The 112665-nt window shown below is 44.2% G+C and overlaps 5 protein-coding genes across 8 annotated transcripts; 2 read left to right on the top strand and 3 right to left on the bottom strand.

Moving 5' to 3' along the window:
• Window positions 1-17938: 17938 nt before the first annotated feature.
• On the bottom strand, window positions 17939-20335 carry LOC116354509 (transcription factor E2F3-like). The gene is made up of 3 exons (XM_031795044.1): window positions 20200-20335; window positions 19922-20093; window positions 17939-19474 (listed from the first exon to the last, which is right to left on the bottom strand). The coding sequence occupies exons 1-3, from the start codon at window positions 20314-20316 to the stop codon at window positions 19227-19229; spliced, it is 537 nt and encodes a 178-aa protein (XP_031650904.1). The 5' UTR covers window positions 20317-20335; the 3' UTR covers window positions 17939-19226.
• Window positions 20336-20379: 44 nt separating this feature from the next.
• On the bottom strand, window positions 20380-30056 carry LOC109881809 (transcription factor E2F3-like). Its single transcript, XM_031795043.1, has 4 exons — window positions 29535-30056; window positions 26886-26994; window positions 24156-24375; window positions 20380-20573 (listed from the first exon to the last, which is right to left on the bottom strand). The coding sequence occupies exons 1-4, from the start codon at window positions 29790-29792 to the stop codon at window positions 20408-20410; spliced, it is 753 nt and encodes a 250-aa protein (XP_031650903.1). The 5' UTR covers window positions 29793-30056; the 3' UTR covers window positions 20380-20407.
• Window positions 30057-36751: 6695 nt separating this feature from the next.
• On the bottom strand, window positions 36752-45416 carry srfbp1 (serum response factor binding protein 1). Of its 2 annotated transcripts, none has more exons than XM_031795040.1 (3): window positions 45315-45416; window positions 40960-41382; window positions 36752-38312 (listed from the first exon to the last, which is right to left on the bottom strand). In XM_031795040.1, the coding sequence occupies exons 2-3, from the start codon at window positions 41380-41382 to the stop codon at window positions 36852-36854; spliced, it is 1884 nt and encodes a 627-aa protein (XP_031650900.1). In that variant the 5' UTR covers window positions 45315-45416; the 3' UTR covers window positions 36752-36851. The 2 variants fall into 2 exon arrangements, with proteins under 2 accessions (XP_031650900.1, XP_020329505.2); XM_020473916.2 differs by lacking the exon at window positions 45315-45416 and adding an exon at window positions 45070-45193.
• Window positions 45183-62796, top strand: LOC109881810 (macoilin-1). Of its 2 annotated transcripts, none has more exons than XM_031795038.1 (11): window positions 45183-45430; window positions 46881-47022; window positions 47131-47257; window positions 47597-47720; window positions 50462-50640; window positions 50791-51364; window positions 51777-51935; window positions 52862-53035; window positions 55449-55569; window positions 56440-56614; window positions 59729-62796. In XM_031795038.1, the coding sequence occupies exons 1-11, from the start codon at window positions 45351-45353 to the stop codon at window positions 59929-59931; spliced, it is 2058 nt and encodes a 685-aa protein (XP_031650898.1). In that variant the 5' UTR covers window positions 45183-45350; the 3' UTR covers window positions 59932-62796. The 2 variants fall into 2 exon arrangements, with proteins under 2 accessions (XP_031650898.1, XP_031650899.1); XM_031795039.1 differs by lacking the exon at window positions 45183-45430 and adding an exon at window positions 45485-45998.
• Window positions 62797-63526: 730 nt separating this feature from the next.
• Window positions 63527-97778, top strand: ldlrap1a (low density lipoprotein receptor adaptor protein 1a). 2 transcript variants are annotated; one of them, XM_031795042.1, is made up of 10 exons: window positions 63527-63941; window positions 83270-83412; window positions 83862-83974; window positions 84982-85096; window positions 91842-91914; window positions 92038-92133; window positions 92602-92738; window positions 92881-92915; window positions 94084-94115; window positions 96105-97778. In XM_031795042.1, the coding sequence occupies exons 1-10, from the start codon at window positions 63857-63859 to the stop codon at window positions 96149-96151; spliced, it is 876 nt and encodes a 291-aa protein (XP_031650902.1). In that variant the 5' UTR covers window positions 63527-63856; the 3' UTR covers window positions 96152-97778. The 2 variants fall into 2 exon arrangements, with proteins under 2 accessions (XP_031650902.1, XP_031650901.1); XM_031795041.1 differs by lacking the exon at window positions 94084-94115.
• Window positions 97779-112665: the final 14887 nt, after the last annotated feature.

Below are 112665 nucleotides of genomic sequence, written 5' to 3'. Positions count from 1 at the left end.
AGAGAGAGAGAGAGAGAGAGAGAGAGGAGAGAGAGAGAGAGTGAGAGAGAGAGACGGAGAGGAGAGAGAGAGAGAGAGACGAGAGGGAGAGGAGAGAGAGAGAGAGAGAATCATAAGAAATGTGTTGAAACCTCTGGCTTTTTTTTCTTTTTTTGGGGCGGGGGCCACGAAACTACCGCCATAATTCCATTCATGTTTTTAAACCGGTCACCTTACAACGAGTCCTGTGACACAGTAGGGTCACATTAGTTTGTAGGCCAAACGTTTCAGACGCTACAAAACAGCCCAATTGTTGTGAGAAGACCGATATTCGGGATGTCTCATGGTCTCATAAACACTGCTCTGACACCTTCCACCATAGATGAGGAAGTGCGACTTAGGCAGATGTGGTGGATTGAGACACATCCAATGCAAAACCCCTCCCAGATTGAGACACATCCAATGCAAAACCCTCCAGATTGAGACACATCCCCCAGATACACACACAAACACATGCACACACATGCAAACACACACACATGCAAACACACACACACACATGCAAACACACACACACACACACATGCAAACACACACACACACACACACATGCAAACACACACACACACACACAAACACACACACACACACACACACACACACACAGACACACACACAAACACACACACACACACAAACACACACACACACACACAAACACACACACACATGCAAACACACACACACATGCAAACACACACACACACACACACACATGCAAACACACACACACACACACACATGCAAACACACACACACACACACATGCAAACACACACACACATGCAAACACACACAAACACAGACACACACATGCAAACACACACACACAAACACACACACACACACACAAACACACACACACACACAAACACACACACACACAGACACACAGACACACACAAACACACACAAACACACAGACACACACACAAAAGCATCTTGATTGAGAACAGCTTGCGTCACCCTTTTAATAATCCTGTCGGAGATCTCCCTCCTTAGCTAAACTGATGTTTCCTTAATGAAATTAACCTCTCACGCTATCTGCCTTCTCTGTGGCACAGTAAACCTGTTCGTAAGGGTCATTCGGCTAAGTATCCCTCGTTAAATCACTAATATGCAAATTAGATATGCAAAAAAATGGGTTAATTTGGCCTCTTGACATTCCAAAAAGGCACAGGGGACTTCATGCAAATTGTATGCAAATGAGCATGCCTGTCCTGTGTTTATTGGGTAAAGGGTTTAGGCTTATGGGTAGGACTGTGGCCTAGTTTTGACTTGGTAAATATTTGCTGTGCTGTTTCTAGGAGGAACAGAAAGTAATGGAACATGTGGTTTCAGGTGGGACAGAGTTCAGAGGCGGGCGCAGAGCTGTCAACACTGGAAACCAGACTGTTACATAAAGTGCGGTCAGTTTAAATAGGGGAAAAATAAGGAGTAAGAGGTGGAAATGAAACCCAAAAAATAGAGAGAGGAGGTGGATGAATAGATTGAGAGAGACAGAGCGAAAGTGCGAGAGAGAGAGACAGAGAGACTAGACAGAGAGAGAGAGAGAGAGAGAGAGACAGTGAGAGAGAGAGAGCGAGCGAGAGACAGAGACAAAAAGACAGCGAGAGAGACAGAGATAGCAAGCGAGAGAGACCTTGAGACAGCGAGATAGAGACAGAGAGACTAGACAGAGAGAGAGAGAGAGAGAGAGAGAGAGAGACAGAGAGAGACAGTGAGAGAGAGAGAGCGAGCGAGATCAGAGACAAAAAGACAGCGAGAGAGACAGAGACAGCAAGCGAGAGAGACCGTGAGACAGCGAGATAGAGACAGAGAGACTAGAGAGAGAGAGAGAGAGAGAGAGAGAGAGAGACAGAGAGAGAGATAGAGAGAGCACAGTGGTATGAGTGTGTCATGTCCGTCTAATACATAATGAGATGTTATGTGAGGTCACTGTTAGGCCGACAGGAAGAAGTCACTTCCCCTAATGCTTAGTCGGTACCTTCAGAAAGTATTCATACCCCTTGACTTATTGCACATTTTGCTGTGTTACAGCCTGAATTCAACATGGATTAAATCACTTATTTCTTGCCCATCGACACACAATACCCATAAAGATCAAATGAAAACCTGTTTTTAGAGATGTTTGCTAATTTATTGAACATAAAATACAGAAACGTAACGCAGCCACGACCTGTATGTAATGTATCACTCTGGTGCTGACCCAAACAGGACTGTTCTGACCTGTATGTAATGTATCACTCTGGTGCTGACCCAAATGGGACTGTTCTGACCTGTATGTAATGTATCACTCTGGTGCTGACCCAAACAGGACTGTTCTGACCTGTATGTAATGTATCACTCTGGTGCTGACCCAAATGGGACTGTTCTGACCTGTATGTAATGTATCACTCTGGTGCTGACCCAAATGGGACTGTTCTGACCTGTATGTAATGTATCACTCTGGTGCTGACCCAAATGGGACTGTTCTGACCTGTATGTAATGTATCACTCTGGTGCTGACCCAAACAGGACTGTTCTGACCTGTATGTAATGTATCACTCTGGTGCTGACCCAAATGGGACTGTTCTGACCTGTATGTAATGTATCACTCTGGTGCTGACCCAAATGGGACTGTTCTGACCTGTATGTAATGTATCACTCTGGTGCTGACCCAAATGGGACTGTTCTGACCTGTATGTAATGTAATCACTCTGGTGCTGACCCAAATGGGACTGTTCTGACCTGTATGTAATGTATCACTCTGGTGCTGACCCAAACAGGACTGTTCTGACCTGTATGTACCACTCTGGTGCTGACCCAAATGGGACTGTTCTGACCTGTATGTAATGTATCACTCTGGTGCTGACCCAAATGGGACTGTTCTGACCTGTATGTAATGTATCACTCTGGTGCTGACCCAAATGGGACTGTTCTGACCTGTATGTAATGTATCACTCTGGTGCTGACCCAAATGGGACTGTTCTGACCTGTATGTAATGTATCACTCTGGTGCTGACCCAAATGGGACTGTTCTGACCTGTATGTAATGTATCACTCTGGTGCTGACCCAAATGGGACTGTTCTGACCTGTATGTAATGTGTCACTCTGGTGCTGACCCAAATGGGACTGTTCTGACCTGTATGTAATCACTCTGGTGCTGACCCAAACAGGACTGTTCTGACCTGTATGTAATGTATCACTCTGGTGCTGACCCAAACAGGACTGTTCTGACCTGTATGTAATGTATCACTCTGGTGCTGACCCAAACAGGACTGTTCTGACCTGTATGTAATGTATCACTCTGGTGCTGACCCAAACAGGACTGTTCTGACCTGTATGTAATGTATCACTCTGGTGCTGACCCAAACAGGACTGTTCTGACCTGTATGTAATGTAATCACTCTGGTGCTGACCCAAACAGGACTGTTCTGACCTGTATGTAATGTAATCACTCTGGTGCTGACCCAAATGGGACTGTTCTGACCTGTATGTAATCACTCTGGTGCTGACCCAAATGGGACTGTTCTGACCTGTATGTAATGTATCACTCTGGTGCTGACCCAAATGGGACTGTTCTGACCTGTATGTAATGTAATCACTCTGGTGCTGACCCAAACAGGACTGTTCTGACCTGTATGTAATGTAATCACTCTGGTGCTGACCCAAATGGGACTGTTATGACCTGTATGTAATCACTCTGGTGCTGACCCAAATGGGACTGTTCTGACCTGTATGTAATCACTCTGGTGCTGACCCAAACAGGACTGTTATGACCTGTATGTAATCACTCTGGTGCTGACCCAAATGGGACTGTTCTGACCTGTATGTAATCACTCTGGTGCTGACCCAAACAGGACTGTTATGACCTGTATGTAATGTATCACTCTGGTGCTGACCCAAACAGGACTGTTCTGACCTGTATGTACCACTCTGGTGCTGACCCAAATGGGACTGTTCTGACCTGTATGTAATGTATCACTCTGGTGCTGACCCAAATGGGACTGTTCTGATCTGTATGTAATGTATCACTCTGGTGCTGACCCAAATGGGACTATTCTGACCTGTATGTAATGTATCACTCTGGTGCTGACCCAAACAGGACTGTTCTGACCTGTATGTATCACTCTGGTGCTGACCCAAATGGGACTGTTATGACCTGTATGTAATGTATCACTCTGGTGCTGACCCAAACAGGACTGTTCTGACCTGTATGTAATGTATCACTCTGGTGCTGACCCAAACAGGACTGTTCTGACCTGTATGTATCACTCTGGTGCTGACCCAAACAGGACTGTTCTGACCTGTATGTATCACTCTGGTGCTGACCCAAACAGGACTGTTCTGACCTGTATGTATCACTCTGGTGCTGACCCAAATGGGACTGTTCTGACCTGTATGTATCACTCTGGTGCTGACCCAAATGGGACTGTTCTGACCTGTATGTAATGTATCACTCTGGTGCTGACCCAAATGGGACTGTTCTGACCTGTATGTAATGTATCACTCTGGTGCTGACCCAAATGGGACTGTTCTGACCTGTATGTACCACTCTGGTGCTGACCCAAATGGGACTGTTCTGACCTGTATGTAATGTATCACTCTGGTGCTGACCCAAATGGGACTGTTCTGATCTGTATGTAATGTATCACTCTGGTGCTGACCCAAATGGGACTATTCTGACCTGTATGTAATGTATCACTCTGGTGCTGACCCAAACAGGACTGTTCTGACCTGTATGTATCACTCTGGTGCTGACCCAAATGGGACTGTTATGACCTGTATGTAATGTATCACTCTGGTGCTGACCCAAACAGGACTGTTCTGACCTGTATGTAATGTATCACTCTGGTGCTGACCCAAACAGGACTGTTCTGACCTGTATGTATCACTCTGGTGCTGACCCAAACAGGACTGTTCTGACCTGTATGTATCACTCTGGTGCTGACCCAAACAGGACTGTTCTGACCTGTATGTATCACTCTGGTGCTGACCCAAATGGGACTGTTCTGACCTGTATGTATCACTCTGGTGCTGACCCAAATGGGACTGTTCTGACCTGTATGTAATGTATCACTCTGGTGCTGACCCAAATGGGACTGTTCTGACCTGTATGTAATGTATCACTCTGGTGCTGACCCAAATGGGACTGTTCTGACCTGTATGTAATGTATCACTCTGGTGCTGACCCAAATGGGACTGTTCTGACCTGTATGTAATGTATCACTCTGGTGCTGACCCAAATGGGACTGTTCTGACCTGTATGTAATGTATCACTCTGGTGCTGACCCAAATGGGACTGTTCTGACCTGTATGTAATGTATCACTCTGGTGCTGACCCAAATGGGACTGTTCTGACCTGTATGTAATGTATCACTCTGGTGCTGACCCAAATGGGACTGTTCTGACCTGTATGTAATGTATCACTCTGGTGCTGACCCAAATGGGACTGTTCTGACCTGTATGTAATGTATCACTCTGGTGCTGACCCAAATGGGACTGTTCTGACCTGTATGTAATGTATCACTCTGGTGCTGACCCAAATGGGACTGTTCTGACCTGTATGTAATGTATCACTCTGGTGCTGACCCAAATGGGACTGTTCTGACCTGTATGTAATGTATCACTCTGGTGCTGACCCAAACAGGACTGTTATGACCTGTATGTATAACTCTGGTGCTGACCCAAACAGGACTGTTATGACCTGTATGTATCACTCTGGTGCTGACCCAAACAGGACTGTTACGACCTGTATGTATCACTCTGGTGCTGACCCAAATGGGACTGTTCTGACCTGTATGTATCACTCTGGTGCTGACCCAAACAGGACTGTTCTGACCTGTATGTAATGTATCACTCTGGTGCTGACCCAAACAGGACTGTTATGACCTGTATGTATCACTATGGTGCTGACCCAAACAGGACTGTTATGACCTGTATATATCACTCTGGTGCTGACCCAAACAGGACTGTTCTGACCTGTATGTATCACTCTGGTGCTGACCCAAATGGGACTGTTATGACCTGTATGTATCACTCTGGTGCTGACCCAAACAGGACTGTTCTGACCTGTATGTATCACTCTGGTGCTGACCCAAACAGGACTGTTCTGACCTGTATGTAATGTATCACTCTGGTGCTGACCCAAACAGGACTGTTCTGACCTGTATGTATCAGTGATGTGTTGTGTTGGATTTGTCCCAAACATAACACTTTGTATTCAGGACATAAAGTTAATTTCTTTGCCACATTTTTAACAGTTTTACTTTAAATCCTTATGTTTCTCCTGCTGCTGCTGTTGCCTGTTACCACGCCACTTGGTCCTGTTGTGGTGGGTGATTCTGTAACGGTTCTCTTGTGGTGAAGGAGAGTCGGACCAAAATGCGGCGTGTAGATTGCGATCCATGTTTAATAAACAAACGTAAAACACGAATCAATTATAAACACTACAAAACAAAGAACGTAACGAAAACCCGAAACAGTCCTGTCTGGTGCAAACACAGGAACAATCACCCACAATCACCCACAATCACCCACAAACACACAGTGAAACCCAGGCTACCTAAATATGGTTCCCAATCAGAGACAATGACTAACACCTGCCTCTGATTGAGAACCATATCAGGCCAGACATAGAAATAGACAAACTAGACATGAAACATAGAATGCCCACTCAGCTCACACCCTGACCAACCAAAACATAGAAATATACAAAGTAAACTATGGTCAGGGTGTGACAAGGACATAAAGTTCCTTTCTCTGCCACATTTTTAACAGTTTTACTTTAGTGCCTTGTTGCAAACAGGACGCATGTTTTGGAATATTGTTATTCTGTACAGGCGTCCTTCTTTTCACTCTGTCAGTTAGGTTAGTATTGTGGACTATCTACTATGTTGTTGATCCATCCTCAGTTTTCATCCTATCACAGCCATTTAAACTAACTGTTTTTAAATCACCACTGGCTTCATGGTGAAATCCCTTAGTGGTTTCCTTCCTCTCCGGCAACTGAGTTAGGAAGGACGCCTGTATCTTTGTAGTGACTGTGTGTATTGATACACCATCCAAAGTGTAATGAATAACTTTGTTATGCTCAAAGGGATATTCAATATCAGCTTTTTTTTATTGTTACCAACGTGCCTTGTCTTTGTGAAAACATCCTTGGTCTTTGTGTTTTAATCTGTGATCATTGTATGTGACTGAGGTACCTTATAGATAATTGTGTGTGTGGGGGTACAGAGATGTGGTAGTCATTGAAAAATCATGGTAAACACTATTATTTCACACAGAATGAGTCCACGCAACTTAACGTGACTTGTTGAGCACATTTTTACTCCTCAACTTATTTAGTCCTAACAAAAAGGAGTTGAATACTTATTGACTCATTTCATTTTCAGCTTTACATAAAAAAAAATTCCTTTGTAAAATTTTCTAAAAACACAATTCCACTTTGACATTATGAGTATTATTATGAGTGTAGGCCAGGACACAACATCTCAAATTAATCCAATTTGAAATTTGTTTACATACTCATCTCATATGTATATACTGTACTCGATACCATCTACTGTATCTTGCCTATGCCGTTCTGTACCATCACTCATTCATATATCCTTATGTACATATTCTTTATCCCCTTACACTTGTGTCTATAAGGTAGTAGTTTCGGAATTGTTAGCTAGATTACTTGTTGGTTATTACTGCATTGTCGGAACTAGAAGCACAAGCATTTCGCTACACTCGCATTAACATCTGCTAACCATGTTTATGTGACAAATAAAATTTGATTTGATAACACAACAAATCTATGTATTGCTCTACCTTCCTCTGGTTATTACAGATGTCAAGAGACATTGAGTAGAATGGATAGAAACATTGAAGAATAATGAATGAGTGGATGAGTAAATGAGTGAATGGATGCACGAGTGAATGTGTGAATGAATGATGGAGTCCTTGCCACTTTCTCCCCTTAAAAATACCCAAAAGTACCTGGTGCCCCAGAAATCTCTACACAATTCAGCTTGTTGTTCGCTGTAAACGGCACACTGTTTTACTACTGCAGTCAGAGAGAGAGACCGAGAGAGAGACAGCGAGAGACCGAGACAGAGCTAGTTCTCTCCTCCAATACTGTGGAAAGCACGGCCTCATGCAGCGTAGCTCCATCTCAGCCAATGACAATTCTCTTTCGTTTTTTTTGTGGGTTTTTTTTGTGAATGAAATAACGAACACAAACACACCCAGAAACACACAGAGCGAGACAGGAGGAGTGCGATCCATCAGACACTAGATATGCTGCATACAGTACATCCAACAAAAACACACCGCGGCTGAATAAAGAATCTGTTTGAGATTACGATTAGATCATATATCTTGGAAATTAAGAGCAGAAGATTAGATATTGATGGAGACCCTCCTGTGTAAAAAAAAAGACATTTTATTGATTAATTATACACATCCTGAGGTAAGAAGAGCCGCTGTTTTCAATATTTACTCATGTGTTTTTCATCGGCTTTTTTACATGTCTGCTTTGAAAAAAGGAAAAAACAACATGTAAATCAATAAACAACTAAATCAGTAACAAGTATATCAATAACATGTAAATCAATAACAACAAGTATATCAATAACATGTAAATCAATAACAACAAGTATATCAATAACATGTAAATCAATAACAACAAGTATATCAATAACATGTAAATCATTAACAACAAGTATATCAATAACATGTAAATCAATAACAAAATCAACATGTAAATCAATAACAAAATCAACATGTAAATCAATAACAAAATCAACATGTAAATCAATAACAAAATCAACATGTAAATCAATAACAACAAGTATATCAATAACAAGTAAATCAATAACAACAAGTATATCAATAACATGTAAATCAATAACAAAATCAACATGTAAGTCAATAACAACAAGTATATCAATAACATGTAAATCAATAACAAAATCAACATGTAAATCAGTAACAACATGTAAGTCAATAACAACATGGCTCCACTGATTTCCCATGAACTTAGCATTTGTCTGTGAGCCAGGAAAAATGGGGAACTGGGTTAGGGTTAGTCTGAAAGGGAATTAGAGGGACAACATCGCCATCTATGGCCACACGGAGGTACTGCAGTTTACACTTGCTGGATTACATCATCGATTTGGAGACTGCTGGATGCTTCAGGCAGCTATCACAGACAAAGAGAGCAGGAGGGTTCGGAGAGAGAGAGAAGGATGGAGAGTGAGAAGGATGGAGAGAGAGAGAGAGGATTGAGAGAGAGAGAGAGAAGGATGGAGAGAGAGAAGGATGGAGAGAGAGAGAGAAGGATGGAGAGAGAGAGAAGGATGGAGAGAGAGAGTAATAGGCACAAAGAGAGGTCAGGTGTTAATGCACAATTGGAGAGAGCTGGAGGGTCAGAAGGAGAGAGAGTGAGAGGGATTTTGAGAGAGCAAATGATTCATAAACGAATAAAAGATCCCTAGAAACATCCTGAATCCATTCATAGATGGTGAAAGTCTGTTTCAACCCATGGAATAGTTCTCTTAACTGAGTGTACAAAACATTAAGAACACCTTGCTAATATTGAGTTGCACCTCCTTTTGTCCTCAGAACAGTCTCAGTTCGTCGGGGGCATGTACTCGACAAGGTGTTGAAAGTGTTCCACAGGGATGATGGCCCATGTTGACTCCAATGCTTCCCACAGTTGTGTCAAGTTGGCTGGATGTCCTTTGGGTGTTGGACCATTCTTGATACACACACAAAAAAAAAACTGTTGTGTGAAAAACCCAGTAGCGTTGCAGTTCTTGACACAAACCGGTGCGCCTGGCACCTACTACCCCTTTCAAAGGAACATAAATATTTTGTCTTGCTCATTCGCCCTCTAAATGGCACACGTACACAATCCATGTCTCAATTGTCTCAAGGTTTAAAAATCCTTCTTCAACCTGTCTCCTCCCCTTCATCTACACTGAGGGGCGGCAGGTGGTTAGAGCGTGTGACTAGTAACTGGAAGGTTGAGAGTTCAAACCCCCGAGCTGACAAGGTACAAAAATAAAATAAAAAAAACTGGTTGAAGTAGATTTAATAAGTGACAATAATATGGGATCATAGATTTCAACTGGTCAGTCTATGTCATGGAAAAAGCAGGTGTTCCTAATGTTTTGTACCCTCAGTGTATAGTCACAATCTAGTGCTTATATACACACACATCATTGACATGAACCCAGACCTTTGTCTGATGGTCTCGAATGATTGAACAAAACCATGGAAAGGCCATAGTACTCCTGTAGCCCCACATGACATTGTTGCTGTATTGCATTGAACAGACTGTAAAACCATGACATCATCCAGCTCAGGTTGGCTGCCAAATCAAGTCAAGGGGGAAAAGGAGAGGGCACACTGTTGGTTGCTTAGGAATGGCTTCTGATGGGATTCTTCTTCTTCTCTCCACCACCTTCTGCGAGAGCGGGACTGCCCCCTAGTGTCTACATGTATATGACATCATAGGGTGTCTCGATCAGACTGTCTGTCTACTGGCATTATGAGTAGTAGGGCAAAGAGTTTAACCTGACCACCTGACCTGACCAAGAAACACTCTGGGCCCTTCCTGGACAGTGATAACTCTGGGACTGACAAAGTAGTGTAGTAGAATAAGTTCTTCTGCCCCTGAAAAAGGCAGTTAATCCACTGTTCCTAGGCCGTCATTGTAAAAAAAAAGAATTTGTTCTTAACTGACTTGCCTAGTTAAATAATACAAAAAAATACACCTCTCCATAACAACAGGGCCCAACCCTATGCTATAACACCTAACCTACTGGGGCGTAACAGTCCTCTCCTGTAAAGCAGTGTGGTCTTCTGACTGCATACTGTAGGAGTTTGACTGTATTCTCCAGTGGCAATCATTATGATCACTACCAGATGCCTTGACCAGAGCTGCACAAAGAGGGCCTTGTATCTCAACTGTGATTCCCCTCCTGCCCTAAACTCATTGTACCCCAACTGCCCTAAACTCATTGTCTCTCAACTGTGTTTCCCTGTCCTCCTCCTGCCCTAAACTCCACCCTTCTCATTCCTTTTCTGTCCTCCTAACCTAAACTCCACCCTTCGCATTCCTTTTCTGTCCTCCTCCTACCCTAAACTCCACCCTTCGCATTCCTTTTCTGTCCTCCTCCTACCCTAAACTCCACCCTTCTCATTCCTTTTCGCTGTATATACCACAGCCCTTCCATACACCCAGTTACAGCATGGGTGTGGCCTAATAATATTGTCTTTCTCCTGAAGTGCGCACTCGTTCACTACTTCCAACAAATTAAAAAAGCATTGGATGGGTGTAGGCACTGGATGGGTGTAGGCACTGGATGGGTGTAGGCACTGGATGGGTGTAGGCACTGGATGGGTGTAGGCACTGGATGGGTGTAGGCACTGGATGGGTGTAGGCACTGGATGGGTATAGGCACACTAGTGGGAGCATTGGATGGGTATAGGCACGCTCTAGTGGGAGCATTGGATGGGTGTAGGCACGCTCTAGTGGGAGCATTGGATGGGTGTAGGCACGCTCTAGTGGGAGCATTGGATGGGTGTAGGCATTGGATGGGTGTAGGCTCGCTCTAGTGGGAGCATTGGATGGGTGTAGGCATTGGATGGGTGTAGGCATTGGATGGGTGTAGGCTCGCTCTAGTGGGAGCATTGGGTGGGTGTAGGCATTGGATGGGTGTAGGCTCGCTCTAGTGGGAGCATTGGATGGGTGTAGGCATTGGATGGGTGTAGGCATTGGATGGGTGTAGGCATTGGATGGGTATAGGCACGCTCTAGTGGGAGCATTGGATGGGTGTAGGCATTGGATGGGTGTAGGCATTGGATGGGTGTAGGCATTGGATGGGTGTAGGCATTGGATGGGTGTAGGCATTGGATGGGTGTAGGCATTGGATGGGTGTAGGCATTGGATGGGTGTAGGCATTGGATGGGTGTAGGCATTGGATGGGTGTAGGCTCGCTCTAGTGGGAGCATTGGATGGGTGTAGGCATTGGATGGGTGTAGGCATTGGATGGGTGTAGGCTCGCTCTAGTGGGAGCATTGGGTGGGTGTAGGCATTGGATGGGTGTAGGCATTGGATGGGTGTAGGCTCGCTCTAGTGGGAGCATTGGGTGGGTGTAGGCATTGGATGGGTGTAGGCTCGCTCTAGTGGGAGCATTGGATGGGTGTAGGCATTGGATGGGTGTAGGCTCGCTCTAGTGGGAGCATTGGATGGGTGTAGGCATTGGATGGGTATAGGCATTGGATGGGTATAGGCACGCTCTAGTGGGAGCATTGGGTGGGTGTAGGTACGCTCTAGTGCGAGCATTGGATGGTATAGGCACGCTCTAGTGGGAGCATTGGATGGGTGTAGGCATTGGATGGGTGTAGGCACGCTCTAGTGGGAGCATTGGGTGGGTGTAGGTACGCTCTAGTGGGAGCATTGGGTGGGTGTAGGTACGCTCTAGTGGGAGCATTGGGTGGGTGTAGGTACGCTCTAGTGGGAGCATTGGGTGGGTGTAGGTACGCTCTAGTGGGAGCATTGGATGGGTGTAGGCATTGGATGGGTGTAGGCACGCTCTAGTGGGAGCATTGGATGGGTGTAGGCACGCTCTAGTGGGAGCATTGGATGGGTGTAGGCATTGGATGGGTATAGGCATTGGATGGGTATAGGCACGCTCTAGTGGGAGCATTGGATGGGTATAGGCACGCTCTAGTGGGAGCATTGGATGGGTGTAGGCATTAGATGGGTGTAGGCATTGGATGGGCAAAATGCTGCTTATGTCTTCGGGTCAGCCCTGTCAGTCATACTTTCCTTTAAAATCATTGCAGTGGAGTGAACAAGTGTACAGTTTGGGAGGAAGGAAAGAATTGGGACACACCCCATTTCCCCTATAGGTGAGTAAAGGCTATCCCCCACCACCCTAGTTAACCAAACACAGTGGACTCTGTAATTATTGAGACAGCGAAGAATTTGTTCTTTTGTCTCTACTCCAAAACCTTGGATTTGACAAACAACGACTATGAGGTTAAAGCGCATAATCACTTTTATTGTAAATAAGAATGTTTCTAAAACACTTCCACACTAAATGTGGATGCTACTATGAATAAATCGTGAATAATAATAAATGAGTGAGAAAGTTAAGAGACAAACATCATACCCCCAAGACATGCTAACTTTTCACCATTACAATAACAGGGGAGGCTAGCATTTTGTATCATACCACCAAGACATGCTAAGCTCTCACCATTACAATAACAGGGGAGGTTAGCATTTTATATCATACCCAACAAGACATGCTAACTTCTCACCATTACAATAACAGGGGAGGTTAGCATTTTGTATCATACCCCCAAGACATGCTAACTTTTCACCATTACAATAACAGGGGAGGTTAGCATTTTGTATCATACCCCCAAAGACATGCTAACTTCTCACCATTACAATAACAGGGGAGGTTAGCATTTTATATCATACCCAACAAGACATGCTAACTTCTCACCATCACAATAACAGGGGAGGTTAGCATTTTGTATCATACCCCCAAGACATGCTAACTTCTCACCATCACAATAACAGGGGAGGTTAGCATTTTATATCATACCCAACAAGACATGCTAACTTCTCACCATCACAATAACAGGGGAGGTTAGCAAGTATTGGGGGTATGACATTTGTGCATCTGTAACTTAGACAGTCATCACCATTGTAAAAAATAAAATAAAGTGGGGGTAGTATAAATGCCTTAAAACTAAAGTCTACAAAATACAGTATATAAACATTTTCTTAAAGTATAATACTAAATGTTACTTTCCCCACTACAACAACAAAAAATGTCATTTTGTCCTTGAAACATTGAATTGAAATACTGTAGAATTTCATTAATTCCTATGGAGGACTTCTTCTACTGGGGAGAGCCAATATGGCCGACCAGTGGCTTCAAAACCTCTCAATGGCCAACACATAGCATAAGCAATCTAGGGTTTATATACATTATTGGTAGAGACCAAGGGCCTCATTTATAACCGTTGCATGAATTTCACACTAAATATCTGCACGCGCCAGAAAATAATAAGATTTATAAACTTGGCACACGCCATAGACAGGTTAGCTGAGAATATCACGAAAGCGAGGCGCACGCTTCAAATGGGACAGAAGGTCGTGCATTGGTGGTGGTTCTGGATGGCCAGATAGCTAGCAACAATGACATGACACTGCCAAGTGGGGAATCTTGACTTGAGGTGTTTTGACTGAAGTCACAACTATGATAAAATGGCAACAAAAAAAATAAAAAAGAAAGAAAATCACAAGCTAGCTAACCGACAACTGTAACGGTATATTTGAGAGAAAGCAAGTGCTCATTGTGCAACTTTATTTACAGTTCCAGTCGAAAGACACCGACTCATTTAAGGGTTTTTCTTTATTTTTACTATTTTCTACATTGTAGAATAATAGTGAAGACATCAAAACTATGAAATAACACATATGGAATCATGTAGTAACCAAACAAAGTGTTAAACAAATCAAAATAAGTTTTAGCTTCTTCAACGTAGCCACCCTTTGCTGAAGAACGCTGTGGTAGTCATGCTGGTTAAGTGAATTGAATTCAAAATCAATCACAGACAGGGTCACCAGCAAAGCACCCCCACAGCATCACACCTCCTCCTCCATGCCTCACGGTGGGAACCACACGCGGAGATCATCCGTTCACCTACTCCCACAGCATCACACCTCCTCCTCCATGCCTCACGGTGGGAACCACATGCGGAGATCATCCGTTCATCTACTCTGCAGTTCAGACACGGCCGTTGGAACCAAAAAGCTCACATTTGGATTCATCACACCAAAATGACACATTTCCACCAGTCTCATGTCCATTGCTCTTGCTTCTCGATTCCAAGCAAGTCTCTTCTTATTGGTGTCCTTTAGTAGTGGTTTCTTTTCAGGAAATCAAAACATGAATCCCTGATTAAACAAAATATATTTTATATTTCAGATTCTTGAAAGTAGCCACCATTTTCCTTGACAGCTTTGCACACTCTTGGCATTCTCTCAACCAATTTTATGAAGTAGTCACCTGAAATACATTTCAATTAACAGGTGCGCCTTGTTAAAAGTTGATTTGTGGAAATTCTTTCTTTTTAATGCATTTGTGACAAAGTAGGAGTGTACAGAAGATGGTGTTTTACTAAATAGGGCTAAGTCAGAAGAACTGACAGTCCATTACTTTAAGACATGAAGGTCAGTCAATCCAGAAAATTTCAAGAACTTTGAAAGTTTCATCAAGAGCAGTTACAAAATCCATCAAGCGCGATAATGAATCTGGCTCTCATGAGGACCACCACAGGAAAGGAAGACCCAGAGTTACCTCTGCTGCAGAGGATAAGTTCATTAAGAGCTACCAGCCTTAATGACATATTTTGTTTAACACTCTTGGTTACTACATTATTCCTTATTCCTTGTTATTCATCGTTTTGATGTCTTCATCAATATTCTACAATGTAGAAAATAGTCAATTTAAAAGAAAAATCCTGGAAGGAGTAGGTGTCTAAGCTTTTGACTGGTACTAAAACACACAATCAAAAGTTTGTGGACACCTGCTTGTCAAACACTCCAAATCATGGGCATAAAAATGGAGTTGGTCCCCCCTTTGCTGCCATAACAGCCTCCAATACTCTGGGAGGGCTTTCCACTAGATGTTGGAACATTGCTGCTGGGACTTGCTTCCATTCAGCCGCAAGAGCATTAGTGAGGTCGGGCACTGATGTTGGGGCGATTAGGCCTGGCTTGCAGTCGGCCTTCCAATTCATCCCAAAAGTGTTCGATGGGGATGAGGTCAGGGCTCTGTGGAGGACAGTCAAGTTCTTCCATACCGACAAACCATTCCTGGATGGATTTCGCTTTGTGCATGGGGGTTCTGCTGAAACAGGAAAGGGCCTTCCCCAAACTGTTGCCACAAAGTTAGAAGTTACAATTTCCCTTCATTGGAACTAAGGGGGCTAGCCCGAACCACGAACAGACCCAGAGCATTATTCCTTCTCCACCAAACATTACAGCTGACACTATGCATCGGGGCAGGTAGCATTCTCCTGTCATCCGCCAAACCCAGATTAGTTTGTCGGACTGCCAGATGGTGAAGCGTGATTCATCACTCCAGAGAACGTGTTTCCACTTCTCCAGAGTCCAATGGCGGCGAGCTTTACACCACTCCAGCCATTGGTTGGCATTGCACATGGTGATCTTAGGCTTGTGTGCGGCTGCTCGGCCAAGGAAACACACTTCATGAAGCTCCTTACGAACAGTTATTGTGCTGATGTTGCTTCCAGAGGCAGTTTGGAACTCGGTTGTGAGTGTTACTAGTTCAAATCCCCGAGCTGACAAGGTACAAATCTGGCGTTCTGCCCCTGAACAGGCTGTTAACCCACTGTTCCTAGGCCGTCATTGAAAATAAGAATTTGTTCTTAACTGACTTGCCTAGTAAAATAAAAAAGGTAAAGAAATAAATAAGTAAAAATCTATTTGGTGAGCCCTGAGAAACAAACATGAAGCCATGAGTGTGTCTGTGTGCATGTGTGTGTGTGTGCATGGGGGTGTGTGTGTGTGCGCGCAAGGTGGTGTGTGTGTGTGTGCATGGGTGTGTGTGTGTGTGTGCATGGGTGTGTGTGTGTGTGTGTGTGTGTGCATGGGTGTGTGTGTGTGTGTGTGTGTGTGTGTGTGTGTGTGTGTGCATGGGTGTGTGCGTGTGCATGGGTGTGTGTGTGTGCATGGGTGTGTGCGTGTGCATGGGTGTGTGCATGGGTGTGTGCGTGTGCGTGTGTGTGCATGGGTGTGTGCATGGGTGTGTGTGCGCGCATGGGTGTGTGTGTGTGTGCGCGCATGGGTGTGGGTGTGTGTGTGTGCGCGTGGGTGTGTGGGTGTGTGTGTGCGCATGGGTGTGTGGGTGTGTGTGTGCGCATGGGTGTGTGTGTGCGCATGGGTGTGTGTGTGTGTGCATGGGTGTGTGTGTGTGTGTGCATGGGTGTGTGTGGTGTGTGTGTGTGTGTGTGTGTGCATGGGTGTGTGTGTGTGTGTGCATGGGTGTGTGCGTGTGTGTGCATGGGTGTGTGCGTGTGTGTGCATGGGTGTGTGCGTGTGCGTGTGTGTGCATGGGTGTGTGTGTGTGCGCGCATGGGTGTGTGTGTGTGTGTGCGCATGGGTGTGGGTGTGTGTGTGTGTGCGCGTGGGTGTGTGGGTGTGTGTGCGCATGGGTGTGTGTGTGTGCGCATGGGTGTGTGTGTGCGCATGGGTGTGTGTGTGTGCGCATGGGTGTGTGTGTGTGTGCATGGGTGTGTGTGTGTGTGTGCATGGGTGTGTGTGTGTGTGTGTGTGTGTGCATGGGTGTGTGTGTGTGTGTGTGCATGGGTGTGTGCATGGGTGTGTGTGTGTGTGTGTGTGCATGGGTGTGTGTGTGTGTGTGCATGGGTGTGTGTGTGTGTGTGTGTGCATGGGTGTGTGTGTGTGTGCATGGGTGTGTGTGTGTGTGCATGGGTGTGTGTGTGTGTGCATGGGTGTGTGTGTGTGTGTGTGCATGGGTGTGTGTGTGTGTGCGCGCATGGGTGTGTGTGTGTGTGTGCGCATGGGTGTGGGTGTGTGTGTGTGTGCGCGTGGGTGTGTGGGTGTGTGTGTGCGCATGGGTGTGTGTGTGTGCGCATGGGTGTGTGTGTGCGCATGGGTGTGTGTGTGTGCGCATGGGTGTGTGTGTGTGTGCATGGGTGTGTGTGTGTGTGTGCATGGGTGTGTGTGTGTGTGTGTGTGTGTGCATGGGTGTGTGTGTGTGTGTGTGTGCATGGGTGTGTGTGTGTGTGTGCATGGGTGTGTGTGTGTGTGTGTGTGCATGGGTGTGTGTGTGTGTGTGTATGGGTGTGTGTGTGTGTGTGTGTGCATGGGTGTGTGTGTGTGCATGGGTGTGTGTGTGTGTGTGTGCATGGGTGTGTGTGTGTGTGTGCGCATGGGTGTGTGTTACTGGTGGTAAGGAGGAACATTGCTTCAATATACAGGACTCAACAGAGGCTACGGGTGGCAGTAGGGAACAAGCAATATAACACTCTCCTAAAATAGATACAACTAAAGATACAGCAAGTGATTAGGAAAAGGATGATCCCAAAATGGCACCCCATTCCCTACATGCTCGACACCAAAATGGCACCCCATTCCCTACATGCTCGACACCAAAATGGCACCCCATTCCCTACATGCTCGACACCAAAATGGCACCCCATTACCTACATGCTCGACACCAAAATGTCACCCCATTCCCTACATGCGCGACACCAAAATGGCACCCCATTCCCTACATGCGCGACACCAAAGTGGCACCCCATTCCCTACATGCTCGACACCAAATGGCACCCCATTCCCTATATAGTGCACTACTTCTGAACAGAGCCCTGATAAAAAAGTAGTGCACTATATAGGGAATAGGGTGCCATTTGGGATGCAATCCCTAGGGCCATCTCTCACTACATACTTATTGTTATCCTAACAATCCCAGTGAGTCTCTTCCCCATATTGGGTCAGAAGGCTCCATGTGGAAGACCAAGGGACTCACGTACCATCGACGCCCAGGCAGACGTCAACAACCTGGGGCCTAGATATATGAGGTCTGCCCGCTTCTGGTGAACCAGGACCTAGTCAGGTAGGGTCCACTACATTACATTATTAAACACAGGTTGACTGATAACAGTCACACAGTGGAAGATATGGGAACAGTTCATCCAGAAGACATAACGGTCTGCTTTGGGGAGTGAGAGATTGTTTAGAGAATGTTGGTTTGCCTGTCAGTGCAGGTCTAACCAGAAAGACACTCTTTGAGAAGGGGTTTGTCTGTTCGTTCAGCCACAGAATTCTCCCCCTCTAGCCAGCTTGTGTTTGTGCTGGCCTGCCACATTTGTCCGGATGGCAACGTTGGCTTACTTCCTTCACATCTATACCAAGAACAGGTATTTTCACATTCAAGGTCAATTACACAGCAGGTCCTCTATGAGCGATCCAGTCCAGGAAGTCAAGAAAAAGCATTGCTCCAAAATGGAAACTGAAACCACTGGGCTATAGGATACATCAGTTCATTATACTGTAAATGACCACATTGGGGCCATACATCTGGGCCAATAACATGGCTCCAAAATGGCCGCTGAGTTTCCATTTCACTCAGTTACAGAGCAGGTCTTCCAGTGGAAGCTTGTCCAGGTCGTAGGAGAACAAGTTGTCTTCCCCCAGGCTGAGCATGTTGTCATCCTCCTCAAAGAGGAGGGAGGGAGAGAGGGAGACAAAGGGCTCCTGGTCGACATTCTGGAGGGGGAGGGAGACAGGGGTCACTGTCACTGCTGAGCATGCTGGGAGCCTGGACAGGGCGTTGGAGAAACTGATACTGGCGCTATCGGTGGAGTTATTACCCCCTGGTGAAATGGAGAGAAAGATTGAAGAGAGGTGCAGAAAGAAAGGGGCAGAGAGAGAGAGAGAAAGGGGCAGAGCGAGTGCTTTGAAGGAGTAGTTCACCCAACCAACCAACCACAGAGGACTCTAGTGCCCAAAAGCCGGTTTTAGCATGGGCAGCACCATTGAGGACCATTTTGAAGTAGTAAACTGGGCGGGACTTCCTATGGGTTAAGTGCCTTGCTCAAGGGCACAGAGATTTTTCCCCTAGCCGTCTCGGGGATTAGAACCAGCAACCTTTCGGTTACTGGCCCAACGCTCTTAACCGCTAGGCTACTAGGTCGCTCTAGTAGCAGAAACAAATGTACTACTTCAAAATGGAGATGGCCTCACTGGTGCTGCCCGTGCTCTCTCAGACGCCATAATGGGACAGATAGATAATGATGCGATGTCAAGGTGTATGGGCTCACCTTGTGACACCTTGAAGACGGACAAAGAGGAGTTTCCATTGACATACGATGAAGAGGGATGTCCTTTTCCATTCAGTGCCACGTTGTTCAGCGTGGAGGAGGTGGCGTGGTCATCAGAGCAAAGGAACACTTCTATTGGACCCTGGGTACTGCTCAGGTGGACCTGGAGACTCTGATTGGACAATCAACAAATCAATCATTTCAGTATTTCAGCAATTCAAAAGCCAACTGCAGGGAATAAAGAGAACATCAACCATGATCAGTGTGTGTGTGTGTACCTCTGCAGGGTCTTGCACCTCTAGTCTGGTTTCAGCAGGGGCTTTGACCACAATGACCGTCTGGTCCTTGAGACTAGGAATCCTCTTCACATCCTCATACGATATGTATGCAAACATACCCAGGGGTTAAGGAAAGAGTAGTCATTCACACACACAGACAACACACACACACACACACCTCAAACACAGCAGGCCTGTTAATGGAAGGCTATTTCCTTGTGGGTGTGTCTTCCGTTATCTGTTGGACGATGCGTGTAGAGATGTGTAGGAGTTCATCCAGTCTCTTCTCCTCCTGGGCCAACTCCAGTAGCTCTTCACCCACAGAGCCAGGGGTCTGGACCCTGGCCACTCCCTGTGGAGACAGGCTACAGCCCCTACACACACACGAGAACAGCACAAGTTAATACCATTGGTGGAAAAAGTACCCAATTGTCAAACTGTAGTAAAAGTAAAGATACCTTAATAGAAAATGACTCAAGTAAAAGTCACCCAGTAAAATAGTGTTGGAGTAAAAGTCACCCAGTAAAATAGTGTTGGAGTAAAAAAGTCTAATAGTATTTGGTTTTATAGTTACTTAAGTATCGAAAGTAAATGTAATTGCTAAAATGAACTTAATTAAGTATCAAAATATAAAAGTACAAATTGTTTAAAATTCCTTATAATATTTAACCCAGATGGTGCTATATTCTGGTTTTTCTTAAATTTACAGAAAGCCAGGGTCACACGCCAACATATAATTTACAAATGAAGGATGTGTGTTTGGTGAGTCTGTCAGATCAGAGGCAGTAGGGATGACCAGGGATTTCTCTCTTGATAAGTGTGTGAATTGGACCCTTTTCGTGTCATGCTAAACATTCAAAATGTAATGTGTACTTTTTGGGTTTCAGGGAAAATGTACAAGAGTAAAAAATTAATTATTTTCTTTAGGAATGGTAGTGAGGTAAAAGGAAAAGTTGAGAAAAATATATAGTGAAGTACAACTACAAGTACTTAAGTAGTACTTTAAAGTATTTTTTACTTAAGTACTTCACACCACTGGTTAATACACGCAGAGGAGAGAACACATTTAACACTCACAAATGCAGAAACAAAACAGTCAACACATTTCACACACTTGAGTTTCCCTGTGACATGTAAAAATACAAAATAAAAAACGTCGTTCAAAGAATTCGTATAAATCCAAATAACTTCACAGATCTTCATTGTAAAAGGGTTTAAACACTGTTTCCATTTTGAGGATAGATTGTTGCTTCCATCAATGTAATTGTCTGCATCATTTAAAATCCCCCATATTTTGTTTTGGTAAATATATATATATATATATATATATATATATATAAACTCAGCAAAAAAAGAAACGTCCCTTTTTCAGGACCCTGTCTATCTAAGATAATTTGCAAAAATCTGAATAACTTCACAGATGTTCATTGTAAAGGGTTTAAACACTGTTTCCCATACTGGTTCAATGACAAATAAACAATGAATGAACATGCACCTGCGGAACATTCGTTAATAAGACACTAACAGCTTACAGACGGTAGACAATTAAGGTCACAGTTAGGACACTAGAGGTCTTTCTACTGACTCTGAAAAACACAAAAGAAAGATCCAGGGTCCCTACTCATCTGCATGAACGTGCCTTAGGCATGTTGCAAGGAGGGCATGAGGACTGCAGATGTGGCCAGGGCAATAAATTGTGATGTCCGTACTGTGAGACGCCTTAGACATCGCTACAGGGAGACAGGACGGACAGCTGATCGTCCTCGCAGTGGCAGACCACGTGTAACAACACCTACACAGGATTGGTACGTCCGAACATAAAACCTGCAGGACAGGTACAGGATGGCAACAACAACTGCCCGATTTACACCAGGAACGCACAATCCCTCCATCAGTGCTCAGACTGTCTGCAATAGGCTGAGAGAGGCTGGACTGAGGGCTTGTAGGCCTGTTGTAAGGCAGGTCCTCATGAGACATCACCGGCAACAACGTCGCCTATGGGCACAAACCCACTGTCGCTGGACCAGACAGGACTAGCAAAAAGTGCTCTTCACTGACGAGTCGCGGTTTTGTCTCACCATAGGGTGATGGCCAGATTTGCGTTTATCGTCGAAGGAATGAGCGTGACACTGAGGCCTGTACTCTGGAGCGGAATCGATTTGGAGTTGGAGGGTCCGTCATGGTCTGGGGCGGTGTTTCACAGCATCATCGGACTGAGCTTGTCGTCATCTCAACAATGTGCATTACAGGGAATACGTCCTCCTCCCTCATGTGGTACCCTTCCTGCAGGCTCATCCTGACATGACCCTCCAGCATGACACCAGCCATACTGCTTGTTCTGTGCGTAATTTCCTGCAAGACAGGAATGTCAGTGTTCTGCCATGGCCTGCGGAGAGCCCGGATCTCAATCCCATTGAGCACGTCTGGGACCTGTTGGATCGGAGGGTGAGGGCAAGGGTCATTCCCCCCTGAAATGTCCAGGAACTTGCAGGTGCCTTGGTGGAAGACTGGGGTAACATCTCACAGCAAGAACTGTCAAATCTGGTGCAGTCCATGAGGAGATGCACTGCAGTACTTAACCTGTCTGACGCTAGCTTCCCACCTCGACAACAGCCAGTGAAATTGCAGGGCGCAAAATTCTAAACAGAAATCCCATAATTAAAATTCCTCAAGCATACAAGTATTATACACCATTGTAAAGATACACTTCTTGTTTATCCAGCCAGAGTGTGATTTCAAATAAGCTTTACGGCGAAAGCACACCATGCGATTATGTTAGGTCAGCACCTAGTCACAGAACACCATACAGCCATTTTCCAGCCAAGGAGAGGGCACACAAAAGTCAGAAATAGCGATTAAATTAGTCACTAACCTTTGATGATCTTCATCAGATGGCACTCCCAGGTCTCCATGTTAGGCAACAAATGTTTGTTTTGTTCGATAAAGTTCATCTTTATGTACAAATACCTCAAAAAAGGCGCAATGCGAGCTCTCAACACCAAGATGAAAAGTCAGAAAAGTACAATAAAATATTAGAAACATGTCAAACCATGTTTAAAATCAACCCTCAGGTTATTTTTGTCATAAATAACAATAATATTTCAACAGGACAAAAGCTTTGTCAATGGAAAAGGTAAACAAGAAATGCGCACTCCCGATCACGTGCTTGGTTCATGTGTGGAAATGTCCACTGTCCTCTCATTGAAAGTGGTGTATCTCCCTCACTTTTCAGAGTAAAAGCCTGAAACAATGCCTAAAGACTGGTCATATGTTGAGGAAGCCATAGAGATCGTGAACTGGGTCCTAAAGTCATTGTATGGTGGATAGGATTTCAATGGGGGAAAAAAGCCTTTCAATATAAAAAGTACTTCCTGGTTGGATTTTCCTCAGGTATTCACCTGCCATATCAGTTATGTTATACTCAGACATTATTTTAACAGTTCAACACACTTCAGAGTGTTTTCTATCCAAATCTACTAAAATGTATGCATATCCTAGCTTATGGGCCTGAGTAGCAGGCAGTTTAATTTGGGCACACTTTTCATCCAAAATTCCAAATGATGCCCCCTACCCTAGTGACGTTAATGCAGCTGGTGACCACAACAGATACTGACTGTTACTTTTGACCACCCCTTTGTTCAGGGACGCATTATTCCATTTCTGTTTAGTCACATGTCTGTGGAACTTGTTCAGTTTATGTCTCAGTTATTGAATCTTATGTTCATACAAATATTTACACATGTTCAGTTTGCTGAAAAAAAAAAGAAAAGTTGACAGTGAGGACGTTTCTTTTTTTTTTTGCTGAGTTTATATACACATTTGGCATCGTCATGCCTACCCCCATCTTAATGGCTGGGATATCTTGCGGCGTTAGGGCACCAACTATGTAGAATTTCTAACCAGGCAGCTGTGTATGAAGATCATAGACAGAGACAGACCCCCCCCCCCCCACTCACATCCATTGGATGTTGTTCTTAGACTTCTTCTTGATGAGATGCACCCCCTGCAGGACGTTGGTGATGTCATAGAGGCGTCTCTTCTTCACCTTGAGGGACTCCGCGGCCCCGTTGAGGTCCACTACCCCGTCACTGGACTGGGCCAGCAGCTGGACAAACTTCTGGGTCAGGAGGCCTAGAGATGTGTCATACCTGGTCTTCTCTAACGTGGAGGGGGGAGCTGGAGAGAGAGGAGATGGGTTAGTTAAAACCTCTCTGGGATATGTGGGACGGTAGCATCCCACGTCAACAACAGCCAGTGAAAGTGCAGGGCGCCAAATTCAAAACAGAAATCCCATAATTAAAATTCCTCAAACATATTATTTCACACCATTTTAAAGATAAACTTGTAAATCCAGCCAGTGTCCGATTTCAAAAAGGCTTTACGACTAAAGCACACCAAACGATTATGTTAGGTCAATACCTAGTCACAGAAAAACAGCCATTTTTCCAGCCAAAGAGGAGTCACAAAAAGCAGAAATAGAGATAAAATTAATCACTAACCTTTGATGATCTTCATCAGATGGCACTCATAGGACTTCATGTTACACAATACATGTATGTTTTGTTCAATAAAGTTCATATTTGTATCCAAATATCTTAGTTTACATTGGCGCGTTTTCAGTAGTTCCAAAACATCCGGTGATTTTGCAGAGAGCCACATCAATTTACAGAAATACTCATAATAAAAATTGATAAAAGATACAAGTGTTATGCATGGAATCTTAGATCCACTTCTCCTTAATGCAACCGCTGTGTCAGATTTCAAAAAGCTTTACCGAAAAAGCAAACCATGCAATAATCTGTGTACAGCGCTCAGACAACAAAACAAGCCATACAGATATCCGCCATGTTGTGGAGTCAACAGAAGTCAGAAATAGCATTATAAATATTCACTTACCTTTGATGATCTTCATCAGAATGCACTCCCAGGAATCCGAGTTCCACAATAAATGTTTGATTTGTTCGATAAAGCCCATCATTATGTCCAAATACCTCCTTTCTGTTTGCGCGTTTAGTACACAATCCTCATGATGCGCGGGCAAGTCCAGGTGAAGGTTCAGACAAAAAGTTTAGTACACAATCCTCATGATGCGCGGGCAAGTCCAGGTGAAGGTTCAGACAAAAAGTCATATTACAGTTCTTAGAAACATGTCAAAAGAAGTATAGAATCAATCTTTTATGATAAAAACATCCTAATCTTCAATAATGTTTCAACCGGAGGTTTCCTTTGTCTGTAGAAATGCGATGGAACAGCGCTAACTCACATGAGCACGCGTGATCAGCTCATGGCACTCTGCCAGACCCCTGACACATTCAGCTCCTATTCCCCCCTCCTTCACAGTAGAAGCATCAAACAAGGTTCTAAAGACTGTTGACATCTAGTGGAAGCCTTAGGAAGTGCAATGAGGAATTATAGGACTATTTCCCTCTATACCATTTGTATTTCATTAACCTTTAACTATTGGATGTTCTTATAGGCACTTTAGTATTGCCAGTGTAACAGTCCAGCTTCCGTCCCTCTCATCGCCGCTACCTGGGCTCGAACCAGGAACACATCGACAACAGCCACCCTCGAAGCAGCGTTACCCATGCAGAGCAAGGGGAACAACTACTCCAAGTCTCAGAGCGAGTGACGTTTGAAACTCTATTAGCGCGCACCCTGCTAACTAGCTAGCCATTTCACATCGGTTACACCAGCCTAATCTCGGGAGTTGATCGGCTTGAAGTCATAAACAGCAGAGCTGCTGGCAAAATGCACGAAAGTTTGAATGAATGCTTACGAGCCTGCTGGTGCCTACCATCGCTCAGTCAGACTGCTCTATTAAATCATAGACTTAATTATAACATAACACACAGAAATACGAGCCTTTGGTCATTAATATGGTTGAATCCGGAAACTATAATTTCGAAATCAAAATGTTTATTCTTTCAGTGAAATACGGAACCGTTCCGTATTTTATCTAACGGGTGGCATCCATCAGTCTAAATATTGCTGTTACATTGCACAACCTTCAATGTTATGTCATAATTACGTAAAAGTCTGGCAAATTAGTTCACAATGAGCCAGGCGGCCCAAACTGTTGCATATACCCTGACTCTGCTTGCAATGAATGCAAGAGAAGTGACACAATTTCACCTGGTTAATATTGCCTGCGAACCTTTCTTTTAGCTAAATATGCAGGTTTTAAAATATATACTTCTGTGTATTGATTTTAATAAGAAAGGCATTGATGTTTATGGTTAGGTACACGTTGGAGCAACGATAGTCCTTTTTCCGCAAATGCGCACCACATCGATTATATGCAACGCAGGACACGCTAGATAAACTAGTAATATCATCAACCATGTGTAGTTATAAATAGTGATTATGATTGATTGATTGTTTTTATAAGTTTAATGATAGCTAGAAACTTACCTTGGCGTCTTACTGCATTCGCGTAACAGGCTGCAGGTGGTTAGAGCATTGGACTAGTTAACCATAAGGTTGCAAGATTGAATCCCTGAGGTGACAAGGTACAAATCTGTCGTTCTACCCCTGAACAAGGCAGTTAACCCACTGTTCCTAGGCCGTCATTTATATATTTTTTCAAATAACTCACCCTGGATGAGAGCTTCTGCTTCATGATTAAAATGTCAATGAATCCCATGGTAACTAAACCACCCGCATAATGCCCCCCCCCCCCTTACTCTTGGGTCCTCTGAGGGAGAGCGTGGTGGCTCGCTTAGCTCTGGAGCCAGTGGTCGTCTCACTGGTGTACTGTTGATCACTCTCCTCCAGCTCCAACCGACGCTTCGTCTGACACACAGAAAACATTTGTACAAGGTGACAATCTGGATGAAAACAGAACAGTGAAACTGTGGATCAAATCTGAGGTGAATTATGTTGGTTCAGGGTCCCGGTGTGACCATCATAGTTCTAACAGCAGGTAGCCTAGCGGTTAAGAGTGTTGGGCCAGCAACCGAAAGATGCCCGTGAGCAAAAGGCACTTAAACTCTAAAGTGCTCTTTTTGAGCTGGACAAGAGCAGTCTGCTAAATGACTAAAATGCATAAAAGCTAGTTGACGATTTCACCATTCATAAACCAAGTACCAGCTCAGAATCAACAGAATGAATACACCCCCTGATCACACGCAAACACAGTTCACGTTCATAGCAGCCACATACAAACAGCATGGTCTTTCGATGGCTGTACAATTCCTTCTCGCATCTACACACTCCTCCTCTCACCTTTTCCCTTCGCTTGTGGACTTCAATGCACAACACATCAGCTGTCTGTGACCAGGCGAAAAGAGCTTTCCATGCCAAACCTTCCTATCATAACGAACTACACACAGCCTACATCGTTGTCACCATATTGTCAACATATTCAACATAACTACAAGAAATAACGCAGTAGTAAACTCACTACAATCATGCAGTACAGTCTACAGTCAAGAGCAAGCAATTTAGCAGTTACACCGGCTTGCCAAAAGCTTACTTTGACTTGGAAGAGATCCAGTGTTGATTAGCCATAACCAGCTAGCTAACATAGCATTCCTCTGTTGAATGCATTCAGTAGTACAACTGACTACGTATCCCCCCTTTCCCTTTGTTTGAGCGTGCTAAACTAGCTATATGCATTCGTTAGCTAAGTATGTGAAAGTTACAAAAAAAAATACAAAATATAGCTACCGCTCTTGCTTAATTTTTGAAGGTATTAATTTGTTCAAAACTGTTCAAACCTTGTCTTTCTGAGTCAACTACTCACCAGGTATGCAGTGCTAGCTAGCTGTAGTTTATACGTTCAGCGCTAGATGAATTATCCAATCCTTTGATTGGGTGGAAAACATGTCAGTTCATGCTGCAAGAGCTCTGACAGGTTGGAGGACACCCTCTGAAAGTTGTCATAATTACTGAGTAAGTCTATGGAAGGGGGTGAGAACCATTAAACTCATAAATTTTGTATGGAAGTCAATGTACCTAGAGGACGAAAACTAGCTGTCCTCCGGCTACATCATGGTGCTACCCTACTGGGTGCTATTGAGGCTACTGTAGACCTTCATTGCAAAACAGTATTTTAATCAATTATTTGGTGACATGTGAATATATTTAGTATAGTGTAATCTAAAAAAAAAGGATGAAATGTTTCACTATTTTTACGAAATTGACTTGAGGATGGTTCTCCCCTTCCTTCGAGGAGCCTCCACTGGTCACCTCCCTGAGTTTGCATAAATAATATCCTTGTGAGTTAATATGAATCGTCATAACACAAAATGTGCTGTTTATGGGGGATGCAGTTTGCACGTGCATGCTTACAGATTTAGACCACAGCGAATCTGAAACGTGGTGTACTTCCTCATGGTAGGACTTCTAGGTTAGCTAGCAAAAATGATATCTTGGTACGTCGTCGCAGAGTTGTTCAGGTTTGCGCTTACGATTGTCATTAGATACATGGAAGATAGCACTTTTAGTCCCTTGTCACAAAACTGGAACTATGGTAAATAATTAAGTTTGATCCAAAACAGCTGAAGCAAAGGATTACAATTGGGATGGTTGGTGGGATGGTGGGACAGACAGCTAAACTAGGAGAAGATTCTTCCACATCCTCCTCCAAGCTTCGTTTACCGCCTAGCTTGTGGCGTTAAAAACAAATAAATAAATGTTCTTTAGATATTCATGCTAGCTAGCAAATGAACATGAGCGAAGACACGTTTTTCTGTCGACTGTATTTATGATCGATTTGCGGTTATTCTTACGATTTCATTTCTGCAGGTCAAAACTTTAGGAAGTTGCCTGCTAACGTTACATGGATAATGGAAAAACAGAAATACTCATGTCTAGTTAGCTGATTGATTTTTGACGGGTCGTTATTGTGCCAAACAAGATCATACTTCGCTAGGTCGATGTGTTTGTTGCCTATCCAACTAAGGCGTGTGCTTGATAATGAAATAGCTGTCTGGCTAATGACCTAAATAGGGCTTTTCGGTGACCCTTTATAAATCCACTGTCAAAAGGGATAATTAAAGTTGGAAACGTTGCAAGTGGTTTTAAACATACATGCATAAATAGTCAACGTGTAACATTTGCAATGAAAATAAATAAAAAACGTTTTGCATTAAGCTAAAAATCTAGGTAGCACTGCATACTACTAACCATAACTAGCGAAGTAACGTTCGTTTAATAAGGGTAGTTTAATGTCGGCTATGATAAGTCACTGGTTAGCCCTCACTAGTTAGCGAACATAATGTAAAGTCATAGTTGTTAGTTAACTAGTTAGCAAGCTAAAATGGCTTGTTTGCACTCATGTGACTGCCCGGAATATTGTATGCCAAAAGAGCCATCGCGTTATGAATTACCGGGTGTCGTCCGAGGGGTGGTCGCTGTCCGGTCCCGTTTGTAGACACACCGATGGGGGTAGTGTATTCCGGACTCTCGGTCGGGTCTGGGACACCGACATTGTTAGTCTGGTTCGGACAGGGCGGAGGGGTTAAGATCTGATAATACGGCGCATTGGCGTACTGGGTCAGAACTGTGCGGTTTGTGTCCATGGAGGAGCCCCCGACCCCTGAAATTAGGTCTTTCTCCGGGACAGAGGCTCCCCCTTTTCTCATCATCAGGCTCGAATGTCCTTTTGTCCCTCCGCTACTTTGGAGCACTTTTTTTTTTCAAAATCTGCATCGATTCGAGAAAAAAATATATAATCAGGGATATCTTTAAACTAATATCTTACATGCCCGTTCGTTACAATTTGATAAACGATACGTTTCTAAAACAGGGAAGATGCAACGGATTTTATTAGGTCGCAAGCGCCACTCCTGCTGCTTGAAAAATGACAGTGAATTACGGGATGCAGTTTATCAGCGAAGGGCCCTCCCACAAAACTCGGATATCCCGGGAATGTTTTAAACAAGATTTACATAGCGTAGTAGCAGACTCCCCCTTCACGTAATTGCGTCAGTGTGTCTGACCAATGGGTGAGGATTTTCGACATATAAGGCAGTGTCCTGTGTTTACTTGGGGTGATTCGATTCATCTGTCTGGGCGCCCAGGTAGATGTGCTTTGCACCTGGAAAGTTGATTGCATTCGTTTAGGAACCGGGCCGCTTCCCGGGTGTGAGCCAGGTTACGGCGAAATTGGCTCAAAACAAAAGAGGCGTTATTAAGCACGTGGAGTAATGAGTAAGATTCTGTGTTTTGACATGTAACAGGGATTGGTTTTTATAATAACGATTTACCTGCCTTTCCAAATGAAAACTGTTTAGAAAATTCTAACATATATGTAATGGAAAAAAGCTTTTGTATGTTTCTGGACGATACACAATACTACCTTGTTGACAACATGATCGAGCAGCGCAAGGTTACTGTTCGATTGGAGAAGGGCGCTCCTCACTCACCGCTTTTTGCCCGTTCTAGTCACAGGCCATAGACTGGTGCCCTGCGGTTCAGCGTAATTGAATCCGCCCCTTGATTTGACTGAATGTCAAAATCAATCATGTCAGGTAAGGACCCTAAATACATAATTGGAAACACCAAAAAACATTATTCACACAAACTGGATATTTTCTGGAATAACCAGTTTGATTCAAGCGGGCGGCAGGTAGACTGGCGGTTGGAGCAGTGGGCCAGTAACCGAAAGATACTAAGGTAACATATGGAATTGTTTATGGACCCCTTCGGGTATAATTTATTTTGCATTATTTGATAAAAATATTGAATTTGGCCTTTACTACTGTAGCCCATAGAAACACATTGAATAACACATTCATACATTTTTATTTTACCTTTATTTAACTAGGCAAGTCAGTTAAGAACAAATTCTTAATTTCAATAACGGCCTAGGAACAGTGGGTTAACTGCCTTGTTCAGGGGCAGAACGAATGACCAAAGGGGCCTGTGTTCATGGTTATTAACGTTCTACACATTTATGAAAGTTCTCTCATCCTCTAGGGGTTACTGTACGGTTCTCTCATCCTCTAGGGGTTACCGTACGGTTCTCTCATCCTCTAGGGGTTACTGTACGGTGTGAGAGGTTCTCTCATCCTCAGGGGTTACCGTACGGTTCTCTCATCCTCTAGGGGTTACCGTACGGTTCTCTCATCCTCTAGGGGTTACCGTACGGTTCTCTCATCCTCTAGGGGTTACTGTACGGTTCTCTCATCCTCTAGGGGTTACCGTACGGTTCTCTCATCCTCTAGGGGTTACCGTACGGTTCTCTCATCCTCTAGGGGTTACTGTACGGTGTGAGAGGTTCTCTCATCCTCTAGGGGTTACCGTACGGTTCTCTCATCCTCTAGGGGTTACCGTACGGTGTGAGAGGTTCTCTCATCCTCTAGGGGTTACTGTACGGTGTGAGAGGTTCTCTCATCCTCTAGGGGTTACTGTACGGTGTGAGAGGTTCTCTCATCCTCTAGGGGTTACCGTACAGTTCTCTCATCCTCTAGGGGTTACCGTACGGTGTGAGAGGTTCTCTCATCCTCTAGGGGTTACTGTACGGTGTGAGAGGTACTTAAATGGGTTGATGGACTTGCAAAACATGTGATAGTTTGTGTGTGTGTGTGTGACAGAGCCAAGGTGATTTGGAGTAGTCCAACCTGAGACCACCGAACCAGGTATTCCTCTTCTGTTCCCATGGAGACCCGGGCTTGATTACAATATGTTACTAAGGTGCCTACATTTGAATCTTTCAGTGGTGGAGTGGATAAATGTGTAGAAGACCTGACTGGGCCCAGCACCCCACGGTATGGCTCGTTATATTAAAGACCTGACTGGGCCCAGCACCCCACGGTATGGCTCGTTATATTAAAGACCTGACTGGGCCCAGCACCCCACGGTATGGCTCGTTATATTAAAGACCTGACTGGGCCCAGCACCCCACGGTATGGCTCGTTATATTAAAGACCTGACTGGGCCCAGCACCCCACGGTATGGCTCGTTATATTAAAGAACTGACTGGGCCCAGCACCCCACGGTATGGCTCGTTATATTAAAGACCTGACTGGGCCCAGCACCCCACGGTGTGGCTCGTTATATTAAAGACCTGACTGGGCCCAGCACCCCACGGTATGGCTCGTTATATTAAAGACCTGACTGGGCCCAGCACCCCACGGTATGGCTCGTTATATTAAAGACCTGACTGGGCCCAGCACCCCACGGTATGGCCCGTTATATTAAAGACCTGACTGGGACTCAACTTCCCCCTGGTTGTCACTAGTTAACACAGCCACAAAGTCATCATTATGGCTGTCCATTTCCATGATTTTATTTTAAACCCAACCCTAACGAACGAAGGCCAAGTTTGATGCGTTAGTCTTCCAGACCTTCTGTGCATTTGGGCGAAAGTGTCTCAACGCCATCCTTCAGCACGTCACCCTTTTATAAAGCACACGCTTATATCATATCCCACATAGTGGTTTATGTCACATGAAAATGCAATTGTGTTTGTTATCCATAGCTTATGCCTGCCCATACTATAACGTGACCAACAGCAAACCTTTCGTCCACACAACGCTATACACGTGGTCTGCGGGTTATGAGGCCGGTTCGATGTACTGCCTAATTCTTTAAAACAACATTGAAGGCAGCTTATGGTATAGAAATGAACATTCGATTATCTGGTAACAGCTTTGTCGGACATTCCTGCAGTCAGCATGCGCCTTTAAAACTCGAGACATCTGTGGAATTGTGTTGTGTGACAACACTGCACATTTTAGAGTGGCACAAGATGCACCTGTGTAATGATCATACAGTTTAATCAGCTTCTGGATATGCCACACCTGTCAGGTGGATGGATTATCTTGGCAAAGGAGAAATGCTCACTAACAGGGATGTAAACAAATACACATTACTGTTCAAAAGTTTGGGGTCACTAAGAAATGTCCTTGTTTTTGAAAGAAAAGCAAATTTTTTTGTTTGTCCATTAAAATAACATCAAAATGAGAAATACAGTGGAGACATTGTTAATGTTGTAAATGACTATTGTGGCTGGAAACGGCAGATTTTTTATGGAATATCTACATAGGTGTACAGAGGGCCATTATCAGCAACTCCTGTGTTCCAATGGCACGTTGTGTTAGCTAATCCAAGTTTATAATTTTAAAAGGCTAATTGATCATTAGAAAACCCTTTTGCAATTATGTTAGCAGACCTAAAAACTGGTGTGCTAATTAAATAAGCAATACAACTGTCCTTCTTCAGACTAGTTGAGTATCTGGAGCGTCAGCATTTGTGGGTTCGATTACAGGCTCTAAATGGCCAGAAACATAACTTTCTTCTGAAACTCGTTGTTCTGAGAAAGGACGGCTATTCCATGCGAGAAACTGCCAAGAAACTGAGGATCTCGTACAATGCTGTGTACTACTCTCTTCATAGAACAACGCAAACGGGCTCTAACCAGAATAGAAAGAGGAGTGGGAGGCCCCGGTGCACAACTGAGCAAGAGGACAAGTACATTAGGTGTCTGGCTAGACTGCAAACTCTCCTTCCAGACTCATATCAAACATCTCCAATCGAAAATCAAATCGAGAGTCGGCTTTCTATTCCGCAACAAAGCCTCCTTCACTCAAGCCGCCAAGCTTACCCTAGTAAAACTGACTATCCTACCGATCCTCGACTTCGGCGATGTCATCTACAAAATGGCTTCCAACACTCTACTCAGCAAACTGGATGCAGTCGATCACAGTGCCATCCGTTTTGTCACTAAAGCACCTTCTACCACCCACCACTGCGACTTGTATGCTCTAGTCGGCTGGCCCTCGCTACATATCCGTCGCCAGACCCACTGGCTCCAGGTCATCTACAAGTCTATGCTAGGTAAAGCTCCGCCTTATCTCAGCTCACTGGTCACGATGGCAACACCCATCCGTAGCACGCGCTCCAGCAGGTGTATCTCACTGATCATCCCTAAAGCCAACACCTCATTTGGCCGCCTTTCGTTCCAGTACTCTGCTGCCTGTGACTGGAACGAATTGCAAAAATCGCTGAAGTTGGAGACTTTTATCTCCCTCACCAACTTCAAACATCAGCTATCTGAGCAGCTAACCGATCGCTGCAGCTGTACATAGTCTATTGGTAATAGCCCACCCTTTTCACCTACCTCATCCCCATACTGTTTTTATTTATTTACTTTTCTGCTCTTCTGCACACCAATATCTCTACCTGTACATGACCATCTGATCATTTATCACTCCAGTGTTAATCTGCAAAATTGTAATTATTTGCCTACCTCCTCATGCCTTTTGCACACATTGTATATAGACTCCCCCCTTTGTTTTCTACTGTGTTATTGACTTGTTAATTGTTTACTCCATGTGTAACTCTTTGTTGTATGCTCACACTGCTATGCTTTATCTTGGCCAGGTCGCAGTTGCAAATGAGAACTTGTTCTCAACTAGCCTACCTGGTTAAATAAAGGTGAAATAAAAAATAAAATAAAATAAAAGTGTCTAGTTTGAGAAACAGACAAGTCCTCAACAGGCAGCTTCATTAAATATTACCTGCAAAACACCAGTCTCAACGACAACAGTGAAGTGGCGACTCTGGGATGCTGGCTTTATAGGCATAGTTCCTCTGTCCAGTGTCTGTGTTCTTTTGCCCATCTTAATCTTTTATTGGCCAGTCTGAGATATGTATTTTTCTTTGCCTAGAAGGCCAGCATCCCGGAGTCGCCTCTTCACTGTTATCCCTACTGCCACTGATCTGGCGGACTCACTAAACACAAACGCTTCGTTTGTAAATTATGATATAATATATATATATATAATTTGTTAAATTATGTCTGAGTGTTGGGAGTGTGCCCCTGGCTATTCGTGACTTAAAATAACAGGACTGTCGTGCTGTCTGGTTTGCTTAATATAAGGAATGTGAAATGATTTATACTTTTATGTTCGATAGCAATTAAACTTACTTTTGATACCTAAGTATATTTAAAACCAAATACTCAAATTCGATTTTTATTGGGTGACTTTCACTCGAGTCATTTTCTATTAAAGGTGTCTTTACTTTTACTCAAGTATGACGATTGTGTACTTTTTTTTCCACCACTGGCTAATAAATGTACTGAGTGAGAGCAAGCATAGCTAGCTAATACAGGTTGATGCCATCGCTGGTTGTAGGCATTTTTAATGTAACCTTTATTTAACTGTGTGGGTCTAAATCAGCATGTTTGTCCAACAGTACCTTCTAAATCCGAGAGGGGAGGAGATGCAGCCTATTGGTGGAGGGGAGGAGATGCAGCCTATTGGTGGAGGGGAGGAGATGCAGCCTATTGGTGGAGGGGAGGAGATGCAGCCTATTGGTGGAGGGGAGGAGATGCATCCTATTGGTGGAGGGGAGGAGATGCAGCCTATTGGTGGAGGGGAGGAGATGCAGCCTATTGGTGGAGGGGAGGAGATGCATCCTATTGGTGGAGGGGAGGAGATGCAGCCTATTGGTGGAGGGGAGGAGATGCAGCCTATTGGTGGAGGGGAGGAGATGCATCCTATTGGTGGAGGGGAGGAGATGCAGCCTATTGGTGGAGGGGAGGAGATGCAGCCTATTGGTGGAGGGGAGGAGATGCAGCCTATTGGTGGAGGGGAGGAGATGCAGCCTATTGGTGGAGGGGAGGAGATGCAGCCTATTGGTGGAGGGGAGGAGATGCAGCCTATTGGTGGAGGGGAGGAGATGCATCCTATTGGTGGAGGGGAGGAGATGCAGCCTATTGGTTGAGGGGAGGAGATGCATCCTATTGGTGGAGGGGAGGAGATGCAGCCTATTGGTGGAGGGGAGGAGATGCAGCCTATTGGTGGAGGGGAGGAGATGCAGCCTATTGGTGGAGGGGAGGAGATGCATCCTATTGGTGGAGGGGAGGAGATGCATCCTATTGGTGGAGGGGAGGCGGTGCAGCCTATTGGTGGAGGGGAGGAGATGCAGCCTATTGGTGGAGGGGAGGCGGTGCAGCCTATTGGTGGAGGGGAGGAGATACAGCCTATTGGTGGAGGGGAGGAGATGCAGCCTATTGGTGGAGGGGAGGAGATGCAGCAAAGCGTGAGTGTTAGCGACATGAAGTAAGATACAACATTCAGTGTCTCCTCACCAACACTTTGGTTCCCTGTCAAAATAACACCTCCATAGAGATCCTATTGGTAAGCTATTCAAATTCTCAATTCCATGAACACCTCCCTGCCCTTTTCATTCGTTGTTATGTTAAACACTGAATTAATGTTGCTCCTATTACCCACTGGGCATACACAGGTTGAATCAACATTGTTTCCATGTTATTTTACTAAAATGAAATTTTACCAATGCGGAATAGACATTGAATTGACGTCTGTGCCCAGTTGGTACATTCTAACTCTATCATAAGTAGAATCATTCTATTTTCATGGTTCCAACTGTTCACCCAAGTATTTTAAAAAAATCTAAATCGCAAGTCAAAAATCACAATTGGAATATTTGTTTAAGAATAAGGCCTAGATTTTGTCAGATCAACTTTTGTTTAAAATTTGATTGAACAGTATCAACCAATCAGAATGGAGAAAGCCTCATTGAAATGATTTTAGAAGGTATGTGTTTCCACTCTAGGGTCAGGGACAACTCATAAAGCAGAATGGATCACTTTTATTATCTAAAAACATAAAATACTGTCAAATAACATCAAAAATATTGTGATACATTTTGGCCATATCGCCGGTCTTAGCTCAATCATCAAATTTGATCTTCTTTCCCTGGAAGGCCACTACTACGGTCTGCTGCTCCTTCCTCTTCTTACTGGCCTCCCATGACGGGTGCAGGGCCTGTTGTGGTGGCTGAGATGAAGGGGTGGAGGAGAACCCTCTGCCTTCCCGTTGCCTCCCAAAGTGTCCCCTTCCCCTCCCAGAACCCCCATCATGTGACCTAGGACCCCGAGACGGGCCATCATCTCCCCCTCTTCCATGGTTCTTGAAGTCCCCTCCCCTACCCCCTCCTCGGCCCATACCCCTGCCTGCACCTCTACCCCTGCCTCTACCACCTCTGGAACCAGACAGACTGGAGCAGAAGATAGACTTTCCCTTGGAGTTCAGTCTGGCCTCTAGCTCATCCAGTTCAGTCTGGTGTGGGTTTAAGCTCTCCAGTGGTTCCAGCAGTGGGTTTTTCCCCAGTTCGCTGCTCTTCCCCTCCCCTCCACCTGGTGGCGCTGTAGTCGTATCACTCTTCTTTTTGAACTTGTTGACTTTCCCCAGGAAGAAATCATCGTTGTCGCTTTCATCCGACTGGGAGGACTGCTTACGGAAACGCTCCTCCGTGCTGTCGTCAAAATACTCCTTCTCGTCGTCCGAAGACTCCAAGTCGCTCTCCTCTTCCTCATGATCATCATCAGAATCCTCTTCATCATCCTGCTTGTTTTTAACATCTTTATTCTGAGGTTTAGTGACTTTCTGGGGTTTGGGGTCTTGAGTCTTCTGAGTGACTGGAGTGTCCTTTGTGAGTTTCTGGACTACTTGCTTCTGTGGTGTATTTTTCATGGTTACTATGTTCTTGGTAGGTACTACTTGTGGGGCCTCTATTGTGAATGGAGTGGATGAGTCCAACAGAGTCTTATCGGCCTCTGACATCTCCGTGGGCTGAGGGTCAGCTACTGTATTCTCTATGGCCGATTCTTTAGTCTCTATCGTGGAAACGTCGTCTTCTTCTGTAACCCTGACAGTCTTATCAACAGGTTGCTTTTCTAGAACAGCTGGTTCGTCAACCGCTAGACTCTCCGCGGGTGTTCCCTCTTCCTCCTCATCCGCGGGTGTTCCATCTTCCTCCTCATCCGCGGGTGTTCCCTCTTCCTCCTCATCCGCGGGTGTTCCCTCTTCCTCCTCATCCGCGGGTGTTCCCTCTTCCTCCTCATCTCCCTCTTCACCTTCCACCCCTCCTCCTCCATCACTGTCCCTCGGCTGCTCGATCACCTCGACCACTTTTAAAGGCTGCTTTCTAACCGTTTCCTTCTGGTCTCCTTTCTCTACTGACATCCTCTCATCCTTGAAGGCTTTAATGGCAGCTTTGATGGTGTCTATCTTCTTGCTGAACTGAGGGTGAGTGGCGATACGGGCTATAGCTCGGTCAGAAATGGTGGCCTTTGGGTTCTTACAGACAAACTCAAAACTCAGGTTCTTATGAAGGGCAGCCTTGGTCACCTAGAAATAAAAATCAACAATTAGTATGGTCTGGTTTTGGGACTGTAAGTTCATTTGCAATGGTTTGGGACTGACATGAATACATGCACCTGAATATTCACCGCAGTATTCAACTTCCAAGCAAGTAAAACAAATGTGCACTACCAGTCAAACGTTTGGACACACCGACTCATTCAAGGTTTATTTTTTTTTATTGTTGACTATTTTCTACATTGTAGAATAATAGTGAAAACATCAAAACTATGAAATAACACAGAAACAAGTAGTTATCAAAAAAAAGTGTTAAATCAAAATATATTTTATATTTCAGATTGTTCAAAGTAGCCAGACTTTGCCTTGATGAAAGCTTTGCACACTCTTGACATTCTCTCAACCAGCTTCATGAGGTAGTCACCTGGAATGCATTTCAATTAAAAAGTGTGCCTTCTTAAAATGTTAATTTGTGGAATTCCTTTCCTTCTTAATGCGCTTGAGCCAATCAGTTGTGTTGTGACAAGGTAGGGATGATATACAGAAGATAGTCTTATTTGGTAAAAGACCAAGTCCATATTATGGCAAGAACAGCTCAAATAAGCAAAGAGAAACGATGGTCCATCATTACTTTAAGACATGAAGGTCAGTCAATTCAGAAGTCATGGAAATTAAATCAATAGTTATCAGGACATATACTTTACTCACCAGTATCTCTACTTGCACATCATAATCTGCTCATTTATCACTCCAGTGTTAATCTGCTAAATTGTAATTACTTCGCACCTATGGCCTATTTATTGTCTACCTCCTCATGCCTTTTGCACACACTGTATATAGACGTTCTTCCTACTGTGTCAATGACTTGTTTATTGTGTTATTGGCTTGTTTATTCCATGTGTAACTCTGTGTTGTTGTCTGTGTCACACTGCTTTGCTTAATCTTGACCAGGTTGCAGTTGTAAATGAGAACTTGTTCTCAACTGGCCTACCTGGTTAAATAAAGGTGTTCTCAACTAGCCTACCTGGTTAAATAAAGGTGTTCTCAACTAGCCACCTGGTTAAATAAAGGTGTTCTCAACTAGCCTACCTGGTTAAATAAAGGTGTTCTCAACTAGCCTACCTGGTTAAATAAAGGTGTTCTCAACTAGCCTACCTGGTTAAATAAAGGTGTTCTCAACTGGCCTACCTGGTTAAATAAAGGTGTTCTCAACTAGCCTACCTGGTTTAATAAAGGTGTTCTCAACTAGCCTACCTGGTTTAATAAAGGTGTTCTCAACTAGCCTACCTGGTTAAATAAAGGTGTTCTCAACTAGCCTACCTGGTTAAATAAAGGTGTTCTCAACTAGCCTACCTGGTTAAATAAAGGTGTTCTCAACTAGCCTACCTGGTTAAATAAAGGTGTTCTCAACTAGCCTACCTGGTTAAATAAAGGTGTTCTCAACTAGCCTACCTGGTTAAATAAAGGTGTTCTCAACTAGCCTACCTGGTTAAATAAAGGTGTTCTCAACTGGCCTACCTGGTTAAATAAAGGTGTTCTCAACTAGCCTACCTGGTTAAATAAAGGTGTTCTCAACTAGCCTACCTGGTTAAATAAAGGTGTTCTCAACTAGCCACCTGGTTAAATAAAGGTGTTCTCAACTAGCCTACCTGGTTAAATAAAGGTGTTCTCAACTGGCCTACCTGGTTAAATAAAGGTGTTCTCAACTAGCCACCTGGTTAAATAAAGGTGTTCTCAACTAGCCACCTGGTTAAATAAAGGTGTTCTCAACTAGCCACCTGGTTAAATAAAGGTGTTCTCAACTGGCCTACCTGGTTAAATAAAGGTGTTCTCAACTAGCCTACCTGGTTAAATAAAGGTGTTCTCAACTAGCCTACCTGGTTAAATAAAGGTGTTCTCAACTAGCCTACCTGGTTAAATAAAGGTGTTCTCAACTAGCCTACCTGGTTAAATAAAGGTGTTCTCAACTAGCCTACCTGGTTAAATAAAGGTGTTCTCAACTAGCCTACCTGGTTAAATAAAGGTGTTCTCAACTAGCCTACCTGGTTAAATAAAGGTGTTCTCAACTAGCCTACCTGGTTAAATAAAGGTGTTCTCAACTAGCCTACCTGGTTAAATAAAGGTGTTCTCAACTAGCCTACCTGGTTAAATAAAGGTGTTCTCAACTAGCCTACCTGGTTAAATAAAGGTGTTCTCAACTAGCCTACCTGGTTAAATAAAGGTGTTCTCAACTAGCCTACCTGGTTAAATAAAGGTGTTCTCAACTAGCCTACCTGGTTAAATAAAGGTGTTCTCAACTTGCCTACCTGGTTAAATAAAGGTGTTCTCAACTTGCCTACCTGGTTAAATAAAGGTGTTCTCAACTAGCCTACCTGGTTAAATAAAGGTGTTCTCAACTAGCCTACCTGGTTAAATAAAGGTGTTCTCAACTAGCCTACCTGGTTAAATAAAGGTGTTCTCAACTAGCCTACCTGGTTAAATAAAGGTGAAATAAAAAATGTAAAAACTCAAAAGTAAAAAAACGTTTTACAGGACATTGCATGAAAGGAACTCACTCACCAGCAATGTGTAGCAGCACATAGACAATGGCTTGGGAATTATACTACACAGTATTCCAAATAAGGAAGCCATAATAATAATAATGTAGGTGAGATGTAATTGGGGAAGAAGCACCCACCGGATCAGGTTTGAGTGTCTTCATCGCATGGATTTCTTCCAGCAGTCTGCCTACCCTCCTCCGGTTCCTCTCCAGATCTTCCTCCTTCCCCTTCTTTTTCTTCAGACCTGCCATCTGCCTAGTCAACTTCCTGATGACCAGCGCCCTCACCCTTTTCACCTCCTTCCTCATCCTCACCACCTCGTCGTTCAGGTTTAATGGAACTGGCTTACCGGAATCATCTGGTTTCTTCTTCTTCCTCCTCGGAATCTCTGGCTTCTTCTTCTTCTTCTGAGCCGCTGTTTTCTTGTCTTTTATAAGAAGCACGGGCTTATTGTCATCTTTGGGGAGTTCGGACATTTTCTGTTTATTTGGATCCTCAGGGATCGCCTCCGTCTTCAGAACGTCGGGCATTGTCACTTGCTGTGTGTCAGTTGATGACATCTGTGGATGATACAGTAATGGGCAGAAGAGTGAGTGCACAGAAAGGGATAGCTTAAATACATTGTTCCCCCCCCCCCCCATCTCTTTCAGTCTTTGGGTGATACCTGTGAATGGCATAGCTAGATCTAGCTGAGGAACGGTCAACTCCATTGTCTTATATCGAGGGGGAGTTGAGGTTTGACAACTCGCCTTGGGATTCTCAAACAACAACACTGAGTCACCATCAGTTGATTCTGAAAACAGTTACCTTTTTAATATATAGATATATTTTTACATTATTTAACTAGGCAAGAAGGTTAAGAACAAATTCTTATTTACAATGACGGCCTACCCCGGCCAACGCTGGACCAATTATGCGCCGCCCTATGGGACTCCCAATCACGGCCGGATGTGATACAGCCTGGAATCGAACCTGGGACTGTAGTGGTGCCTCTTGCACTGCGCCACTCAGCAGACCTAAACCTACGTTTGTCCAGTACAACTGCAATCCTTCCGCGGGCGCTGAAATTCATACTTTTAGACAGACTTTTATTGAATACACCCATCTACTTTTTCTTCGTTGGTCTTTGGCTGATATTTCTTACATGCTGACCAGAACGGACACGTCGCGCTCGTGAGTATCGCAAAATACACTTAGAAATCCATGTTATTCAATTATTGCACCCACACTGCTCATGGCCGCCAATGAGCGTCTGCGATTCCAAGGGATAAAATAGAAGTCAGTTCTATTTCTGATGCAGATTGCGCTGCAAGTCCTGCCTCTCCCATCTCCTCATTGGTTTATAGAAGCAGGTACCCACGTGCCATCTCCTCATTGGTTTATAGAAGCAGGTACCCACGTGCCATCTCCTCATTGGTTTATAGAAGCAGGTACCCACGTGCCATCTCCTCATTGGTTATACCCATGTGGGTGATTGAATGATTAAATGTTTTGCAGGTCGTAGTAGTAATACTATGAAAGTGTAGATGCCAATCACCATATAAGTTCAAAAGATGAAAAAGCCTGGAAGGAGGAGAGATGACTAGAAACGATTCAGTTGGCCATTTTATGTGTGGATTAATTGTCGGAGTAGAGGACCTTGTGCATTTCAGGTAAAATAACAACTCCATGTTTATATCCCAGGACAATTTAGCTAGCAACAGCAAGCTAGCTAAATAGGACAAATTAGCTAGCAAGTGCAAGCTAACTATCCATACATGTTAATGCTTTTCGACCTGTCCACAAATGAATGTCATTGGTTCAGAGTTTGTTTTGATATTTTAATCTGAGTGTCGTGATCGCTTTTGGTGTAGGGGAACAAAATAAAATTATGCACGATAGTGCACACGCGCAGCCGTGTAAAAAAAAAGATCAATTTCAGATCAACAATTTACATTCTTACATCATACAAAACAGAACGCAGGTATTAACGAGAAAATACTGAAACAAATTTAAAAAATATTCTACTGCAATTGTAATCACTCTGAAAAAATCTTATTGTAATGATTTAGAAAAATGTTATTCTTATTGTTCACAAGGGTTAATGTTTTAATAAAAGTTAAATTCATTTTTTTTATTTTTATGTAATTTTGGTATAGAATTTTTGAATTTTTGTTTGTGTATGAAGTATTTGGCATCAAGAATAAAATAAAAAAATCACAATAATTTCAGTGGTCTTGTTATCATTGCAATAGTAACCTATATTTTGTGTCAAAAACATAGGTCATAATGGTAAATAAGTATTTTGCAAGGTTTTCCCAAAATTCGGACGCAAATTCACAGAACAAGTGAGACAGATTCTCACCTTTTTCACAGAAAACGCAGATATCATCAATCGCCACAAATGAGGATATCATAGAATTACATGGATATATCTTGTGTAAAATGTTAAAGTGCACTTCCTTAACTTTGTTTGGTATACAGTATTTGTAAGGCCTTAACCAGGCATTTTTCCAGACAATGTCAGGAATAAGCATGTTCCAGAAAAACTTTGCTCTCGGTGTAAGTTGGTTTTGTGAATAAAGAATGTCTTATATATTTATTACAAGATTTCTCAAGTAAGATGGTATATATATATATATATATCCGTTTTTATATATATATATATATATAAAAACTGATAGATTTATAGATATATATACACACACAGTGGGGCAAAAAAGTATTTAGTCAGCCACCAATTGTGCAAGTTCTCCCACTTAAAAAGATGAGAGACCTGTAATTTTCATCATAGGTACCCTTCAACTATGACAGACAAAATGAGAGAAAAAAAATCCAGAAAATCACATTGTAGGATTTTTTATGAATTTATTTGCAAATTATGGTGGAAAATAAGTAGGTATTGTTGATTTCGTTACAAGTAGCAGGATTTACACATAATAATGCGGGTTACACACAACGGGACAGTCCCTCTGCCTTGGACAGAAGTACTCTCCCAAGTATAGAAAGATCTCTTTGTAAGCCAATTATTGAATATATTTTTGGTTTTCTTAATTTTAGGAGAGAAATTCAAATGTCTGACTAAGTGGTTTTTTGACAGATGTATTCCTAAATATTTAACACAGTCCCTTACAGGAATATTTTCTATTTCTTTATCATTAAAGTCAAATAAACATAAGATTTCACATTTGAAAAACATTCCGTTTTAATCCTGATGCAATAGAAAATGCAGTTATAGTATTAAGGGCATGTGCGACCTGGTCTTTGTCTCTTAAGAAAAGAGTAGTATCATCAGCCAGTTGGTAAATTTAGATTTCTTTCTTAAAAATGGTTAAGCCATACAAATTTGCATCATTCAGAATATCTAGAGATAGAAGTTCCACAACCAAAATGAAAAAAATGGTGAAATTGGCCATCCCTGTCGTACACTTGTTGATACTGAATCTTTGGAAGTATTACGGTTTAGTAACACAGAACTATTTATATCTTTGTAAAATATGCGAATTACTTAGATACAATTTTCACCAAATCCCAAAAGTATAAGAGACCGAAAGAGAAATTCATGTTCAATTGTGTCAAAGGCTTTACAGAAGTCCAAAAATAAGACAACCGCATCTGAGTCAATTGCGTCTGAATAATCTATAGGGTCCAAGACTAAACGAATGTTAAGAGTTTGACGCGCGCAGCCGGTTTGGGTTCCGTGATACCTACTTACTACGTCAGATGAGACTCAATTGGCACATGCAAATGTGTGCTGAGTTGCGCAACACAAATGAGATGGTTGTATTCGCTAAGTTTTTATTGCATGTATGAATTTCAGGTAAACGCTTTCAGAATTGACACCTTTACAAGAATAAAATGGTGATTCAAGTGTTGTTGCTAGAAAATCCTGCAATCAGTTGATATAAAAGAGAACGGAGTTGTGCGTTCCTCTGCCAAGATAGAGCCACAACATTAGCTAGTATGTAACCACTAGCATACAGTATGAGTAAATGGAGGTAAATGTAAATGCAATGGTGTAATTAATACCAGCTACATTAACGGTACATTACAGTTATTACGGTGGCTAATTTCCCATCAACTGCTAACAGGGCTAGTTAGCTAACGAAAGTTAGCATATTTTCAAGCATGGCCGAGGAAGCAGCATTGCTAGAGCATTTGTGTTAAAACTTTATCAACAATATATATCAGAGATGACAGCTTTATTTTTTTATAATGCACTACAGTTATCACAGCGCAAATTTAAATGTAATCAAAATCACTCATACCGTCAAAGTATAAATTCGAGAAAGATTTAGTCCATACAAGAGGCAGCCATGTTTTTTCTACGTAGACGTATCAATGACGTAGTCACGTTGGTGTGCGTCGTGGCGTTTGACGGAAAGGGGGAGGGCCCACGATACAGTGTTTTTATTTCTTGCTTTTGTTTCACGTCCAGAAAATAACAGCAATGGTGGATATTTAAAGAAATGTCCATATCAGATCGTTCGTGTGACATTTTCGTAATAATTACCGGATTGATATCAGAGCCAAATCCACAGGAGGGAGGATGAAGCGGCGCAATGCGGACTGCAGCAAGCTCCGACGCCCGTTAAAACGGAACCGAATCACCGAGGGTATATATAGCAGGTACCGACGGAAAGAAAGGGGGCTCTAGTTAGGGGGCATGATCGTACAATAATGGCGGCTGAGCTATAGCAGATAAGACACTCAGCTGTCGTGTATAGTGTCAGATGACCCCCTACTGTCGCGTTTACTATTCGTCTTCGAATGTCTAATATATTTTGTTTCTGAACTTAAGGCCTAAGTTAGCTAACGTAGTGTTACTTAAGTAGTAGTAACAACAGCGGCTGCTAGTTAACTCGGTAGCTATTCTGACCGTTCAATGGATTTGTTCCTAAATGTAAACAGTACTGACTGCGTTCACATTGACGACAATTCAAAAGCCATTGGAAAATGTGCTGAAATTGCATACATATTTATACGATTGCACGGTTAATTAGTGTCTACTTAGAACGAGCTGGTCATCTACCCCAAACATGACAACATTTATATTGTACTCCTAGCGATCCAAAGCTTGACGGTTCTTCTTGTACTTTTGACATTTCAGTGCTTTGTCAGCAGCAAAGCCTCCATTGATAACACCGCGTGAGAAAAGCAGCTGTTGAAAAGCCAATATGCCCCGACATGAGCACAGGTTTTTAGTGTTCTTGTTCTCTTCAGTCTTCTGATAGTCCTACGGCACTGTCTGGCACTGTGTTAGGTTATCCATTTCTGGCCTTGAATGTACAGTATGAACAAAGCGTAAAGCTTTGGACCAGAGAAGTATGATGGGACTGAAAGCAGAACAAGTGCCCAACCATGAATGTATATCATCTAAGTGGGGGATAAGTCAGGATTCATTACAGATCAAATTCAGTGGCACATGCCTCTCTTTAAAACATTGGGAAAACGTGTGGTCTTGTGGTTGCAGATGACCTCTAAGCGTGACTGAAATAAAGATAATGATGTTCCAGCTATAAACACTGAATGACTGTGGTACTGATCATATATCACTGCCAATTTGTGTCTAGCTCTGGTTCCAGGGTGGTAGTGACATGTGTTCTCTTATTAGTTAGTGGAGGAACACACATTAACACCTTGGACCAGAGCTAGTCTTCTCTTTGTTTTGGCTTCCTCGCTCTCCGGTTGACAGTGCTTCAAGAAATATCACAATGTTTCTCTGTCCCATTCTTATCTCTTTCTCTCTCTCTATCTTCCCCTCTCTCTTTCTCACTCTCTATCTTCCCCTCTCTCCACCCTCCTCTCTTTCTCACTCTCTATCTTCCACTCTCTCTCTCACTCTCTTTCCCTCTCTCTTTCTCACTCTCTATCTTCCCCTCTCTCCACCCTCTCTCTTTCTCACTCTCTATCTTCCCCTCTCTCTCTCCACTCTCTATCTTCCCCTCTCTCCACCCTCTGTCTTTCTCACTCTCTATCTTCCCCTCTCCACCCTCCTCTCTTTCTCACTCTCTATCTACCCCTCTCCACCCTCTCTCTTTCTCACTCTCTATCTTCCCCTGTCACCACCCTCTCTCAGTACCTTCCTGTACCTGAAGTTTCTGGTGGTGTGGGTGCTGGTGCTGCTGGCAGACTTTGTGTTGGAGTTCAGGTTTGAGTACCTGTGGCCCTTCTGGCTATTCATACGCAGTGTCTACGACTCCTTCAGATACCAGGGGCTGGTAAGTGTGTGTGTGTGTGAGAGAGCTTACTCATGAGATTTTGACATGAAAGATGGCTGCACAATTGTATATTATTGCATGCTGACTACATTTCTCTCTCTCTCTCAGGCGTTCTCAGTGTTCTTTGTGTGTGTGGCGTTTACGTCTGACATCATCTGCCTCCTCTTTATCCCTGTCCAATGGCTGTTCTTCGCTGCCAGCACCTACGTCTGGGTCCAGTATGTCTGGCACACAGGTCAGTTAACATCAGCACACTCTGTCCCATAATTAGATTTGTCTTTCCCACAATGCATTGGCTTAATCCTTGGGTATCATGTGATTTTAATATGTTTATGTATACACAGTTATCAAATGTGTATGTACATTTTATGTATTCAGATATGCATGTACAAAATAAATGATATTTCTTTGTCCGTGTTTACACAGGCAGCCTCAGTTTTGATCTTTTTTCTGCTAATTGGTCTTTTGACAAATCAGATCTTGCCAATAATTGGACAAAAGATCAGAATTGGTCTGTCTGTGTAAACACAGTGTGATAGTGTGAGCCTGTCTCCCATCTTGGCCCCTTGCACAGAGAGAGGAGTGTGTCTACCCACCGTATCGCTATGGATACTGTTTGTTTACATGGAAGCTGCCATCCGCTTCAAGGACCTGAAGAACTTCCATGTGGACCTGTGTCGCCCCTTCGCAGCTCACTGGTAACCTTGTCAGCTGTTGTTTTAACCCTACCGGACCTACTCCCTAGCTTATGGCAGTAACCTTGTCAGCTGTTGTTCTAACCCTACCGGACCTACTCCCTAGCTTATGGCAGTAACCACAGGACCAAGCACATTGTAGAAAAGGTCATCTACATTTTAAATAATTTTGATTAATGCAACAATTGGACAATGGATATAGATACTCCAAACCTTTTTTTATTTATTTTAGTAATAATCTATCAGATAATGACCTAATTATAGCACATAAAACTAACTGTTCAGCTATTTTTTTATTTTTAGTATTTTTAATTATTATTATTTTCTATTTTATATTATTATATTTACAAAATGAAATTCAGGTTTTACATTTAATAATTGTCACTTATTTTCCTTAGAATGCACACTTTCTTATTGTGTCGGGCATTTTTCTCAATACAATTAGTTTAAAATAAAGAATGATTTGTATCTCATTTGCATAAATACACCCGCTGATATATGAATAGATGAACAAAAGGGGTGGGGCTTCAACCACTAAAAACTTGCTCTGTCTACCCTACCTGCATTGTTTATACTAGATGTCTTCATGGGTATGTGTAATTTTAACAGACTTGTCCGGAAGGGCCCGTACGAATCCGAACGCGGCAGCTGCAGTCGAGAGATTGAGAAATGATATAATTTATGCTGATGCTCCAGCTTTCCAGGAGAGTGTCGCTTGTGATCGTCAAATCATAAATCAAAGAGGCAATAGGCTAAAGTCATAGCGCCTCTCTCTGAACGTTCCCAGAACACATTTGGTGGGAACAGTTTGGTGGCTACATTGTGGGGACGTCACAAAAGATACACTATATGACCAAATGTATGTGGACACCTGCTCGTCGAACATCTCATTCCAAAATAATGGACATTAATATATAGTTGGTCCCCCCTGGAGTCTGTTATAACAGCCTCCACTATTCTGGGAAGGCTTTCCACTAGATGTTGGAACATTGCTGCTATAACAGCCTCCACTCTTCTGGGAAGGCTTTCCACTAGATGTAGGAACATTGCTGCTATAACAGCCTCCACTCTTCTGGGAAGGCTTTCCACTAGATGTAGGAACATTGCTGCTATAACAGCCTCCACTCTTCTGGGAAGACTTTCCACTAGATGTTGGAACATTGCTGCTATAACAGCCTCCACTCTTCTGGGAAGGCTTTCCACTAGATGTAGGAACATTGCTGCTATAACAGCCTCCACTCTTCTGGGAAGGCTTTCCACTAGATGTAGGAACATTGCTGCTATAACAGCCTCCACTCTTCTGGGAAGACTTTCCACTAGATGTAGGAACATTGCTGCTATAACAGCCTCCACTCTTCTGGGAAGACTTTCCACTAGATGTTGGAACATTGCTGCGGGGACTTGCTTCCATTCAGCCACAAGAGCATTAGTGTTAAGATTATCCTTCACTGGAACTAAGGGGCCTAGCGCAAACCATGGAAAAACAGCCCCAGACCATTATTCCTCCTCCGCCAAACTTTACAGTTGGCCCAGATTCGTCCGTCGGACTGCTAGCTGGTGAAGCGCGATTCATCACTCCAGAGTCCACATTTCCACGGTCGTAATATTAAATGGGGGAAAAACCTCAGGCACAAGAGTATGAAGCAGGAGCAAAATGAAAGTAATCAATCCAAGTGATAAGTGGATTTTGCAACCCACAAACACAGGAAATAGATGGCGGGAAAAGACAGATCCTCAGGTGGGCGGGGCATGTGTGTTGTTACACATTGTAATTGCTTAGGCAATGGAGGTTTCATCAACAAAAGGGGAAACTATTCTTCTACGCTGAACACGAAGTAGAAATCTTTCATTATTTTTCTTCATTTTGCTATGACAACCATAGCAAAAGTTTTTGTGCTAACTATTTTCTCCTTCCCCTCTCTGCCCTCGTCCCTCCACTTCTCTGCCCTCGTCCCTCCACTTCTCTGCCCTCGTCCCTCCACTTCTCTGCCCTCGTCCCTCCACTTCTCTGCCCTCGTCCCTCCACTTCTCTGCCATCGTCCCTCGTGCCTCCACCTCTCTGCCCTCGTCCCTCCACCTCTCTGCCTTCGTCCCTCCACCTCTCTGCCATCGTCCCTCCACCTCTCTGCCCTCGTCCCTCCACCTCTCTGCCATCGTCCCTCAATTCTCTGCCCTCGTCCCTCCACCTCTCTGCCATCGTCCCTCCATCCTCCACCTCTCTGCCCTCGTCCCTCCACCTCTCTGCCATCGTCCCTTGTCCCTCCACCTCTCCGCCCTCGTCCCTCCACCTCTCTGGCCTCGTCCCTCCACCTCTCTGGCCTCGTCCCTCCACCTTTTTGCCCTCGTCCCTCCACCTTTCTGCCCTCGTCCCTCCACCTCTCTGCCCTCGTCCCTCCACCTCTCTGCCCTCGTCCCTCCACCTCTCTGCCCTCGTCCCTCCACCTCTCTGCCCTCGTCCCTCCACCTCTCTGCCATCGTCCCTCCATCCTCCACTTCTCTGCCCTCGTCCCTCCACTTCTCTGCCCTCGTCCCTCCACTTCTCTGCCCTCGTCCCTCCACTTCTCTGGCCTCGTCCCTCCGCTTCTCTGTCCTCGTCCCTCCACCTCTCTGCCCTCGTCCCTCCACCTTTCTGCCCTCGTCCCTCCTCCTCTCTGCCCTCGTCCCTCCTCCTCTCTGCCCTCATCCCTCCACCTCTCTGCCCTCGTCCCTCCACCTCTCTGCCCTCGTCCCTCTCCCTCTGTTAGTATTGGCTACCCGGTGGTGACTCTGGGCTTTGGCTTTAAGAGCTACGTCAGCTACAAGATGAGACTGAGGAAACAGAAAGAGGTGCAGAAGGAGAATGAGTTCTACATGCAACTCCTACAGCAGGCTCTGCCCCCAGAGCAACAGATGCTACAGAGACAGGAGAGAGAGGCAGAGGAGGGTGAGAGGGAGCATGCAGTACACACACACACCCTTCACTTCACTTTACCCTGAGCAACAGATGTTCCGACAACAATTGGAAGGTGATAGACAAACACACACTGTTGTAATCTTACCTGACCTCATCCTAACCTTGCTCCCTCCTCTCTAGCGGCCATGGCTAAAGCTGTGTCATCAGATGTGGACCCTACCCCGCCGGTTTCCCAAAATGGGTCAACTCCCGGCAAGAAGACGCCCGTTAACGCTTCCGTTCCCTTACCGGAACTGGAGTACCGGGAGAAAGGGAGAGACGGGAACAGCAAGGAACGGGAGGGCAAACAACAACAACAACACACAATAGGAATCAACAACAACAGTATCCTCCACACACTGGACTCCACATTACAGGAGACGGAGTATATGGAGAACATGGGGGGGAAGAGACTGAATAACGACCTCGGAGGAGAGCTCACACACACAGGCAACACACACACTCCCAAAGAGGAGGTGGGGGGAACAGGGGTAGGGGGAGGGAAGAACTGCAAAAATGCCAGCGGAGGAGGTGTGGCCACAAACTCCTCCCCTCGGAATCACAGCGCCACCAATGGGAATGTGCCGTCGTCTGGCTTGTCCAATAAGAACGAGAAAAAGACGAAGTCTGCCGGGAAGGGAGGAGCCAATCAGAAGGATCCCGTGGAGAACTGTATTCCCAATAATCAACTGGGCAAGCCTGACGCTCTCGTGCGGTAAGACACACACACACACACAGGCCCATAGCCAACGTGCACCGGCATGCATATAGACGAGTCGGTTTCACCCTCTCCTTGACTTTTCAGGCCGACCATGATGCAGTCTGGCTTCTCACAGCAACGTGTGTGTGTGTGTGGGTGCATCCGTGCATCAGATTTCATACGATGTGTGTAGCTGTTATGTTAAACAGCTATTCATGTGAAACTGCGATGTAGTCTACCTTAAACATAGCCCTTGTCCTCGTTCTCTCTCCTCTCCTCTCCTCTCCTCTCCTCTCCTCTCCTCTCCTCTCCTCTCCTCTCCTCTCCTCTCCTCTCCTCTCCTCTCCTCTCCTCTCCTCTCCTCTCCTCTCCTCTCCTCTCCTCTCCTCTCCTCTTCTCCCCTCTACCTCTCCTCTCCTCTCTCTAGGTTGGAGCAGGATGTGAAACGACTGAAGGCGGACCTGCAGGCGAGCCGTCAGTTGGAGTCAGATTTACGTTCTCACCTCTCCTCCCTGACCAGCCAGGACAGGAGTCTGCGCTCAGAGCTGGGCCAGCTGCGACAAGACAACGAGATGCTGCAGAACAAGTAGGAACACACACTTGAAGCCTGGGACAAAGCCAAGGATCTCAGAGTATTGGCACGGTGTAGAGGATCGGCCTGAGCATAATATCACTCACCTTGATCACATAAAGAGATGTTTTCTTTTGGATGCAAGGTGATCTTTTGATCAGGGATTGTGTTTCTGGATTCCAACATGTAGATTCATTCTGACTTAGAAACTCGGGGAACAAACTTCTTGGCTGTTTTTGTGTGTAACTCTCTAACCATATATATGTATGTATGTATGTATGTGTGTGTGTGTGTGTGTGTGCTCCACAGTGCTGACGTGTGTGTGTGTGTGTGTGTGTGTGTGTGTGTGCTCCACAGTGCTGACGTGTGTGTGTGTGTGTGTGTGCTCCACAGTGCTGACGTGTGTGTGTGCTCCACAGTGCTGACGTGTGTGTGTGTGCTCCACAGTGCTGACGTGTGTGTGTGTGTGCTCCACAGTGCTGACGTGTGTGTGTGTGCTCCACAGTGCTGACGTGTGTGTGTGTGCTCCACAGTGCTGACGTGTGTGTGTGCTCCACAGTGCTGACGTGTGTGTGTGCTCCACAGTGCTGACGTGTGTGTGTGCTCCACAGTGCTGACGTGTGTGTGTGCTCCACAGTGCTGACGTGTGTGTGTGCTCCACAGTGCTGACGTGTGTGTGTGTGTGTGTGTGTGCTCCACAGTGCTGACGTGTGTGTGTGTGTGCTCCACAGTGCTGACGTGTGTGTGTGTGTGTGTGTGTGTGCTCCACAGTGCTGACGTGTGTGTGTGCTCCACAGTGCTGACGTGTGTGTGTGTGTGCTCCACAGTGCTGACGTGTGTGTGTGTGTGTGTGTGCTCCACAGTGCTGACGTGTGTGTGTGTGTGCTCCACAGTGCTGATGTGTGTGTGCTCCACAGTGCTGACGTGTGTGTGCTCCACAGTGCTGACCAGGCCAAGCAAAAGGACAAGCAGACCATCTCCCAGCTAGAGAAGAGGCTGAAGGCAGAGCAGGAGGCGCGGGCGCTGGCGGAGAAACAGCTGGCTGACGAGAGGAAGAGGAAGAAGGTGGAGGATGCCACCGCAGCCCGGGCTGTAGCACTAGCCGTAGCCTCCAGGTAAACACTCACACCAGGGTTTCCGTTATACGGTTTCCGTTAGCCAGTAATAGACGGTTTCCGTTAGCCGGTTTCCGTTAGCCGGTAATAGCCGGTTTCCGTTAGCCGGTTTCCGTTAGCCGGTTTCCGTTAGCCGGTAATAGCCGGTTTCCGTTAGCCGGTAATAGCCGGTTTCCGTTAGCCGGTAATAGCCGGTTTCCGTTAGCCGGTAATAGCCGGTTTCCGTTAGCCGGTTTCCGCTAGCCCGGTAATAGCCGGTTTCCGTTAGCCCGGTAATAGCCGGTTTCTGTTAGCCCGGTAATAGCCGGTTTCCGTTAGCCCGGTAATAGCCGGTTTCCGTTAGCCCGGTAATAGCCGGTTTCCGTTAGCCCGGTAATAGCCGGTTTCCGTTAGCCCGGTAATAGCCGGTTTCCGTTAGCCCGGTAATAGCCGGTTTCCGTTAGACCGGTAATAGCCGTTTTTTGTCCAATACATTTTTATTTTTTTAAGCCGATAAATTAAATTGGTGCCGGCCAATCGAGATGAAGAAACAATCCCAGTGTAAAATAATGTTTTTTAGCCTCTCCATTGGTGGAAATACCAGTCGATGGAAATACATTTGATTGGTCATGCTTATCGGTCTATAAGTTCATTTGCATAATTTAGTGGAATTAAATTGGTGCACGTGTACAGTATATTTGTTACGTAATCTTATTTATTATACACCTACAACATACACCGATACAGAACCGTTGAGTTGAAAATGTGTCAAGACAGGCACGAGCTTCCGCAGCATCCCAAAACGTCAACGGGAGACTGGCTCTATCAGCGCGTCCCACATCACTTTGCAATGAGCTGGAGGCAGTATGCGTTATGGAAACATATACGTAGTTGTCTGAAACCTGAACCTTTTAATACATATTATGAGGCATGTCTTGCTTTGCTTCAAAGTAGCATATTATATCTCCCCTCGAACATCTTTCTATAGGATACATTCGTCTCTGTCCAATGAAACCGCTCGCATGTTCTGTGCCCTTTTGACGACAGTGTTTTCCCGCCAATTGTGCTATGGAACGGACATTCTCAAATAGCCTACTGCCTTGTGTGCGTTGCTGCGCTTATAATGTGAAGAAAATAATCATTGTTTAACATTTTAAGCTAAATGTTTTTATCTGTTGCATTAGACACATTGCTTTTTAATGCAGCCTTGGCCTACTGGTTGTATGAATTTGGAATCTATTGTCTCACAACTGTCCCAGAGTCAGTTTGGAATAGGCTATTTCTTTCTTGACAAGCTGACCAATAGAATAGGTTTATTTATTTATTTTTATTTTTGAGTTGAGTTTTTTTTTTTTTTTTTACAGGGACAGTGCACATTAATCAACGTTTCAGTAAAAGTGCCGGTTTTAGCCAGCCGGCTAATTTTCAACCGCAGTCCCTGGGCAGGTTATTAAACAATTAACAATTACAATATAGACAATAGCAACATAGAACAAGCAAGACACAGCAACATAGGACAAGCAAGACATAGCATACAGACAGAGCAACATAGGACAAGCAAGACGTAGCATACAGACAGAGCAACATAGGACAAGCAAGACGTAGCATACAGACAGAGCAGCATAGAACAAAAAGCAGCAAGTCAAAATTCATAAAAGCAACAAAGTGTTTCCACACCTCACAAGCTACAGACAACAGACAACATGGAGAGCGGCAACACACAGCTAGGGACCATGTTCACAGATCTGATTGACCTTTAGCCATGTCTTCAAGCATTTTGTGAAAGTGTGATATGTGGTGCAGTTATGTGTGTCTGATGGCAGTGTATTCCAGACATGGGAAGCTCTCACAGAGAATGCAGATTTACTAAAGGTGCTTTTCCTTAGGGGAACTATACAGTCACCTCTCATGGCAGACCTTGTGGATCTGCTGCCATATGTCTGGGTTTTCTGTTTAACAAAAATATTGAGTGGAGGGGGAGCCAGGCCATTAAGGATCTTGAATACAAGACATGCGTCGGTGTATTGCACAAGATTTTCCCAACTCAAGAGCTCATGCTTTCTAAGGATGTGACAATGATGATGGCTATTGGGCTTCCTATCAAGCACTTTGAGAGCCTGTTTGTAGACAGACTGAATAGGTTTTAATGTTGTACAGCAAGCTTGGGCCCAACTAGTCAAGCTAGTAGGCTAAACGTTTCTACTATAGTAGGTTGACATAGGCTAGTGATTTTGCTGTTCGTTAGTCGTCTTGTTGGCCGATGAAGAGTAAATATGGACAGTTATTCTGACAAGTTCAGAATTCGGTAAGAAGGAGCGCACAATCGTTGCATCCTCGACATGCATGTTTCTGTTAATATGAATGTCCATTCAAATTCAAATGTTACCGTCAAATGTGGGGGGACAAAAAACCTGACTCTCTGGATCTCTGTCAGGGGTGAGTGTACTGACTCCCTGCGTGGGCGGATCAGAGAGTTGGAGACGGAGTGTAAGAAACTCAACATCGACGTGAAACTCGAAGAAGAGCACATTAGAGAGCTGGAGGGGAAATGCCAGGTGAGTCCATCCTTCAATCTTAGATATTTATCCTTTCTGAGAGCTCACCGTCTCAGAAATGATGTATCAGCAAGGTGCTGCTGATTCCTTTACTGGGACATGGCTGAAAACAACATTATATTCCTTCTCTAAATTGAAGTTTTTTTTTTTTTTCAATTTTAATTATTTTACTCTGAGCCAGAGCGACTTACAGTTCATACATATTTGTACTTTTTCGTACTGGTCCCCCTGTGGGAAGCGAACCCACAACCCTGGTGTTGTAAGTGACATGCACTACCAACTGAGCCACACAGGATCCCTTATGAGGAGTTAGTTTGTGGTTTCAGTTGTTCATGATGAGGTGTTGATGTCCACTCTCTCCCTCTCTCCTCTTCTCTCTCCTCTCTCCCTCTCTCCTCTTCTCTCTCCTCCCTCTCTCTCTCCTCTTCTCTCTCTCCTCCCTCCCTCTCTCCTCCCTCCCTCTCTCCTCTTCTCTCTCTCCTCCCTCCCTCCCCCCTCCTCTCTCTCTCCTCCCTCCCCCCTCCTCTCTCTCTCCTCCCTCCCCCCTCCTCTCTCTCCTCCCTCCCTCCCTCCCTCCTCTTCTCTCTCTCCTCCCTCCCTCCCTCTCTCCTCTTCTCTCTCCTCTTCTCTCTCCTCCCTCCCTCTCTTCTCTCTCCTCCCTCCTCTTCTCTCTCTCCTCTCTCCTCTTCTCCCTCCCTCTCTTCTCTCTCCTCCCTCCTCTTCTCTCTCTCCTCCCTCCTCTTCTCTCTCTCCTCCCTCCCTCTCTCCTCTTCTTCTCTCTCTCTCCTCCCTCCCTCCTTCTCTCTCTTTCCCCTTCTTCCTCCTCTTCTCTCTCCCCTCTTCTCTCCTCCCTCCCCTTTCTCTCTCTAGGAGCTGCGTAAGTACAAGGAGAATGAGAAGGACATGGAGGTGTTGATGTCTGCGCTGTCGGCCATGCAGGATAAAACCCAGCACCTAGAGAACAGTCTGTCTGCTGAGACCAGGATCAAACTAGACCTCTTCTCTGCCCTGGGAGACGCCAAGAGACAGCTGGAGATCGCACAAGGTACAGTTCCCTTCCCTGACCCACTACCGCGGTACGACAGCGACCGGCTTCTGAAAGCTGTATTGCAGAAGGTTCACTAGCATTACCTCAGGGTTTCATCTACCATTACATAAACAGGACGCTCCTTAAGGTAACCTAGCATTACCTCAGGGTTTCATCTACCATTACATAAACAGGATGCTCCTTAAGGTAACCTAGCATTACCTCAGGGTTTCATCTACCATTACATAAACAGGATGCACCTCAACGTAACCTAGCATTACCTCAGGGTTTCATCTACCATTACATAAACAGGATGCACCTCAACGTAACCTAGCATTACCTCAGGGTTTCATCTACCATTACATAAACAGGATGCACCTCAACGTAACCTAGCATTACCTCAGGGTTTCATCTACCATCACATAGTAACCTAGCATTACCTCAGGGTTTCATCTACCATCACATAGTAACCTAGCATTACCTCAGGGTTTCATCTACCATTACATAGTAACCTAGCATGACCTCAGGGTTTCATCTACCATTACATAGTAACCTAGCATTACCTCAGGGTTTCATCTACCATTACATAGTAACCTAGCATTACCTCAGGGTTTCATCTACCATTACATAGTAACCTAGCATTACCTCAGGGTTTCATCTACCATCACATAAACAGGACGCTCCTTAAGGTAACCTAGCATTACCTCAGGGTTTCATCTACCATCACATAAACAGGACGCTCCTTAAGGTAACCTAGCATTACCTCAGGGTTTCATCTACCATCACATAGTAACCTAGCATTACCTCAGGGTTTCATCTACCATTACATAAACAGGACGCTCCTCAACGTAACCTAGCATTACCTCAGGGTTTCATCTACCATCACATAAACAGGACGCTCCTTAAGGTAACCTAGCATTACCTCAGGGTTTCATCTACCATCACATAAACAGGATGCACCTCAACGTAACCTAGCATTACCTCAGGGTTTCATCTACCATCACATAAACAGGACGCTCCTTAAGGTAACCTAGAATTACCTCAGGGTTTCATCTACCATCACATAAACAGGATGCACCTCAACGTAACCTAGCATTACCTCAGGGTTTCATCTACCATAACATAAACAGGATGCACCTCAACGTAACCTAGCATTACCTCAGGGTTTCATCTACCATCACATAAACAGGACGCTCCTTAAGGTAACCTAGCATTACCTCAGGGTTTCATCTACCATCACATAAACAGGATGCTCCTTAAGGTAACCTAGCATTACCTCAGGGTTTCATCTACCATTACATAAACAGGACGCTCCTCAACGTAACCTAGCATTACCTCAGGGTTTCATCTACCATCACATAAACAGGACGCTCCTCAACGTAACCTAGCATTACCTCAGGGTTTCATCTACCATCACATAAACAGGACGCTCCTCAACGTAACCTAGCATTACCTCAGGGTTTCATCTACCATCACATAAACAGGACGCTCCTCAACGTAACCTAGCATTACCTCAGGGTTTCATCTACCATCACATAAACAGGACGCTCCTCAACGTAACCTAGCATTACCTCAGGGTTTCATCTACCATCACATAAACAGGACGCTCCTCAACGTAACCTAGCATTACCTCAGGGTTTCATCTACCATCACATAAACAGGACGCTCCTCAACGTAACCTAGCATTACCTCAGGGTTTCATCTACCATTACATAAACAGGACGCTCCTTAAGGTAACCTAGCATTACCTCAGGGTTTCATCTACCATTACATAAACAGGATGCTCCTTAAGGTAACCTAGCATTACCTCAGGGTTTCATCTACCATTACATAAACAGGACGCTCCTCAACATAACCTAGCATTACCTCAGGGTTTCATCTACCATTACATAAACAGGATGCTCCTCAACGTAACCTAGCATTACCTCAGGGTTTCATCTACCATTACATAAACAGGATGCTCCTTAAGGTAACCTAGCATTACCTCAGGGTTTCATCTACCATTACATAAACAGGACGCTCCTCAACGTAACCTAGCATTACCTCAGGGTTTCATCTACCATTACATAAACAGGATGCTCCTCAACGTAACCTAGCATTACCTCAGGGTTTCATCTACCATTACATAAACAGGACGCTCCTTAAGGTAACCTAGCATTACCTCAGGGTTTCATCTACCATTACATAAACAGGATGCTCCTTAAGGTAACCTAGCATTACCTCAGGGTTTCATCTACCATTACATAAACAGGACGCTCCTCAACGTAACCTAGCATTACCTCAGGGTTTCATCTACCATTACATAAACAGGATGCTCCTCAACGTAACCTAGCATTACCTCAGGGTTTCATCTACCATTACATAAACAGGACGCTCCTTAAGGTAACCTAGCATTACCTCAGGGTTTCATCTACCATTACATAAACAGGATGCTCCTTAAGGTAACCTAGCATTACCTCAGGGTTTCATCTACCATCACATAAACAGGACGCTCCTCATCGTAACCTAGCATTACCTCAGGGTTTCATCTACCATCACATAAACAGGATGCACCTTAAGGTAACCTAGCATTACCTCACGGTTTCATCTACCATCACATAAACAGGATGCACCTCAACGTAACCTAGCATTACCTCACGGTTTCATCTACCATTACATAAACAGGACGCTCCTTAAGGTAACCTAGCATTACCTCACGGTTTCATCTACCATTACATAAACAGGATGCTCCTCAACGTAACCTAGCATTACCTCACGGTTTCATCTACCATCACATAAACAGGATGCTCCTTAAGGTAACCTAGCATTACCTCACGGTTTCATCTACCATTACATAAACAGGATGCTCCTCAACGTAACCTAGCATTACCTCACGGTTTCATCTACCATTACATAAACAGGACGCTCCTTAAGGTAACCTAGCATTACCTCACGGTTTCATCTACCATTACATAAACAGGACGCTCCTCAACGTAACCTAGCATTACCTCACGGTTTCATCTACCATTACATAAACAGGAAGCTCTGCTGCATGATCCAGAGATGTCAGCAACAATAAGAGAATGGCCACAAAGTGAGAAGCCATCTGTCATCTAACCCCCACCCCCCCTCCCCACCCTCCCCCCCCCCCAGGTCAGATCCACCAGAGAGACCAGGAGATAGCAGAGTTGAAGCAGAAGATAGCTGAAGTGATGGCGGTGATGCCCAGTATCTCCTACAGCAACGACAGCAGCAGCCTCAGTCCCGTTACGCCACACTACTCCTCCAAGTTCATGGACAATAGTCCCTCTTCTCTTGATCCCAATGCATCTGTCTACCAGCCACTCAAAAAGTGACAGTAGCACACACACACATTAATACACACTAACACACTTACTCACAAGGCAGCATACATAGTCCCATTACACACATACAACAGACAAATACTTTTGGTCATGTTTTTAAGTTGTGTGTTTTTGGGAAGCGATAGGAAATGTTTCTCGGAGGTGTCTAGTACTAGCCTCTCAAAAATGGGACACACCAGACCCAATTGGTCGTGGGTTTGTTCCCATGGTGACGCTTTTTTTTGGGGGGTCTGTTTTTGGAACAGATGGAGAGGTTGTGTAAAACGACAGTTGACGTTTTAGGGATTGAGATGATGACGTTTTAGGGATTGAGATGTTGACGTTTTAGGGATTGAGCCATTCTGTTTTTTACTGGTAAGAGAGACGTAAAGGGACATCAGGTTGACAAGGACGCTGTCCAAAAATAACACCCTATTCCCTATTTTGACCTGGGCCCAGTGGGAGATGGAGGCAGATGAGGACTGGCTGGTTCGTTGATATGAATGTTTAGAATGACTCATTGTATTGCTCGGTCACTCTTTCTTTCAGTCAGGGATTCATGATCGCTCTCTCTTCTCTCTCCATTCTAGTTCAGTTTTTTTTTTACTTTGAGTCTATTGCCAAACTTCTCTTGGTTTTAAATGAGACAACTGAAACATTTTGAATTGTTAAAATGGCACCTTCTGTGAGTTTGATTATGACTGTAAAATACTTTGTTTGTGTTTTGGTTTTATCGCCCTAAAGTGTGGTTTTGTTTTGTTAAAGTGACACATTTCAGTTTTAGTTATGATGACAATGGTAATATCATCATAACTAAATGTACAGATCGCCAATTTGTACATGATTCCATTTTGAAAATGTATAACTGACTCCAAACAGCGTCCGGGATTATCAATTAACTCAAAACACTCCTGATTTGTAGCGTTAACTCAAACACTCCGGTCAAGAAATCCATAAATCTCTCAAAATAGGATTGTCAATAAATATGACCTGGTACTGTCTAGAGGTTAAGCAATGTCATCTGTTTGCTGTTTAAATGTACTTAAACCTGTCTCTCCTTTTGGACCAAATTGCAATCTGTTGTTAGGCCATATAACTAAAAACATACTGGATTTAATGATGTCTAAGGTAACTGATATTTTTACCTGTTGTCAATTTCACTGTGCCTTGCAATTCCTTTTATTTGTATTATATATTTATTATTATATATTTATTTTAAGTAGTTAGTATAATGAGTTACTTAGTCGATCTTGATATAGGACCCTCCCTCCAGGCTGTGTCTCAATAACGTGAGCTTTCTGGCAAGTGGAAGCAACATATGGTGAAAGCTTATCCAGGCCTCTCACCTAATCATGAAGGAAGGAAGCCAGTGTAGTGGATTGAGATGTCTCCTTATTTCTCACCATCTCCCATGCAGCCCCAGTCTCCCTTTTCTATTAGGCCCCCGTTTGCTGACGCAACACTGACCCAAGTAAACTATGGGATTTGGTTCGTTTTGTATAGGGAGTTAGGAACGACCCCGTCCGCCAAACAGCTATTTAAATATGTCTGGAGCCTAAAGTTTTACCTGGCCAAGCCATGGGGTGAGTAGAACAAACACCAGGCCTTTATGTCCAATACTACGGTAGCCCAGAGTGGACATCTATCTGTTTACAACCAGGGTTTTGGGGTCAATTCCATTTCAATTCTAGGCAATTCAGGAAGTACACTGACATTCCAATTTACATTTTTTAGTAAGGGAAAATGTGGAATTGGAATTTGGTTAACTCTCTGAATTGAAATGGAATTGACCCCCGAAACCCTGTTTACAACCATGTACATTATTACATAGCGATAAATGTTCTAGTATTTCAGTTCAAAGTGCCACGTTTTTGGTGTTTTCTTAAATACAGCTCCCTCTCCATTTCGTTAGATTGATGTATCTCTAAGCTTGCTTTCGGTTTGGATCAAAAGCATCAGAACATGGCTACACATTGTTGTGCTCATGTAGTTGACATGTAGTTGGTTTTTTTTCGACATTCATTGAAAGCAAGTCGAGTAATTGGTTAGATTTGACTCACTCGCTGCACTATTATTGCGCTTATTTATGTGGTGCAGCCATTTATTGTTTTCTCTAACTAAGTATTATGTCTGGATTTTCTCTCAATCTCTTTCTAGAAAGAGTCCAGGTCTGTTTCTGCGCATGCCAACTCCTTATGGAATTGTCACCCCCCCCCCCCAAAAAAAATGTCTTGACAACTCCACTGAGTTGGCAAACAAGCGCGAACAGGTCTGGGACCAGGCGAATCTCTTTCCGCCCGGGATGAACGTGTGACGTGTATGTATTTGGGAAGTTACACCCTGTCCACTGGGCATTCGCGGGTTGAATCAACTTTGTTTCCACATTTCAATGGAATTACATTGAACCAACTGGAATAGACATTGAATTAACTTTGCCCAGTGGGTGACCAGTTTGCCGTGTTTTTCTGCTGTAGGGTGAAGTTGCAACCGTCACAAGACGGCGATCTTGGGTCAATTTTACATTATCCCCACTATTGTTAAAATTAGGATTAGGGGAGAGGAAGCTGATCCTGGATCCTAGAGGAAACGTCGTCCCGGAGCCGTGTTTTCTCATGTTTCCTACCTGGAAAGTATTGGTGTGGATCATAATAGCGGATTTGTGACCTGTTTTTTTTTTTTTAAATATGTTCTACATGTTTTAATGGGAAAGAAAATAAGTGTTTCGTTTCTCCTGTTTTCGTTGTTCCACCATGTTGTTTTCTCTCAACGTGATGATGGTGTCGGCCGCGGCCAAACTCCACTCACTTTGGGGCCCTCACCTGGAATTAAAGAACTATCTTGCAGGCGATGATGAGGATGCAAGCTGTTTGAGAACAATCTGTGTTTGTATTTCTTTCTCTCGCAGATATTCATATCCATAATTATGTTTACGTGTACACATTGTTTAGACTACTAAATCTACCGGAACAGTTTTAGATCGTTGAAAGGATGACACGGCGGGAAACAGGTTTTGTTTAAACTTGTGAGTCAGGTGAAGATAATAACACAGTGAGAATGAGTGGGTGACAGGAGACGGGGAAACAACACAAGTATAGTTGTGATGGGGATATTGGACCAGTGCTACATGGGAAATCCGTTAATTAAGAGTCTCCAGGAAAATCAGGAATGTGTTGGAGCAAACTGTTGAGTCGGTGAGAGAAGAAGTGGTCATATTTAGAATTGTGTTTTAAGCCTCAAAAATATATCGGAGTGAAATGTTTCCTGTATGGATTTTTTAAGCAGGGCGCCTATCAAGAAGGTTAATTCTGGGGTGGCGCAAGAAGTAATGGCGATAATATAACTGAAGACAGATGGCACCGAAACATTAGATGCCAACCTCCGTTAAACCCCATCGAAGAAGAAGTAGATAGTTGAAACATTGTACGTCCAATGAGTAAACTTGAGGAGAAACGTGTAGTTCCGATTTTTCTATGAGCATTTACCGTCCTCTGGTTTACTTTAATACTGAATACAGCTTTGAAAACATGCAGGAGAGCAAACGTTTATGACCACAAGATGGCGACAGTACATTCTTGGTTGGAACGCATGACTTTTGCACTAAAATAGAAAAAAAACATTGAGACATGTAGCCTGGCATCTTTATTGTCACCTGTCGGTATCACAGTCGCAGATAACAGGTAATTAAAGCAACGACAGTGATTTGTTTGAATCAAATGCCCCTTGACACAAACACTATTTTATCCTCTTGGGATTCCCTCTCATGACGTAGGCTTGCGTGGGGATTGCCCATTCGGTTGATTGACAGGTATAGCGCCGCCCAAATTCAAGTCATCCCAAGAATCAAAGCCCCGAAGTCAACAACAGTCTTGGAGCTCCAAGGTCTAGAAATAACCTTACTACAACCACGTTGTCAGGTTTCCTTGTCCTAAATTCGGCGATGGATGCCATAAGGTCGGCTGGAAGAGCTATCATTCGAAGTCCAATTATAGCGAAACGGTCTTGGAATACGGGCAAACATAAAAGTAAGATTTTATGTAAAAATGTCTCTCTCTACTTCACTCCTGTTCACACATCCATTGAAGGGAACAAAGCATTCGGAAAACAGTTTTTATTAGTGTAAACTCAGCAAATTATTAATACATTTGCTCATTTTGATGTGTGTATGTCAAATGTCCATGCTATGCCGAATTTATTATGACAGTATGTTGGCTACTTAACAACACTTGTTACAACTAGTGCAACATTTTACATCATCATCATCATCAATTTCCATTGCGTGTGTTTCATTAGTTTATTTACTAGCCTAGCCTACTGTTATCATAAGATGATTGGTGGCACAAGTAGGCCTAATTAATTAAATTAAAAACGAACATGTAGTCACCATGTTTCATATCAAATTAACCAGGCTGCAAAACATAATCGTTTTTTTTTTTTCCTGATGGGATTCTGACAAGAATGTCCTTCCCGAGAGATACGAACTAGCAATGTAATTGGGCTATCCAGTTCACCACTATCCTCAAGTCTTCCCATATGAGAACAGAACATGAAATGCAACCTTGAAGTGATCTAACTACATGTTTTAGATGACAGAACTGTAACGACCCTTGGTATTGTTCCTTTATGATCTAGTCAGGTCATTACAGTACTATATTATTTCCTGTTACAGTCGCCTACTACATACTGTAAGTAGCCTACTTTAAAAAATAAAATAAAAAACACTAAAATAACAAATGCCGTTGTGATACCAATGTTTTGAATCAAGTCTAGGCTTCTCTACAGTAGTTTGAATGTCTGTGCAGAGTAGCATTCTAAACCCCTTTCCGTTGGAATAGTCTCTCACCCAGTTTGGAATCCCGTTGTGTTCCAAACCCAGTTTGGAACACAACACAGTGGCTGTTTTGTACACGAATGTTCCAACTTCCCGGCACTGTGGGGCATAAAAAGGTCAGTTGGCCACCACTGCATGTCGGCGTCCCTCCCTATTCGTTACATAGTGTACTACTTTTGACCAGAGCCCTATGAGACCTGGTCAAAAGTGGTGCACTATATAGGGAATAGGGTGCCATGTGGGATTCAGATTGTGTGCTAAGTCTCACTTGATCCTGGGCTGAGCGGGGGGGGAAGGAATGGGGAAAATGGAACTACTTGTCTCTATAACCACGGTAACGGCTACAGGAGTGCTCCATGTCAGTAAATCCTCAAACACTTTATACAATATATCCAATACACTCTGACAATAAAAATAAATGTCTTCAAAAATGGAAGGCAGTCGGAAGGAGGTGAGATCAGGTGGGACCTTTCGGGTGTTTCAGGTGTTTCAGGTGTTTCAGGTGTTTCAGGTGTTCCAGGTGTCTCAGGTGTTCCAGGTGTTTCAGGTGTTTCAGGTGTCTCAGGTGTTTCAGGTGTTTCAGGTGTTCCAGGTGTTTCAGGTGTCTCAGGTGTTTCAGGTGTTTCAGGTGTTTCAGGTGTTTCAGGTGTCTCAGGTGTTCCAGGTGTTTCAGGTGTTCCAGGTGTTTCAGGTGTTCCAGGTGTTCCAGGTGTTCCAGGTGTTCCAGGTGTTCCAGGTGTTCCAGGTGTTCCAGGTGTTCCAGGTGTTCCAGGTGTTTCAGGTGTTCCAGGTGTTCCAGGTGTTCCAGGTGTTCCAGGTGTTCCAGGTGTTTCAGGTGTTCCAGGTGTTCCAGGTGTTCCAGGTGTTCCAGGTGTTTCAGGTGTTCCAGGTGTTCCAGGTGTTCCAGGTGTTCCGGGTGTTTCGGGTGTTTCGGGTGTTTCAGGTGTCTCAGGTGTCCCAGGTGTTCCAGGTGTTTCAGGTGTTTCAGGTGTTCCAGGTGTTTCAGGTGTTCCAGGTGTTTCAGGTGTTCCAGGTGTTCCAGGTGTTTCAGGTGTTCCAGGTGTTCCAGGTGTTTCAGGTGTTTCAGGTGTTCCAGGTGTTTCAGGTGTTCCAGGTGTTTCAGGTGTTTCAGGTGTTCCAGGTGTTTCAGGTGTTCCAGGTGTTTCAGGTGTTCCAGGTGTTCCAGGTGTTTCAGGTGTTCCAGGTGTTTCAGGTGTTTCAGGTGTTCCAGGTGTTTCAGGTGTTCCAGGTGTTCCAGGTGTTTCAGGTGTTCCAGGTGTTCCAGGTGTTTCAGGTGTTTCAGGTGTTCCAGGTGTTTCAGGTGTTCCAGGTGTTTCAGGTGTTTCAGGTGTTCCAGGTGTTTCAGGTGTTCCAGGTGTTTCAGGTGTTCCAGGTGTTCCAGGTGTTTCAGGTGTTCCAGGTGTTCCAGGTGTTTCAGGTGTTTCAGGTGTTCCAGGTGTTTCAGGTGTTCCAGGTGTTTCAGGTGTTCCAGGTGTTTCAGGTGTCTCAGGTGGTTCAGGTGTTCCAGGTGTTTCAGGTGTTTCAGGTGTCTCCGGTGTTTCAGGTGTTTCAGGTGTTTCAGGTGTCTCCGGTGTTTCAGGTGTTTCAGGTGTCTCAGGTGTTCCAGGTGTTCCAGGTGTTTCAGGTGTTTCAGGTGTCTCCGGTGTTTCAGGTGTTCCCGCCGGTGGAAATTTTTGCATGTAAATTAGAGGTCGACCGATTATGATTTTTCAACGCCGACACCGATTTGTTGGAGGACAAAAAAAAAAAGCCGATACCGATTAATCGGCCGATTTAAAAAAAAATATATTTTTATATATATATATATATATATATTATTTGTAATAATGACAATTACAACAATACTGAATGAACACTTTTATTTTAACTTAATATAATACATCAATTTAGTCTCAAGTAAATAATGAAACACGTTCAATTTGGTTTAAATAATGCAAAAACAGAGTGTTGGAGAAGAACGTAAAAGTGCAATAAAAAGCTAACGTTTCAGTTCTTTGCTCAGAACTTGAGAACATATGAAAGCTGGTGGTTCCTTTTAATACGAATCTTCAATATTCCCAGGTAAGAAGTTTTCTGTTGTAGTTATATTCGGAATTAAAGGACTATTTCTCTCTATACCATTTGTATTTCATATATCTTTGACTATTGGATATTCTTATAGGCACTATAGTATTGCCAGCCTAATCTCGGGAGTTGATAGGCTTGAAGTCATAAACAGCGCTGTGCTTCAAGCATTGCGAAGAGCTGCTGGCAAATGCAGGAATGTGCTGTTTGAATGAATGCTTACGAGCCTGCTGCTGCTTATCACCGGTCAGTCAGACTGCTCTATCAAATATCAAATCGTAGACTTAATTATAATATAATAACGCACAGAAATTCGAGCCTTAGGTCATTAATATGGTCAAATCTGGAAACTATCATTTCGAAAACAAAATGTTTATTCTTCAGTGAAATATGGATTCTGTATTTTATTTAACGGGTGGAATCCCTAAGTCTAAATATTGCTCTTACATTGCACAACCTTCAATGTTATGTCATAATTATGTAAAATTCTGGCAAATTAATTACGGTGTTTGTTAAGCAGAAATGGTCCTGCATTGCTTGCTGTTTGGGGTTTTAGGCTGGGTTTCTGTACAGCACTTTGAGATATCAGCTGATGTACGAAGGGCTATATAAATACATTTGATTTGATTTGATTTCTTCACACAGTTCGCAACGAGGCAGGCGGCCCAAACTGCTGCATATACCCTGACTCTGCTTGCACAGAACGCAAGAGAAGTGACACAATTTCCCTAGTTAAAATAAATTAATGTTAGCAGGCAATATTAACTAAATATGCAGGTTTAAAAATATACAGTTGAAGTCGGAAGTTTACATACACTTAGGTTGGAGTCATTAGAGTCATTAAAACTCATTTTTCAACCACTCCACAAATTTCTTGTTAATAACAAACTATACATTTGGCAAGTCAGTAAGGACATCTACTTTGTGCATGACACAAGTAATTTTTCCAACAATTGTTTACAGACAGACTATTTCACTGTATCACATTCCCAGTGGGTCAGAAGTTTACATACACTAAGTTGACTGTGCCTTTAAACAACTTGGAAAATTCCCGAAAATTATATAATGGCTTTAGAAGCTTCTGATAGGCTAATTGACATCATTTGAGTCAATTGGAGGTGTACCTGTGGATGTATTTCAAGGCCTACCTTCAAACTCAGTGTCTCTTAGCTTGAAATCATGGGAAAAACAAAAGAAATCAGCCAAGACCTCAGAAAACAAATTGTAGACATCCACAAGTCTGGTTTATCCTTTCCAAACGCCTGAAGGTACGACGTTCATCTGTACAAACAATAGTATGCAAGCATATATACCATGGAACCACGCAGCCGTCATACCGCTCAGGCAGGAGACGCATTCTGTCTCCTAGAGATGAATGTACATTGGTGCAAAAAGTGCAAATCAATCCCAGAACAACAGCAAAGGACCTTGTGAATATGCTGGAGGAAACAGGTACAAAAGTATCTATATCCACAGTAAAAACGAGTCCTATATCGGCATAACCTGAAAGGCCAATCAGCAAGGAAGAAGACACTGCTAAAAAAAAAAACATAAAAAAGCCAGACTATGGTTTGCAACTGCACATGGGAACAAAGATCGTACTTTTTGGAGAATTGTCCTCTGGTTTGATTAAATAAAAATAGAACTGTTTGGCCATAATGACCATTGTTATGTTTGGAGGAAAACGGGGGAGGCTTGCAAGCCGAAGAACACCATCCCAACCGTGACGCACGGGGGTGGCAGCATCATGTTGTGGGGGTGCTTTGCTGCAGGAGGGACTGGTGCACTTCACAAAATAGATGGCATCATGAGGAGGGACAATTATGTTGATATATTGAAGCAACATCTCAAAACATCAGTCAGGAAGTTAAAGCTTATTTATTTATAAAATTGTATTTATTCTTATATCAGCTGATATCTCAAAGTGCTGTACAGAAACCCAGCCTAAAACCCCAAACAGCAAGCAATGCAGGTGTAGAAGCACGGTGGCTAGGAAAAACTCTCTAGAAAGGCCAGAACCTAGGAAGAAACTTAGAGAGGAACCAGGATATGAGGGGTGGCCAGTCCTCTTCTGGCTGTGCCGGGTGGAGATTATAACAGAACATGTTCAAATGTTCATAGATGACCAGCAGGGTCAAATAATAATAATCACAGTGGTTGTCGAGGGTGCAACAGGTCAGCACCTCAGGAGTAAATGTCAGTTGGCTTTTCATAGCTGATCATTCAGAGTATCTCTACCGCTCCTGCTGTCTCTAGAGAGTTGAAAACAGCAGGTCTGGGACAGGTAGCACGTCCGGTGAACAGGTCAGGGTTCCATAGCCACAGACAGAACAGTTGAAACTGGAGCAGCAGCACGGCCAGGTGGGCTGGGGACAGCAAGGAGTCATCAGGCCAGGTAGTCCTGACACATGGTCCTAGGGCTCAGGTCCTCCGAGAGAGAGAAAGAAAGAGAGAATTAGAGAGAGCATACATAAATTCACACAGGACACCATGAGTGACAGACTACTGAGCCAATCACGGCGCAACTAGAGAACATTAACCAACCCCTATGCTCCGTGTTTTCCACTGGCTGCCCCACCTCCACAGGAAGCAGTTTGCTAGGCTGAAACACCTGTATTTTAGAGTTGCTTTACTCAAGAAAGGAGGGACAAAAGAGCTCTGCCTTGAATGACGGATCGCCACTGGTTCCCGCATATAAACACTTAGGCATTTGAATTGATATGGATTTGATGTTTCAAACCTACTGTAGATGAGCTTGTTGAGAAGCTAAGATTTAAAGTCAACTTTATCTACAGAAACAGATTGTCTTTCTCTCGGGGCGGCAGGGTAGCCTAGTGGTTAGAGCGTTGGACTAGTAACCGCAAGGTTGCAAGTTCAAATCCGTGAGCTGACAAGGTACAAATCTGTCATTCAACCCCTGAACAGGCAGTTTACCCACTGTTCCTAGGCCGTCATTGAAAATAAGAGTTTGTTCTTATTAACTGACTTGCCTAGTTATATAAAGGTAAAAAAATAAAAAGCAGTAGAAAGCTGATTATTCAGCCCTTAATTATGAAATAATTTCATTAAAGTGCTGCTACTAGTCTTAAACCTTTTGGATGCCATCTACCATCGTGCCCTTTTTTGTTTCGTTACAGATGGCAGTTTTTAATACTCATCACTGCATCCTGTATCAACAGGTTGGTTGGACTTCACTAAAGGCCCATAGACATGACTCTACATTACTTCCTATCTGTTTACAAGGGCCCTACTTTCTAAACTTCTGTCTGATCTAACTGTGCTGTCGAAGTATAGACACGTGAGTTGCCTAACCAGATTTTGGGCCTCCACCTGCTAGAGCAGAGAGATTTTGGGCCTCCACCTGCTAGAGCAGACTAATTCTGGGCCTACACCTGCTAGAGCAGACAGATTCTGGGCCTCCACCTGCTAGAGAAGACAGATTTTGGGCCTCCACCTGCTAGAGCAGACAGATTTTGGGCCTCCACCTGCTAGAGCAGACAGATTTTAGGACTCCACCTGCTGGAGCAGACAGATTTTAGGACTCCACCTGCTGGAGCAGACCGATTCTGGGCCTCCACCTGCTAGAGCAGACAGATTGTGGGCCTCCACCTGCTAGAGCAGACAGATTTTAGGACTCCACCTGCTGGAGCAGACAGATTTTAGGACTCCACCTGCTAGATCAGACAGATTTTAGGACTCCACCTGCTAGAGAATACAGATTTTAGGACTCCACCTGCTAGAGAAGACAGATTTTGGGCCTCCACCTGCTAGAGCAGACAGATTTTGGGCCTCCACCTGCTAGAGCAGACCGATTTTGGGCCTCCACCTGCTAGATCAGACAGATTTTAGGACTCCACCTGCTAGAGAAGACAGATTTTAGGACTCCACCTGCTGGAGCTGACCGATTTTGGGCCTCCACCTGCTAGAGCAGACAGATTTTGGGCCTCCACCTGCTAGAGCAGACAGATTTTAGGACTCCACCTGCTGGAGCAGACAGATTTTAGGACTCCACCTGCTAGAGAAGACAGATGTTGGGCCTCCACCTGCTAGAGCAGACCGATTTTGGGCCTCCACCTGCTAGAGCAGACAGATTTTGGGCCTAGATATCTCTCTCGCTTTGCTTCTTCCTCTCTGGTCCACAGCATGTCTGGGTTCACGTTTAGGAACTGCTTGTGCTTCTTCCAAGGTTAACACACATGCATTACAGGCCCACTTCTCAATGTTTTATATAAACAACTCACAAAGTCAGGTATTCAGTCTGTTCATGTTAATTAACACAAATTATGATGTATTACATTTCTTACCTTTTACTTTAGGAGGTAGTCACCATGGCTACAGGGTAGAGGGGTAGATCATGTTGATATAACTGATGTATGGTAGAGGGGTAGGTCATGTTGATATAACTGATGTAGGGTAGAGGGGTAGAGGGGTAGATCATGTTGATATAACTGATGTATGGTAGAGGGGTAGGTCATGTTGATATAACTGATGTATGGTAGAGGGGTAGATCATGTTGATATAACTGATGTATGGTAGAGGGGTAGAGGGGCAGGTCATGTTGATATAACTGATGTATGGTAGAGGGATAGATCATGTTGATATAACTGATGTATGGTAGAGGGGTAGAGGGGCAGGTCATGTTGATATAACTGATGTATGGTAGAGGGATAGATCATGTTGATATAACTGATGTATGGTAGAGGGGTAGAGGGGTAGATCATGTTGATATAACTGATGTATGGTAGAGGGGTAGATCATGTTGATATAACTGATGTATGGTAGAGGGGTAGATCATGTTGATATAACTGATGTATGGTAGAGGGGTAGATCATGTTGATATAACTGATGTATGGTAGAGGGGTAGATCATGTTGATATAACTGATGTATGGTAGAGGGGTAGATCATGCTGATTTAACTGTGATGTATGGTAGAGGGGTAGAGGGGCAGATCATGCTGATATAACTGATGTATGGTAGAGGGGTAGATCATGTTGATTTAACTGATGTATGGTAGAGGGGAAGATCATGTTGATATAACTGATGTATGGTAGAGGGGAAGATCATGTTGATTTAACTAATGTATGGTAGAGGGGTAGATCATGTTGATATAACTGATGTATGGTAGAGGGGTAGATCATGTTGATATAACTGATGTATGGTAGAGGGGCAGATCATGTTGATATAACTGATGTATGGTAGAGGGGTAGAGGGGCAGATCATGCTGATATAACTGATGTATGGTAGAGGGGCAGGTCATGTTGATTTTAGAGCTACTGGCAGTGAGTCTCTAGGCTTTCTGGGTAGTCTGAATCTGTTCTCCAGGTTAAGTCAAAAGTCCTCGGGCGTCACCACTGTCTCATACCCTGCAGGACGTGGTCAGGCGTTATGGACTGGGAACAATTTCCTCCTTTGGAGGCGCTGATATCTGTTTGAACTTTTCCCACAATCCTACACTCAACCAGGGGAGGAAATGGGCCAAAGTGACCTTAGCATAAACTTCTGTTTTCTTTTTCTCTGCAACGCCCAGGGCAACGTTATACAACACACCTCGACATCCTCGTCCCATGTCAAAACAGATGGCTTTTGGGTTAGAGAGGTTTTTATTTTATTTTAAATGGGTTGAGGTTCAAGCCACGTTCTCTGGTGTATTGGACCATTGGGCAATATTACTCAATTTGAGGCCACATCACTTCAGATCAGTGATGGTATTGTTTGTCCTCTTTTTCCCATAACCTCTTATTTAATATACAATACTACAAGGCTCTGCTTATTCCAATAGTGCGTACCATAAAATTAGGAACTAGAATGCTAATTAGTCATTTAATAGGATCTCATTGGGTCATATAGTTCAATCAAATTTGTTCAGTCACTCCTATGGTATCTACAGTGCATTTGTAAAGTATTCAGACCCCTTGACTTTTTCACTTGTCTATATAAGGTCCCACAGTTGACAGTGCATGTCAGAGCAAAAACCAAGCCATTAGGTCGAAGGAATAGTCCGTAGAGCTCCGAGACAGGATTGTGTCGAGGCACAGATCTGGGGAAGGGTACCAACAAATGTCTGCAGCATTGAAGGTCCCCAAGAACACAGTGGCCTCCATCATTCTTAAATGGAAGAAGACTCTTCCTAGAGCTGGCCGCCCGGACAAACTGAGCAATCGGGGAGAAGGGCCTTGGTCAGGGAGGTGACCAAGAACCCAATGGTCACTCTGTCAGAGCTCCTCTGTGGAGATGGGAGAGCCTTCCAGAAGGACAACTGTTTCTGCAGCACTCCACCAGTTAGGCTTTTATGGTCAAGTGGCCAGACGGAAGCCACTCCTCAGTAAAAGGCACATGACGGCCCGCTTGGAGTTTGCCAGAAGGCACCTGAAGGACTCAGACCATTAGAAACAAGAATCTCTGGTCTTACATCTGGAGGTAATCTGGCACCAACCCTACAGGGAAGCAAGGTGGTGGTAGCATTCCTATGGTGAAGCATGGTGGTGGCAGCATCCCTACGGTGAAGCATAGTGGTGGCAGCATCCCTACGGTGAAGCATAGTGGTGGCAGCATCCCTACGGTGAAGCATGGTGGTGGCAGCATCCCTACGGTGAAGCATGGTGGTGGCAGCATCCCTACGGTGAAGCATAGTGGTGGCAGCATCCCTACGGTGAAGCATGGTGGTGGCAGCATCCCTACGGTGAAGCATAGTGGTGGCAGCATCCCTACGGTGAAGCATAGTGGTGGCAGCATCCCTACGGTGAAGCATAGTGGTGGCAGCATCCCTATGGTGAAGCATGGTGGTGGCACGATCCCTATGGTGAAGCATGGTGGTGGCAGCATCCCTACGGTGATGCATGGTGGTGGCACCATCCCTACGGTGAAGCATGGTGGTGGCACCATCCCTACGGTGAAGCATGGTGGTGGCAGTGGTAGGGACTGGGAGACTAGTCAGGATCGAGATAAAGATTAATGGAGCAAAGTACAGAGAGATGCTTGATGAAAACCTGCTCCAGAGCGCTCAGGACAACGACCCTAAGCACACAGCTAAGACAACGCATGAGTGGCTTCGGGACAATGTCCTTGACTGGCCCAGCCAGAGCCTGGACAAAAACCCAATCAAACATCTCTGGAGAAACCTGAAAATAGCTGTGCAGCGACGCTCCACATCCAACCTGACAGAGCTTGAGAGGAGCTGCATAGAAAATGGTAGAAACTCCCCAAATGCAGCTGTGCCAAGCTTGTAGCGTCATACCCAAGAAGACTGGAGGCTGTAAACCCTGCCGAAGGTGCTTCAACAAAGTACTGAGTAAAAGGTCTGAATACTTATTTAAAAGTGATATTTCAGTTGTATTTCAGAAATTTGCTAATATTTCTAAACCTGTGTTTGGTTTGTCATTATGGGGTATTGTGATGTCATTATGGGGTATTGTGATGTCATTATGGGGTATTGTGATGTCATTATGGGGTATTGTGTGTAGATTGATGAGGAAAACAAACAATTGAATCCATTTTAGAATAAGGCTGTATTGTTAAAAAATGTCTGAATCCTTTCCAAATGTGCTGTATATCTAGTTATGTGAAATCAATGTTGTTATAACCCCCATTCCTATAGTATGGGTTGACTTAATTTAAAAATATATATATTTTATTAAACTATACAAAACATCCATGTATAAACAACAACAACATACAGATGCACACAAACATCCACAGCATCACCCCTGCCCAGCTGCTGACCCCCCCCCCCATCTCCATCTCCTGCATCACTCTCTGCCACATCTCCAGCTCCTGCATCACTCTCCGCCACATCTCCAGCTCCTGCATCACTCTCTGCCACATCTCCAGCTCCTGCATCACTCTCTGCCACATCTCCAGCTCCTGCATCACTCTCTGCCACATCTCCAGCTCCTGCATCACTCTCCGCCACATCTCCAGCTGCTGCATCACTCTCTGCCACATCTCCAGCTGCTGCATCACTCTCTGCCACATCTCTAGCTCCTGCATCACTCTCTGCCACATCTCCAGCTGCTGCATCACTCTCTGCCACATCTCCAGCTGCTGCATCACTCTCTGCCACATTTCCAGCTGCTGCATCACTCTCTGCCACATCTCCAGCCGCTGCATCACTCTCTGCCACATCTCCAGCTGCTGCATCACTCTCTGCCACATCTCCAGCTGCTGCATCACTCTCTCCCACATCTCCAGCTCCTGCATCACTCTCTGCCACATCTCCAGCTGCTGCATCACTATCTGCCACATCTCCAGCTGCTGCATCACTCTCTGCCACATCTCCAGCTGCTGCATCACTCTCTGCCACATCTCCAGCTGCTGCATCACTCTCTGCCACATCTCCAGCTGCTGCATCACTCTCTGCCACATCTCCAGCTGCTGCATCACTCTCTGCCACATCTCCAGCTGCTGCATCACTCTCTGCCACATCTCCAGCTGCTGCATCACTCTCTGCCACATCTCCAGCTGCTGCATCACTCTCTGCCACATCTCCAGCTGCTGCATCACTCTCTGCCACATCTCCAGCTTCTGCATCACTCTCTGCCACATCTCCAGCTCCTGCATCACTCTCTGCCACATCTCCAACTGCTGCATCACTCTCCGCCACATGGCCTCAAACTGCACCATTTCGATTCTCTCATGCGCCCACTGAATTTTTTACATTTTTAGGTAATAAAGCATTTCACCTTTCCGTTGTGTTAACGATAAACTGAAAATCAACCAATCCTCTTTAAGTATACATTGTTTTGTTTTTTTCAAGATGATTGACAAGAGAAAGTCCGATCCATCGGCTCTCGCGACGTATGTCATGTCTTGAAATAGGCAGACGGATGGATTAAAAGTCCATTTAATCACTTTTGGACTTTACACCCATAACTTTTGGACTTTACACCCATAACTTTTGGACTTTACACCCATAACTTTTGGACTTTACACCCATAACTTTTGGACTTTACACCCATAACTTTTGGACTTTACACCCATAACTTTTGGACTTTACACCCATAACTTTTGGACTTTACACCCATAACTTTTGGACTTTACACCCATAACTTTTGGACTTTACACCCATAACTTTTGGACTTTATAACATTCACAGAAGGTGTGGATTATTGAGTCATTGTTAGTCTAAACGTAAGACATGACTCTGCCATTGTGCTGTCGAATTTGTGAATTTTGTCCCTTGTGTAATAATACATTCTATACAGTTTGTTTATATGTAAGTGTACATTGTAGTTAACTGTAATTTAGTTGAGTTCTGCTCCAACTTTCCCTCCATCTTGTGTCAACGTCAGTTTCTTTTGGAAGTCTTGGTTCCAGTAGTCAATATTTTTTTTCTAGTATCTAGGAGATTGTCAGTTGGATATGCTCTCTGCAATGTTTTGTATATCTTCCCTATTGTATGAACATCCTTTTCTCAAATAAGATTCCCTCAAGGTTGCTCTGTCTAAAAGATTTCAAATAAAAATGTCTTTGTGACTTTTTAAATTGCATGTGTTTTGAAAATATCTACATTGGTCAATCTAAAAAAAATTAGCTTTGAATAATTTCAATGGAAATAAATGTATTACCTATTACCAAGTCATTTACAGTTTCAATGTCTTTTTAGTTTTCCACATGGACCAATTTATCAGTGAATTCTAAAAAGTTATCCCAAGGATTGTTCCAAGTTGTGTTTCTTAGGAAGTGATACTGGTTCTTGTAGAATACGTAAACATCTTCTTCAATGTGGTTATCGTGTTCTTAACTATGAAGCTGTTCATGTTCTTAGGTTTATCCGTAGACAATAGACACGTAGACAGTTTCTAGGGATGAGCATGTTCATCTTCAATATGAACCCATTGTTCCTCTTTTGTGTATTTCACTAACTAACTGCCGCAGGTAATAAAAAGCCTTAGGTGAGGAGTTGATTCAAATCCAAGTCCTGAAAGGTTAAACCTTCAGACGTAGGAAGATGTCAAGTGTTTGTATTCTATGAGGTGTATCTGCTTATATAAAGTCTGGAATGACCGGGTGTACTTAAAAAAAAAAAAGAATGTCATCGGTGGGGTAATTTGGTAGTACTGAGAATAAATATAAAAATGTATTTTTCTACATTGTAGAATAATAGTGAAGACCTCAAAATTATGAAATTAGATATATGGAATCATGTTGTAACCAAAACAGTGTTAAACAAATCTAAATACATTTTAGATTCTTCAAAGTAGCCAAACTTTGCCTTGATGACAGCTTTGCACACTCTTGTATGAGTTGTCATTTGTGTAAACAAGGGCACTACTTTGTAACAAAAATGTAAAATATAATATATATATATAATATAATATAATTCTCTGGGAAAGCTGTCCATTACTGGTGCTTCAAAACTGTATTTACATTTTTATTCTTGGGTGATCTCTTTTTTTTTTTGTGATTTATTTTTTGTCTGCTAATAATTGCTTCTCTTGTTGAGTCTAAGAAGGCTGTTAGGATCAGTCCAACTTTTTAAATTCACGTTTCTAACGATTTTCATAGCGTTTGAAATTGTCATTTTAATCGCGTTTTCTTATTAACACATTTGTATCTTTTTTTTAAATTACAACTGGTTTGGCGCGTGTATTTGTTTTTGTGAGGACCGTGAGATATTTGCCATTATAGTGTAAATAGTGTGCTTTATTTTGAGTTGAACCTGTAGTTGCTCTCTTCAAAAGTAGAATATCATATTCCTGTTCAATTTCAGAAATAGTATGTTCTTTTACCTTGTAAAGATTTTTTAATTATTTTTCAAAAATTTTGATTTTCTTTCATTTTAATTTGTAACTCAAATTGCGGAGTCATTTCCCCCTAACGCCTTTAAAAGCATCCCGATTTATATTCAGGGCTTTTCTCTGTCTACATTTGTAATTGTGAAGGATTCGATTTCCCCCCCCCCCTCCCCATTTATGTATTGAATAAATGTCAAGTCTTGAAGATGCACACTCTGTTCATTCTCCATATTCTGTCGCTAAGTGTATTTTCTGATGGTGTAATTAAGAAGGATGCCCGGAAAATGATCCGATATCACTGTCATGGCGTTTTAGAACCCAGTAAATTGTTTCGATCACTTTTTTAAATTTTAGATTAAAAAAATAATGTAGTCAATTCTTGAATAAAGTAATCTTACTTTTGAGAGGGAAAAATAAAGTATTTTGTAGTTTGGAATAATATTTTTTTCTTGAATTTGCCTTTTTTAATTGTTACGTTGTCCATCTTATGGAATGTTTGATTTGATTTCTTCTGCTAAGATAATAGTTCCTGTAATGGATCTAGATCTAATATAACTAACAAACAAAAAAAACACCATGTAAGGTACAATTCAACATTCGAAAACGACCTTCCTGGTCCGTGTGCTGTGAATTCAATAATACTGTCATTCGTATAGCCTGTGTTTATCGCTGTATTTTCTATTTCCTGTAGGAAGTAGTCGACAAGAGTTCTGAAAATTCACTATTATTGTTTGTTCAGTCATTCATATCCACCTTGAAATCCCTGGATTCGGATAGGCTGTTTTTTTGTTGATAGAGGGCTCTGATGCGGTTTCCTGTTGCTGTGGCAATGTTTGTTTACCTTTTGGTCTGCATTGGGACAGAGTGGTCGACGGCCCTGCTTATCTTCGTGTGTGTCACTGTGATCTGATCTATAGTTCCAACTCAGAAACATCACGTGAACTTGAATCCCCTCAGGTTTTCTAAGAAGCACTGTTTTCATTGGACGGTTAGCCCAGTCAGAAATCAGCCCCTAATCCAACCTCCCTAGATTACATAGACTTTATGTAGACCAGGGATGGGTAATTTTGATGGGGGTAGGGGTGGGGGGCCACAGAGAACCAGAACTCCTCATGAGGGGCAGCAGTGGCTTGTGGGTCTGCGTACATGCTCCCCTCTTCAGACACACAGGAGAGATGAGGAATGAGACGATGGCCTTCAAGAGTTAATATTACTCACTGTACCCCTGTTTGGCTTTAGGTCTCCTTCAATAAAACATGGGAGAAGGATGAAGTTACCTAGACATGAGATCAGGTTTGCGCCTTCATTTTTACAGTCAAGGTTTTCATTTGCCTGGCTACCCATCCACAATCACTCTGGCCAATTGCCACGCTCACTAAAGTTGTTTTTTTTCCCTCCATGATGAATGTGTAGCTAGCGATCGATAGAGCAGTAGGCTAGAAGTCGTCAGGCAAATGTTTCATAGAGGGCAGCTGGTCCTAGATCTGTGACTATGGATAACTTACCCCAGGCTAAAAAAAGAATAAACAAAATGACAGGAACTCTGGAAAGATAAACAAGTCAAGGTCAAGGTTCAAGTGTACAAGATGGTTTTTAAAAAAAATTTTTATCCTGCTTTCTCCTCCTCAATGTTTTTCCCTCTTTTACAAAAACGTTTTTGGGGCAGCAGGTAGCGTTGGGCCAGTAACCGAAATGTTACTAGATCGAATCCCCGAGCTGGACAAGGTAAACAATCTGTCATTCTGCCCCTGAACAAGGCCAGTTGAGAACACCTTTATTTAACCAGGTAGGCTAGTTGAGAACACCTTTATTTAACCAGGTAGGCTAGTTGAGAACAAGTTCTTATTTACAACTGCGACCTGGCCAAGATAAAGCATAGCATTGTGAACAGACAACACAGAGTTACACAAGGAGTAAACAATTAACAAGTCAATAACACAGTAGAAAAAAAGAGAGTCTATATACATTGTGTGCAAAAGGCATGAGGAGGTAGGCGAACAGTTACAATTTTGCAGATTAACACTGGAGTGATAAATGATCAGATGGTCATGCACAGGTAGAGATATTGGTGTGCAAAAGAGCAGAAAAGTAAATAAATAAAAACAGTATGGGGATGAGGTAGGTAAAATTGGGTGGGCTATTTACCGATAGACTATGTACAGCTGCAGCGATCGGTTAGCTGCTCAGATAGCAGATGTTTGAAGTTGGTGAGGGAGATAAAAGTCTCCAACTTCAGTGATTTTTGCAATTCCAGTCACAGGCAGCAGAGAACTGGGACGAAAAGCGGTCAAATGAGGTGTTGGCTTTAGGGATGATCAGTGAGATACACCTGCTGGAGCGCGTGCTACGGGTGGGTGTTGCCATCGTGACCAGTGAACTGAGATAAGGCGGAGCTTTACCTAGCATGGACTTGTAGATGACCTGGAGCCAGTGGGTCTGGCGACGAATATGTAGCGAGGGCCAGCCGACTAGAGCATACAGGTCGCAGTGGTGGGTGGTATAAGGTGCTTTAGTAACAAAACGGATGGCACTGTGATAAACTGCATCCAGTTTGCTGAGTAGAATGTTGGAAGCTATTTTGTAGATGACATCGCCGAAGTCGAGGATCGGTAGGATAGTCAGTTTTACTAGGGTAAGTTTGGCGGCGTGAGTGAAGGAGGCTTTGTTGCGGAATAGAAAGCCGACTCTAGATTTGATTTTAGATTGTAGATGTTTGATATGAGTCTGGAAGGAGAGTTTACAGTCTAGCCAGACACCTAGGTACTTATAGATGTCCACATATTCTAGGTCGGAACCATCCAGGGTGGTGATGCTAGTCGGGCGTGCGGGTGCAGGCAGCGAACGGTTGAAAAGCATGCATTTGGTTTTACTAGCGTTTAAGAGCAGTTGGAGGCCACAGAAGGAGTGTTGTATGGCATTGAAGCTCGTTTGGAGGTTAGGATAGCACAGTGTCCAAGGACGGGCTGGAAGTATACAGAATGGTGTCGTCTGCGTAGAGGTGGATCAGGGAATCGAACCCTGTGGCACCCCCATAGAGACTGCCAGAGGACCGGACAGCATGCCCTCCGATTTGACACACTGAACTCTGTCTGCAAAGTAGTTGGTGAACCAGGCAAGGCAGTCATCAGAAAAACCGATGCTACTGAGTCTGCCGATAAGAATATGGTGATTGACAGAATCGAAAGCCTTGGCAAGGTCGATGAAGACGGCTACACAGTACTGTCTTTTATCGATGGCGGTTATGATATCGTTTAGTACCTTGAGCTTGGCTGAGGCCGTGACCGGAGCCGTGACCGGCTCGGAAACCAGATTGCACAGCGGAGAAGGTACGGTGGGATTTGAGATGGTCAGTGACCTGTTTGTTGACTTGGCTTTCGAAGACCTTAGATAGGCAGGGCAGGATGAATATAGGTCTGTAACAGTTTGGGTCCAGGGTGTCTCCCCCTTTGAAGAGGGGGATGACTGCGGCAGCTTTCCAATCCTTGGGGATCTCAGGCGATATGAAAGAGAGGTTGAACAGACTGGTAATAGGGGTTGCGACAATGGCGGCGGATAGTTTCAGAAATAGAGGGTCCAGATTGTCAAGCCCAGCTGATTTGTAGGGGTCCAGGTTTTGCAGCTCTTTCAGAACATCTGCTATCTGGATATGGGTAAAGGAGAACCTGGAGAGGCTTGGGCGAGTAGCTGCGGGGGGGGGGGGTGGAGCTGTTGGCCGAGGTTGGAGTAGCCAGGAGGAAGGCATGGCCAGCCGTTGAGAAATGCTTGTTGAAGTTTTCGATAATCATGGATTTATCGGTGGTGACCGTGTTACCTAGCCTCAGTGCAGTGGGCAGCTGGGAGGAGGTGCTCTTGTTCTCCATGGACTTCACAGTGTTAGAGCTACAGGATGCAAATTTCTGCCTGAAGAAGCTGGCCTTTGCTTTCCTGACTGACTGCGTGTATTGGTTCCTGACTTCCCTGAACAGTTGCATATCGCGGGGGACTATTCGATGTTATTGCAGTCCGCCACAGGATGTTTTTGTGCTGGTCGAGGGCAGTCAGGTCTGGAGTGAACCAAGGGCTATATCTGTTCTTAGTTCTGCATTTTTTGAACGGAGCATGCTTATCTAAAATGGTGAGGAAGTTACTTTTAAAGAATGACCAGGCATCCTCAACTGACGGGATGAGGTCAATGTCCTTCCAGGATACCGGGCCAGGTTGATTAGAAAGGCCTGCTCACAGAAGTGTTTTAGGGAGCGTTTGACAGTGATGAGGGGTGGTCGTTTGACTGCGGATCCGTAGCGGATACAGGCAATGAGGCAGTGATCACTGAGATCCTGGTTGTATTTGGAGGGCCAGTTGGTCAGGATGACATCTATGAGGGTGCCCTTGTTTACAGATTTAGGGTTGTACCTGGTGGGTTCCTTGATGATTTGTGTGAGATTGAGGGCATCTAGCTTAGATTGTAGGACTGATGGGGTGTTAAGCATATCCCAGTTTAGGTCACCTAACAGAACAAACTCTGAAGCTAGATGGGGGGCAATCAATTCACAAATGGTGTCCAGGGCACAGCTGGGAGCTGAGGGGGGTCGGTAGCAGGCAGCAACAGTGAGAGACTTATTTCTGGAGAGAGTAATTTTTAAAATTAGTAGTTCGAACTGTTTGGGTATGGACCTGGAAAGTATGACATTACTTTGCAGGCTATCTCTGCAGTAGACTGCAACTCCTCCCCCTTTTGCAGTTCTATCTTGACGGAAAATGTTATAGTTGGGTATGGAAATCTCAGAATTTTTGGTGGCCTTCCTGAGCCAGGATTCAGACACGGCAAGGACATCAGGGTTAGCAGAGTGTGGTAAAGCAGTGAGTAAAACAAACTTAGGGAGGAGGCTTCTGATGTTGACATGCATGAAACCAAGGCTTTTTCGATCACAGAAGTCAACAAATGAGGGTGCCTGGGGACATCTGGCTTCTTCACCTGCGGGATCGTCTGAGGCCAGGCACCTGGTCAGCTGAAGCAACAGAAAACACTATTTTAGAAGCAGACATACAGCCACCTGTATCGATCTTATACATAATATTGATCCTGTTCTCAAACATGATTGAAAATAATATCTCAATATCGTTTGACCCCTTATTCCTTACTCTCTTATAACCTCTGAACTCCCTCCCTACCTACCTCTCTCTTTCTCCCTCCCTACCTCTCTCTCTTATTCCCTCCCAAACTCTCTCTCTTTTTCCCTCCCTCTCTCTCTTTCTCCCTCCCTACCTATCTTTCTCCATCCCTACCTCTCTCTCTTTCTCCTTCCCTCCCTCCCTACCTCTCCTTCTCCCTCCCTACCTCTCTTTCTCCCTCCCTCCCTTTCTCCCTCCCTCTCTCTCTCTTTCTCCCTCCCTCCCTTTCTCCCTCCCTCTCTCTCTCTTTCTCCCTCCCTCTCTCTCTTTCTCCCTCCCTACCTCTCTTTCTCCCTCCCTACCTCTCTTTCTCCCTCCCTACCTCTCTTTCTCCCTCCCTCCCTTTCTCCCTCTCTCTCTTTCTCCCTCCCTCTCTCTCTTTCTCCCTCCCTCTCTCTCTTTCTCCCTCCCTACCTCTCTTTCCCCCTCCCTACCTCTCTTTCCCCCTCCCTACCTCTCTTTCTCCCTCCCTACCTCTCTTTCTCCCTCCCTCCCTCTCTCTCTCTCTTTCTCCTTCCCTACATTTCTCGCTCTCTCTCTCTCCCTCCTCCAGAACTTCCTGAGAACTGGACAGACATAACAGAGACTGTTGTAGATGGCATGACCTTTAACCTCCGCCACCTAGGCATGACCCTGGTGGATCAGCCCAAAGGAGAGGACCAATCAGCAGCTGCCGTCAAGAGGATTGTTGCCACGGTGAGCTGTGATGTCATACAGGAAATAGGAGAGACTGGACGTTCAAAGCACAGGAAGTTCCTAAGCACTTGGTTTTAGATTGCGATCACATTTTTGGAGTGGCTCTTCATTGCTTCTGTTCTCAAAAACAGCTTCTTTTTATTTTTTTAAATACTTCAAGATGATTGAATAATGTGGCCTGCTCTTTAGAAAACAACTGTCAATTATCTCACCCTTATTGGTATCATTATTTTGTTGTCTCATTTTATCTTAGATCTATTAGTAAGCATTGCTCTGATGATGATAACCATGATATATTTTGTGATATTATTTGAAAATTGTCATACATGATCTTCATCTCTCATTATTGTTATTATAATATCTCTTTATCGATCCAGATCAAACCATTAGGAATAATGTATTTGTAATGAATCTATGTTCTCTGTCATCATCAACTCTATCCCCTCCAGGCCAAAGCGGGAGGCCAGAAGCCTCAGAAGATGTCTCTAAAGGTTTCTCCTCAGGGTTTAATGCTGTACGACAGTCTAACCAACCAGCTACTAGACAACATCTCCATATACAGGTAGGGCTGTGCTGTGTATCCTACCACAATGGTTGCAAATTGTATTTGTGTTGTGTGACCTCTACCTTGACAAAAGTCCAAACAGAATGACTCCATGTATACAAACACAGCTGACCTACTTCTTGTTTTTCTTTTGGAGGGAAACCCAAGGTGGGAAGGAGGTGGGGAGGTGGGAAGGAGGTGGGGAGGAGGTGGGGAGGTGGGAAGGAGGTGGGGAGGTGGGAAGGAGGTGGGGAGGTGGGAAGGAGAAGAGGGGGTGGGAAGGAGAAGAGGGGGTGGGAAGGAGGTGGGGAGGTGGGAAGGAGGTGGGGAGGTGGGAAGGAGGTGGGGAGGTGGGAAGAGGGGGTGGGAAGGAGGTGGGGAGGTGGGAAGGAGAAGAGGGGGTGGGAAGGAGAAGAGGGGGTGGGAAGGAGGTGGGGAGGTGGGAAGGAGGTGGGGAGGTGGGAAGGAGGTGGGGAGGTGGGGAGGTGGGAAGGAGGTGGGGAGGTGGGAAGGAGGTGGGGAGGTGGGAAGGAGGTGGGGAGGTGGGAAGGAGGTGGGGAGGTGGGAAGGAGAAGAGGGGGTGGGAAGGAGAAGAGGAGGGGAGAGGAGAGGAGTGTGGGAAGGAGGTGGAAAGGTGAGGAGTGTGGGAAGGAGGTGGAAAGGTGAGGAGTGTGGGAAGGAGGTGGAAAGGCGAGGAGTGTGGGAAGGAGGTGGAAAGGTGAGGAGTGTGGGAAGGTGGAATGTTTTTGAAAATACAGCTCCCTACAGGAGACCTGATCTGTACAGAGCTGGGTGGCCACACACACACACACACACACACACACACACACACACACACACACACACACACACACACACACACACACACACACACACTCTCTGCCGGAACCTTTGTTCCCACACGTTGACCTAACCTTTTATGGTGTCCTGGTTTGTCACAGAGGATACTTGCCACTTGACCGTAACTGTAACCTCTGACTTTATAATGCCCTCTGACCTTTCACCTTTGCCCTTGTGTCCTGCAGGATATCCTACTGCACGGCGGACAAGCTGCACGACAAGGTGTTTGCCTACATTTCCCAGAACCCCCTCAACGGAACACTGGAGTGCCACGCCTACCTCTGCCCCAAGAGGAAAGTGGTGAGTGTGAACTGACACCACAACAACCCCTATAATCTGAAAGGTACTGGGTGGGGATCTGTTTAGTCTAGAGAACGTCTATCTGGAGTTTTTAACTATCCGGCTGTCTTTCAGAAAGGGTGGAGGTTAGACGCAGAAATGCGTCCCAACTACAGGTGTGCAGGGTTTTTGTTCCAGTCCTGATTAGTACAGCCGACTGTACTAACCCACCGCTCAGCAGGACTTTGAGCACCCGAATCGGGTGTATTGGAGCAGGGTTGGAACAAAAGGCTGCCTTAGATAGAACATGTTACCGGTTTGCTTCCAAGATTACTGTTCCCCCAATCCCTACATCTGACCGTTACCTTCTCTCGTTCCGTCTCCCCCCCGCGACAAACATTAGGTTTCACTCCTCGTCCCCCTTCAACTTCCTGTTTGCTGTCAATCTCCTCATCTTCCCTCCCAACTCACCCTGCCGTCTCTCGTATAACCCAATACCCCCGCCCCCTCTCTCTTCAGGAGAGAGATTGGATACTAATAACCTTTGACAGTCTGCCAACACTGTAGCTCCCCCAACTGTGTGAATACATCCACAGTGGTGTATTTATACCCTTTGCTACTGACTGAGAGAGAAAATATTTTGTTACAGGCCATCAAGGTTGACAAGGTCATTGAGAGTAAACGATGCCGGTGATATTTTACATCTCTAGGTCAATGTGTGGTTCGATTTAAGTAGTCTTTTTTTAAAACGTTCTCTCTTTGGCCCCAAGGTTAGCGTTGATGACAGTGGCTTCGACTGTAAAAGGAATAATCCACTCAAACTACCGATCGGTACTTTCTTCACTAGTCCACTGTCGATGCAGTCTCAAAATGTTTCACATGTCTGTCTGCGCATTTGAAGGGATGGTGTTGTTCAGGAGTATAGTTTGGATTGCTCCGCTTTGTTTGAATTATTTTGGCCATGTTGGTCTTTGTATTTGAGTCGTTTATGTGCTCTGCCTGTCTCCCTCTGAGGTTTAGAGCTGTTAAAGGTTCTCTGGGTATTTTTCAACTTTTTTCAGAAGGGACCTCATTTTTTTTCTGTAGAATTTCTCAGGACCCCATTTTATTGTACATTTTATTACAGTGAAATGCTGACTTACAGGCTCTAACCAACAGTGCAAAAAAGGGATTAGGTGAACAATAACAGCCTTGTTCAGGGGCAGAACGACAGATGTTTGCCTTGTCAGCTCTGGGTTTTGATCTTGCAACCTTCCGGTTACTAGTCCAACACTCTAACCACTAGGTTACCTGCCTCCTCTAACCACAAGGCTACCTGCCGCCTCTAACCACTAGGCTACCTGCCTCCTCTAACCACTAGGCTACCTGCCTCCTCTAACCACAAGGCTACCTGCCTCCTCTAACCACAAGGCTACCTGCCTCCTCTAACCACAAGGCTACCTGCCTCCTCTAACCACTAGGTTACCTGCCTCCTCTAACCACAAGGCTACCTGCCTCCTCTAACCACAAGTCTACCTGCCTCCTCTAACCACAAGGCTACCTGCCTCCTCTAACCACTAGGCTACCTGCCTCCTCTAACCACAAGGCTACCTGCCTCCTCTAACCACAAGTCTACCTGCCTCCTCTAACCACAAGGCTACCTGCCTCCTCTAACCACTAGGCTACCTGCCTCCTCTAACCACAAGGCTACCTGCCTCCTCTAACCACTAGGCTACCTGCCTCCTCTAACCACTAGGCTACCTGCCGCCTCTAACCACTAGGCTACCTGCCTCCTCTAACCACTAGGCTACCTGCCGCCTCTGACCACTAGGCTACCTGCCGCCTCTGACCACTAGGCTACCTGCCGCCTCTGACCACTAGGCTACCTGCCGCCTCTAACCACTAGGCTACCTGCCGCCTCTAACCACTAGGCTACCTGCCTCCTCCAACCACAAGGCTACCTGCCGCCTCTAACCACTAGGCTACCTGCCGCCTCTAACCACTAGGCTACCTGCCGCCTCTAACCACTAGGCTACCTGCCGCCTCTGACCACAAGGCTACCTGCCTCCTCTGACCACAAGGCTACCTGCCTCCTCTAACCACTAGGCTACCTGCCGCCTCTGACCACTAGGCTACCTGCCGCCTCTAACCACTAGGCTACCTGCCTCCTCTAACCACTAGGCTACCTGCCTCCTCTAACCACTAGGCTACCTGCCTCCTCTAACCACTAGGCTACCTGCCTCCTCTAACCACTAGGCTACCTGCCTCCTCTAACCACAAGGCTACCTGCCTCCTCTAACCACTAGGCTACCTGCCTCCTCTAACCACTAGGCTACCTGCCTCCTCTAACCACAAGGCTACCTGCCTCCTCTAACCACAAGGCTACCTGCCTCCTCTAACCACTAGGCTACCTGCCTCCTCTAACCACTAGGCTACCTGCCTCCTCTAACCACTAGGCTACCTGCCGCCTCTAACCACTAGGCTACCTGCCGCCTCTAACCACTAGGCTACCTGCCGCCTCTAACCACTAGGCTACCTGCCGCCTCTGACCACTAGGCTACCTGCCGCCTCTGACCACTAGGCTACCTGCCGCCTCTGACCACTAGGCTACCTGCCGCCTCTGACCTCTAGGCTACCTGCCTCCTCTAACCACTAGGCTACCTGCCGCCTCTAACCACTAGGCTACCTGCCGCCTCTAACCACTAGGCTACCTGCCTCCTCTAACCACAAGGCTACCTGCCGCCTCTAACCACTAGGCTACCTGCCGCCTCTAACCACTAGGCTACCTGCCGCCTCTAACCCTAGGCTACCTGCCTCCTCTAACCACTAGGCTACCTGCCGCCTCTAACCACTAGGCTACCTGCAGCCTCTAACCACTAGGCTACCTGCCGCCTCTAACCACTAGGCTACCTGCCTCCTCTAACCACAAGGCTACCTGCCGCCTCTAACCACTAGGCTACCTGCCGCCTCTAACCACTAGGCTACCTGCCGCCTCTAACCCTAGGCTACCTGCCTCCTCTAACCACTAGGCTACCTGCCGCCTCTAACCACTAGGCTACCTGCAGCCTCTAACCACTAGGCTACCTGCCGCCTCTAACCACTAGGCTACCTGCCGCCTCTAACCACTAGGCTACCTGCCTCCTCTAACCACAAGGCTACCTGCCTCCTCTAACCACTAGGCTACCTGCCTCCTCTAACCACTAGGCTACCTGCCTCCTCTAACCACTAGGCTACCTGCCTCCTCTAACCACTAGGCTACCTGCCTCCTCTAACCACTAGGCTACCTGCCTCCTCTAACCACTAGGCTACCTGCCTCCTCTAACCACAAGGCTACCTGCCGCCTCTAACCACTAGGCTACCTGCCTCCTCTAACCACTAGGCTACCTGCCTCCTCTAACCACAAGGCTACCTGCCGCCTCTAACCACTAGGCTACCTGCCTCCTCTAACCACAAGGCTACCTGCCTCCTCTAACCACTAGGCTACCTGCCTCCTCTAACCACTAGGCTACCTGCCTCCTCTAACCACTAGGCTACCTGCCTCCTCTAACCACTAGGCTACCTGCCTCCTCTAACCACTAGGCTACCTGCCTCCTCTAACCACTAGGCTACCTGCCTCCTCTAACCACAAGGCTACCTGCCGCCTCTAACCACTAGGCTACCTGCTGCCTCTAACCACAAGGCTACCTGCCTCCTCTAACCACTAGGCTACCTGCCTCCTCTAACCACTAGGCTACCTGCCTCCTCTAACCACAAGGCTACCTGCCGCCTCTAACCACTAGGCTACCTGCTGCCTCTAACCACAAGGCTACCTGCCTCCTCTAACCACAATCAGGGCAGTGCGTCCTTGGTCAGGGAGGTGACCAAGCCAATGGTCACTCTGACAGAGCTTTAGAGTTCCTCTGTGGAGAACTCTAAACCTTCCAGAAGGACATCTCTGCAGAAATCTCTGCAGAAATCCACCAATCAGGCCTTTATGGTAAAGTGGCCAGAAGGAAGCCACTCCTCAGTAAAAGGCACATGACAGCCCGCTAGGAGTTTGCCAGAAGGCACCTAAAGGACCCAGGTCATGAGATACAAGATTCTCTGGTCTGATGAAACCAAGATTGAACTATTTGGCCTGAATGCCAAGCGTCACATCTAGAGGAAACCTGGCATCATTCCTACGGTGAAGCATGGTGGTGGCATCACAATGCTGTGGGGAGGTTTTTCAGGGACGGGGAGACAAGTCAGGATCGAGGCAAAGATGGGAGGGTTTTACATTTATTAACATTTTTAAAAGATGAACGGAGTACAGAGATCCATAATGAAAACCTGCTCCAGAGCGCTCATGACCTCAGACTGGGGTAAAGGTTCACCTTCCAACAGGAAAACGTCCCTAAGCACACAGCCAAGACAATGTGTTTGTGGGTTCGGGACAAGTGTCTGCATGTTCTTGTGGCCCAGCCAGAACCCGGACTTGAATCAGAACGAGCATCTCTGTAGAGACCTGAAAAATAGCTGTGCAGCAACGCTCCCCATCCAACCTGACAGAGCTTGAGAGGATCTACAATGAAGAATGGGAGAAACTCCCCAAATACAGGTGTGCCAAGATTGTAGCGTTATACCCAAGAAGACTTGAGGATGTAATTGCTGCCAAAGGTGCTTCAACAAAGTACTGAGTAAAAGGTCTGAATACTTATGTAAATGTCATATTATTATAATTTAGACAAAAAAATCAAAAAACCTGTTTTTGCTTTGTCATTATGGGGTATTGTGTGTAGAATCCATTTTAGAATAGGGCTGCGACCTAACAAAGGGGTCTGAATACTTTCCCAAGGCAGTGTATGTAGTGTTGTATTGTGACCAAAACTGCACATTTTAGTGGCCTATTGTCCCCCAGCACAAGGTGCACCTGTGTAATGACCATGCTGTTTAATCGGTTTCTTGATATGCCACACCTGTCAGGTGGATGGATTATGTTGGCAGAGGAGAAATGCTCACTAACAGGGATATTAACACATTTTGTGCAAGCTTTTTTTGTGCATATGGAACATTTCTGGGATCTTTTATTTCAGCTTATGAAACAATGGGATTAAACAATTCATTTGATTGATTTATTTATTTCACCTTTATTTAACCAGATAGGCTAGTTGAGAACACCTTTATTTAACCAGGTAGGCTAGTTGAGAACAAGTTCTCATTTGCAACTGCGACCTGGCCAAGATAAAGCATAGCAGTGAGAACAGACAACAACACAGAGTTACACATGGAGTAAACAACAACACAGAGTTACACATGGAATAAACAACAACACAGAGTTACACATGGAGTAAACAACAACACAGAGTTACACATGGAGTAAACAACGAAACAGAGTTACACATGGAGTAAACAACAACACAGAGTTACACATGGAATAAACAACAACACAGAGTTACACATGGAGTAAACAACAACACAGAGTTACACATGGAGTAAACAACAACACAGAGTTACACATGGAGTAAACAACAACACAGAGTTACACATGGAGTAAACAACAACACAGAGTTACACATGGAGTAAACAACAACACAGAGTTACACATGGAGTAAACAACAACACAGAGTTACACATGGAGTAAACAACAACACAGAGTTACACATGGAGTAAACAACAACACAGAGTTACACATGGAATAAACAACAACACAGAGTTACACATGGAATAAACAACAACACAGAGTTACACATGGAATAAACAACAACACAGAGTTACACATGGAATAAACAACAACACAGAGTTACACATGGAATAAACAACAACACAGAGTTACACATGGAGTAAACAACAACACAGAGTTACACATGGAGTAAACAACAACACAGAGTTACACATGGAGTAAACAACAACACAGAGTTACACATGGAATAAACAACAACACAGAGTTACACATGGAATAAACAACAACACAGAGTTACACATGGAGTAAACAACAACACAGAGTTACACATGGAGTAAACAACAACACAGAGTTACACATGGAGTAAACAACAACACAGAGTTACACATGGAGTAAACAACAACACAGAGTTACACATGGAGTAAACAACAACACAGAGTTACACATGGAATAAACAACAACACAGAGTTACACATGGAGTAAACAACAACACAGAGTTACACATGGAATAAACAACAACACAGAGTTACACATGGAATAAACAACAACACAGAGTTACACATGGAGTAAACAACAACACAGAGTTACACATGGAGTAAACAACAACACAGAGTTACACATGGAGTAAACAACAACACAGAGTTACACATGGAGTAAACAACAACACAGAGTTACACATGGAGTAAACAACAACACAGAGTTACACATGGAGTAAACAACAACACAGAGTTACACATGGAGTAAACAACAACACAGAGTATGGTCCCCCTCTCCCCTAAGACCTAGGCAGGGACAAGGCCGTTGGCTCTCAGTGTCCTTTGATTGCTAATGAAAGTTAATGTCGTATCATTGGGTCTTATAGCATTATAACAGGCTATGTATGGTCCCCCTCTCCCCTAAGACCTAGGCAGGGACAAGGCCGTTGGCTCTCAGTGTCCTTTGATTGCTAATGAAAGTTAATGTCGTATCATTGGGTCTTATAGCATTATAACAGGCTATGTATGGTCCCCCTCTCCCCTAAGACCTAGGCAGGGACAAGGCCGTTGGCTCTCAGTGTCCTTTGATTGCTAATGAAAGTTAATGTCGTATCATTGGGTCTTATAGCATTATAACAACTTTGTGAATGGTATTTTTTCCTCCCCTAAGGCCCAGGCAGTGACTCTGACTGTAGCACAGGCCTTTAGAGTGGCCTTTGAGTTGTGGCAGGTTGCTAAGGAAGGTAGGTGCTATTCAATCCCACATTACACGCACTTAAATTTACACGAGGTCACATTTTTTTTTGTATTTCTGGGTGTGTAGACGGTGGTATTATTATTTATATATATTTTAATCTGTCTTGTAGAGGAAGAGGAGAATATCAAGTCCAGCTCAGCTGGAGAAGCAACCAACAGTTCCCAGTCAGAAAGATCAAACAGCCTACCCAGTCTCAAAGGAGGAAGTGAGGCGACACGCGGACACACACACAGCGAGAGACACAGGCTGCATTTACACAGATCTTTCCTCCCCATTTTGGTATTTTGACCAATCGGATCAGCTCTTAAAATAAAAAAAATAAAAAGATCTGATATGAAAAAGTTTGATGAAATTGGTCAAAAGACTAATTTAGTGGAAGAAATATCAGAATTGGGCTGCCAGCCACAGAGACACACTGTCTTTATCTGATGCAGACACACCATACCTTGTTTATAGTATAATGTTATCAGAATAAATGTCTTTATGATATCATCTCCCTTTCTCCTCTGTCTTCTCTTTTGATTGTGTTTGTTCCTTTGTGTTTTCTTACTGTGGCCTTGATTGGATCCATGGCATTTAGGCCTGAGTTTCTGTAACCAGTTGGCATCAAACTGGAAATACTCAACACATTACTGACTTGACTGATTGATTGGCTGATTGATCATCTCCATAGATGTTGCCACTGGTAACCTACTGGACCTGGAGGAACTGACTCATGTTGCCGTGGTTCTGGAAACCAATGGCAACGAGGAGTTGAAGGTGGACAACCGCACTGCTCCCGAGAACAATGATAACAACAACACTGTCTGGGTACGTCTCAAATTATCCATCAACTGTTTAACTCTACACTTAGAATGAAATGGGAGGAAATATTTTGGCTACAAAAACAAATCTTTCTTTCTCTTTCTCTCTTTCCTCTTTTGCACTCTCGCGCTCTCTCTCTTCCTTGCAGGAAATTGAGGAAGACTTGGATGAGGCTTTTTCTAGGTAAGACACTCGTCCTAAATGTATCTGTTGTCGATAAGCCCCCACTAGTCTGGATCTTCTTGTTGCTGCTTGACCACAGAAATCAGCTCATTTGATTTGCTCAGATCAGATTTCTCTGAACTTGATTGCAGCTTTTGGCGAATGTGGCTCTGTAGCTCCATCTAGGGAATGAGCCACAGACTTACAGGTTAGAATAGAGAAATGGTCAGAGAGGTAGAGAGAACAGGGTTGGAAATACCTCATAAATTCCAATTCTTGAATTTGAATTGAGTAGTAAACAGGATACATAATTTAAATTACAATTTGAATGAAATGAAATGTAATTCAATTCAATTCAAATGGCTCTTCTATTCTATATTGGGTGTAGTCTATACAAATATAAAGGAAAAATATTGTTATATTCAAATATTCTTAAGTTGTTTAATTAATCATTTTCATGTTGTTCAATAAAGAAGCACTAATGTTAAAATAATATATGAACATTGTTTCCAGAGAAAAGCGATATATTCTTTGGTATCTGGAAGTGTGACCGGTCAGATTCAATGAAACTCATGTTCTATGACCGAGTGAAAGTTCTGTAAAGTGCACTGAATTCAATTCTACTTCCTGTCACTCAAATTCTACATCCTTGAATGGGAGTCGATTCCAAAATTCTGAATCGAGTCCAACCTTGAGAGTCAAAAAACAGACAGAAAATGGAGTGAATGAGTGAAAGAAGAAGAGAGAGAGAGCGAGAGAGAGAGAGAGCGAGAGAGAGAGCGAGAGAGAGAGAGAGAGAGAGAGAGAGAGAGAGGGAGAGAGAGAGAGAGACAGGGAGAGACAGGGAGAGACAGGGAGAGAGAGAGAGAGAGACAGACAGAGAGAGAGAGACAGAGAGACAGAGAGAGAGAGAGAGAGAGAGACAGAGAGAGAGAGAGAGAGAGACAGAGAGAGAGAGACAGAGAGAGAGAGAGAGAGAGACAGAGAGAGAGAGACAGAGAGAGAGAGAGAGAGAGAGAGAGAGAGAGAGAGAGAGAGAGAGAGACAGAGAGACAGAGAGAGAGAGAGACAGAGAGAGGAGAGAGAGACAGAGAGAGAGAGAGAGAGACAGAGACAGAGACAGAGAGAGACAGAGAGAGAGCAGCTCCACCGCCCCTCCTTAATCCTGCCCCGTTTGTTGTCTCTCCAGCCCCAGGCTGAATACCTTTGAGTCGTCTCCAGGTAAACCGTGCTCCTAGCCTAACCAACACAATCATAATCCAGTCTACTGACCCAACCACAAACACTCCTTGTGCTACCAGTAACAGCCTTCTGTGTATGTCCTGACCCCTTCCATTCATGTTTTGTGACTGTGTTGATGTTCAGTAACTTCCTGTGTGTCTCAACTCCTATCAGACCCAATATCTCATGTGTATACCATTGCTCCATGTATATACATGTGTAGGACCCACTGTTGTTCGTACGTACAGCATCAGTTCACATCTGATTGGGATCATTCAAGTTCTGCTGGTCCGCTATGGTGGAGCACGTCAGGGGTTAGATGGGGTTTAGAATCACTCAGTTTATTACCCAGAATGCATCAGTGTTGTAATTGTGATTTAATTCACACAGCCCTGTGGGTTTATGCATACTGTCATTCCTCAGTTAGGATACAAACTACTGGACATAAACCTTTAGATCAGGGGAGAGTAACAGACTAGGGTGTGTCCTCTCCCTTTCAGTATGATACAAACTACTGGACATAAACCTTTAGATCAGGGGAGAGTAACAGACTAGGGTGTGTCCTCTCCCTTTCAGTAGGATACAAACTACTGGACATAAACCTTTAGATCAGGGGAGAGTAACAGACTCCTCTCCCTTTCAGTAGGATACAAACTACTGGACATAAACCTTTAGATCAGGGGAGAGTAACAGACTCCTCTCCCTTTCAGTAGGATACAAACTACTGGACATAAACCTTTAGATCAGGGGAGAGTAACAGACTACAGACTCTCAGACTCTCCCTTTCAGTAGGATACAAACTACTGGACATAAACCTTTAGTTCAGGGGAGAGTAACAGACTACAGACTCTCAGACTCTCCCTTTCAGTAGGGAGGTTGTAGCTTTGTGTTATTGTTTCTGAAGACGTTGCATTGCGTTGACTGACACGCAACAACAAAAAAGACTGACATGAAGGCAGACTGAATACACAGTCCTGTCCTTTCTACCTAAATACCCGCTAAATAATGTTTCATTGTTGTAAAAAACACTGAATAACCAACAAGATACCAAAAATCATAGCAAAATGCTAATAACATAAGCTAATGATGTCAAATCAATTGATATCAAAGTCATGTTGAATCATCTGCAATGCATCCCTCAATGTGTGTTTTCTTCACACATTGCCTCTTAATGTTGTCGTTCTCAAAAATAAATGTTTTCTCCCTCTCTAACCCCACCTCAGATTCTTTCAATTTCAGTCTCCCCTCTCCTCTCCTCTCCTCTCCTCTCCTCTCCTCTCCTCTCCTCTCCTCTCCTCTCCTCTCCTCTCCTCTCCTCTCCCTCTCCTCTCCTCTCCTCTCCTCTCCTCTCCTCTCCTCTCCTCTCCTCTCCTCTCCTCTCCTCTCCTCTCCTCTCCTCTCCTCTCCTCTCCTCTCCTCTTCTCTTCTCTTCTCTTCTCTTCTCTTCTCTTCTCTCTCTCTCTCCTTCCTCTCCTCTCCTCTCCTCTCCTCTCCTCTCCTCTCCTCTCCTCTCCTCTTCTCTTCTCTTCTCTCTTCTTCCATATCTCTCTTCTCTCTCTTCTTCCTCTCTCTCTCTCTCTCTCTCTCTCTCTCTCTCTCTCTCTCTCTCTCTCTCTCTCTCTCTCTCTCTCTCTCTCTCTCTCTCCCCCCCCTCTCTCTCTCTCTCTCTCTCTCTCTCCCTCTCTCTCTCTCTCTCTCTCTCTCCCTCTCTCTCTCCCCCCCTCTCTCTCTCTTCTCTCTCTCTCTCTCTCTCTCTCTCTCTCTCTCTCTCTCTCTCTCTCCCTCTCTCTCCCCCCCCCCCCTCTCTCTCTCTCTCTCTCTCTCTCTCTCCCTCTCTCTCCCCCCCCCCCTCTCTCTCTCTCTCTCTCTCTCTCTCTCTCTCTCTCTCTCTCTCTCCCCCCCCCCCCCCCTCTCTCTCTCCCCCCCCCCTCTCCCCATCCCTTGCTCCAATTGATAACCCTGCTCCCCTCCCATCTCTCCCCCTTCCAGACTGGCGGTATCCCGTACTAACCCCCAGGTCTTGGACATTGGGGTGACCCCCCAGGATTGGCTGATAGAACCTGACTGGGCCAATGGGAACACACCCAACAAGAACGGGACCAATAAGAACACATCAAACAATAATACCACCAATGGGAAAGACTTCTTTGGCTTCTGATCGACCACCAGAGGGCGACCAAGCTGCACAGCCTTTTGAGTCTTTGGCCCAATCCCAAATCAACCGCTAGGCCCTATGCTGGAACTATACTATATTGTGTGCACCTGTCAAGTCCTCTCAGATCTCCACCAGGACACAGGGTCTAGGGGTCGATTTGGGATTGGGCCATTGAAGAGTTGACTTTGGTTCCATTCCAAACCGATCCCTTGCCTCTGTCCTTGTTCCCTAGTTGACTCCCTCCCCCCTTATAGATCTGAAAGGACTGAATAGGGTCAGAGCTTTGGTTGAGATTCTATCATAAAATGTAGATATACAATCGCCAGGAAGAGTCTATGGGTAGATGCTAGGGATTATGGGTAGACGCTAGGGATTATGGGTAGACGCTAGGGTTTTGATTTGGTACCCTATATCTTTTTATAAACTGGGTGCTTCAAGCCCTGAATGCTGATTGGCTGAAAGCCATGATATATCAGACCATATACCACGGGTACGACTGCTCTAATTACCTTGGTAACCAGTTTTATAATAGCAATAAGGCACCTCAGGGGTTTTGTGATATATGGGCAATATATCACGGCTAAGGGCTGTATACAGGCACTCTGTGTTGCGTCGCGTACATAAGAACAGCCCTTAGCCGTGGTATATTGACCATATACCCCCCCCCCCCCCCCTGGCCTTATTGCTAAAATATACCGCTCTGTGTGTCAGCCTACATTGTTTGGTTTACTTTGTTCTTTCATCTACTGCAGTAGTAGATAGTAGTACTATTTGGACTCTAATCAGTATTATTTTTTCTATGTGTGTGTATTTTGTGTTGGTTATAATCATGCATCATGAGATGTGTGATTGTCAGATGTATATTTAAGCCATAAGGCCAGAGGAGGTGTGGTATATGCCCAATATACCACGGCTAAGGGCTGTTCTTAGGCACGATGTGACGCGGAGTGCCTGGACACAGCCGTGGTATACAGTCTGATATACCACGGCTGTCAGCCAATCAGCATTCAGAGCTCGAGCCACCCAGTTTTGAGATTTGGAGTTAAACCAGTCTTCATTTGTCACAGTATATCTGTATTATATATAAGATATATATAGTATTGAACATAAATACTCACGGTACCATAAAGACCAAGACAATACATTTAGGTTCTCCTTACTTTCTGTGGTTATATTGGGCATGCATTCTATTACACACTAGAGTCTGGTTCCGTTGCCATGAAACAGGAGAAAGCTCTTTTGAAAAAGAGGTACTCCCTGAATTTCTTTCCAACTTGTTCGAAACTATTTCTTCTGTTTTGTGCCTGCCTACTTAACGTGACCCAGGAAAGTGATGTAACTGTAGTAAATTGCTTTCTGACCAGTTTCACCTTGTTCTGTTAGTTATCTCTCTACCCTTATGTCCAATGGACCAATGCCCCATGTAATACTGTGTACCAGCTGAACTTTAAATTTTAAAAAATTGTTTTTGTTATGTATATGAAATTAAACCGTTGTTTGGTCTTCTTCTAGTAGGAAAAGGATGTTTTCTGTTTCATAACACAAAACTGACAGAGGATTAATTAATTAATGACATTGTTGTAAATTCCCCAGGTTTTTTTCCAGAAATCCTCGTTGGGAATATTCCGGAATATCCTGCTTGTTCAGGGAATCCTCCACATCGGGATTTCTGGGAGGAAGAAAAAAACCATGAATGGTTACCGGAACGTTGTAACTCTAGTCGCTGCTAATGCTATATCATTACACATACAGTTTAATCCTAGTCACTGCTAATGCTATATCATTACACATACTGTTTAAACCTAGTCGCTGCTAATGCTATATCATTACACAAAGAGTTTAAACCTAGTCGCTGCTAATGCTATATCATTACACAAAGAGTTTAAACCTAGTCGCTGCTAATGCTATATCATTACACATACAGTTTAATCCTAGTCGCTGCTAATGCTATATCATTACACATACAGTTTAATCCTAGTCGCTGCCAATGCTATATCATTACACATACAGTTTAAACCTAGTTACTGCTAATGCTATATCATTACACATACAGTTGAAGTCGGAAGTTTACATACACTTAGGTTGGAGTCATTTAAAACTCGTTTTTCAACCACTCCACAAATTTCTTGTGAACAAACTATAGTTTTGACCAGTCGGTGAGGACATCTACTTTGTGCATGACACAAGTCATTTTTCCAACAATTGTAAACAGACCGATTATTTCACTTATAATTCACTGTATCACGATTCCAGTGGGTCAGAAGTTAACATACACTAAGTTGACTGTGCCTTTAAACAGCTTGGAACATTCCAGAAAATTATGTCATGGCTTTAGAAGCCTCTGATAGGCTAATTGACATCATTTGATTCAATTGGAGGTGTACCTGTGGATGTATTTCAAGGCCTACCTTCAAACTCAGTGCCTCTTTCCTTGACATCATGGGAAAATCTAAAGAAATCAGCCAGGACCTCAGAAAAACAAATTGTAGACATCCACAAGTCTGGTCCAAACGCCTGAAGGTACCACGTTCATCTGTACAAACAGTAGTACGCAAGTATAAACACCATGGGACCATGCAGCCATCATACCGCTCATGAAGGAGATGTGTTCTGTCTCCTAGAGATGAACTTACTTTCGTGAGAAAAGTGCAAATCAATACCAGAACAACAGCAAAGGACCTTGTGAAGATGTTGGAGGAAACAGGTACGAAAGTATCTATATTCACAGTAAACCAAATCCTATATATATATATATATTTTTTTTCACCTTTATTTAACCAGGTAGGCTAGTTGAGAACAAGTTCTCATTTGCAACTGCGACCTGGCCAAGATAAAGCATAGCAGTGTGAACAGACAACACAGAGTTACACATGGAGTAAACAATTAACAAGTCAATAACACAGTAGAAAAAAAAGGGGAGTCTATATACATTGTGTGCAAAAGGCATGAGGAGGTAGGCAAATAATTACAATTTTGCAGATTAACACTGGAGTGAAGAATGATCAGATGGTCATGTACAGGTAGAGATATTGGTGTGCAAAAGAGCAGAAAAGTAAATAAATAAAAACAGTATGGGGATGAGGTAGGTAAAAATGGGTGGGCTATTTACCGATAGACTATGTACAGCTGCAACGATCGGTTAACTGCTCAGACAGCAGATGTTTGAAGTTGGTGAGGGAGATAAAAGTCTCCAACTTCAGCGATTTTTGCAATTCGTTCCAGTCACAGGCAGCAGAGATATATCGAGATAACCTGAAAGGCTGCTCAGCAAGAAAGAAGCCACTGCTCCAAAACCACCATAAAAAAGCCAGACTACGATTTGCAACTGCACATGTGGAGAAAATTACTTTTTGGAGACATGTCGTCTGGTCTGATGAAACAAAAATAGAACTGTTTGGCCATAATGACCATCGTTATGTTTGGAGAAAAAAGGGGGAGGCTTGCAAGCCGAAGAACACCATCCCAACCGTGAAGCACGGGGACGACAGCATCATGTTGTGGGGGTGCTTTGCTGCAGGAGGGACTGGTGCACTTCACAAAATAGATGGCATCATGAGGGAGGAAAATTATGTGGTTATATTGAAGCAACATCTCAAGGCATCAGTCAGCAAGTTAAAGCCTGGTCGCAAATGGTTATTCCAAATGGACAATGACCCCAAGCATACTTCCAAAGTTGTAGCAAAATGGCTTAAGGACAACAAAGTTAAGGTATTGGAGTGGCCATCACAAAGCCCTGACCTCAATCCTATATAAAATTTGTGGGCAGAACTGAAAAAGCGTATGCGAGCAAGGAGGCCTACAAACCTGACTCAGTTACACCAGCTCTGTCAGGAGGAATGGGCCAAAATTCACCCAACTTATTGTGGGAAGCTTGTGGAAGGCTACCTGAAACATTTGACCCAAGTTAAACAATTTAAAGGCAATGCTACCAAATACTAATTGAGTTTATGTAAACTTCTGACCCACTGGGAATGTGATGAAAGAAATAAAAGCTGAAATAAAAAATTCTCTCTACACTTCACATTCTTAAAATAAAGTGGTGATCCTAACTGACCTAAGATGGATTTTTTTTACTATGATTAAATGTCAGGAATTGTGAAAAACTGAGTTTAAATGTATTTGACTAAGGTGTATGTAAACTTCTGACTTCAACTGTATAAAGGACTGAAAATGCAGAATATTCTTCACCAGAAGGTGGCAGCAGTGTACCACTTCATTCCACTGCTGGTTACATCTCAATAGTCTTAGTGGCTTCCTCCCTCCTCTCCTCTCTCTCTCCTCCTCTCTTCTCTCCTCCCTCCTCTCCTCTCTCTCTCATCCTCTCTTCTCTCCTCCCTCCTCTCCTCTGTCTCCTCCTGTCTTCTCTCCTCCCTCCTCTCCTCTGTCTCCTCCTGTCTTCTCTCCTCCCTCCTCTCCTCTCTCTCCTCCTGTTTCTCTCCTCCCTCCTCTCCTCTCTTCTCTCCTCCCTCCTCTCCTCTCTTCTCTCCTCCCTCCTCTCCTCTCTCTCCTCCTGTCTTCTATCCTCTCTTCCGTCTCCTCCTGTCTTCTCTCCTCTGTCTCCTCCTGTCTTCTCTCCTCCCTCCTCTCCTCTCTCTCCTCCTGTCTTCTCTCCTCCCTCCTCTCCTCTGTCTCCTCCTGTCTTCTCTCCTCTCTCCTCCTCTCTTCTCTCCTCCCTCCTCTCCTCTCTCTCCTCCTCTCTTCTCTCCTTCCTCCTCTCCTCCCTCCTCTCCTCCCTCCTCTCCTCTCTCTCCTCCTCTCTCCTCCCTCCTCTTCAGCGCTGAACTGACAACACTAGTGTGATGTAAAGCATGCCCACTGGGAATTAGATAACTAAAAAGGAAATTCTGCAGATGAAGCAAAGTAGAGGAAGCCAGCTGACCTTATACAAAGTCCTTACAATTTATACCTACGGGACTGTGCAGCTGAGAAAATGCCAGTAATGTGTACTCCATACTTTGTGGGTGGGTGTGTGTTGCACACCTTACAGACACCAGCAAAATGCACAAAATGCCACCCACTCACCGGTGTGTTAGGGTGTGGGTGGTCAGCATCTACGGTCTTCATCTTTATGAAGGATTTTCTACAATCGCCTGTGTGTGAAAGAGAAGATAAGAGAATGTGAAATCTGTAAAAGTGTGTGTGTGTGTGTGTGTGTGTGTGTGGGGGGGGGGGGGGGTCCTTTTGAGGCAAGTTAAAGTTAAAGGTTAATAAATCACTTGTCAAAAAAATAAATCCCCGGATTGAGCTAGGGACAGATTTTCGTGTTTGTGAATCAGCGTATGAATGTGACTATTTAAAAAAAATGGTTTGTGTGTATTTTTTTGTGTGGGTGCGTGTGCCTGTGTGTGTGTGTGAGCGAGAGAGAGAGAGAGAGAGAGTGCAGGTCTGTGTGTGTGTGTGTGTGTGTTTGCGTGCTTGGACGTGTGTGCATGTGCAAATATGCGTTTATCTGTGTGTGTGTGTACTGACCCACGTGTCTCTCAGCTCTCTCTTCACACTACAGAACATGTCTGGCAACGTGTGAGTGTGCGAGGCTCAGTAATCATGTGGCTGGACAGGAGCAGGGGACCAGACTACATCTCTCTGTCCCTACATTCCCCTGATAATGTGTATCAGAGCTTTACTATTCGTCCTACAGCTTGTGTGTTTCTGTCCCTGTCCTAGATCTGATTCTCCAGCACAACATAAAGCTGAATGGTCTTCACTTTGAGTTGATTACAGGAGCAGACCACCTTGGGTCTCAAAGGTCTGCAGGTGTGTCTGCAGGTGTGTGCAGGTGTGTCTGCAGGTGTGTCTGCAGGTGTGTCTGCAGGTGTGTCTGCAGGTGTGTCTGCAGGTGTGTCTGCAGGTGTGTCTGCAGGTGTGTCTGCAGGTGTGTCTGCAGGTGTATGCAGGTGTGTCTGCAGGTGTGTCTGCAGGTGTGTCTGCAGGTGTGTGCAGGTGTGTCTGCAGGTGTGTCTGCAGGTGTGTCTGCAGGTGTGTCTGCAGGTGTGTCTGCAGGTGTGTCTGCATGTGTGTGCAGGTGTGTCTGCATGTGTGTGCAGGTGTGTCTGCAGGTGTGTCTGCAGGTGTGTCTGCAGGTGTGTCTGCAGGTGTGTCTGCAGGTGTGTGCAGGTGTGTGCAGGTGTGTCTGCAGGTGTGTCTGCAGGTGTGTCTGCAGGTGTGTCTGCAGGTGTGTCTGCAGGTGTGTCTGCAGGTGTGTCTGCAGGTGTCTGCAGGTGTCTGCAGGTGTGTGCAGGTGTGTGTGCAGGTGTGTCTGCAGGTGTGTCTGCAGGTGTGTGCAGGTGTGTCTGCAGGTGTGTCTGCAGGTGTGTCTGCAGGTGTGTCTGCAGGTGTATGTTCTAACACATATGTTTCATCAACTTCTGGTCTCAACCTATGATATAGTGGAATCAGATGTGTTTAGTAGAGGTAGAGGGGTAGAGCAACAACAACAAAAAGGAAAACATGCACATCCTGTGCTGCAAGCCACCCAGGAACAAAACCGCAGGAGAAAAACAGAAGGCCAGTCTAGTCTGTAGGCTCGATTTTTAAATGAGGACTTTGTGGTTTAAATATGGTGTGGCGTATATGGGAGACCAGTCCCTGGAGTCAGACAAACACATAAATCCAGAACTGAATGTTTTTATGAAGATTAATTTCCGTTGGTTTCTCGTCCAATACATTTCATATATCTAAATGTGCACGGCAAATAGTTTATGTAGAACATACTGGATGAGTGAGATGGTGGAATGAAACATTTGATTTCGCTCTTTCCTCTAGACATTGTGACAACGTGGGGCTGCATGGTGAAATGAAAGGAGAAAGAAGAAATGGGACAGGGTTTTTTAAAGACTTGAAGGAGCAGACAGAGGAAGGAAAGCACTCAGGCTCACTGATGTCTGATCTCCACTTGAGTGACAGACGAAGAATATTGAGCTTTTCTTTCTAGACATTTAAAGTAACTGTCCAGGATTATTTTCATGCTGTAGCGAACTGGCTCAAATTAAGATCCGGCATCTGTAGATGCATTAGATGTCCAGTGAACATCTACCTCTTTTTCTTTTTAAAAGCTCTTAATCTGTTAACCCATGCTCAAATAATGTTGTTGACTGGTCCTATACAGATGTAGGATCTTCATTTGATCACCCTGTTGCAGGAGAACTTGCAATGCAGGACAGATTTACCTTGTGTATTTGAAGTTTAAAAAAGGATTTTCAAGTTTGTAATTTCCACTTCGATTTTCCGTTGTGAAAAATGTATCAACCCCTACAAAAATGTTCATTAATTACAATTCACATTTTCTGTTGTTGCAGGATTATTTTAATGCTGTAGCAAACTGGCTCAAATTAATATCCGGCATCTGTACATGTATTTGTGGTCAACGCATACATTTGAGAAGAAAGAAAACATTTCAAAAACCCGACTTCAAACTTTTAACCGTTTACAGTTTTTTCCAACTGCTTACACACGTTTTCAAAACTGTCTCCTTTTTTCAAAACTCTTACACACAATTCCCAAAACTGCAAACACAAAATGCAAAATGCCTCACATCTCCTTCAAAATGTAACACTGCATTCAAAATGCCATAAACACATGTCAGAATGAAGCATTTGCATCAAATGGCAAACACTGCTTTCATAATAGTACATTTCTGGATGTACCATGTAAACACTGTTGTTCTAAATCTAAAGCTCTTTGGTCTTTCATAGGCTTTTATCTACATTTCAATACAATGTTCAACAGTGAAAGTAATCTACTGAGAGGGGTAACAAGTACACTGTAAACACCAATGCAATGTAGAAACAGAAAATATTTATTAGGCCAAACATTGCTGTTGTATACAGTAGCATACAACAAAAGATGAATATGTAGGTACAAACCACAAATTGTGGATGGGTGGAAAACCAGTTTTGGACCAGAACAGCCCGGTGAAAACTAACATTGTCCCATAAAACCACAAATCTAGCAGGCTCCTGATCTGGATCAGGGACAAGCATTGTGTAAATTGCATCCAGAAAAGTGAGCATATGGCCGGTGTTGTACGGACGCAGTGTGGCGTTGTGATGGAGGACCCCGTTTTGAGTGATTGCAGAACACATAGTTATATTACCCCCACGCTGTCCAGGGACATTGGTAATTGCCCTCTGTCCTATTACATTTCTTCCACGGCGCCTGGTTTTGGTGAGGTCCACATAAATAAATTAATGGCGAATTACATGGGCATCCAGCTCCAATACTCTCTGTAACAGACAAAAGGATATACAGATGAGTAAATATGGTCTGAAGTACTGGAAGTAGTGTTGCATACATACCTCTACAAAGACATGTCGCATATTCTTGACCCTGTCAGAGTTTCTCTCAAATGGCACCTTGTAAAGTTGTTTCATCGTCACTCGGTGCCGTTGGAGGATGCGTTGTATGGTCGACAGGCTTACAGCATTGATGTTGTTAAATATGGTGTCATTATTCAAGATATGCTCTCTTATCTCTCGAATCCTGTAGTGTATAATGTAGTGTATAAAAGGTTAAACAAGACTAATATTTGTTGGTCCGTGGTGTGTAATGAGGAGCAAACAGACGCACACTATGCGTAGTGTGTGCGGAGTCAGGCACAGGAAGCAGAGGCTAAAGAACAATGTTTTATTCCGGCACAGGGAAAATGGTCACGCCAAACACCAGGCGCAATAATAAGACCGGCTCAAAACCAGGACCCAACCAGTCCGGAGAAAAACGAAGTAAATGGCACAACCACAAACATGAACAGAGGAAAAATAAGCCTGCACAATAAGCTGGCAAACGTACGGCAAATTGAGAAGTCATGTGACTAAACTGAATAAAAAGAAGAAAACAATACACTATGAAACAAAGATAAATGACATAAAGAAAGATAGTAAAAAGCTTGGGAGCTCCTTCAATGAAATGTTGGGAAAAAAGGCAAACTCAGCTCCATCATTCATTGAATCAGATGGCTCATTCATTAAAAACCCACTGATATTAACCAACTACTTTATTTATTTATTTTTAATTGGCAAGATTAGCAAACTTAGGCATGACATGCCAGCAACAAACACTGACACTACACATCCAAGTATATCTGACCAAATTATGAAAGACAATAATTGTAATTTTGAATTCCGTAAAGTCAGTGTGGTTGAGGTGAAAAAATTATTGTCGTCTATCAAAATTACTGAGGATAATAGTGGACGATATTGCCACTCCTTTTTGCATATCTTCAATTTAAGCCTACTAGAAAGTGTATGCCCCCAGGCCTGGGGGGAAGCAAAGGTCATTCTGCTAACCAAGAATAGTAAAGCACCCTTCACTGTCTCAAATAGCCATCCAATCAGCCTGTTACCAACCCTTAGTAAAGTTTAGAGGCAAGGACATTCAACAAGCACAGCACTTACACAAATGACTGATGATTGGCTGAGAGAAATTGATGATAAAAAGATTGTGGGAGCTTTGTGAGACTTCAGTGCGGCTTTTGACATTATCGATCATAGACTGCTGCTGGAAAACCGTATGTGTTATGGCTTTACACCCCCTGATATTTGTGGATAAAGAGTTACCTGTCTAACAGAACACAGAGGGTGTTCTTTAATGGAAGCCTGTCCAGCATAATCCAGGTATAATCAGGAATTCCCCAGGGCAGCTGCCTAGGCCCCTTACTTTTTTCAATCTTTACTAACAACATGCCACTGGCTTTGAGTAACACCAGTGTGTCTATGTATGTGAATGACTCAACACTATGCACGTCAGCTACTACAGCAACTGAAATGACGGAAACACTTAACAAAGAGCTACAATTAGTTTCAGAATGGGTGGCAAGGAATAAATTTGTCCTAAATATTTCCAAAACTAAAAGCATTGTATTTGGGACAAATCAATCACTAAACCCTAAACCTCAACTAAATATTGTCATAAATAATGTGGAAATTGAGCAAGTTGAGGTGACTAAATTGCTTGGAGTAACCCTGGATGGTCAAAACATATTGATATGTTACAACAGTAGCTAAGACGGGGTGAAGTCTGTCCATAATAAAGCGCTTAACACTATCAACAAGGCAGGTTCTACAGGCTCTAGTTGTCGCTCCTGGACTACTGTTCAGTCGTGTGGTCAGGTGCCACAAAGAGGGACTTAGGAAAATTGCAATTGGCTCAGAACAGGGCAGCACCACTGGCCCTTGGATGTACACAGAGAGCTAACATTAGTAATATGCATGTCAGTCTCTCCTGGCTCAAAGTGGAGGAGAGATTGACTCAGTCACTGATTGTATTTGTGAGAGGTATTGACATGTCGAGAGCACCAAGCTGTCTGTCTAAACTACTGGCGCACAGCTCAAACACCCATGCATACCCCACAAGACATGCCACCAGGCGTCTCTTCACAGTCCCCAAGTCCAGAACAGACTGTGGGAAGTGCACAGTACTACATAGAGCCATGACTACATGGAACTCTATTCCACAGTACTACATAGAGCCATGACTACATGGAACTCTATTCCACAGTACCACATAGAGCCATGACTACATGGAACTCTATTCCACAGTACTACATAGAGCCATGACTACATGGAACTCTATTGCACAGTACCACATAGAGCCATGACTACATGGAACTCTATTCCACAGTACTACATAGAGCCATGACTACATGGAACTCTATTCCACAGTACTACATAGAGCCATGACTACATGGAACTCTATTCCACAGTACTACATAGAGCCATGACAACATGGAACTCTATTCCACAGAACTACATAGAGCCATGACTACATGGAACTCTATTCCACAGTACTACATAGAGCCATGACTACATGGAACTCTATTCCACAGTACTACATAGAGCCATGACTACATGGAACTCTATTCCACAGTACTACATAGAGCCATGACTACATGGAACTCTATTCCACAGTACTACATAGAGCCATGACCACATGGAACTTAATTCCACAGTACTACATAGAGACATGACTACATGGAACTCTATTCCACAGTACTACATAGAGCCATGACTACATGGAACTCTATTGCACAGTACCACATAGAGCCATGACTACATGGAACTCTATTCCACAGTACTACATAGAGCCATGACTACATGGAACTCTATTCCACAGTACTACATAGAGCCATGACAACATGGAACTCTATTCCACAGTACTACATAGAGCCATGACAACATGGAACTCTATTCCACAGTACTACATAGAGCCATGACTACATGGAACTCTATTCCACAGTACTACATAGAGCCATGACTACATGGAACTCTATTCCACAGTACTACATAGAGCCATGTCTACATGGAACTCTATTCCTCTATTCTAGTCTCCAACTTCAGCGATTTTTGCAATTCGTTCCAGTCACAGGCAGCAGAGTACTGGAACGAAAGGCGGCCAAATGAGGTGTTGGCTTTAGGGATGATCAGTGAGATACACCTGCTGGAGCGCGTGCTACGGATGGGTGTTGCCATCGTGACCAGTGAGCTGAGATAAGGCGGAGCTTTACCTAGCATGGACTTGTAGATGACCTGGAGCCAGTGGGTCTGGCGATGAATATGTAGCGAGGGCCAGCCGACTAGAGCATACAAGTTGCAGTGGTGGGTGGTACAAGGTGCTTTAGTGACAAAACGGATGGCACTGTGATAGACTGCATCCAGTTTGCTGAGTAGAGTGTTGGAAGCCATTTTGTAGATGACATCGCCGAAGTCGAGGATCGGTAGGATAGTCAGTTTTACTAGGGTAAGCTTGGCGGCGTGAGTGAAGGAGGCTTTGTTGCGGAATAGAAAGCCGACTCTTGATTTGATTTTCGATTGGAGATGTTTGATATGAGTCTGGAAGGAGAGTTTGCAGTCTAGCCAGACACCTAGGTACTTATAGACGTCCACATATTCTAGGTCGGAACCATCCAGGGTGGTGATGCTAGTCGGGCATGCGGGTGCAGGCAGCGACCGGTTGAAAAGCATGCATTTGGTTTTACTAGCGTTTAAGAGCAGTTGGAGGCCACGGAAGGAGTGTTGTATGGCATTGAAGCTTGTTTGGAGGTTAGATAGCACAGTGTCCAAAGACGGGCCGAAAGTATATAGAATGGTGTCGTCTGCGTAGAGGTGGATCAGGGAATCGCCCGCAGCAAGAGCAACATCATTGATATACACAGAGAAAAGAGTCGGCCCGAGAATTGAACCCTGTGGCACCCCCATAGAGACTGCCAGAGGACCGGACAGCATGCCCTCCGATTTGACACACTGAACTCTGTCTGCAAAGTAATTGGTGAACCAGGCAAGGCAGTCATCCGAAAAACCGAGGCTCCTGAGTCTGCCGATAAGAATATGGTGATTGACAGAGTCGAAAGCCTTGGCAAGGTCGATGAAGACGGCTGCACAGTACTGTCTTTTATCGATGGCGGTTATGATATCGTTTAGTACCTTGAGTGTGGCTGAGGTGCACCCATGACCGGCTCGGAAACCAGATTGCACAGCGGAGAAGGTACGGTGGGATTCGAGATGGTCAGTGACCTGTTTGTTGACTTGGCTTTCGAAGACCTTAGATAGGCAGGGCAGGATGGATATAGGTCTGTAACAGTTTGGGTCCAGGGTGTCTCCCCCTTTGTAGAGGGGGATGACTGCGGCAGCTTTCCAATCCTTGGGGATCTCAGACGATATGAAAGAGAGTTTGAACAGGCTGGTAATAGGGGTTGCGACAATGGTGGCAGATAGTTTCAGAAATAGAGGGTCCAGATTGTCAAGCCCAGCTGATTTGTACGGGTCCAGGTTTTGCAGCTCTTTCAGAACATCTGCTATCTGGATTTGGGTGAAGGAGAACCTGGAGAGGCTTGGGCGAGGAGCTGCGGGGGGGGGCGGAGCTGTTGGCCGAGGTTGAAGTAGCCAGGCGGAAGGCATCCATAATAAACCCCAGGAAGAGTAGCTGCTGCCTAGGCAGGAACTAATGGGGATCCATAATAAACCCCAGGAAGAGTAGCTGCTGCCTTGGCAGGAACTAATGGGGATCCATAATAAACCACAGGAAGAGTAGATGATGCCCTGGAAGGAACTAATGGGGATCCATAATAAACCCCAGGAAGAGTAGCTGCTGCCTTGTCAGGAACTCATGGAGATCCGTAATAAACCCCAGGAAGAGTAGCCGCTGCCTTGGCAGGAACTAATGGGGATCCATAATAAACCCCAGGAAGAGTAGCTGCTGCCTTGTCAGGAACTCATGGAGATCCATAATAAACCCCAGGAAGAGTAGCTGCTGCCTTGGCAGGAACTAATGGGGATCCATAATAAACCACAGGAAGAGTAGCTGCTGCCTTGGCAGGAACTAATGGGGATCCATAATAAACCACAGGAAGAGTAGCTGCTGCCCTGGCAGGAACTAATGGGGATCCATAATAAACCCCAGGAAGAGTAGCTGCTGCCTCAGCAGGAACTAATGGGGATCCATAATAAACCCCAGGAAGAGTAGCTGCTGCCTTGGCAGGAACTAATGGGGATCCATAATAAACCCCAGGAATAGTAGCTGTTACCTTGGCAGGAACTAATGGGGATCCATAATAAACCCCAGGAATAGTAGCTGTTACCTTGGCAGGAACTAATGGGGATCCATAATAAACCCCAGGAATAGTAGCTGTTACCTTGGCAGGAACTAATGGGGATCCATAATAAACCCCAGGAAGAGTAGCTGCTGCCTCAGCAGGAACTAATGGGGATCCATAATAAACCCCAGGAAGAGTAGCTGCTGCCTTGGCAGGAACTAATGGGGATCCATAATAAACCCCAGGAATAGTAGCTGTTACCTTGGCAGGAACTAATGGAGATCTGCAATAAATACAAATACTCAGCTCAAAATCTGGCATTTTTTTGTGTGGCGGTCTACGAGCACGTCGAATTATGTGAGGCTTATTTGATCTAATTAAAGTTTTGTAATGTATAGGCATTTCCAAATGTACTGATATAACACACATGATTAATCCAAATGTACTGATATAACACACATGATTAATCCAAATGTACTGATATAACACACATGATTAATCCAAATGTACTGATATAACACACATGATTAATCCAAATGTACTGATATAACACACATGATTAATCCAATTGTACTGATATAACACACATGATTAATCCAAATGTACTGATATAACACACATGATTAATCCAAATACTGATTAACCACTGATTAAATACTATAACACACATGATTAATCCAAATGTACTGATATAACACACATGATTAATCCAAATGTACTGATATAACACACATGATTAATCCAAATGTACTGATATAACACACATGATTAATCCAAATGTACTGATATAACACACATGATTAATCCAAATGTACTGATATAACACACATGATTAATCCAAATGTACTGATATAACACACATGATTAATCCAAATGTACTGATATAACACACATGATTAATCCAAATGTACTGATATAACACACATGATTAATCCAAATGTACTGATATAACACACATGATTAATCCAAATGTACTGATATAACACACATGATTAATCCAAATGTACTGATATAACACACATGATTAATCCAAATGTACTGATATAACACACATGATTAATCCAAATGTACTGATATAACACACATGATTAATCCAAATGTACTGATATAACACACATGATTAATCCAAATGTACTGATATAACACACATGATTAATCCAAATGTACTGATATAACACACATGATTAATCCAAATGTACTGATATAACACACATGATTAATCCAAATGTACTGATATAACACACATGATTAATCCAAATGTACTGATATAACACACATGATTAATCCAAATGTACTGATATAACACACATGATTAATCCAAATGTACTGATATAACACACATGATTAATCCAATTCTAGTCTCTGATATAAGTGGATGCATGTGGCATTCCGGCAACTCTGAGAGAAAACAACGTAGTCGTGCCTGTTGTTCACACATGCCCTCTCATTGGCTAGAATGGTCCTACCACACGTCGCCTGTTTTCAATCATTGAGGATATGTATTTCCATTGTTAGAGCGGTCACTCGACTATCTTGTCATTATAGTAGAGAATCTTTGTCCAGGCAGCCTTGAGTCCATCAGATTTGGGATCCCAGGGTGGCACAGAGGTCTAAGGCACTGCATCACACTGCAAGAGGCGTCACTACAGACCCTGGTTTGGTTCCAGGCTGTATCACAACCGGCCGTGGTTGGGAGTCCCATAGGGCGGACCAGCTTCGTCCGGGTTTGGCCGGGGTAGGCCTTCATGGTAAATAAGAATTTGTTCTTAACTTGCCAGTATGTGCCCCTCACAGGGTACAAAGCTGGTCATTCCCCTCTACAGAATTTTTTGGTGAAACAAATATGGCATGAAGTTTATCTTTCATCTCAAATCAAAACAAATGCACAGTTTACACACACACACACATACACACATACACACACACACACACACACACACACACACACACACACACACACACACACACACACACACACACACACACACACACACACACACACACACACATACACACATACACACACACACACACATGCACACACATACACATACATGCACACACACATACACACACACACACACACACACATACACACAATCTATCCTTGCTCATCAACAAGATAAAACGTCAACACCACTGCGATTGAAAATATCAGATATTTATTATTGTCTTGTTGTTTGAATACATAAATTAGACATTTATTTGATGTATATTACTTTCATAGAAATAGTATAACGTCATGCTAGCCCTCATTAAAGTTTCCAGTTACGAACATCAAAATGCTTCAACATAAAACACGGAGCTCCTTGTGTCGATAGAATCCATGCTTCTCCATGGGAATACTATATTATACAGGGAACAGGGAGCCATTTGGGATGCTAGCTTGGTTATTTGTTTACTGTTGTACAAATATATAAGTAAATATAGCAATATCTTGCGTGTTTATATATAGGGTTATTTTAGTGAATCATTAGACCCACGCCCGTCTATAGTCCATAGTCCTGTAAATAGATAGGTACAGTATAATCTGGAAGTATATGGGTTAAGGCTCTCTCTCTCTCTCTGTCTCTCTCTCTGACTCTGACTGTCTCTCTCTCTATCTCTCTCTCTGTCTCTCTCTCTGACTATGTCTGTCTCTGTCTCTCTCTCTCTCTCTTTCTCTGTCTGTCTGTCTGTCTCTCTCTCTCTCTCTTTCTCTGTCTGTCTCTGTCTCTCTCTCTGTCTCTCTGTCTCTCTGTCTCTCTCTCTCTCTCTGTCTGTCACTCTCTCTCTTTCTCTGTCTGTCTCTCTCGCTCTCTCTCTCTCTGTCTCTCTCTCTCGCTCTCTGTCTGTCTCTCTCTGTCTCTCTCTCTCGCTCTCTGTCTCTCTCT

This window comes from Oncorhynchus kisutch, linkage group LG17 (genome assembly GCF_002021735.2).
Source record: "Oncorhynchus kisutch isolate 150728-3 linkage group LG17, Okis_V2, whole genome shotgun sequence".
In the NCBI taxonomy this organism is placed as follows: Eukaryota; Metazoa; Chordata; class Actinopteri; order Salmoniformes; family Salmonidae; genus Oncorhynchus; species Oncorhynchus kisutch.
Note: the sequence above shows the minus strand (reverse complement) of the source record. Positions and strands in the feature narration are given on the sequence as shown.

Excerpts from the sequence above, each read along its gene's own strand:
- LOC116354509 (XM_031795044.1), bottom strand. The coding sequence starts at position 20,316 with ATGTTTGCATACATATCGTATGAGGATGTGAAGAGGATTCCTAGTCTC. Across the intron at positions 20,094-20,199 it reads AGGTGCAAGACCCTGCAGAG|AGTCTCCAGGTCCACCTGAG; the intron begins GTACACACACAC and ends TTGTCCAATCAG. Across the intron at positions 19,475-19,921 it reads CGTCTTCAAGGTGTCACAAG|GGGGTAATAACTCCACCGAT; the intron begins GTGAGCCCATAC and ends CCATTTCACCAG.
- LOC109881809 (XM_031795043.1), bottom strand. The coding sequence starts at position 29,792 with ATGATGAGAAAAGGGGGAGCCTCTGTCCCGGAGAAAGACCTAATTTCA. Across the intron at positions 24,376-26,885 it reads CTCCCTCAGAGGACCCAAGA|CTCCCCCCTCCACGTTAGAG; the intron begins GTAAGGGGGGGG and ends CTCTCTCTCCAG. Across the intron at positions 20,574-24,155 it reads AAGAACAACATCCAATGGAT|GGGCTGTAGCCTGTCTCCAC; the intron begins GTGAGTGGGGGG and ends GTGTGTGTGTAG.
- srfbp1 (XM_031795040.1), bottom strand. The coding sequence starts at position 41,382 with ATGTCATCAACTGACACACAGCAAGTGACAATGCCCGACGTTCTGAAG. Across the intron at positions 38,313-40,959 it reads AGACACTCAAACCTGATCCG|GTGACCAAGGCTGCCCTTCA; the intron begins GTGGGTGCTTCT and ends TTTTATTTCTAG.
- LOC109881810 (XM_031795038.1), top strand. The coding sequence starts at position 45,351 with ATGAAGCGGCGCAATGCGGACTGCAGCAAGCTCCGACGCCCGTTAAAA. Across the intron at positions 51,936-52,861 it reads AACGAGATGCTGCAGAACAA|TGCTGACCAGGCCAAGCAAA; the intron begins GTAGGAACACAC and ends TGTGCTCCACAG. Across the intron at positions 55,570-56,439 it reads AGCTGGAGGGGAAATGCCAG|GAGCTGCGTAAGTACAAGGA; the intron begins GTGAGTCCATCC and ends TTCTCTCTCTAG.
- ldlrap1a (XM_031795041.1), top strand. The coding sequence starts at position 63,857 with ATGGATGCCATAAGGTCGGCTGGAAGAGCTATCATTCGAAGTCCAATT. Across the intron at positions 83,413-83,861 it reads TCAAGAGGATTGTTGCCACG|GCCAAAGCGGGAGGCCAGAA; the intron begins GTGAGCTGTGAT and ends TATCCCCTCCAG. Across the intron at positions 92,739-92,880 it reads ATAACAACAACACTGTCTGG|GAAATTGAGGAAGACTTGGA; the intron begins GTACGTCTCAAA and ends TCTTCCTTGCAG.